This window comes from Epinephelus lanceolatus, chromosome 23 (assembly GCF_041903045.1).
Source record: "Epinephelus lanceolatus isolate andai-2023 chromosome 23, ASM4190304v1, whole genome shotgun sequence".
NCBI lineage: Eukaryota > Metazoa > Chordata > Actinopteri > Perciformes > Serranidae > Epinephelus > Epinephelus lanceolatus.
Window position 1 is genome coordinate 32484277 of NC_135756.1, and position 144179 is coordinate 32628455.

General features: G+C 40.2%; 2 protein-coding genes across 3 annotated transcripts; one reads left to right on the top strand and one right to left on the bottom strand.

Annotated features, from left to right (window-relative positions):
• Positions 1-5750: 5750 nt before the first annotated feature.
• Positions 5751-12065, top strand: rergla (RERG/RAS-like a). Its single transcript, XM_033614494.2, has 5 exons — positions 5751-5928; positions 6029-6085; positions 8752-8825; positions 10400-10548; positions 11546-12065. Exons 1-5 carry the CDS (start codon positions 5877-5879, stop codon positions 11829-11831), a joined length of 618 nt encoding a protein of 205 aa, XP_033470385.2. The 5' UTR covers positions 5751-5876; the 3' UTR covers positions 11832-12065.
• Positions 12066-17900: 5835 nt separating this feature from the next.
• Positions 17901-112321, bottom strand: arhgef39 (Rho guanine nucleotide exchange factor (GEF) 39). Of its 2 annotated transcripts, none has more exons than XM_033614376.2 (12): positions 112241-112321; positions 107366-107537; positions 98960-99054; positions 88479-88599; positions 81927-82045; positions 64220-64290; positions 57053-57181; positions 38629-38858; positions 30142-30230; positions 23846-23990; positions 22342-22439; positions 17901-20826 (listed from the first exon to the last, which is right to left on the bottom strand). In XM_033614376.2, the coding sequence occupies exons 2-12, from the start codon at positions 107513-107515 to the stop codon at positions 20790-20792; spliced, it is 1284 nt and encodes a 427-aa protein (XP_033470267.1). In that variant the 5' UTR covers positions 107516-107537; positions 112241-112321; the 3' UTR covers positions 17901-20789. The 2 variants fall into 2 exon arrangements, with proteins under 2 accessions (XP_033470267.1, XP_033470265.1); XM_033614374.2 differs by having other exon boundaries at positions 17901-20829.
• Between the last annotated feature and the right edge of the window lie 31858 nt (positions 112322-144179).

Below are 144179 nucleotides of genomic sequence, written 5' to 3' on the forward strand. Positions count from 1 at the left end.
CCCCCGTTAAAGGTTTTTTTGGGGAGTTTTTCCTTATCCGCTGTGAGGGTCCAAAGGACAGAGGGATGTCGTATGCTGTAAAGCCCTGTGAGGCAAATTGTGATTTGTGATATTGGGCTTTATAAATAAAATTGATTGATTGATTGATTGTTAATATAACATTAATGCCAGTTTTGAAAAAAAAAAAAAAATTAACATTAGTAACATTCACAAGTGAATTTCATGCTTCAGAAACACAAGCTGCTCCTGGAAAAGTACACCCATTACATGATGATAGTAGAGTGGAGAAAAGAGCTGTCAGTGGGGCGCTCCGCTTGAGCACACAGTCCCCTTAGACTTCATACTGTCTATGTAATGACACCATTGAAAAAAAGGCAGGCCATTTTGTTGCCGTATGAAATTGCAAAACTGTCGCAAGTCAGTCTTCACTTTAAAGATGTTTACCCAAAAAGTTGATAAGCTTGGAATTTCCATAGCTATAACAGTGACACAGTTACCCAGTGTACCCAGCACCTGTTGTAATTGGTTAAAAGTGATGACATTTTGCATAATCACACATTATAATGGACAAACATCTAATGGTAAACATAATACAAAAAATACTACAATAAAAAAGCATCTTGTTAAATAGAATCAGATATGTATAGTACAGGCTGTTTTGTACTGCATGTGCATATCTGACATGGAGGTCATAGATACCATTTTATACTTACTCTTTGCCTACCAGGGAAACTTGAAAAAAAAATGAAAAACTTTGTGAGAAGTTGAAATGAAGTGATTATAACTTTTGGACAAAACCCTGGTGAGCCTTCAACAGAACTTCCTGTTAACTATTAAGGGACACCAGCAGAATGGACCCCCTGAGGAGAGCACATGTTTTGGTTGATGTTAGTGCATTTACAAGAATAATGCCTCTTCCCTGATGGTTTCCATCACAACTGTAACACACACAGATTTAACACATGGATGTGAGTGTGTTAGGTAAGTAGTTTTATTGATTTTTGATCATACATCCCTGTCAAATAATACACTCAGTCTTTTTCTATGTGTAGCGTTGCAGATGATAGCTTCTGAGATCGGCTAAGTTCACATGTTGAAGAAGTGAAGTGATCCTTGTTCCTGTAATCCAGTTAGACTGCTGGCACATTTCAAATGGAAATTGTGTTGTTCACATGGCACGTATCATGAATGGAAATGTCTATTCCCTGCAGCGGTTGGTGCTAAGGGAACCAAATCCTTCAGGAAATCCTCTCCTCAGTTAGAAGTGGAGGTGGATCCTGGCAGCTCAACTGTTCTGCTCCGCCTGTGTGTTTACAGCTGATGGAAACATGGAGCTTATCAGCATGTTATATAAGATCAGGATTTACAGCGTTTGTAAAGGGGAATGCCAGAGGGGCTGCAGTCCTCAGAAATATGCTGTTATTTAGCTGATTGACCTGCACATATTTCATCCAGAGACACTTAATCACACCTGGACTCACTTCACAGGAAATCATCAAGTTGAAATATGGTGAATTTAATGCTTGAGAAAATATGAATGATGTGGAGAGAGAAGATGAGTCAGGTGTGTTTTTCAGGGGAACCTACAAGATTGTTTGCCTAGTAAATAACGTAGGGTGCTGCTTTTACACCTAAACTTTTGGTTCAGTTATAAATAACTCAGGTCCCTTTGTGCGCTTAGTGTTGTGCATTTGGGCTGATGTGAAAGCTGTCAGTCAAACCCTGGTGTGGACCAAACAACCAAACCAAGACCACTCAGAAAGGTGGGTCTCAGTCTGCTTCCAAATGGACTCTGGTGCAATTTGTTTGTGGTGTGAAAGAAAATGAACCAAACACAAGAATATGATAGCAGATGTGTGATTCTGGCAACAGTTAAATCAATAATAAATCCATCTGCTGATCATGAAATCTGTCTGCAATCTCATAACTGATTATGCTAATGCATGCCTGTAACCATGGTAATACATATGCACGTCAGTGAGGGTTTTTTCCCTGATTAAAAAGCTGTTAAAACTGCCATTATTATATTTGACTTCGTGTACTCTGTCTGTTAATTAAGTCCATTAAAAGTGTGTGTCAGTGATCCCACAGTACTAAGCCCTGAATCATTACTGTACAAGACGCCTTTTCACCCTGTCTTTATGTTAGTCATTATTCATAACATGATTAATTTGCCTTCTAATAATAGCCTACTAATAATTCTTACAATCAGTTTTTTCTTAATGAGCTCTTTGTGAAACCAAAAAACATAAAGATAAACTCTTTAGAAGCATTATGTGCTGCCGCAGAAACTGCATGAAGCTGATTTCTCCACGTGGGCCCTTGCAGTAAAGAATTAAGTAATGTTGTATCAACTCTGTGTTAAGACCTTATTTTGAAAAGCAGAGATTGTCGTGTATGTCCCTGCCTGAAAAAAAAAAAAAAGCCCTCCTATGAATGGTTAGAGGGAAATAAAAGCAAACACTGACGAAGAAATTACTGCAAAGTATTTAAGATCAAATCATGACTGAACAAATCCATTTTTCTTTATTAATGTCTTGAGTCTTGAGGCTACTTTGACAAAATGTTGGTCAAATTGTGTGCACAACCGAAACAGTGTGAGGAGTATATGGCTGTCAACTCTCAATTTTCCAATCCAATTTATGCAATTTCAAGACTGTGTAGGGACCCCGGCATGCAGAAGGGGAACCCTGATGAACTTTGGAGAATTATTTCAACAAGATAGCATGACATGGTTGGTTCTGATGGATGCATTAGGACCTCTAGTTCAGTATGATAAGCTTTAAAACTGAGCAGATACAGTCGGTTTTATTTTCTGCTTATGTCTTTATATATGTATTTCTCACCTTAAGCTCTGCCTGTCAAACCCGGTGTTTCTTCACATTTATCAGACATTTGGCTATTGTTTCTCTTCTACTTTAATTCTCTTGTCCTCTCTGTACCCTGACTTTTCTTTTAGGAGCTCCTAATTTTTGGTAAAGCATTCTGACTTAGCTAATCAGGCTAATCAGAGTTCACCTCACATGTTTACATTAACTGTGCTTGTATGTTCTGCGTGTATCTGACCATCTGACTGCACTATTTCACAATACCTGCGGGGGGTGGGAGTATCTGATGGCGCACTGAAATGTGTTTTAATGATAAACATACATTAATTTATCATGTAAATACACGTAACTTGTATTGCTAAGGATATAACTTGGTGAATACATTTTTGCACTTGATACAAGTTAAGGGTTAACCAGACCTTTTCGTTGGCCGCTGCTTGGCCTTGAGCCACTGTCAGTTGTACCCTTTGATTCCCCCGATGCTGCTGGTTAACACTGCTAGTCCAGACAAATTAAGCAGTAGTGAAGCCTGTGACGAGCTGCCAAGAAGTGTATGGAAAGCTGCAGCGGCTGCTCTGAGCTAAGGCCATTTGATTTTGCAGCAGAGTGTGGCCAAACTAAAAGTTGGGGATAGTTTAGGCAGCAAATGTGTCCAGAGAACACCTGCATTTAACCAGTAAACAGAGTCCTGGACCTTCATTTGGTTAATTTCCATTACACACTGCGATTTTTAAACTGGACCAAACCGCCTGGACAATGTCACGCAGTTACAACAATGCTCGTTTGGGGGCAGTATTCCCAAAACAACCACTGACCAGGAAGAAAAAAAGCATGAGGAAGAAGAAAACCCGGGTCATCAACTGGCCACAAGCAACTGCGATATATATCCCTCTGACCATTTATCAATAAGCACCTGCACCTCCTCACTACTCCACGTCTGCCCATGAGACATTTTCCAATTTTTTCTTTTTTTTTTTTCTTTTTTACCCCTGCTTCTCGCGGTTTGTGCTGTTGGCTTTGTTTTTTTGCTACCCAAAATGCACTGTACTCTACATCACTTCCTGTCTTTGGTTCACTTCCTCTCTTTGGTTTGCTGGATAGTCCGTTTGCATTTCCCACTGTAAGCAAACCGCACCAGGGTTCACATGCAAGTGAACCGAGACCCCTAGTTTTCAAGCTTGTTTGGTTCGCACCAGAGTTCAAATGAGTGTTCACACCACTCCAAGCAAACCGAACTATTCGTGGAAGCAGACCAGGGTTCGTTTAAAGTGGACCAAATAGCGCCAGTGTGAATTCGTCCATACTCTCTGTGTTCAAATGTTGCAGATAGTTGTGGTCACACACAGGCAGTTCTATTTACACTATAACTGACAGTCTGCTTCAGCTCTGGCAGTAAACAGGAGGGCTGCACATGGACGCATGTGTGCAGACCCTCATGGACATGGGTGGATGAGAAGATTTACGTCACACGCACAAAAGTGAACCTATGAGGGTACATGTATGCGAAAACTGTGATCTGGCCTTTAGCTGTTGGCAAAGACACTCTATAACAAAAGATAGCGTGTTACAAGCTGCACCAGTGGTATGAAATGATATATACTACTGGTCTCCTAAGTGGGTGTGGTCACCTTTCCTGCTTACCTCCCACCTCATTTGACAGTATTGTAAATTTTGTGTGGGTGGATGAAATCAGATTCAAAACAATACTACAAATAGTACAAATCTAATGTTTGCTCCTTGTTTTGCTGCTTGTTTTTATTAGCTAGCTTAATATCTGATATAGACCCAGTGCAATAAATCAGTCTTATAATGTTTTTTTTTCCTTTTGTTTCACATACAGTATAAATCTGTTTAAATTTCTGTTTATCTGGTTGGAAAGCGACTTTAGCAGTATTGCAATGAAACCAGACGGGCAGATCAGCACCACAGAGAGAAGAGATTCTGTGTTGCCAGATCTCATGAGAGTGGGTTGCTATGACAAAGATATGTCTCCAACAGATTTAATTTCCTCTTGATTTGTCCGTCTGAAAATTGCCATTTTAGAGTCAGAATGTTCTGGAGACATGTGGATTGTGAAAATTGGGCCAAATGCTTACTTCAGTGTCTATGGGGCAAAGGAAACGGTCATAAGCTGTACACACGTTCACTTTTACAATTGCAATGAATAGTGGCGAAACCCAGTGACACAGATTCAAGAAAGGAATCCAAAGTGGGCTGTCTCAGTTTATCAGAGGTTTCTGTCAATACACGATGTGAGTCATGCATGAGCGAAAAGGTCTGCCATCTTGTACAGCTACCTACAGTCACATCACTTGGACAAACCATGTGTCACGTGTCAACTAGGTATTAGATAGACCATATTATGAGACCAGATTACATCAGTTGTATGTCATTGTATTTTAATGTGTGTTCCTCTTTAGACACAGGCATATTTTTGAGGTGGCAAGGTCAATCACTCGCAAGGGTCCGTTCTCTGCTCCAACCACTCTCTCTACGGGGCCCCCCACTCCACGAGCCCTGGTGCAACTGCACTGCCTGCACTGTCTATATTTACGCCCCTGCTGCTTCCATATTGTTCTAATAATGTCACAGGCTCTAAGTGATATCACTAATTTTGACTTTCTGAAACAAAATGAGACATGAATGCAGCTCAATTATGAGAGTGAGAATTTGTATTATCATAACTACTGATTCTCTGTGGGGCTTCATTGTCACAAAGAAAATGTAAAAAAAAAAAAAAAAAAATATATATATATATATATATATATATATATATATATATATATATATATATATATATATCTTAAGATGTAAAAACTAATGAGGTTATATTATGCTTCCAGGATGGATAAGTGAGAGAAACGTCCCCTGCTCTACCGCTGTCAAAGCCCCGCCCACCGGACAGCCAGCAGATGACGCGAGGCGGCACCGGTGGCTCCGTCAGCCCATCAGCTCCCGTCTCTCACCCTGCTCTTCACTCCTCTGCTCTCCACAGTATGATATCTGAGGGACCATTCTGCACCGGATAGTTCTGTCTCCACAGCGAACATGAATGAGATCAAGATCGCTGTGCTGGGCAGTGAAGGGGTCGGAAAATCAGGTAAGAGAGCAGCTGTGGAGCAGGTCTCTGTATGTCTGATAAACAAGTTATCGCTTAAGATCGAGCTCACCTGTCTGTCTGTCTGTCTGTCTGTCTGCAGCTCTCATCGTCCGGTTCCTCACCAGGCGCTTTATCGGCGAGTACGCGTCCTCTTCAGGTAATAATCTATTCCATATTGTTTGCACTGTAATCATAAATATATACATCTGCCTCTCTATCTACAAATAGGTGCGCCAACTTTCACTGTTAAATCCTGCCTTGTGTTGATGATTCCTTTGACTGAAGTTCACCTTTATGTATCCTACAAATGATGTAACTCCTAAATCTGTAAACCTGCAAAATAGTTTACATCTGACTCATGGAATCTTTTCAGTGACGCATGCAGTGTGATGTTTACATTAAATGTTTTACTTTACATCTCCACTAGAATTTAAATGACGTTCAGTGAGGCAGCATGTGCACAGACACACAGTGTTTTTAATGTATCCCTGTCAACAGATGATGTAGCCTCTTTAAACATCACTTTTGTACTATACCACACCTTTATGTCATTTTACCTTTACATACATTCTAACTCATTGCCAGGCTCACCAACTGATCTGCAACTAAATGTCCCATAACGGCATTTGAGTATGTATTGTTCTGTATTTTTACATTTTAATTTTATTAAAGGGGACCTATGGTATTTTTTTATACCTTTGCATGATTTTGTGTTCCCATTCTTGTGACCATGATCTTAAGAATGCCTTGTGGAATATCTGGCTCAAATGTCCGCTTGGACTTATTGATGAACTTACTAGATTTTGGTGGTCAAAGGTCAAGGTTACCATGACCTTGCATCTGTCTCATTCTCATGAATATGATATCTCAAGAACACCTTGAGGGAATTCCTTCAAATTAGGCACAAACGTAGACTTTGAGTCAAGGATGAACTGATTAGAATGTGATAGTTTAAGGTCAAGATCACTGTGACCTTTGTTTGTCTCATTCTTGCGAATGTTATATCTCAAGAACACGTTACGGGAATTTCTTTAAATTTGGCACAAAAGTCCATTTGGATGCAACAATGAACTGATAAGAATGTTGTGGTCAGAGGTCAAAGGTCAAGGTCAGTATGACCTTACAAAATATGTTTTTGACCATAATTCAAGAATTCATATGCTAATGACAAAACTATGACAAAACAACTAAAATTATGAAGAGGTGACATTTTATATCCAAAAGGTCAAATGTCAACTTCACTGTGACATTATAAAGGTCTGCATAAAACACCTATTCAGTGTCATATCTCAGTAATAGAAGAGGAGACATTTGGTCAGATACTGAATTGGTGACACTCATCTCGGGTGCCCACCTTGAAATTGTGCTGATTGTATAGGTCAACATCACTGTGACCTCATCTGTCTCATTCTTGTGAATGTTATATCTCAAGGAAACCCTGAGGGAATTTCTTCAGATTTGGCTGAATATTTTGCCAGTTGCGTCAGTGTAAAAAAGTCTGCAAGACTGCAGAATGAGACTTCTCGTTAGAGAGACTTGGACACAAACTGAGCAGAACAAGTGAAGGGTACGATAAAACAAAGGGATTCTCTCCCTAATGTTGTAAGATGCTTAACATAACAATGTTAGCCTGTTAGTGGCAAAAACCTTTACTAGACATTAGAGTGGTGACTTTGCAGCCTGTTTTGCTGTTGCCGGCTACAGCGCTCTCTCTCATTACTGGACCAGTTTCAAAGATTGTTATTCCCACGAGGCAGAAAAACATGAGAAAATAATGGTCCATGTTGAAAAATACAGAAGTTCCCCTTTAAGTAGGGCTGGGTGTTGTGTTTCAAAACCCAGCCAAATGTGCCTGCAGCACCAAATGTCCAAATCTGTACTTAAATATCAAATTTTCATAGTACTGTTTTCTCATACCTTCTTAAACCTTATGTTTTTGCAGAATTTATTCCTTAAAGTAAGATATCAAAAGACAACTGAAACTTTGTTTTTTGTATTTTTGCACAGCCATTTTTAACTACCTTTTGATGATGACAAACTTACATGTTATTGTGATATTCTGCATCCATCCTTGTAACCCTGCATATGTTTATCATTATGTCTGTTTATATCCCTGTCCTGTATAAAGCCTAACATTCACGACTATGTCAGTTTTCAGTTGGCTGCCTTTCAGTTTCTGTACACTGTTTGTGTAGCTCCTTTGCACTCTATCCAAGTCCTCTTATCTCATCCTCTTGTATACTCTCTTAGTTCTTTCATATGTACTTTGCACGGTGAAGCCAGCTGCCAAGATTTAAACTACGGGTGGTGCAGCTTCTGTCACGTGAATGTAACTTAATATTAAGAGCATGGGTTAAATCTTTGATCCATTTAGTGTTGTTTTTGAAGCTCTCTTGAAGAGCCGTGCTGTAATGATAACACTCTGCAGCCTCCTTTGAAAGGCTGCCTGACCTGCGAGGAGAATGACTCACATTAGTCTCTGATAGTGACTCAATAGGCTATTGTTTCCCTGAGAATAATCTAGTTTCATCTGAGCTTGTTTTCTTCCTGCATTTTTAGGTGATGAAAAAAGATACTGTGCAAGGTATGAAAGGAAGAGGTGCACGCTTATGGAGAGAAATTAGTCTCAGTATTGTTTTTCTGTCTGCTTTTTTTTTTTTTTTTTTTTTTGATTATGGATATTTGAAATTCGAATATCCATATTTTTGGTGGTGGCGGTGGTGGAGATGGGAGGGAGCTGTACACAGAGCACCAACGCAAAAAAAATGATGAAGATTATGAGTCTCATCGTGATTGATTTATTCTTCTCTGTTTCCTCCACAGAGTGCATATACAGAAAGCGTCTGTCTGTGGACGGGAAGCAGATGAACCTTGAGCTCTATGACCCATGTTCTCAGGTCAGTTTACACAGACATGAAGCAAGAATAACAAGATGTTATCATGATAATTATGGCATCTTTTTGGAAAAAGCAAGTGGCACAGTGGAATACTCCTGGACAGCACACACCTGTGCCACTTATCATCAACTAATAAGCTGTAGTTGGTAACTTTTATACAAATACCTTTTCGTCATATTTACTCAAACTGTCACTTTATCCAGACACTTATTTTTATAGACGTTAAAAACTACGGCTTTAACTGAGATTTTGTATCTATTAGAAAGCCCAGTAACCACAGAGAGCATCACAAATAAACCCTGGTCACACAGTCGCCAAGCAGCAGTGTGGTCGAAGTGCTGCTCTTTTTTGCACAGTGAACACACCAATTCGTTAGATGACATAAAGAAGATATAACCTCAGCTGGATACATTATAAAGTCATTACTTTTTATAAAGTCATGTCACATGTCACACAAAAAAGGCAGTTTATACAAAGACTGACAAATATTTAGTTGTGTCATATTACATCATATCATATATGCCCCGTGTTTAAGAGTGATGACACCGGGGATGTGACTGGCCGAGAGTATATTTATTTATCACCACACCCTCCGATCTATAGTCAGTAGGCCCCCTTGAGGTCACTCATAGGCAAACCAGTCCAGGTCCCAACCAAGCCCACAGGAACAGCGCTAGGCTTTACATAGTGGCCAAAAGTAAAATTACAACGACCGGGTCTGTCACGTGATGCCATTGGGCCCAAAAAGACTTTCTCCCTTAGACTTACATTGAGAAAAAGACATCTGTAAATCAGTGGATACATTGTTTTGTGCGTCACAGTCTCCAAGAAAAGACTCGTTTCACTATTAGGATTTGATCCACACTTTATTTTGCAGTATAGAGAATTTCCGGCAGAGAGCTTTTATTTTGAAGTGCGGTTTCCTGCTGTAGAGTGAGTGACTAACAGACAGCTACTTAACATAGACAGCACACTAGCTCAACAACATGGCCAAATGCAAGACGCTGAATGTTTTAAAGTATGTGGACCTTGAGCTAATGACTAAGGAGAAATCTGGACCCTGTGGCTGGACCATTTGGGATCCACTGGTCTTTAGTCCACCCCACACAGCCCTTTTGCACTGCAGCACATGAACTAAAATAGCAGGTAGAAGTGCACACACACCTCCTGCTCTGTGCTTTTTGTTGTGCTTGTGTGATTAAATTGGGACCCAATGAGTTTAAAGCGAGGGCCCGTCAGTAAGATCCGTCTTAGTTCACAGAGCCAGTCGAGCATGCGGCTGTCCTCAGCTGAACCACTGCCTCCAGCATGAGTTTAGTCTCAGCTCCATTACTCTGAGTTAGAGCACAAGGACAGCAGGGCTATCCTGGGATCAGCTCACCAACACAAACCCTAACCCCGCTGTTAATGGTCACACGTGTTATGTATTCCAGCCTTTCATTCGCTTTGACTGCCTCATGAAGTTTGTGTATATTGTGTAGAATTGCACCCCCTATGCTGCTACTATAACATGTATGTCAGTATGAGCACATACTTTTTGTTTTATGTAATGTCATTAATTGTGTGTTTGTTAGGCCTGTGAGGGCAAGTCTACTGTAAACGACCAGATCCACTGGGCTGATGGTTTCGTTGTGGTCTATGATATCAGTGACCGCTCCTCCTTCCTCACTGCCAAAGCTATAATGCACCTAATCAGAGAGCTCCACCTGGGACCTGCCAAAAGGTATGGACACTGTGAAATAATAATGACCATTATGTGCATGTAAACAGAGCCAGTGATAGCCACTGTGTTAAGGCGGATTCATATTTGTGCATCAGCTCTATGCAGAGCCTACACCATATTCTACGCCTTTGTGAGCATTTATACTTGTGCGGTGGTGTGTCTGTGTCACTCTGCAGTTACACCTCCAAACCAGTAGTTGGTGGTGGGGTTTCTTTGAAGTGCTAAAGTTTAGATGATTGAAAACACAACCAAAACACACATTAAACATGGATTAATAGCAACAATTTCAAACACAAGTACACAAATCGGCTTTATTGCAATCACAGGATTCACAAACAAACACTTGACTATTGCTGGACACATTTTCCCCATAAATACAACATGCTTATATTATTAGTACAAGCCTATGGCATTTTACATTTTTACATTTTATAAATTAGCTTAGCAGCTAGCAGACATTTCCTCTACTCATATGAAGCCAGGGACAACAGCAACATTTAACAAAGGTAACATTACACAATTCAGCTCCATTGCAACTCACAAGGTTCACCATCAAAACAACTGTCCTATACTAAACATGTTCTCTAACAAATGCAACATGCTAATGTTATTAGCACAAGCCTATGTACATTGTGTAATTTAGCTAATGACTAGCAGAGAGTTCCTCTGCTCATTTGAAGCCAGGATAAATCCCGAAGTATAAATCCCTTAAGGATAAATTACACACAAGACTTAAAATGCTATTTTTGTGAAGGCTTTACTGTCTTCACAATTTCACAATTTCACAATTTCACAGTTTCTAATTTGTGAATTAAAAGTATGTTTTTAATTTGTTTCCACTGAGGGAAATGGTTTCAGCTTACAAAAATAACCAGGAGGTCTGCATTGCCATGATGTGTTTACATTTCTAGGGAGGTGCACGTCAGGCTACAGCGTCAATTTAACGCAGAAGTATGAGTTCTGCTTTAGAGTGATTGCACTGCTTTTTGACCTACAGGAGCGCGGACCCGCTCATATTCCTGGTGGGCAACAAACAGGACCTGTGCCACATGAGAGAAGTGCGGCGTGAAGAGGGTCAGTGTCTGGCTTCTGAGTTTCACTGCCAGTTCTACGAGCTGTCAGCTGCTGAGCACCACCAGGAGGTGGCGCTCATATTCTTCAAGATGATGCAAAGTGCCAGCTTGGGCAGCAAGGCCAAGGAGCGCAGGAGACGCCCCAGCGGCTCCAAGTCCATGGCCAAACTCATCAACAACGTCTTTGGCAAAAGGAGGAAATCAGTGTGAAGTGTCAAATACAAGGACAGCTGTCTGTCAAAGCTGGACAAATGGCATTGGACTGAACACACCTATTGGCTTGGCTTTGTGACTTTGATTGTGATTGGTGTTGCTGTTGATTAAACTGACGTCTGTATGTACAAAGAGGTATTAGTGTATATAATATTAGTACACAGCATGTACTGTCTGAGCCTACTTGCCCCTTATGTCCACTAATTTGTGTATTTACTCTTAAAGTCGAAATGGAATGAAAAATGCTTTTTTTAAAAACCATTTAAGATCATATCCCCAGTCATATTCTGCACCAATTCAACAATATACCATATGTACATATTCAAAAAATCTAGTTCTTTGTATTCTAAATCCAATCAGGTTTTCCTCCTGTAAAACAAAATGTGTGCTTATATAAGCCATTACCATCCGGTTCCAAGATAAAATATCATAACATCTATCATCAATCCAGGGTTACCAACTTTGGTCAGAGGGCCGGAATGAGATTTTACCTTGTGACATAATATCTGCTTGTGTGTGCGTGGTCATGAAAAGACGTGGAAGAAAGAAGAAATGAGTGTACGTTTACATATTCATATCTATAGGCCTAAACCCCACATACGTGCATAGATGCTCAATATTTGTTTTATGGCGCAGATCAAGGTCAGTTTCATCAATCTGATGGTAGTTTTGATCATCTGCTTAAAAAATCCAGTAATATATCCTGTTGTGAGAAAAAGAAAGATTTCAAGGGGGGTTCTCCCCCAAGAAAATGTTTAAAGTTCACACAGCGAAATCCTATTTTCATGCAGTTTCATACAGAAATAGATAAATTCAAGGACTTTCGATGACCTGTGTACATGTATGCATATTTTCAAAAACTTTCCAGGGCTTGAAATGATTTTTTCTAATTCACAAACTTTAAAGGATTTCAAGGACCCGTGGGAACCCTGTTGATTTATCATGTTTTATGTGGCCTTTTGAGACTCCATCATAAAATGTGCTAAATGTTTAGCATCTGTGAGCCCCAGGAGAAAAATGTAAGCCTTAGGCTTACAAATAAGTTTAAATAAGAAAACCCAATGTAAACTGCCATTTATTTATTCTGCTAAAATATGTAATTTATGGCCAGGAATGATCATGGCATACATGTGCAGTTAATTACCTGGAGTGTTCATTTGAAACAACCCAGTGTATGCACGGTATGCAATTCTATATAATAAGTTCATGCCATAACTCAGCATTAACCAGTTAATGTAAAATGATATGCTGTTCCCATGTTTGTCCATTAGATGGTTGTAGAAGGCAATGAGTGAACTTAAAGCACTACTCCGGCGTTATTCAATCCATCCATAGCTCTGTTGTCTTAGGTCACGGAATGCTGTCTATAGAAAAAAACAACAAAATTTGTAGGAGACGGGGAAGGACGATGAAGTTCAGGGTAGCCCCCACGGGACCTAAACTTGCTTTCTGAGAATATTATGCGGTCTGGTCAAGCCACACAATGGGCTGGACATTAAAAAAAAAAAAAAAAAAAGACTCGGCGACAGTGGAGTGAGATTTCTTAAATGGGCCTGAGAGCGTGACATTGATGGTGAAAGAGTGACAGTCACACCAGATGCGTGAGAGTTGGCAACCCTGTCAATCACTGCAACTTTTAGCCACACAGTGCTAAGATTACATTAGCTAGCTAGCGACGGCATGCTACGTTGGTGTGTCTTTGTTTCCCCAAAATACTGTGGCCCTCATGCTAGAATTTATTTACTAATGTTACTTGGAGCATATGATGGACTTTGTCTCTCTTTTTCTGATGAATACTCCTATCCAATGGCAAAATCAGTATTGGCAAATACATGATGTGAATGAAGGGGCAAACAGAACAGTTTTTTTCCAGTGGCAAAGCAAATTAGCATCTTCACACTGTGTGGAGTTCAACTTTTGTTAACTTTGAATGACAATCGACTTTATGTTGTAGAATTAAACGTGAAAGTCTCTTAAGCTAGTGTTTACCACAGACTTTATTTCAGGCATCTAACCTTAAACCCATTCATAAAACCCACTGACTTTAACATTAGGGAACAGAGAGTGCTAAAATGCTAATCCATTTCCAGGATTCAGGATATCCGCAGCACTCTATTTTATAATACTGATCTGATCCTGTCTGGCTGGCAGTGATTCAGGAGACAGGCACACAACGTCCAAAAATAGAAAATGTACCAATAAAATCATATTTCACAGTATTTATTAGCAAGTTAGTTAACTTTAGCTAGCAAGCTACCTTGCCATTTGCGTCACATGAGGCACCGCCCACATTCAGCATGAAGATCACCTTCATGTGTATCCAGGCTCTTATGTTGTGTTCACACCAAACGTGATGCAAATTTTTGAATGCTAGAAAATTTTCTTTTGACTCATGACTTCATACGCACGAATAACTCACGTCATGGGTGCGTGAAATCACGGAATCGATCAATGAGCTTCCACTGGTACGTCCTCGGCATCATACATCCCTGGAGGATATCAATGCTGATTAGCTATCACGGCATGAATTGGTCGTTGAAGTTCAGATTTTTCAACTTTTGCGAATAAGCATATGACGCAAAATTGCGCTACTCGCTTCATTTATGCCACTTAATTCAAGTCATTAATGTTGTTTCCATTGTGCTGCCCAGTGGAAATTCACATCTACTTACATCTTTACATTGACTTTATATGTAATTCACTCTCGCAAATTGTTTTATTTGCGGCCAGTATGAACAAAACATTACACTTTCAACGATCAAATCAAATTTCTCCCAGCATTACATCCCACCTGCCTATCCAACTTCACTTTGAAATACATCATGATACTGAGGCTAGATACTCTTGAAATGCCATTTCATCTGGACTTTAAAGATCATTGCAAACTCCTTTTGACAAGCTCTGGAGCATTTCAGCCAAAGCAACCAACTCCAGGAAATGTTTGAAAAGCTGGTGACATTCAATCCAGGACAAACAACTTTCATACTGTACTGTACCACCTCAAGTATTGAATCTGTCTTTTATGACTCAAGAGTGATCCGCATTTTAAATATATACTGCATTAGTGCATTATATAGTATCAGTGTTACACATAAGGGTGCAGTCAGTCAACTCTTCATTTTCCTGACAACAGATTCAGGAGCTTTAGTTGTGTTTGTCAGTTGAGAGCAGCAGACAGACAACAGATACCTCAGAATACCACATTCAGATGTATAGACTGAGATGTGATCAAGACATGACAGATGGCAACATGTAAAGGATTCAGCTCAGAAATTACAACTGATTGTTACTGTGTCACAGGAACAACACACCAACGCACACCTGATCACTTTGTTTGAAATGTTGTAAGGCTTGTTTGAAAGTGATAAATGCATATTTTAAAGAGAACTGTTTGTTTTCATTTCCTTACTTACTGATGATCTGTTCAAAAATTCTAAATGACATAAAAGGGCGCATGACGATAAGACAGGAAGTGACCTCCTCTCTTTAAGTATGGTTCAGGAAAACATATGACAAGTGTAGTTTAGGTATGTTCACCCTTCATAAACTTAAAACGACTTAATCAACAGAGATAACACTTGCAGCTCTTGCTCCTTGTGACTTTTTGCTGGCGGGCCACAACCTCAACTGGCTGAGCTGAACATTCCTCATCTTACTCTCCCCTCTATGGAAGAGGTCAACAGGTTTGAAAAAAAAACCAAACACAGACATTTCTTGAGAATATTCCTTATTGAGGTGACCTGGTAGTTGCCTTTCCTCAGCATTGCTGGCCTCCTGCAGAATGGACAGAACATTTTCAACAACGTGTATGAGCTACGCTCCAACCTGGGCAGCTGCAACAAGAATAGAGCCTATTTAGTACAGGCTCTACCAACTGAACCACTCGGGTGTTTTTAAGTATCTTCAGTTCTGCCTGTAACTTCTGCAGTTTGTACAGAAACTGGAGCCCTTTGCTTCTCTTCGCCCCCCTGCTGCAGGTACAGTGGCATGCAAAACTTTGGGCTCCCCTGGTCAAAACTTGGGTAACTGTGAGTAGTTAAGTAAGTAGAAGATGAACTGATCTCCAAAAGCATGCAGTTAAAGATGACGCATTTCTTCAACATTTCAAGCAAGATCACCATTTAATTTCAATCTTTTACATTATCAGTACTTAGTAGCGTCCCCTTTGGCAAGTATCACAGCTTCTAAACGCTTTTTGTATCCAGCTAAGAGTCTTTCAGTTCTTGTTTGGGGGATTTTCACCCATTCTTCCTGCAAAAGGCTTCTAGTTCTGTGAGATTCTTGGGTCGTCTTGCATGCACTGCTCTTTTGAGGTCTATCCACAGATTTCTGATGATGTTTAGGTCAGGGGACTGTGAGGGCCATGGCCAAACCTTTAGCTTGCTCATCTTGAGGTAGTCCATTGTGGATTTCAAGGTGTGTTTAGGATCATTGTCCTGTTGTAGAAGCTATCCTCTCTTCTTTCTAGCAATCCTACAAGCAGCTTTCTCATAAAGTGCTCTTGGTCTTCCAGACTTCAACTTGACCTCCACAGTTAACCACCATTTCGTAATTACAGTATGAACTGAGGAAACAGCGACCTGGAAACGCTTTGCTATCTTCTTATAGTCTTCTCCTGCTTTGTGGGCATCAATTATTTTAGTTTTCAGAGTGCTAGGCAGCTGTTTAGAGGAGCCCATGGCTGCTGATTGTTGGGACAAGGTTTCAGGAGTCAGAATATTTATAAAGCTTTGAAATTTGCATCACCTGGCCTTTCCTAACAATGACTGTGAACAAGCCATAGTCCTAACAAGCTAATTAAGGTCTGAGACCCTGGTAAAAGTTGTCTGAGAGCTCAAATGTCTTGGTCAGTCCAAACTTTTGCATGGTGCCCCTTTCATTTTTTCACTCTATTGTACAAAACAAAAATAATACACTAATCTTGCTTGAAATGTTGAAAAGCATGTTTCATCTTCATGCCCTTTGGAGATCAGTTCATCTTGTACTTACTTACCTATTCGCAGTAAACAAAATTTGGTGCCCAAACTGTTGCAACTGTACATGCTGTCTTACATTCATTAACCCTCTTTAGAATGAACTTTTATTTTTAATGAAAATATTGTTGTAATGTTTGTGTCTGAATAAGCACAGTGTGACCTGGGCAAAACTAGTGTTCCAACAGCAACTGTCTCTGCTGTCCAGTAGGAATATTGTATAGTACATGGTCTCAGTACACTCCACTTGTTACAGGTGAGTTGTCTTTGCCTCCATCTTGTGATAATAAAGCAGTACTGCAGTGACTGAGCTGCTGAGTTGTACAGAAATTTAGACTGCAGATAATGTGATCACCCACCATCTATCTCTAGTAACCTAATCACCCTCTCTGCTCTGCAGTCTACATACAGAAGTGATGACAATGTAAAATGTCTTTGTCGGCATTACACCGGCCTGCTACTGGAGGACTACTGATCCAGATACAATTTAACATCAGACATCTTTAGATTTGTGAACCCTGCTCGTTTAACCCCAGATTTTTCTATCCAAATCATCTGTCACTGATAACCCTTTGACATAATCAATCATATGTCATATGTAAGTAGGCCAAACTGGTTTTATTTTCTTTACCCACTCAGGGACATGTCTGTCTCTTCATTTTTATTTTGCTGATACGTTAACTGCATCTAAAATGACTTATATATAATGAATGGTTTAATATATTTATCTATTTTCCATTTTGGTTCTTTTATCATGTTTTGGTTTTGTAGCACCTTTTTTATAAAAACTGTGTCCTCCTGCCACAGCTCAGCACAGAAACAGTGCCCAGGAAAAAGCAAAGGGGGAATCTGATACTAAAACTAACTTTGGAAGAAAATTACTTGATTTGACAGAGACTGCTGAAGCCTCAGAGTGACTTCAGATAATCTTTGAAATATATCATGGCAAAGAAAGAACTGTGGAGTTTGATAGATGACAGATAGCTGCATATGAATGCAGAGTCTGTAGGCAACGGTTCAAGCTGAAGTGATAACCACTTCTATGTCCCCACTGCATGCTTGGTGCATCCAAGAGCTGACACATACGCATAGACTTCTTTAAGAGTTTTATTGGGAAATTTAAATGATTTCCATCTCCATTCATGATTTATAACCAGTGTAACAGCTTCAGGTAGCAAAAAGGGTTTAAAAATAGAATAAAATGATTTGTAAGATACATACAAAGCTTAAAAATGCACAAACAGTGCTAATAAAATATATGTAGTATTTTGCAGGTGAGAAGCAAATATTTGTTGATTAGTAAATAAAGAATATGTTTACAGGATACAATGTAGGAGAAAAGACATGATGTAATGCATATAGCATATAGAACTTTACATCTGTTAACCAGGTTTTCTTGCCTGGATACAGATACTTCACAGAAATCAGTCATTGTACTGCAGAATATGGTGCCGCTCATTAAATGCACACATCCCATTAATAATAATAATAATAATAATAATTCCCCACAGTGTCTCCCATGTAAAAGCTATGAATAACTAATCTATATATGCCAAACAAACACTAAACATTCTAAAAATTCCAAGAATTATACATTTGAACAGATGATCATGTTTCTGTGAGGCAATAAGGCTGTGTGAAGGAGCTAGTTAGAGCAGACACCACAAGGAAACTCACCCTGGACTCTATTTTCCCATGTTTTTGTGTCTGAGAGACTATTCGAGATTGCAGGTTTTTGAAACTGGCCCGGTATTGAGAGAGACCGCAGCAGCCACAGCAGCAACACAGGCTGCAATGTAATCTCTACAGGGAATTCTGCACCATCAGCTTACGTCCACTAAAAGTGCTTGTTTTTGTCACTGACAGGTTCAGATTGTTTCCTGTTGGGGGTCGCTGGGGGCTGAAGCCTATCCCAGCTGACATTGGGTGAGAGGCAGGGTACACCCTGGACAGGTCGCCAGACTATCACAGGGCTGACACATAGAGACACACTCACATTCACACCTATGTACAACTAAGAGTCACCAATTAACCTGCATGTCTTTGAGCTGTGGAAGGAAGCCTGAGCACCCGGGGTAAACCCATGCTAACACAGGGAGAACATGCAAACTCCGCACAGAAGGGCTCCCCTAACCTGGACTCGAAGCAGAAACCCTCTTGCTGTGAGGCGACAATGCTAACCACTGCACTACCGTGCCGCCATACCACCACTGTTTTTCCTGCAATAAGTCACCTCTCGTTAGATTTCAGACTTCTCTTTGTGATCGTGACTTGGTCACAATAACAGATCAGCGAAAGGTATGAAGCAATGTTCAATTTCTCTGCAGAGATCCTTTCTGTAATGTTGTCAGTCACTCATAATAACAGTTTGATCCAGTCAGTGGGGAGAACAAACACTTTTAGTGGACAGTAAACTTAAATTAGCTTGTTTTGCTGCTGTTGCTGCTACAGCGCTCTCTCTTCATACTTGAGAATGTCAAAAACTCCATTAGTCACTTAGATACAAAAACCTGGAGAAATATCCCCAAAGTTTCCCTATAATGTGACGTGGTTGAGTCAGCAGCACTGACATGCTCATGTCATGGAAACACAATAGCATAGAAACAGTGGGATAAACTCAGATGAAGACTGGCAGTGTTATAAAGAGGAGTGTACACTGAATGAGCAGTTATCCAACAGTGTGCTGAAATTGGACCAGTAGTGTGATTATTAATCAATTAGGGATCAGTTGGCTTAAATGTTGGACTCTGGCTGGCATGAAACATCCAAATAAAGTTGGACAAATACATTCCCAGTCATATCAATGAAACATTATAATGACCAATATTAAATAAAAAAGAGGGCATCATGAAATACATAATCATATACATATGAAATAAACAGATTAATACCACTAAACTTATTGTGAAATATTATTTCATTATTCTGATTTTTTTATATCTAACTTTGAAAATTGTCATTTGAAAAAAGAAGATAAAATTAACTCCAAAAAGACTAAAATTAAAAGAGAAATAACATTTCATAATAATAATTTGAGTTTTAATCATTGTTTATTCAGAATAAATGTTTTCTCCAGATACTCTATAATTGGCTCTATTCATTCACAAGATGACTAATTTCACTAAGTTTAATACTATATAGTTTCATCATTTTTATTGAATGTATTTAATACTGGCCATGTTGTAGCTTCATACATGTTTACCACTTAGATGTTGCAATAATTATTTCCAAGACTGACCCTGGTCATTGTGGTAAATACAATATGACATGAATGTAGCATGACTGCTGTAAATAAAGTTTTGTTTTGCCTCCGTCAGTGAGACAAGCTGATTTGACAGAATCAGACGTGTGACTGTTTCTGTTATGTGACTGGATTTTTAGAGAGTGAAAGGCTTTACAGCTGTGAGGCCTAAATTGTCGCTGGCCCGTTTTTTTTTACACCGACTTTTTAAAAATAGGACCTCGTCCAAGCCCCATGGTCCACCTGGAATAAACTGAATATTATGCTGTTGTATGTAGAGTTTATTATGGAGCCTGTCCAAATAGATTGTATTTATAAGCTCTCCCTTCTTTAGAGTCTGCCTGTAAATGCAGCCTGACTAAAAAGAATGGTGGAGAGGTGCATTCAGGTACCGACCGGGAAAAGGACTCCCAGAAGTGTACTCATAAACATTGCTGAATTGGTGTTAGAACATTTGAAGTGGAGACAGGCAGCAGCAGCAGCATACAACTCACAGTGAAACATTCATTCATCAGATATTTGGTCTTTAAAGCAGCACATCATGATAGATTATATTGCACTGGAAAAGCAGAAGACTCCCATAGTAATGTGTGTTAAACATGTGTCACCTTTGGGTAAACTGAATGGAACACAAAAGTCAGTCTGAAGTGAAACTCTCAGAAAGACTGTGCAGGATCCATCATCACCATCAGACTGAACTCCATTCAGACGGTCTGAAGAAGAAGAAGAAGAAGAAGTCCATCAGAGGATCACACAGCTGGAAGTGGACGTCTCTGCACTGCTGGACACACACACACACACACACACACACACACAAAAAGATTTAAAATCACACTGAATCAGAAATAATCCACATTACTGTAAGACAGTCAACAGCTACCGCTCTGGAATCTGTCTAATCTCTGAATATCTGCTGCTGTCAGAACATCTCATATAAATACTGTCAATATGCCGTCATCGCAGTCAGTGTCTCCTGGTTAGAATTGTCACTGGTTATGGTTTGGGAGGTTGTAACTCTGATTTAAACCAGTAAAAACCATGAATAAAGCTATTTCATGTTAAAAAACAGTGTTTCTCTGATGCTGTTTGGCTTCCCATGGAGGGGCTGCTAGTCCAGCTCCCACTGATGTATGCTCACTGTTTTTTCTGATAACATAAGATCCTGGGGCCGGTTGCATAAAGCAATTTAAGTTAAGATTTTCTTTTAAATCAAAACAAAACAAAACAAAAAAATCTGTTGTACATAGCATCCTTAAGTCTTCTCATTAAGGTTTCCTCAAGTTTTTCTCCTTATCTTGGTCTTACACTAAATGCAACATGGCTGAGTTTATGGCAATAAATGAGGAAAATGAAGGCATCCTGAGAAGAGTATTCCGTGACCGGGAGAACCCAATGGACACCCTTAAAGATGAGCACTTGATTTTGTACTAAAAATTTGACCGGAGGTCAGTTTATGATTTGTGTCAATGTCTAAAGTTGGATCACTCAATTTCCCGAAGCTGCAGACCATTTGTTTGCTTGCACTTGCGCTTACCTGTTATTGCTATCTCATTCTTTTCTTGGTGTCACTAGGTCACTACGGTGTTCAGCAGATGAAAGCATTTGAAACTCGGTGAATGACGCAGTACACCGATGTTTTATGTACATGAAATGCCTCGCCAAAGCATAGTTAAAAAAAAAAAAAAAAAAAAAGATCTATCAAGTGTATCATAAAAACATGGCTCAGTACTGGATAAAAAGCCAATTTATGAGTGCATCTCGCAGACAAAACAAACCTGACGCACGCGTGGACATGACATGGACCGTGTCCTTGATTAAAATGACAGATTTCTCTGGCTTTGAACATTATTGGAAATACTGGGGATAATGTAAGTGCATGAGTCAACAAAACATATAAATTTGGTCTAGTTGTTTTAAGACATTTAAATGTGGGAAAATTACATATTTTATTGTTAAAGATCACAAATACTCTGCTTTTAATTACAGTTTGTGTCAGATATGGTTTTCCCTAAAAAAGCTCAAAATGAAACTACTCCTCAATCACTCGTTAAAAAATGGATTAATATGTAAATATATTTCATCTTAAAAGACATCTCCTACTTCTCCACCCAGTATAGCTGCAAGTTTCAGGTTTACACACTACATTTATGTTAGTCGAAAACTGGGCCAAGATTGGCTCCAATCTAGTTGTGATGTAACAAAATCATCTCAGACATTTTTGAATGGAATGGGACTTTAAGCTTTCTGGCAGAGCAGGAACCTAAGACCATTAAATCAACTCACATGATCCCACCTTTGCTCTGGAGCATCAGTCTGCTTCATCCTCTTGGGGGCGCTGCTCTCCCACTCAACTGGAGGCATCTGAGCGTGCTCACTGCTCTCAGCATTCACCTGATGACAAGAGCAGAGGCACTTTTCACTCTGATGGCAGATTAGATGGAACCTGGCTCTATGATGAGGATTAAAGCCTCTGAAAACCTGGTTTCAAATTTGAAAATAAAATATCTCTGACTTAATTATAGACAATCAGAATTAAAGTTTGGAAATGAATGTGCTTAGATATTCATTCGGAGTTTAAAACTAATCTGCTGCATCTTGACAGTGGTCCGGCACCACAGGTGAAACAAGCAGCTGCGATCACATTTGATTCTAATGTTGCTAAATCCTAATTGGTGTATGGTGACATCAGCTTTTGCCAACTGAGCCCTGCTCACTACAGACCAGAGGAAAGAGCTCTGACACAAGACAAAATACTCTCCAATAAAATAACTAGACTCATAACTTCAACAGAGACGTTTGTGTTGATGTAGGACTCCATCAGAATAAGAAGCTAACTGAGAAAAGTTGGTTTTAAATCTTAGGACTTGCACAATGGGCTTTTGTCATTATTCAGACCAGCAAAACCTCATCATCACCTTATAAAGTTGTTATGGTGAACCTATAACCTTATGTTATAAGCAGCAACGTGTTAGCACATCCAGCACACACAGAGCAACATTATCATAGCAAGTTACTCACACAAATACAACAGCTGGAGTTATTTTTTGAAGCATTTTGCAACTACTGAAAATTCACCCTCAACAGCTGTGCTAACTAGGGATGCACGATAATATCGGCATGTCATGGGTATCGGCAAGTATTGGCTTTAAAATGAACGATTACAATCGATTAACATGTTTTTTCTTACTCTTCACAATGAATGAATATTACATACATTGAAAAGTACTGTATTTCATGTCTCCATCTGCTGGTGGGCTGTCATGTTAAGAGTATACGATGTTAATTCCACTACAGATGAGACTTACTGAAAGTGAGAACCAAAACAATGAGCTAAACAAGGCTAAAACATTGTGTAGAGCTGAGAGGAACTTTGGTGTTGGTGATTATTCTCTGTGGGTTCATCACTATGAGCGAGTCCTTTCACATTACACATAGTTATGTCATCCATTGCTAATACAAAAAGTTTGATTCGTGCAGCTTTAACTGTTGTAGGAACAACCGTCAAGTTCAGTTCAGTCTTCATCAGGGTTCAACATTATGGACTAATATTTGTACCAGCAGAAATTATTCTATAGTTACATTTTATGAATTTGTAAGGTATTCAATTTGATTAATAATTAAGTAATATTAAAAAAACCAACAAACAACATTTTAAATTCAGTACTTCATATTCATCTTTCTGAGATATGACATCAAGGAACTTGTGTGATTTATGACTGTTTTCAGACATACAACGTCAACTCAGAAAGTTTAAACTGAGGTCTATGCATGTTTGTCACTGTGTGCGTGTAACTCACCATGTTTCTCTTCCTGCTGGGGTTACCACTACTGCTGCTGCTGCTGCTGCTGCTTGGCATGTTGTGGCTGTCGGCTGCTGATCGGAGGGGTCTCCGGCACAACTCATCTCTTTGATGGATGACTGTCTGCTTAGACTGCAGCTTCCTGTAAACACAACACACACTCAGTTATCAGTCTATCCAGTTCACAAAGACATACACACTGACAAAAATAAAAAGCCTTCTTAAATATGAATCTCAAGGGAATCACACCTTTATAGGTGTACAGTTAATATAAAGTTGTTGGTGCTCTCTGATGGAAAGATTGTGTAATGTACACACACTGTTTCTAAATGACCTCAAACATACACATTCTTTGGCATTTCTCTACTGATACAGTAGTTGTTACTACTACTACTACTCCTCTACCAACAGTTATCTGACAGCCAGCAAAAAATGTTGCACATTTCTGATCCGTTGTTAGCTTGTTTGCTGTATAACAGGAATGCCACTGTCACACTTGACGTCCCACTGAGCCGCGTTCAACTTTAAATCTTTATATGGAATGGTAAAAAATAAAATAAAATAAATACAAAAATAGAATATTCACATTAACCAACTGAATATGATTCCCGTGACATACAGTAAGTCTGAGTTGGGTACAGCCCTAAGGTTTTGAAATTTCATGTTTGTTTGTTTGTACCACCAATCTACACCCACCAACTGCATCACCGCACAGAGGGAAGTTTGCATTTACTCATGGATGACGACTAATAATGGCGTCCTCCTTGGCTGACCTGTAATGTTAGCTAGCTCAGTGGTGCTAGGTGAGCTGATAAGATTGGTGGGTGTAGAAAGGAAACAGTTCCCTACATGAAACTGCTCACAACAAGTGTGTGGATTATCTACCAGGTCATGATTTCTGGAAAGAGGCATTGCTGTTGAGTTTTTCAAATGTATTTTTTTTGGCACTTTGAGCACCACAAACTGAGTGCCATCTAGTTCCATTAGAGAGAAGGCAGGCCGATATCTCCAACACTTGACAACTCACACCAAAACAATCCAAACCAAGGGTCTTTAACATTTCCAGGCCAAAGACCCTTTAGCTGAAAGAGACACAGAGACACAAAAACACAGACCAACTTCTCTGCTAAGTAGGTGATCCCCGCTCTGTCTCTCTTTCACACTTGGAATTATAATACAGCTAACTGGCCAATGTGTTTTGATAGTATGTAACTGTTAGCTAATTAGTTCACCACGCTGTTATGGCTAGGGGGCCACACAGTGATTTTAGCGTTAGCTAGCTAACATGTTTGCACAAGAATTTATGGGTAACAGTCTAGTCTAGTTAGTCTATCATCAATGTGCTGTAAATTATTTAATTTACTTAAATTCGTTTTTTCATTAATAGGCTGATTTATTTTTGCTAACAATATGTTTGATTCAAGTTAATGTGTATTTTAGTACATTGTTTAATTAAAGAAAAAACAACTAACAAAACTTAAATTAAATCATAAAGTGAATTACCAAACAATAATTTTGTTCTTATGCTGCAGTAAGGCAGGACTTATACTTGTGCATCAGTGTTTACTTGTGCAGACGTGTGTCTGTGTTACACTGCTGTAGCGATCAGCGGTGGGATTTCTGTGAAGAGCTGTAAAGTTGAGTTGATTTAAAACACACATTAAACATGGCTTCACAGTGAGAATTTCATTATAATTTGCAGGATTCATAGACAAAGCACTTGTTTTTGACACATTTACCCCACAAATACAACATTGTAATGTTATTAGCACAAGCCTATGGCATTTTACACTGTATAAATTAGCCTAGTGACTAGTGGAGATTTCCTCTACTCATATGAAGCCAGGATAAATCACACACAAGATATAAAATGCTATTTTGTGGAACCTTTATTGTCTTCACAATATATTCTTTCTTCTCTGTAAATTGAAAGTAAATAAAAACTTTGTTTCTACTGAGGGAAATGGTTTCAGCTTACAAAAAATAGACAGGGGGTCTGTGTCGTCGCAATGTGTAGTTACATTTCTGTGGAGGTGCACATCAGGCTATGGCATAGGTTACGACGTAGGCTCTACGTCGACGGAAAGCCACAGAAGTATAAATCCCCTAGGGGTTGCAGACTCCCCATTGAGAACCCAGGATCAAGACTAATAACCAGCACTACAGGTAAGAGGAAAAATATGTATTTTTGATTTTCAGGTGAACTATCCCTTTAAAGTAGAGTGTGTTTGGTAACATTAATGGCTGACCTAAATTCTACTCCACAAATTTAAACTAAATCTACATTATGCTTCACTTGACAGTAGGATATCTGTTGAAAATAACATCAGCACATTTGTCAATATCAGTAAAAATACAAAACAATAAAACAAAACAAAACAATATGGCAAATGTAGTCAGTTGAATCAGATTTGGCTGTTCAATACAAATTTTTGACTATTTATTCCGTTTTTCCCCCATGTAGAGTTTGAGAGATTGAACAGGGCTCAGTGGGACATTCAGTGTGACAGTGACATTCGTGTAATAGAATAAACAGTCTAACTGTGCTAATGACAGATCGCAAATGTGCTACAAAATTTTTGCGACACTAGATATAAAACAAAAGCCAGAGACTGTATAGTGCCACCACTTCTAAATCGAAGACAGAAGATTATCTCGAAGCCTTATGGGTCAAAGAAAATCTAAACCGAGGACAAATGACAAAAGAGTGAAAAAATTGAATTTCCCCTCAGGGGTTGAATAAAAGTAAATAAAAAATAAAAAATAAATAAAAAATAAAAAAATACATGTTTTTGTATTACTCTGTCAAAAAAACTTTAATAAATACATTATACTGTCTTTGAGCCAAATAATTTTGCACAATGATAACATGGTTTCATATCACAACACATTATCTACTGAGAGTTAAAAATGTTAATATGTAAATGATCTCCAGCCGTACATATATTATAAATGTATCTTATGAGATCAGCCCGTGAAGGCGGAGAGGGTCAGAGTTCTGCAGATGAAAAGGTAAGTAAGAGTTAAACTGTCTTTAGCCTTCACTACATCCCTGGTGGTCAGCCCTCAGCCTACCTCACCGTACACTTACTGTCACCAAGCATTGATCTACACACTAATTAAGTCCCTTGGCTAGGAGTTGTGTGTGTATATGTGTGTGTGTGTGTGTGTGTGTGGGGGGGGGGGGTATCAATAACATTTTTTCAACAAAGGGAAGCACTGCAAAGAAGAAAAAAAACTATCAAGAGTTAAAGAGTAAAACTTTTCTTAAAGTTACCTCTGCAGTCACAGACAGAAGATAGCAGCTGGTGATGTGAGGAGGAGTGTATGTGTGTGTAAAGTGGGTATTTTGCCTGGAAACATGGCTACCAATCTGATATGGCTTGGCCACAGAAAACAATACATTTTTTATAATCACTGAGAGCAACATTCAATAGATTCAGAGATGTCAGTCCAGGCAGTGTGTAGTCTTTGTTAAATCAATAATTTAGCTATGTGTAGACACACACACACACCCCTCAGCCCTGCTCTCCTCCCCAGTGGTGTGAGTGCTGCTGACCCCTGGTCCTCTCAGCCTGTCCTCTCCTCAGTCCTCCACCGCAGCTAATTACGCTCCCTGGAGTTTAGAGCCGTCAGCCTGCAGCCTCGGCCCCCATCTGCTGGGTGGTCTGAGCTCTTTGACAGCCTCCTCTCTCCCCTCTCTGACAAAGTGATAAACTAATTAGCCTGGCCGGGCACGCCGGGGTCGGGGCCTTCAGCATAGCTGGCCCCTCCACATAGCGGGGCTGACCCGGACCCTCCTCCGGGGAGCCGGGGCCAGGCGGGCTGGGAGTGGAGTTACTGAGGTCTGGCTGATCAATGATGAGAGGCTGTCTGAGAGACAGACAGGCCTGAGGTACAGTACCAGCCTGTGTCAAAGTTTTACTCAGAGTCATTCTTTACCCACTGAGAGTTAGGACAATCAAACCACTGTCCACACACTGCATACTGAGCTCCCAATCCATCTATTATCTCTGTTCAAACCACATACAGGCGAAGTTCTGAGCTACATGCTACTCATCAGACAACGAGAAACAGGATGACAGCATATCCAAACAATGAAAATACACACACAAACACGTACAGGTCACCATTCACATGATTAACACATGCTCCTTCATTACTATGAACACACACACTGTAGTTTATTTTCACTTCATCCCACATACACTCCTCTGCTGTAAAATGTAGATTAATCCGCCACTGAAAAAAAAATCCCTGAATGACGCACTATTTCCTCCTGTTTATGGAGGATTTAAAATGCCTAAATAAAGCCAATAAAGTCAAGTGAAATACAACACACACCATTACATGTATTTCCTTAATGTATACATTTTCTGTGTAATGATTAAATAAAAAACATAGATTAAAAGAACAATTACTAAGGTGGCATTTAGGCATTTGAAATATTCTATACTTGAGAAAATTACTAAACCTTTAAAAAATCAACCATATACTTGTGAAATGTTTTTAAAAGAAAAGATACAAAAGACTGTATGTCACAATTCCAAAAACCTAGTTGTTGGTGGGATTTCTGTGCCACTGTGTTAAGTTTCTGTGAAATTCAGTAAAGTTCGATTCAACTAATACACCTAAAACACACATAACACATGGCTTAATAGCGACATCTAACAAAAGTACAAAATTCTGCTCCATTATAACTCACAAGGTTCACCAACAACTTGTCTTATACTAGATACATTTTCCCCACAAATACAGCATGCTAATGTTTTTAACATAAGCCTATGACGTATCCCACTGCTTACAGTCTAGCAGCTATCTGACTTTTCCTCTACTCATATGAAGCTAGGATAAATTGGGACATTTATTAGCTTTGTAATTTATTGTTTCTTATCTCTGAAATTAAAGTAAATTAAAGCTTTGTTCCCACTGAGGGAAATGGCTTTCACACATAAAAATACGGGAAAAAAACTCACCCTACAATTAATTAAAATTACAAAAAAAATTACATTGTGCTACATCGTAGATGTAAAAATGTATGTGGTTTTTGCTCTTTACAGCTACTGCAACTGCTGTTTGGTGAATTAAATTCAGGGCTTAGATAGAAAGTTTCTAAACTGATTTCACAACCACTACAACTAAAAGAAAAACTGTCACAAGGTCATTTCAATTCAGCTTCTGTCATTTTTAGTGAGCTTGACATTTGCCCTTTTCTTAGGCAACACAATTAAGCTAATTTAACAAGCGTTCTGTTTAACTACATCACAAGTATCATTGGTCCATTTAGCTATTTCTCAGCATTTTTTAATTTATATTAGGGATGCACTGACTGTGAAATTCCGGGCAGATGTATTTTTTGTTGTTGTGGTTTATTTTGTTGGTATTTATTTCCCTTTTTGTGCCAGGGAAACAAAGAAATCATTGAAAAAAATGAAGTGTTTTGAAGTCATTCAGTTCTTCTTTAAAATACCTTTGAACACATTCAGTCATACACATTAAACAACCTTTATAGTAACTCTTTTCATATGAAAAACATGTTTTTAAATAACTGCTCCAAAAGCCCTTTTACAATATATAATAAATCAAAATTCCCTTTCTAATATATAGTTTATATTGCTGTGAAGACACAACAAATTTCTCCTTCAAGCAGCTGTAAATTTTTCATGTTTCTCACCAAAAAATACATTTTACACGAATACATTCTAACACAATGTGAAAACATCACATATAACCTTCGTCCCATAATTATTTTTACAGAATAGAGCTTGAATGCATCATTATGTAACTCAATGCAACTTCTGTCAGTTTTGGCTGACTGCTTGCAGCGGTTAACTAACTCTCCTCCTGCTGACGTCAACACTGATTCGTTGTTCACAGTGTAGCATTATCAGAAAGAGTTGATTGGCTCTTTTGATCAGCCTTGGAACTATTGGGTGTCTTATTTATAATTTGTGCTCGGCCCCAACTGCTTAAAGTGGAGATAGCAAATAAATTGCATATAGGGAGATATTATAGCAGCGGCGTGAGGGGAAACACTGGCTAGCATTCCCAAATCAAAACAACTCAACCCAATCAGGCTAGTGAACAGTACCAGCCTGACACATTGTCACATGAGCCAAGTAAGGTTATCATCTACTGCAAGAAATTCTTACCTTTAGGCATGTGGGCAGACAACAACTGACCTAATTTGTGACCTATTCCCCAAAAGGTGACAAGTTTGCACTCCTCTACAAAAATAAACAGGGGGTCTGCATGGCTGCAACGTGTACTTATTGGGTGTAGCAGGTACATACCTGATAGCTGAGCTCAGGCTTTGGTACCAGTCATTGAGATCCTCCTGGTTGCAGGACATCAGCAGGAGTTTGGCCTTTGGGAAGGTTAACTGGAGGAAGAGGAGGTGTAGGAGACTAGTTTAGATGTTTGTTGGCAATATGGGTGTGTTTGAGGTTATGCTGAGTGTTTGGATAACTGTCATGGCCAAGTCACAGTGACATTAGCAACACAGCTAAAACACAGGCTTCTTCATTCATTTCATTGAGATTTTGTGTCCTTGCTCTACTTTTTCATCTTCCAGGTACACACTATGTTTGCCACTCAAACACATATAAACACATGCAGTAACAGAATACCTTACAGTGTGTGATTTGTGGCACTATGCTAATTCACTGTTTACCCTTATTAGGAGAAAGTCCCTGTTGCTGTGTTTTACATTATAGGGTAGAACACATGAGTACAACACAGTGGCCTAAAAGGGCTTTGTGTTTCTTGGTATTGAATAAGTTTTCAAGATAGAATTGCTGGCTCATATTTTCACTTCGACCTGTATCCTGTAATAACATGTTAAGTTTTATTCCTGTGATTCCTGACTGGATGGGTACTGGATGTCCATATTGCCTAAAATTTCTTCAGACACATATTTTCGTGCACTGTTTGGCTGTAATAGTCAGAAGTTTTTTGAACAGGAAGAGGCCTCCATACTGTTTCCTGTACTGTAAAAAGGGAGACTGAACAAACTGAGATCAAACGACTTGATCCTCAGTTCCTCCACTTTCCACGTCAAAGTATCTTTGAGCAAGATACTGAACCCCAAATTTCTCCCAATGGCTGTTCCATCTGTGTGAGAGGGTGTACAAAACTGAGTAGCAGATAGCACCTTGCATGGTAACCTCAGCCACCAGTGTATGAATGTTACTTGTAGTGTAAAAAGTGCTTTCAATGGTAAGAAGACTAGAAAGGAGTTACACAAGTCCATTTACTATTTACATCACCCATCGGCGGGAGAGTATATTGGTCCGATGCGGTGCTGTTCGTTCTGGTAGTTTTAAGTTTGTTTTCTTTTTACCTCTTGAGAAACATCAGATGCCAAAGTCCTTTCCCTCTCGTTCCTCTGGTCATGGATGTAGCAACAATTTCAAGTAGTCTTTCTACTGGACAAACAGCCCAGAATTATGAAAAGCCTATCTTCCCAGCAGTGAAATACTTAAATGATTGTATATAAAGCATACACTGTCTACTGCTCCCACACCAGAATTAGTTATACCTACCCTAAGACCAAGGTGTACTGTAGAAAGGTGACTCAAGAAATCTTTAGTTACAGCCTGAAGAGGCTTTCACATCAGGGCTGATCCGAGGACACTTAACCCTAAAGTACAGTTACTTTCCTTTCTGTGTACTGCACTTAGGCACATTTTTAGAATGATCAGCTTTTGGTTGTTTTTAGTAGTCTCGCATCTGTTAGTCATCAGAGGCCTCGCTACAACAGGGCTGAAGCTGCAGTAACACTGTAACAACAGTAGAGGGCAGCCCAAATCAAGCAAAAACCTCCATCTGCCAGCTCCTCACTAAGTGCTGCTTTTCACAGGCGTCCATCGCCCTTGAAACACTGAAATCTGATGGTAAAGAAAACACAAGTCTATAAAGTCTATAAAGTACAAGAATCTGTTGCATATACAAGACACACTAGACTGCGTCGTGTATGCAGCTGGACAGAAATGTGTTCTCCACTCAGATTTACACAGTGACAGGGTCCTCTTCCTTTGAGTCAACAGTAATTATCAACTCTCTCATTCACATTGCTAAAACCGGCCTCAGATTGTCAAACAAAGCAAAAGGAGTTGTCCGAGCCCAAACAAAAGGGGCTTTTAGAGCCGCATAATTACACCGGGAAAGCTATTACAGGGGATCAAAATTAGGCCTCCACCATATTAAACGACCTTTCACATTTACCTGCGGCTGCAGCCTCTACACAGGAAGCCAGCTTGTTGAGAAGTGACATATCGATTATTTCCATGTGTTATTTGGACAGAACTTTACACTGGTACGGAGGAGTGTATAGCTCATCAAATATAATCATGTTTTTACACAGGGGGAGGAGGGGAGTGTCTCTCATTATACATTAAATAGATTAAGATTTCAAATGTACCATCATCAAAAGTATTATCTAATTACAGAGTTCAGTGAGTGGGGCCGAATTGAGTGCCGCATGGTATTAGGCACTCGCCACTTGGGGGACGGCGGTTGATTTATGCACAAATAGATTCCACTTCTATTGCAATGCGGTAATTAGGGATTTGTCAGGAAATCTGACCCTCTTAGGTAGAAATTACTTTGTATAATAAGAACGGCAGAGCATGGAGCCTCATCGCTGCACATAATTTAGCTTGATTATTTATACATCAAAGAGAATCTGTCAGGGATGTGGGAAAATATTCAAGCGGCAAGGGGATATTAGCGAGAGGAAGACTGCAGACAGAGAGAGAGGAGAGAATAAGGAAGGTCGACAGATGGAGGGAGAGGAGGAGACAGGAGATGAAGAAGAAAACGTGGGGCGAGCCGCAAATAAAAGCCGGCTCGACAAACATATGTGACCAAAAAAAAAAAAAAAAAAAAAAAAAAAAAAAAAACGGAAATTTTAATAAAAGCTATTTTTTTCACCTAAACTTTGCATATAGATTGCCATGGCATTTACAGCTGTCAAATTTAATTTGGCTTTAATTCTTCATGGCCCTGGATGAGGAGGGCCCTGGAGTGCTGACAGCCCTTTTCCTTGAGCTCAGGTAGGGGCCCGGGATCAATAATGTGTCCTTATGAGAAATTACGTGTAATGCTATTGAGTATGCATTTGGGCCTCGGTGGGATAAGAGGCTAATGAAATGCCATTTCTGCCATTAGATAACGCGCAGCGCGGCTGGCGGAGAGCGGCGACAGGCTTGAGGAAGATGTATTTACTGGAGGGCCGGAAGAGATGGATCTGCAGCCTAATCTGATCCAGCAACTGAGAGATTCTGTTACAGCAGGCAGCCATCACTACACTCCCCGACTCTTAACACACACACACACACACACACACACACTCTCCAAATAATACTGCTCTGACTAATCTCCCCATCTGCAGCCTTTTCATTAGTCCCTTGAAGGATGCTTTTAATTCACACTACCTTCAACAAATGAAGTCACATAAGCCTGGTCATGACGATACGTCACTATGAGTCCTGTACATTACCTGAATTCACCCTCTTATCTGTGTTTGTGGTAAACATCCTCACAAAATATTAAATCTGAATTTTACACACACTAATGATAAAATCCCCTTTTTTCTTCAGACACATCTGTTTGTTTGTGGATCATAATGACTGATTAGGCAGGTAAATCGGCTACATTTACACCAACAAGCTCTCACTAATCATTTTTAGGAATAGGCGTCAAACAACAATACTTTAATGTGTGGACCAAGATGTGTGTGTAGTACTAAAGGGTGTCAGAAAGTGGCATTAAATGTCTCGTAAAATGGAATTTATTTAGGGCTTAAACTAGAAGTAGACTGATTAGTTCGTCAACAAAAAAATTAAAAAGTAATTTATCATTAAAAAAAATGCATTGCATGAGTATTCTAGTAAACTTAATATCTCAAGCAAATAAGAACCAAAATGTAAAGCTGTTGATCCGACAAGTAGAAACACAGCTCATTTTATAAACCAAGCAATTAATCATTCATTTCAAAAATAACAGACAGATTAATCAATAACAAAATAATTGTTAGTTGCAGCCAGAATTAGATCCAGCTGTATTTCTTGTATGGTTGCTTGTGTCTACACAGCATTTACAATAAGAGAACTTAAACTTGTAATATATGTTGATATTTCTTGAGTCACTGAGGAGTTGATTTACACGAGATAAGTAAAATGACTTGTGATGGAATTTTCTTTTTTTTTTTCAAATTCTTAGGGGATTTAGAAAACAAAACAGTTCTTATTAAACACATTAATGGCTGCCACAAAGAATTGTTTTAATTATCCCATTTTGAATCATTTAGTGTACAGATGCCTATCACAACTCATTGCAAAGAGTTTTAAAGTCAGAGACACAAGTTCATTATTTCATCAAAAGACAGAAAATTAATTGACAACAATTTTGGTAATTTGTTAATTATTGCAGTTGTCAATCAAATATGGCACATATGTAGATGTTGCTTTAGGTTAGGGATTAGGGATTTTTCTCTTTATTGACATTGGACAAACTAATTTTTTTTGATGATTTGAAAAATAGATGACAGGCTAATTGATGATTAAAATAATCATTAAGCGCAGCCCTGTTTGAAATGACTCCCACTGTGACCAACAGCTGAAAAACATATCAAAGGTAAAAATCTGGAGCATTTTCTAGATCCTAGAGCTGCAACAATTAATCCAATAGCTGCCAGTTATCTAATCAGCAACTCATTTGATAATCAATTTTCAATCTTTTTTTATAAAAGAAAAAAAAAGACAAAATTCTTTCCTGGTTCCTCTTGAGAACTGCATGTTTTTGGTTTGTGGACAAAACAAGACACGTGAGGATGTCATCTCAGGCTTTGGGAAATGTTGATCAAAGTTTTCTGACATTTTATAGACCAAACAACTAACCAATTCATTGAGAAAATAATTGACAGATGAATTGACTTTGGAACTAACCATTAATTGCAGCCGTGTTTCAGGAAAAAAAACAATCTGTGTTTCCCAAAGCCTGAGATGACGTCCTCAAATGTCTTGCTCTATTCTGAAATGTGCTAAATTTCTCAGTTTGATATCACTTTTGTCCTCTTAATCGGGTCTTGGACCAGAATCAGTTATTGAATTACTAGTTTTATCAGGTCACTAACTGCCTCAGCCTTACTGTACATTGTGTGAATCAAGCTTAATGTCAAAAAGCATCAAATGTTGCCAACATGTTGGACAGACAGCAGAGTGAGCAGACAGTAGAGTAATCAGACCTCTACATAGCCGCTGTGCATCACAGGGAAGCACATTAGCAGCACCACATAAAGAGCTCTTTGAGCAAGAGCGAATCTGCTGAAATGAATATTGATACCATGCAGCATTGGCACTAAACGCTTGCTGCATAAACGCTTTCGTTACTCACTCAATGACGCGCGACTCGTTCCTTTGAATGTTTCATGACAGCAGCTACATCATTTAGACACAATTTGTCAGCCAGCAGCTGTACTGAGACCTGGGAGACGGATCAGACTGAGAGGAGAGACACATTAAAAGTTCAACTTTTGGGGCTACTTCAACAAGGGTTTGAAGTGATTAGGGAGAGGAAGAGGCGAGGGAACGCAGGTCTCCTCTGACAAGCAGAACTAAATGACATTTTCATTCAGTGCGGCTGGAAAACATTCAGGGAACCTGTATTTGGCAGATTCTACAACAGCAACCGTCAGGGCCATAAGTAAGACAAATTAAAGCAACATACATCAAAAGAGGAAATTAAATAATGCCTCTGCTAAGGACTCATTCATGTGTGTATTCAAACCAATGAACAGATGTCTTCCCCACCTGCTGCCCAACAAACTCTCTTTTCTTTTTAACATTCAACTTTTCCCAATTTTCTGCACTTAAATTACACATCCTGTGTTGACTGCTGTAAATGGCCCTCGTGTTGGAAACATATAAAGAGAATATGTTCAATAAACTGAAGGCTCAGTAACAGTCAATGACTTGACTTTAAGAATCTGGTATGGTAACTAAATTGATTATTTGATTAGTTGTCACCTATTAAATCACCAACTAATTTGATGACTGATTAATTGCTTTGAGTAGATTTTTCCGAGGGTCACAATTCTGTGATTCCTATGGAGCTCCTAAAGCCCCAAAAGGTTATATTTTTCATTTGTATGCATCAAGTTAATTAACTTGTTGGAACAAGTTAACTTGTAATAATAATTAAGTTGTTCATACAAGATAATGAGTTCCCACAAGATAATAACTTGTTCTCACAAAGTAACTAACTTGTGTGCGCAACATAACTTGTTCCCACAAGATAATTAACTTGTGTGCTAAACATAAACCGTTTCCATGACATATTGAACTTTTCCCACATAATTAACTTGTTAACACAAGATAATAACCTGTTCCCACAAGATCATTTTGTTCCCACATAACAACTTGTTCCCACAAGATAATTAACATGCGTGCAACGCAGAACTTGTTCCCTTAACATATTGAACTTGCTTCCACATAATTAACTTGTTCCCTCAAGATAATAACTTTTTCCCACAAGATCATTTTGTTCCCACATAACAACTTGTTCCCACAAGATAATTAACATGTGTGTAAAGCAGAACTTGTTCCCTTAACATATTGAACTTGCTCCCACATAATTAACTCAAGATAATAACTTGTTCCCACAACATTACTTGTTTCCACCAGACAATCAACTTGTGTGCATGAGAAAATTCATTCCCCAAACATATTGAACTTGTTCCCACATAATTCACTTGTTCCCACAAGATAATAACTTGTTCCTACAAGAAAATTAACTTGTTTACATAAGATAATAATTTGTTCCTACAAGAAAATTAACTTGTTTACATAAGATAATAACTTGTTCCTACAAGAAAATTAACTTGTTTACATAAGATAATAATTTGTTCCTACAAAACAGCTTGTTCTCACAAGATTAGTCTCGCCACCAGACAATCAGAGATCTCCGCCTTCTGATAGTCTGGGGACATACCGGAGAAAACGGCCGGCAACAAAGCAATGCCTCTTGCATTTTTTAAAAGGACACGCCCTCCCGGAAACGTACGCTCCCCCTTTTCTCGTCCGAGCTTGAAAATGGATGCTGAGAGATTTAATTCCGTTTTATCAAATGTGTGCTCAGTCCACAAGATTGTGGAAATGAAGGACTTACAGCAACTTTGTTTAAAACTTTTAACGCAGTCAGACTATGTTTACGAGCACAAGAGTTCAGCGAGCCACCGAAGGACTGCCCTGCGGATTTACTATTGGTTCTGCAACGTAGGGAGTTTTTTTAAACTCTGAAATTGTATCCGCCCATCTAAACACAAAATCAGGGAGAAAGACATCAGTCTTTAGTTAAGCAAAGCGTCTAAAGACTGACTTGTGAGTTTATCACAAGATTAATAACTTATGAGCACAAAATAATAACTTTAACTAATAACTGTATACAGGATAACTAACCTGTTCCCACAAGATAATTAACTTGTTCCCACAAGATTATTAACTTCCACGCACAAAATAATAACTTGTGTACACAAGATAACTTGTTCCCACAAGATAAGTAACTTGTTCCTACAAAATAATTAACTAGTGTGCACATAACTTGTTCCCTCAACTTAATGTGTTGTTCCCATAAAATAACTTGTGTGCACAACATAATTTGTTCCCACAAGATAACTTGCTCCTATTAAATAACTAACTCATGTGCACAAGATAACTTGTTCCCACAAGATAAATAACTTGTTCCCACATAATGACTTGTTCCCACAAGATAATTTGTGTGCACAAGACAGAACAAAAATCCCCTTTTGGGCTCCATCTTCTTTAAAAAAAAGAATATTTTCTGGTTTGTCTTCTCTTCTAAGACAGTAAACTGAATATTGTTAGGTTATGGACAAAACAAGAAATTTGATGTCATCATCTTGGGCTTAGGGAAACACTGATTGACCTTTTTTTTTTTTTAACCATTTTCTGACATTTTACAGAATAAGCAACTAATTCATTAACTGAGAAAATAATGAACAGATAATCAACATTAAAAATAATTATTGTAGCCCTAATGGTAATGTGACTGCGGCTAATAAAACATGCATTCTGTATAAAACATAAAATACCTACAAACAAGTACACTATCAATAACTCAACAAATTCATTTGTTACATTAAATATTTTAAAATACAATTCCAGTGAAATGGCTATATATAAATACTGAACAGCACTGACATATCTTCATGAGATCAGAGATTTCACTGCTGATTTTATTTAATTGTGTTATATTTATTATTGGACAGACAAAGACTAGAGAGTTCTATTATATTATACAGTAAATAATTCATTAAAAACTTCATAGGATGAGATTTTTTAAGTGTAATTGTGAACAAAAATGATAAGTTTATTAAATGTACATTGAAAAAGTTATAGGTGACTGAAATAGAGGGACATGCAGGAAAAAATACACAGTCCTCATTCTGTGTAAAAATATGCCATCAAATCAGCTGATGCTAAGATGAAGCATATATTAAATAAAACAGAATAAAATGTTTCCTGCTGTTCCCCCTTCTTCTGTATAGGTCTTTCTTCTTATGTGTTTTTTCAGTTGCTTTTCATAAGTCAGTCAGTAATCCATTCATGCTTCTTCCATCTTGTTTTGGTAATGTTGTTTTTCAGTCTGTTTTCCACTCTGACTGTGAGCTGAATATGATCTAATACAATATTTCTGAAACACCCTGATCCCTCTACTGTTTTGGAAAGGAACTGAACAATTGCGTGAACAATACTCACACTGAGCAGGCCTCCCTGGCTCCTGGTGTGGCCAAACACCTTCTCCACAGTGCAGTCCTGCAGGGGGTAGGCGTGCTGGCCGGCGAACTTGTCTCTGTTGGTGTATTCTAGCGGGCCGCAGCGCTTGGCCTGCAGCAGCATGTCAGAGAACAGGAAGAACATCTTGGGCTTAGCATCCGCACCTTTAGTAGGAACCACCTTCAGCCAGCCCTCGCGGATGTACCACCTCCCTGGGACAGGAGGGAGGAACAGAGAAAAACAGACACAATCATTATCTTCAGCTGCTCATCTGGGTTGCAGAGGAAGCTGATGGCTTTCCCAGCATGCACTGAGACACCTAGCACAGATTTTAAACCTGACAGAAAGAGTGATGTCACTGTTTGTGCACACTGGCCATTTAATGTTTCCAATAGTTCTGAATTGGCTTATTGAATCTGAATCCCTTAAATTTCCGTATCAAATCTTTTAAGGGGAATAAAAACATCTTCGTTAAAAATTATGTATTGTTTTTATTTCACTCATTTAGATTCTACTGATGTGAAAGGGTTTCAGAACATATTTTGTCACTGCTCTGTGACATTCATTAACCCTGTCTTTTTTTTCCTCTCTTCTGTGAAGAAAACAGTGTTTGCTCTGCACCGTGCCACAGCTGTAGAGGCTGGGGTAAAAACAATACAGTGGAAATAATAGTAAAAAATATCAATGCGATAGATCACAGATTTTTCTGCGTTGACGACACACTTAATGTTATCAGAAGGTGAAATGGTAGTAGCACTGCTACAGGTCACAGAATCTGATGGGTCACAGAATACAGTGTAACACCAGTAGTAGGCTGGAGCCGAGCAATCATTCTTCTCAAGTTATCAAAAATAACTATTTCTTCGTTTAACTTTGACGGTAGATAAATATGTAAATATCCTTTATGTCGTCAGTATCCCCTGCACATTTTGCATTTGGCAGATTGATTCATTTTGGTGAAGTATAGCTACAGTTTGGAACATTTAAGTTAAGGCAGTATGCCATGTTCACTCAGTCAGTCTTGTCAACAACTGTGTCCCTGAGTTACTGCATTTGTATACATCACCAGTTTCTTTCTTTGCAGATGCATGTAGTCACAGAAAAAGACAAAAAAAGGGACAATCTGAGGAAAGTTGTGCATTAGGGCTGGGCTATATGGGCTATAGATAATATTGAGATATTTTTAGGCTATATAGATTTTGGCATTTTCTCTCAACTACTGCTGACTACCTAAACACTAAACTTAAACTGATGTTAGAATAAATTTAAGTTAGGTACTGTTGTAATAAGGTACTGTTTTAATGAAGTAAAATAAAGTATTATCATAATAAAGTACTGTTATACTAAAGTTAAAAAAGTACTTCAATATAAAGTTCAATAAAGTACTCTTATAATAAAAGTTAAATTAAGCACAAATAGTGTTACAATAAATTTTAGTAAAATACTTTTATAATAAAGTTAAGCACTGGTATAAAGTACTGTTTTAATAAAATAAATGTAGTATTGTTCTAATAAAAAAAGAAATCAAAGCAGTACCACCAGTACTTTTATTTTGAAGCACCTGACTTGGCTCGGGCAGGATGTTTTAGCTTTAAACTTTGAGCTTCCAGTCAGCAGTTAGATGTTAGCAGAAAGTTAAACTATTCCGATGGTGTTGCGAAATGTGAGGATTCATTCTCTGTGAGCAAGAAACAACCTAACAGCTCTCCAGTTGATATATTAATAATATATGCAAGTTGCAACGGTGCTCCATGGTCGCAAAATACGACTAAATACGACTGTCTCTCCTGCTCATATAGTATCCTCCAGGAGAATATGGTCTGGATGGGCAGAACATATCATGTTTGTGAGTCTTTTTGTGTCTGTGAAAGGGAGAAAGCCACAGGAAAGAGCTTGAGTGATGAGGTGCCAAGGCGAGTCTCATGCAGGTGGCATGAATATAGTCATTTTATACATCCCATGTGGAACAACCCAGGATACATCGAGTTTAATTGATATATAATACACTCCTATTGTGAATGAATGATTTGAAAAGGAAACTTGTATCCGGATACAAAATGGAACCAGCTATCTGCACTGATCTCTGCAGTGAGAATATGCAAAGTCCAGTTTTTTTTACTGTCAGTAGCTGATTAGGTCTCAGTCTCTGCTTTTAAATACTCTTCCACAACTAGCTCTGTCACTTTCATGTGAACAACACCATCAGTGCTTATGAGGAAAAACTGCTAAGCACCTTCATCCCCATTTGTATGATAATCATGTCACATTCCTCTCTATGACACCAAGCCTGTCACCTCGCCCTCCAGTGTGGCCGTTCAGAACATGTATACACCCCTTTGCCAAAACACAGGTGACCTACACTCATTCCTGTGCCTGAATACATCCTGTGTAGACAAGGATGGTGCACTGAAGCTGCTGTTGCTCTGCTAACTTGCTGCTAATGCTATACCTCCTGTAAAGACACAGTGTAAGTCAAAGCATTTCAAGGTTCAGGGAAGACTGATTGTAAAGTAAAGCCACCACCTTTCCATTACCTTTACCAACTTGCTCTTGTAGCCTTAACATTATTATAGTATGGAAACTAGAGGTGTTCAGAAAAGTCAATATCTGTGTCTATATTTGGATAGAAAACCAATAGAAACTATCACTGCAGACTGTGTGCTGGCCGTGAAGCTTGGGCCGCAGCCTGTCCAGCCCAATTTGGTTAACAAAAAACGATACTGCATAGTATCGCAATATTTTTGTGTGGCAATATTGTATCGTCACACAGAGCCAAATATCTTTTTTTTTAATTGTATAAATTGTTAAAATTACAAATACAAATTTAGGTAGCCTACTTGAATAAGACTGAAGTGAGACTAAAAAATCTTTCTCTTATTAGATAAAACAGAAGAGTTTCTCTTTGGGGACATTATTTGCAGTTGAAAACAGGTAATAAATTACAATATATGGCGATATATTTTATTGGATCCGGGTACATCCCTAATAAAAACCCCAGTGTCTAGAGTCAACCTGCATCCACCCTAACTTTAAACTATTTAGTCTATGATGTTGGATGTAGGAATCATTGACCTAACACTATCCCAGCCTCAAAGCTAAACCCCCTCTGTCTTTTGTACAGTGCAAAGGGTATTATGATACAACAGTCATCCTATACCACTGTCATACAGGAAAGCTGTGTATGGCAAGCTCCACTGAACATGCTGAACAGCCACATTTGACCCATTCATACAAGACTGTTGTCAGAAGTTAATCCCTGCTCATCATCTCTCACACACTCAAGGCTGCAGCTGTAGTTCCATACACAGTACTGTTTAAACCACCGCATTACACACACCTGCACAGAACTACATTCAGTACCCAATGAAAACATGTTTCAGTTTCCGTCCACTCTTACATGCTGTCTCTTGAGTGGTTTGTTACACGAATGCCATTCAAATTTCAATTGCATTACAGACCATCACAGGTACAAACGTTTGTCCTGCTGATCCATGCCTGACCCTGATCAGGGTCGAACAGTCAGGTCAAATAATGCTTAGGTTGGGTTCAGAGTCGGTTCTATTTTAGATCTAGATTTCAACTGTTTTAGCTGTGGGCTAACAAACATCTAATTCTTTTTTTTTTTTTTTTTTCCCAATCTCTTCAGGCTCTCTCTTATTAGCAAAAAGAAGGCATTCTGGTTACATCAGCAGGTAGGGCTGCCCCCTAAAAGTCAAAGATTAAAATCATCAGCCGGAGTTCTCTCAGCTGACTTAGGTTCTTGAGCTCGAGCAGTTTTTTTTCTTTTCTTTCGTTTTTTTTTGTCAGTCACTGTGCTGTGTACTTCTAGGGACATTTCAGCCCCAAGAGGTAACTGCAAAGTCAACGCTCTTTGCTTTCACTCCGCCCTCCGGGATAAAATCGTTACCCTATGTAAAGTTGTTCCTTGCGCTCTGTAAGGATGTCTGCGAAGAGTACAGGCAGCTGCAGACCTGACCCAGGGTAAGTCTGAGTGAGGCAGAGGCAGCTGCACGTAGGAAGAGAGACTTTGCTTGGTCAGGCTCTGAAATAATGTTATCTGGCTTTTGATTGATATCTAGTGTCCGCTTGCTGGCGATATATAGAAAAAATTAATGAACAGTCAAATAGTTGTTTTGAACAGCCACATTGGTTTGACTGAAAAAAAATCTACAATCCTAGAAGCAGTCTTCTCATTTTTTGCCAGTGCTGACAATCGCTTCTGGTGAAGCGACATTATCAGTGGCCAAGTATATCAGCTGTAGCTAACTGACCCTTTGCGAAGTCCTGTGAGCCCCCTTGAATGCAGACTGGCCAATCATAGCGTTGCATCAGCCAGCTCCGACAAGGATCCGATAACAACACGGCTGTGCTCCAAAGACTGTAATGCAATCGTTTCAGATCTCCTTCATCTTCAGGCTGGTTTTGTGGATTTCGAGCTAAACATTGTGCCTGGGGCATGGGTAATAATGACACTTGTTACTGGGAGAGATTCCAAAACCAAAACTAGCCCTGAAATGTTTAGGGTTAGCTAGCTAGCTACTGAAGGTATAGCCATGTTACTTTTGCTTTTTAGTGATTATAACACTGAATAAAGGTCTACCATGCGCTACAGGAACCAGTAAAAGGAAGCAGGGAAACTTTGCCCATATTCAACCAACTATGTGTCATCGCAGTGTTTGCAGATAAACGTTGTTTGGCTTCCCCTGGATCTCCCTGACCATCTGCCAGCAGAGGTCTATCAGCTGGCAGCACAGGGGGAAGCCAAACACCGTTCATCTGCACACACTGCAATGACACACACCTGGTTGAATGGTTTCTCTTTGTGTTCATTGTCTTCTGTCTCAATCGCCAGTGATGTGACGGTTCACTTTAACACTGTCATCTGTAGCCTGTAGTTCGGCTTTAGCTTCAAACTATCCTAATCCTTTCAACATGTTTTTGCTGATGAGTCAGTTTGACATCATGGTTATATCCTTCAAACACATATCGTAGACCCCTCTGTCTGCTTCTCTTTGAAAATGTTTTTTTCGTTTTTCCAGTGATTTAATAATGTAGTGCAGTTAGTTACAGTGTGGGCTCCATGCAAGCTCTGACAGCTTGATGGACCACCACAAAGGAGCGGGGCTTCGAGAAGGGTTAGCTGACTTTATCTCATAACGGCTAAAATAAAACTTGGCTGCCGTCTGTTCAACAAGACTAACAGAGTGACAACTCTTCTCTAGAGAAAGATCTTCGGAGTAAATACTTGAGGTCCTGATTTGTGTATGCTTATTATTGCACTCAACTTGTCATGCCTTATGCCGCTTGGTTCACTGTCTGGTTTTAGCCACAGGTTGTAAACATTATTAGGCTGACACACTAAACGTTCTGCCATCTCAGCCAACAAAAGGTGATTTGAGATCTTCATGTTTTTTTGTTTTTTTTTACGTTAAGATACTTAAAACTGTTGAAAGCTGAACCAGATTGAAATTTGGCCATAATTACAAAAGGATTCAGATTCAATAAAAAGATTTAATACTGAATTGGGATGTGATAAACTGCCACTTAACCACAAACTTTAAACCTGCATTTAGATTTACCACCAATGCGGGTCCATCCAACATCACTATGTCAGTATAAAAGTGATAAAAATCACAGTCTCCTCGGCATCAAATTGCAAAACTGCAGAGAATAAAAATAATGAGACAAACTAAGCAACGCTGAATCGAAAAGATAAATGAGGACAAAAGGACAATCTAAGACAGACTCAGTGGGAGGTGGGCATGTCAGGGTGTGGCCGCGGAGGAAAGCTCTCATCTTTTTCACTGTGATTGGCAGCAGCATGATGATAGCTAATAAGCAAGAGGCTGACATTTGGATAGATAAGATGAAAATTCAGCCTGGGTCCAGGGTGTTTTTGTAATTGCCCCAGCCAGTAGCCTGTGATTGCAGCTAGCCTGAGTGGCCGGAGCTGTGCCTCTGGGGCTCAGAGAGGACATTTTCAGCAACAGACAAGCCTACTGAGATTAAGTGGCGGGGCCAGGCGGGGGTCAAATTGCTTTTAAAATGCCATGGGTCTCAAACGGAACAGTCGAGAAACACGCCGTGACTCTCTCAGGTGTTGTGTGGAGATTGGAGCAGCAGTTGTGATCGTTCTATTAAATATTATATAAATAAAACCCTGCTTGAACCTTATACAACTCTTTAAAGACATAGTAAGTAGTAGTCATTTTAATATGCTGTTACAATAACCAGTCCGACAAGACATCTCAACACTCAATTCAGGATGTGTTGAAAAAAAGACAACTGTAGTGGAAAATGTCTTCATGAAACAGATCCCAAGTTTGAACCCTCACCTCTTTCACAATTAACTGACAGACTTAGGACTTTGATCCTTGTGGTAACGGACATACGTTACTGGACAGGCCTATTGTCTGTTCTCTGAAGAGAGAAGACATTTTAGTATGTTTAAAGTAATGCTTTAAAGTTGTAGTTGGTAACTTCTGTAAAAAAAAACAAAAAAAACCCCAACTTTTTTCATACCTGTTCAAACTGTCACTCTAACCCAACAGTGGCACATGAGACAGATAACCTGAGAAAAGAACATGTGCTTCCTTCTTCTCGTATTGCTTCTAAAGGTATTTTCAAGAATCCACCACGCCTGAAGGAAAACAACCAGTCAGAACTGAGTAGTGCGTAGGGTTGTCACGATACTAAAATTACAAACTTGATATCGATATCCAGGAAAATATTCAATACAATACATTTTCGATACAGCAGCAAAAAATTAAGAGGCATGTCATTTTTAAAATAAAGATCAGAACAGTAACATCAATGATTTTCCTTTATAATTTTTGACCAAAACTGGCTGCTCTGATCCTCCTGCAGCCATGCTGGCCATATTACAGCAACAGAAATGTGTGCATGCATGCACAGCAACGACAACAAGCCGGGTTGCAGCGAGGGCTCTGTGCCTGCCAGACGCTGCCTGCACAGCGCGTGTCCGTTGGACCCGTCGCACGCACCTGACAGGTGCTGAGGTGGTGTGCACTGTTAGTATCGATACTTTTGTAAATTAGTATTGTATCCGGATACAACGTTTGATTATCGATACTTTTCAGAGTATCGATACTTTTGACAACCCTAGTAGTGCCGGTCAAACTGTTTAACTAGGCAGCGCTGATCAAGTATGAATCAAGATTCTGTTAGTGCATTGCTTTTTTCTCTCCTTAAATGTTTTCAGAAACATATTTTAGTGTTCTGTTTAGCTGTAAATGAGAAAGTTTGCTCCTGCTGGAGGGCAGTGCTGAAAAATGAAACAAACACAAAGTGCCAAAAACTGGAGCTCCTCTAATGGCCACTTGAGGCTGGGTCAAGAAACCAGTCAGTCCCCACAGACCACCATGTCAAAGTGCCCACCTTTACAGCAGAAATAAACATTTGAACAACCTGGTACAAAGAGAAAAAAAGCAGTTTTGGTCTCTATAGGTAATTTTAAAGGGGCAAAAAGCGAAATCGTTTCACCGCTAGGTTTGCTGTTGTGCACTGCCTGTAGACCAAAACAAAGTGTGTCATGAGCCACTCCTCCCTCTACCTCTGCTCTCCACCCCCCACTCGCCTCGTCTAGCAGTTAGCGATGTCTCGGTCTCTGCTGTGTTTAGCTATTCCCCTGCCTACTTCAATGATGATGGTACCTGTAATAAATGTAATATATTTGCTGAGATGGAGGCGAGGCTCAGTGACTAGAGGAGCTGGTAGAAGCACTCCATAGCTGTAAGTTACTCCAGAAGCTGGTGGCAGCCAACTCGGCTAGTGCTAACACCGGGAGCAAGTCGGCTGCAAATTTGCACAATTCCTGTTGAAAAAGGGCTAGATTCACCTCTTGTACCTCCACAGCTCCAGCCTCTTGCCCAAATATGGTCACTTCTAGCTCCAAAATAAACAAGATGGCTACAGCCAAAATGCTGAACTCAAGGCATCAGACGGGAGTCAACAAACCAATATGTGACATCATGGTAGCTTTGTCTATCATTTTTTAAATGAATTAATCTATACTTTTGACTCAACATTTTGTCAGCATGGCAGCAGGGTCACAAACGTTCTCATTAATTAGCTAAACAGTTTACTAAAATATGTTGAGAAAACATTTCAGATGAGAAATAGACAATGTAGTAACAGAATCTTGATTCATATTTGAGCAGCGCTGCCTACTTTGACAGTTTGACTGCAGTTCACGAGCAGTGATAACTAAGTAGTTTTCCTTTAGCCATGGTAGATTATAGGGGTGGGAATCACCAGAGGTCCCACGATACAATATTATTGCGATACTTAAGGCATGAAGAACAGGAACAAGAAGAAGAAGAAGAAAACTTCATCTAGTAGACTGAGAAAAAGCAACTGATTATATTACTCTAGTCGGCTCCTAAAAATTTAATTTGCATTTGTAATATTAATTTATGTTATAAAAAAATTGATACTTGACATCTGGGCATGGATATGTTATTGCCACACAAAAATATTGTGATACTATACTGAATCCCCCCCCCCCACCCAGCGGATTCTTACCAATAGAAGCGAGGAGAAGGGAAAACATACTTTTTACAGATCATCTGTCTCATGTACTACTGACAGGATTTAGTGACAGATTTAACAAATGTGAAAAAAATAAAACAACTGTTACTTTAAGGTTTACAGTCTACGGCAAAGGTGATTTACTGAGCACATAAGCTGTAGCATACATACATTTCAGTATGACTTTAATAAATGTATAACATAGCATTATTGTATGATAACAGAATATGTTATCACATTTAATTCATGCATGGGCAGTAATGTGTTACATGTTTGCTCAAGCATCAGAGTACTGCCAGTGTCTAGTGTGCTGAAACTGATGCATTTCAGTCGACATCAAGGGGGTGTGTGTGTGTGTGTGTGATCACACAGACACTTTGGGATCTCCCTCTGCTCCTTTCACTATTCAAAATACATCTGGGTAAAATAACATGAACGATAACCAAGTGTCTTAATGCCTGACGGCAACTATCCATTGATGCAATAAGGAAAGATGTAATTCAGGTTTTTACTGTTTTCATTTTAAAGGTGAATTGCAAATACATTTGGTGCTTCTTTGGGAAGCAAACTGTAGTTTTCTGACCTTTAAAGTTTTCTCAGACATCTCCTATCAGACCCCCTGATAGACAAAGTTGACAGAGTCAGAGAGGTTGGATTATGCTCTGTGTACAGGAGTCTCTTTGTGGACCAGGTTCTCTTCAGACCCCCTGCATACATCTGACCATCCACAGTGCTTTGAGGCAGCAGCAGGTTCAAAGAGCAGGAAGTGCCAAGCACTCCTCTCCATGTCCAGGCCTTTCAGCTTCCCTTGTCAAAGAGCACCTCTGCTCTACTACAAAGTCTTTTGGGCTGGACGAGGTGGGGGGGCTGTGGAAGGTGGGGCAGGAAATAAAGATTGATCTACAAAGGGTCCTGTTCCCCCTGATGTGTCCGAAGCCAGAGGAATAAAAGAGGCAGAGGGCAGCTGCTGTGGCAGAGTGAGGGTCAGCTTTGGCATCGTTGGGTTTGGAGAGTCAACAGGCTTTCACTTCACTTCATGACTGCACAATACTGCAGCCATTTTACTGTAGGTCAGAGATAAGATGGAAGTGGAACATTTTAAGATATTGATGATAAAAGCTAAAAAGTGAACTCAGTGGTATGGAGGAATACATCATACTACAGCTGCAACGACTAATAACTATTCTCATTACCTGTTTATTGTGAGCAGGGCTGGGCAGTATATCCTTTTTTATTCTTTTATTTTCATTGCAATGTCAAAGTGACAAATCCACAAGTGGAACATGCAAACCATAGGCACTCCTAAGATTGATCTGAGAGACGCATACTCCCACATAAATTACCCTCAGAAAAAAAAGAGGATTTCTCTTTATTCCGTTCTTTAATTGCCATTTTCATAAATGTACTATGAGAAATGTCTTGATAAAATAATCTCAAGGCATTGCAGAGGTTAATTTTACCTGTGGGAATTTTTCCTGGAGCAAACAAACACACAGTAAAGACCTGAAATGAATATAACCACCTTTATTCAGCACTCTTTTTTGCACAAGCAACGTATTGATATCCCCACAGCTGTGTTCTGACCAGTCTTTTGATAAAATCTCTTTGTCCAAGACCGAGAAAAGACTGATTAAAAATATGGCTGAGTCCAAGACTCGAGAGACCTGTCTCAAAACGGATCTCTCACAGATATGTTGAAACTTTATGATTCAGCAACACTGGGGCTAATGTGTCATTTGGTTTAGGCACAAAAACCACTTGGTTATGGTTATGTTTTGGCTCAAAATACCTGCTTTGGTGGCAGTCTCCCAGCTGGAAATGCAGCAATGTCTCAGTAAAAAGAAACTGCTTTTTGTGACACTACCCTGTTAGAAAAACAGCGACAGATGGCTAAATACCAAGTGCAAAATGCAGGTATATTTTCAGTTTGGCGAGTCAGTTTTGAAAGGGTATTTGCCACACTAGTGGGTAGATGTTTGTCCTGAATTAGTCATGTAAAGCTGAGTCTCTACTGCATTTTGGCGTCATTTACAAGTGCACTCCTCTGCTGTGAGTATTGGAGTTTGATGCACAAACATATTTCCTCAGACATGATTTTACCATGTCGTGTCACAAAACAGACCGTCTGGAGCACTCCTGGTTTTGCTGCACAATTTACCATGCAGGGCATCAGCTGATCAGCTAAACTAATACTTGCCACTGGTCTACTGGCTACTATTGGCTAAGGTGAAGCTCAGGGTTTTGAGTTGCACCAATATTATGAAGGTAATAAAATAATAGCATGAAATAAAAATACAAAACCTTCACTGGTTCCCACAGTGTCAGTGGTGGGGCTTCAAAGCTGTACTCCATCTGTTTTTTTACCTTTCACAATAAAAGCCCCAGAGATATGCACTACATCACTGCTTACTAGAGGAAACCTAATAACACACTGATGTTGTAGTGAGGAGTTGTTCAATATATTAAACTTATTTTGCTTAAAATTTTGCTCTGTCCTCTACTTTAAGTTTGTTTATTCATTCATTTTCTGTAACCACTTATCCTGTCGGGGGTTTGCGGGGGGGCTGGAGCCTATCCCAGTTGACATTGGGTGAGAGACAGGGTACACCCTGGACAGGTCGCCAGACTATCACAGGGCTGACACATAGAGACAGACAACCATTCTCACTCAAATTCACATGTACAGTCAATTCAGAGTCACCAATTAACCTGCATGTCTTTGGACTGTGGGAGAAGGCCAGAGTACATGGACAAAACCCACGCTGACACAGGGAGAACATGCAAACTCTGCACAGAGGTGTTCCCCCCGCCACGGAGTTCGAACCCCCGACCCCCGGATTTGAACCAGAATCCCTCTTGCTGTGAGGCGACAATGCTAACTACTGCACCAACGTGCCGCCATAATAAATTATTTTATTAATGTATTATTATTAATCTTGGAAACTGAACACAGACATGTCTCACGAAAAAACAACAGGCTTTGTTATTTGTTGGTCTCAAACAGTGGTCTGTAGCTTGGCAGGCATGTTGCCTAGGTGTCACGCCACCCACCATCCTCTCCACCTTCAGCTCATACACTACGAGACTTTAAAAATCTTGAGATGATACATATGAAACATACAAATGTCTAACCTTGACCCTATTGTAGGGTTAAAAGATGAACCAACACATAACGGAAAACGAGCTCAGTGAAAAACAAGCCTTCATCGATACACAGCTAACTCAACATCTGCACCAAATTTGACAGAAAATGATATGTCTGTCAAAGAAAACTTCCATGTAACTCTGTATATATGTGTGTGTGTGTGTGTGTGTGTGTGTCTGTGTGAGATCTGTAGCTACATAGCTACATTGCCAAACTTTTTTGGTCAGGAAAATGGGAAGCTGTAGAATAAAATACGCCTTTGGCAAAACACACCTTGTTACTGTTACTTGAGAAGGGGACTTGCACGCACAGCAGTTGATGTACTGAATAAGTGTATTTCCAATTCAGTAAGTGAATTTAAAAATTCAGGAAAAATGAATGTATCCTTTTTCATTTAGCCACTAAAAACTAAAACACAATTCACGAACAAGTAATGATGTGAAATCTGAGCTGAATCAATATTAATATTATTACAGCCTATCATATTGTTTTAAATGTATCTGTGTGGTTTTTATATTGGATTGGGAACTGTGTAACTGAGAGGGAGAGATACACAACCTTAGATCTGGTTATCTGATTAACTGTTTAATCTATGAAATGTCAGAACACTGTATTAAAAAAAAAAAAAAAAAAAAAGGCCATAGATGACGCCTTGTAAAATGCTTGTTTTGTCTGATCAACAGACTGAACATATTCAGTGCACAGTGATATTAAAAGGGAGAAAAGCATCATATTGGAGGAGCTGGAACCAGGGAATGGTTGGTGTTTTTGGCTTGATGTCTTAAATGAGTGTTCATTGGGTAAATTTACTGTCAATTAATTTCCTGTGGATTAACTGATAAATTCTCTAAATGTTTCAAAGATATTCAATGGATCTGTGCAGGAGAAGGGCTTTCAAAGGAAACATTTCATCATATCTGTTTCCCTCTAACGTTGTTTTAAACGTACAATAAGGCTTAATTTAATGAGGTCGTCTGATTGACATCAAGACACCTGAGGAAAAAAAACACATAAAAATTCATAACACAATTAGGTGCAACAGTCAGGAACATAAAGGGACGTAAATTGGAAAAAATCAATGTGAAACGAGATAGAAAATGTGAGACATCTTTGTTTTAAATTGAAGGAACAGGCAGGCAGACACAAATCTGCGGCCTCCCAGGGAAACAGGCTGACTGTCTGCTGTATCGATGTCCCATTGATTCAGGCTTTGTGTCTCACAATCGCCCCCCTCATCTCCTACAGAGCTACTTAATATGTTTGAGGGGCTCCGACGCTTCTCATCTGTAAAAGGCAGAGCGCTTTTCTTTTACCCACATTAGAGGTGGTGTTGGTGGGGAGGAAGGAGAATGGGTCGGTGTGGGGTTGTGGGGCGGGGTGGTGGTGGTGCTGCTGCTGCTCTGAAGTCTGCCTGGTGGGACCGGAGCTTTATTAGCTGGAAAGGAAGCCGGCGGAGTTGCGAGGGCCTGAGAACTTGGATGAGAGGAAGCTTTTGAAACTTCCCACATCGGCATTAGAGAGATGAGCTGCTATTCAGCGCTTGCTCCCAGCCTGCACCAACACATCCGGAAATACACACATTAAAAAAAAGAAAAAGAAAAAAAAAAAAAGAGCCTGCATATCCAAGCAAAAAAACACACACCCGTGGCTTCGTGCACACATGTATTCACTCGTATCCAGCAAACACACACACAAACACGCTTTGGCTTCCTTTTTATCTGCTGGTCCGCAAGATGAGGCTGGGCTCTAATTGGTCCTGGGGGAGATTGGCAGGGTGAGCGGAGCAACGAGGAGGCCAGACAAACAACAGGAGGGGGAGTGACAGGAAGAGAAGGGCCACCGCACCACAAGTATAGAGGGAACCACAATGGAGGAAAAGAAATGAGCGAGAGTGAAGTCGTAATGAAGTGGAAAAGCATATTCGTTCACCTAAAGTTATATTCAGTTATAAAGATATGCCTATGAATGGGCTAATATTTGCCTTGATGACTGCCATACCTCTATTGGCAAAGAAGATGACATTCATTGTTTGCAGTGGCTGACGTTTTTCTGTTGTGTCGCATCAAATTTGTGCAGGACTCAAGAATAACTGCATTTCGTCGTCCAAGGGACGATAGAAAATGGGTTTGGGATGAACAGAGATCTTCCCCGCGAGGCCTTTGGGACAAGAGGGTGCATTAAACTCACTCCTGACGTGTCAGGGGATGCACTCTTTTGTTTCTCTGATAAGGCTACATTGTGAACAACAGTGACATCAGCTGGAGGAGAGCTGTTGGCTGTTAGCAGCCTGTGGTCAGAACTAAAATGTAATGGAGATTGCATTTAGTTACATTATGATTCATATGCATTCAAGCTCTTTTCAGTAAAAATGAGTATTGGGCGTAGAGATGCACGGATCCAGCTTTTTCAATTTCGATACCGATCCTGATGCTGTGGCTTTGAGTATCAGCCGATACCCGATACCGATCCGATACCATGGTTGACCTAAAAAGCTATATACCTTTACATGTAGAACAGAAAAGACTAGAGGCATCGGGTTATCGATGACTACACAGTTCTTTCCTAAGATTAAATGAAACAAGATGAAACACATTACTGCAATGATGAACTATTTATGTTTAACAAAAATAAATAATTATGCAACAGCAGTTGAAATAGGGTGAAATACAGCAGATTCTCTCCTTCCCTCCATGACGTATGTCGCGTCACAATAGATTTTAAGGGAAAGGATCGCCTCAGGTATAGGTTGCATTTTCCGATACCTGATCCATCTATTTTGATGATATCGGGGCCGATATTCAATTTTCAATTTTATTTATAAAGCCCAATATCACAAATCACAATTTGCCTCACAGGGCTTTACAGCATACGACATCCCTCTGTCCTTAGGACCCTCACAGCAGATAAGGAAAAACTCCCAAAAAAACCCCTTTTATGTGGGAAAATAACGGTAGAAACCTCAGGAAGAGCAACTGAGGAGGGATCCCTCTTCCAGGATGGACAGACGTGCAATAGATGTCGTACAGAACAGATCAGTATAATAAATTAACAGTAATCCGTATGACACAATGAGATAGAAAAAGAGAGAGAGAGAGAGACAGAGACAGAGAGAGAGAGATGCAGGACAGACGGTAATGACAGTAGCTTACAACAACTTTAATGAAAGTAATAATATTATAATTATAGTTCTGGCTACTGTGATACAATATGTTGAAAGTATATATTAATATCTGACAGTATACATATGACAATATTCGATCCAGATATCGGATCGGTGCATCCCTAATTGGGCAAGGATAAATTATTACCTTATCACGATGTGTTCAAGTGTAATCTCGTAAAATTTTTGGCGAGAGACTTCAATAAATAGCTGTTTGAAGGAAAAATTTGTTGATGTTTTTACAGTAATATAAAAAAAGATATAAAAGCATTATATTAAAGGACACACACACACACACACACACGTATTAAAGGACAACTTCGGTATTTTTCAACCTGGGCTCTATTTCCCCATGTGTATGTGTGCGTATGGTTCATGGGTACCGCTCGTTCTAAAATTGGTTCAGTATTGAGCCGCGAAACGAGCTAAAACGGTGATGGGGGCAAATGCATCCCGTATAAAAGTGCTTTTTTCTCCACTGACCGGTTCAGATTGCCAGTGCTATCTCTGTAAATAGCATATGGTAGTGGCCCTGGGGCAGTGGTGAGTGTGAATGAGTGGAGTCAGCTGTCAGTCAGTGTTGGAGCAGAAAGGCGGGAGTTGTCCCCGCTCGGTATTGTAAATAAGTATGTGTGTGTGAAGTGTGTGTTTTTTTGCCACTGACCGGTTCAGATCGCCAGTGTTATCTCTGTAAATAGCATGCTAACTTAGCCTCTCCCTTACCTCTGGGCAGTGTGATGTCACGAGCTTTGCTCCACTGTGTCTGTAGCTCTCTCTACTCGTGGGACAGCCATTTTCTTGAGGAAGAGGTGTTTCGGGATTGGATGTCTTCTCTTCTTCGGCTGGCAGTAGTCATCTTGGGAGAAGTGAGCACTGCAGACCCGATGGTCTTTTTTACGTGCTACCTCCTGGAGTGTTACTGGAGTTTTTGGAGTGCTCAAATAAACGGGCCTTTTTCCCGAACACAAGAACAGGATGTCGCGCAACACCCCGTATAGCTTTCACAGGCTGCCTTTGTCGGACGGCGAGATGCTGAAGTTGTGGCTAGTTGTGCTACAAATGGATGCTAACACTCCTGTCCAGACACTGCGCCTTGCAGACCATCGGGTCTGCAGTGCTCACTTCTTCCAAGATGACTACTGCCAGCCGAAGAAGAGAAGACATCCAATCCTGAAACACCTCTTCCTCAAGAAAACGGCTGTCCCACGAGTAGAGAGAGCTACAGACACAGTGGAGCAAAGCTCGTGACATCACACTGCCCAGAGGTAAGGGAGAGGCTAAGTTAGCATGCTATTTACAGAGATAACACTGGCGATCTGAACCGGTCAGTGGCAAAAAAACACACACTTCACACACACATACTCATTTACAATACCGAGCGGGGACAACTCCCGCCTTTCTGCTCCAACACTGACTGACAGCTGACTCCACTCATTCACACTCACCACTGCCCCAGGGCCGCTACCATATGCTATTTACAGAGATAGCACTGGCGATCTGAACCGGTCAGTGGCGAAAAAAAGCACTTTTATACGGGACGCATTTGCCCCCATTACCGTTTTAGCTCGTTTCGCGGCTCAATACTGAACCAATTTTAGAACGAGTGGTATCCATGAACCATACGCACACATACACATGGGGAAATAGAGCCCAGGTTGAAAAATACCGAAGTTGTCCTTTAATACGTGTGTGTGTGTGTGTGTGTGTGTGCGTGTGTGTGTGTGTGTGTGTGTGACTCCGCAGAGGTCCACATGGACTAAAAGCGGACATCCGCAAGCCCTGTGCGCGCAAAGCTCAGATTTTACGACCGCGCGGACTCCGCTCCGCGCACCAGTGTCACTCAAAAGACTGCTCGGCATGTATTTTTCCACATCGCCATGACAGAAATGTGCAAGAATTGGGGGTAATGTAGTGTTTCACAGACATTTTTACAGGAAACTACAACGCAGAAGTGCGCTCAACTATGGAAGCCCGAATGACTGCGGACATTCCTCGCGGAGTCCGCTCCGCTTATGTGCGTCTGAGTCTGTGAGCACCTTAAATTAAAACCCTCGGTGCACACTGCAGCACAATCAAACAGATGCGCAACTCAGAGCATCAGAAGTGTCTCTGACAACAGACTCAGAGCGGCTCTGAGTGCTCTGAATGCGCTTGTGGCTCGTTGATGGGGTTAGTTTAAGGCCTCCCCCAAAAAACAAGCAAACAAAAAAAAAAAGCGCAGAAGCTTCGATTTTTTTTTTTTCCACAATCGAATCCCGTGCCATTGAACAAAGCTTCGAAGCTTCGATTTTTTTGGGTCAGCCCTAATTAAAATATCACTGAAGTACTTTGAGTTTGAGCTACCATCTACGAGCTAAGCACACAGGTGCAGCTAATCAGACTGATGTCAGCGGGCAACTGCATCGCTAAAACCTGCAGAGCACATTTTTTCTCATTTTCGAGAGAGCAAATCACCACAGACCTGTGGATGAAACTAAATTTAAGATGAAGATCGGTTTTGGCTGATCTTTTTCTGTTGTATCACAACAATTTTGTACAGGCTATAAAGCAGGGCTCAAGATTAATGTGTGTCCTGAGGACTACAAAAACGTGTTTGGGATAAACAGAGGTCTTGTAGGATGCCTTCTGGATGAAAGTACGCAGTAAACTCACTATTGTTGTGTCAGGGGTCACTGGTAGAGATCTAATTAACATTAAATGCTAGCTGTTAGAAGCTGGTGGCCAGAAAAAAAAAACACCAAGGCTGCACTGAGTTGTGCTGTGATGCATTCAAGCTCTATTCAGTAAAAATGAGTATTGGGCAAAGGTAAATTATAACGTTATCATGATGTGTTCACCGTAATCTTGTAAAATGTAGTTTTGGGTGAAAAACTTGAGAAACCATAATTGTTCTAAAGAGAAATTTGTTGATGTTTTCACAGCAACATAAAATAGGTATTAGAGAGGGAATTATTGATTCAAGATATGTAGTAAAAAGGCTTCTGATGGAGTGTTGTTTTAAAGATTTTCATGAGAACGAAGGTAACAGTAAAAGGTGCTGCAAGAATTTGTACAGTTAAAGTTGTGCGCATTCAAAGGTAGTGTAATAAGAGCTGAATGACTTTAAAACAGTTCAGTTATTTTTTTATAATGAGGACTTGTTTTCCTGGCACAAAAGGGGAGATAAATACTAAAAAACAACAAGAATTATTGGCACCTGCTATCGACCAAATTGTTATTTTAAACATTGGTATTAACCCAGAATTTGACAATTGGGGCATCCCTATGCAATAATGTTCTATTAATAAATTGAGCTTGGTGTGATGTGCAAAATACTTTAGTTTCCTGCAGGAAGTCCAATGAATTCCATTGATTAAAGCATTCCAGGCGAGTGCCTTCAGAATGTCTCCATCCTAACTAATTTCCCTTTAGTTTATCTATATTTCTCTTGCTTCCCTCTCCACCCCAATGTGTCCCAAAGGACAAAGAGCAATAGATGCAGAGAGAGGTAGAGAGGAGATGGAGGTGGTTCTTGGGGGAGATGAAAGGAATATGTGATCAGAGGCTCTAACCTGCAGCCAACACCTTCGTCTTTCGCCCCTTCAGCAGTTTCTGCACCCGGCACAGCTGCAGGTGGTTCTCATGGCGCCGGCTATTGTTCTGGATTCGCTGGGACACCTCGCATATCACAGTCACCGCCCCTTGAGGAAACACACAAACATCTGCATTACCATACATGTGAGGATGCTCAGTGATTAAATCCTTTCCGATCAAACATATAATATCTCTGAGTATATCAGACCATCAGTTAACTGACAGCTTGCATCAATGTGATGAAGTACTTCATTGTCAAGAATGAATACTTACTTTATTTATTATAATTTATTTGATATATTTAATAAGCCAAAAACAGATATTGATGTCCAGAAAATGTACTGCTAGGCCTGTCACAATAACTACATTTGTTGGCCAATATATTGTCCAGGATTTAACTGTGATAAACAATATTACCGTCATTTTGAGACCATTTAATGTCACTGATGCAAGTACATTGCAATAAAAATGACATATATAATATATAATAAAGGATTTCATCTATGCCATCTACTTCAGAGGAAAGAGGCCCACTATGCTGACCATGCTCCAAACAAATATTTATGACTCTTAACACAAACTTATATTTAAATATTTGTGGTAATTCGTGGAAGATTATGACTTCTACTGCAGCCATCAGAATGCAAATGCATTTAACGCCTACAGTACATACACCCTTTTCTGAGCCCTCCCCTGATGATCTCTGGCTACAACACATCTTTAAATAAACTTTGTTGACTTCAGTGATCAATACTAAATAAAGGAGAGTTCTAATTACGATACGTCAGCAAATATTTTCATTTTCTTACTTTCAAAGAAATGTTCCCAAATGTGGTAACTAACAGAGTGCAATCTGTGAAGCAGTTGGAATCTTGTTTAGTAACTCACTTGGCATCGCAGCCTGATTTTGCTTGATTTCATCAGCGGGCAGAGAACTTAACTTAGCTGTGCAAATTAAAATACCCAAACAGTCCTGACTGGGCCCAATGGTCTGCTGAGTGGGTCAGGCTGGGCTGTGCACTGTATTTGAATGTGTGTGTAGGGACGCCTAAGCATGGTCGTATTAATTAGAGGGATACTGGTGTCCACCCCAGCAGCCCTTGTAGCCCATAATCCACTGCCCTACTGTAAATCAGCTGAGCTATGAGGCTGTAACAGTATGCAAACAATAGCAGCCCCCAATAAGCAAAGCTCATTTGGTTAAATAAACCTATTTTCCTCCAAGTAGTTATATTCCTCCACACCATTCCCACCTGCAGCTGTTGGAGCTAAAGAAACACTCACAGTTGTAGAGCAGAGGTGCAATGTTGAGTTTCTTCCATCACACATGATCTTTGCCTGAGTACAGACGGCTGCAGGCAGCACTGAAACCAGATACAAGTTGATGGCCTGTAATCAAGTTAGTTACTGCATTAACATGAATCACCTGATATGACCAGCGTTTATCAATCAAACTTGTGAAAGTGACAGTTAGTGCATAGCTTTAAATAAGAAGCTGCTTCCTGAATGTTTTGCTGCGTGTGACTTTGATACAGGAGAACATGGTTTGCTTTCTGTTCCCTGCTATCAGTTAACATTGGTTTCTTTTAACCATCGTTCCCTAATCTTAACCATTGACTTTATAAAATAATGAATGTTGCCTTCAGGACATCACCCATTGGTTTGTGGTCTTCAGTTTTGTGGTCTTGAGTTTGGATTTTTGGAACCAGAAGTGACCATACTTGAATGAGAGGGTGGAGATAACCCTAATGCTAGCTGCTGGCTAGGTTAACATGGTGCATGTACAGCTATGGTTATCTGCAATAATGCTAATGCTAATTTTTGCTAGTGAAAAACCATTAAAACAAAATGTACTTACCAGAAAAACTGAACATTTGACTCCTTAGAGGGTCTTTTAGTACAAACAAATGCTGGACAAGACGTTTTTAGGCGACTGAAATGTTCATTTCATGAACTGAAAACACACTTAAATAGCTACGGCTACGGTTACACCCATACTCCCTGAATCCGGCCATGGTTATTTTACCTAACCATTGTTGTCGCCGTGGTAGCAACTTGTCAACAGACGTGATCCACCTGTCACTCAAAGTGGCCCTTAATTGGGCATTTTAACATTGGGATCTATAGGGATAGACTCGCTTTTAAAGTCAGCCACAAGTGGCCATTAGACAAGTCTGCAGTTTTTGGTACCTATGACTTCATTTTTCAGCCCTGGAGGTTGCTCAGCAACTTATTTTTTGTCTTGTTCATCCAACCATACATTAACGATACCTGTGGCAGATGAAAAAAAAAAAAAAAAGCGAAGATGCATTTTTTTGTATCTGTGATTTTGAAAGGCACTGAGTAATAATGCTGTCCTGCTCATACGATTTATTTTGGAAGGAGATCACACACACTGTATTTTGTTGTTTAGTTTGGATGATTTTTTCATAAGTTACTTTGCTAAGTGAAAGCTTATTTTCCACAAAACCCCTCTTTCACATGTAGCAACTTGAATTTCTGCCTCTGTAAAGAAGTCAAATTGCAGTTACAGTTTACATCCTTCTCTGTCCAGAGTCATATTTAGCCATGACAGTTGACAGTGCTTCAAATATTGCTGCAAGGAAGCTGCATATTCTAAAACATGGATGCTTCACACACATCTTATTCCCGGCAGCAAAGAAGATCTACACAGTCAGCACAGTCTCAAGATGGACATCCAAGATTAGAGTCACCAGTTCAGTATCTGACCAGATGCCACTCCGTCTGTTCCTGAGTTATGACACTGAGTAATAGCCAGGGAACTGTTTTTGCAGAACATTATGATGTCACAGTGAAGCTGACCCTTGACATTTTGGATATAAAGTGTCATCACTTTATTATTTTATCCTATTAGACATTTGTGTGAAATTTTGTCAGCGTTAACATGAGAATTTTTGAGTTATGGCCAAAAATGTTTGTACGGTCATACAGACCTTTGACCACCAAATTCCAGTGAGTTCATCCTTGAGTCCAAGCGGATGAGTTGTGCCAAATTTGAGGAAGTTCACTCAAGGCATTCTTGAGATATCCCATTCACGAGAATGAGATGGACACAAGGTCACAGTGACCTTGACCTTTTTGATCACCATAATCTAATCAGGTCATTGCTGAGTCTAAGTGGATGTTTGCGTCATATTTGAGGAAATTCCCTTTAAGCCTTGAGATATTATGTTACGAGGCTGGGACAAACAACCTGAAAACATAATGCCTCCAGCCATGGCTACTGCCAGTGCGGAGGCATAAAAAAATAATGAACCTGGGTTTAACATCAACGGCCATCAGTTGGCTGTCGGTCTATGTCGAGCTGTTGGTGAACGCCTGTGGCTAGGTTTTGCGGTGTATCTCACACGGTTGGCACTAGTTAACAAATCTTGGCTGCTCTTGGGCGATTTAACTTCGAATCAGTGGCAGAGTTGGCAGAGACAATCGGTGCAAGAAAGGTGGTTCAGCTCAGTGCACAAGAAGAGAAACAAAAGTGAAGAGAGCAAACAAACTCAAGAGGGCATGAGATGAAAACAAACTTTTTATATTAGGTAAGATTATTATTTTAGCCATTGAGCTCTTTAGCAGAAACGGTTCGTAATTGTTTGTGTTATTGTTTGTTTGCACATGTCCCTTGTTCTTACAACATCAGGTTGTGTTGTCAATGTGCTTCCTGGCTAACTAGCATCTTGAATCTGTCCTGCTGCTGAATACAGACTACCACAGCCTACTGGTATAGAGAGTTATTTACCCTCATGCAGGCTAAGAATGTTTGCGCTAATTGGCTGTTAGCTGTAGTCTTTGCACTGTGTTTAAGGGTGACCAGACATCCCGAAAATTTCAGGCCAGTCCCGACATCCAAGCAGTTGTCCCGAATCCCAAATCCTGCTCTAACTGTCCTGAAAATGACACTAGAGCAGAGTCTGGAGTAGTTATTGCCTGATAAAACATTAAAAACTGATCATGGTTGGGGCGTCGGTGGCTTAGTGGTAGAGCAGGCGCCTAAAGCAGCATAAAATAAAACGAGAAATTGGAAAAGAGGAAAATATTGAAAAAATTGTTAAATCAGGGAACCGATCACAGATGTATTGCCTCTGTGTGTTTTTATATCTATTGTTGCTTTAACTTGCAGCTATGCTTTTAATGAAGCTGACCAGAGCATGTGAGTGGAGCGGACCGGGTGAAAATATCCACTCCTCGCTTGCAGACCTGTCACTTTGCGCCGCTCGTCTGCTCCGCTTGGTTCTGCGCATTCTTCGCTCCGCTCCGTTCTACCCCATCATAAATTTTATCCCGCTCCACTCGCTCACCACTCCGCTCAAAAAAACTGCGTCGTACTACCCTAACCTGTAATCTTCTATTCACAAATAAAACATGAGCTTGGTAGATTCTCCAGGGAAGCCCTCTCCCCTCTCCCCGCAGTTAGGGACCGTTCTCCACGGTACCGCTGTTGGATGGGTGGAAATAAGTCAAAGTGTGGAGGAGACGGACCAGGTTAAGCGGCCGACCTCCGAAGCCCTCTCGCCTCTCCCTGCAGTTAGGGACCGTTCTCCAAGGTACCGCTGCTTCTCTTCTCAGTTACTTTTCTGAAGTACACAGTAAACTCCATAGTTTTGAAAGAAAATAGTGTGGATGTGAGCAGGTGCAAAGATGCATTCTGGGTGGGGCATGAGCGACCGGAGCGAAATTGGAGCGAGAGATAAGGCTCTGCTCCACCTTAAAAAAAAAATAGCTGCTCCTCACTCAACACAAAATCCTTCTGCTCCCCGCTCAGCTCTGCTCCAGCTCCGCTCCGCTCACATGCTCTGAAGTTGACATGACAGTCAAGCACCCACCCCACCCATTCTCATCTGGCCACCCTAGTTTAAGTGCAATTTTTAGGGTGGGACACAGGTGACATTAGGCAACACAACAGCCTGCCTTCGTCACCACAAGTTTTTCTGTTATGTCAGTTTAGTGTGTCTGGGGATTTACAAAATGAGCAAAGTGCTGGTGTGAATATCTTATTCAACGCTACACAAAAGCAGGCCAGCACCAACTTTCAGTACATAACATATGCATACGTACATATTTTAAGCCAGTAATCAAAATGTACTGAGGAACAATACCCAGCCGCACTCAGTCAATCAAAAGAATATGAGAACTGAACAATTTCCAATGTAAGTCAATCAATCTGTCAACTGTATTGTGCCACATCTCTCTGCATGTCAAGGACTCTTTCACAAACTACCTTCCTTACTTTTTAGTACAAGGCTTTAAAATCTAACCAGAACAAATAGGCAAATCATCAAAATAGACAGAAGCACCCAATTACTGTGTGCCAGCCATAATAATTGCTGTAAACATTTAGAACTACATCATTAACGCGTCCAAAATAACAACAAACAGATGGATTCTAATTTCAAGCTCAACTTTCCTGCTTTTGTTCTGAGCACTGAAACTCAGCGGATGAACTTGATCCTCAGGGCGACTTGTCTACACTAAAATAATCACGGCCTAATTGGCTCGCTTAACTTCACAACAATTACAATGTAAACCAAACAAGGCATCCGTGTAGACTTTTTTCCCTTTGTTGTACGTGTTTGGAATATTTTTCCATTGCCTGCTTTAGAAAAACAACAACTCCTAATTACTGTATTCTTGAGCTGAGTTCTGGCCGAGGCATTAATAATACATCCAGCCCATTAGACATTCTGAAGACATCTTCCACTTCTTACAGCTCTTTATTCCATTTATTCACTATTTAGACAGTGTTTGACCACGGGATGAGGACTGTTAACTTTTATTGTTAAATCTCTGACAGAGTTGGAGAGTTGCGTCAGGTCAGACTTGGTTATGGTTACTACAGCGGAGTCAGGCGTTAGAGTGTCGGGCTGATGAAAACTCCTGAAGCACTGCAATTACAACAATTAAATCCAGCCTGAATGCACTGCGAGGGGAAAAGGGGAGCTTGGGGGGGTGGGGAGAAAAAAAAGAAAGAAAAGAAACAAAGAAGAGGAAATCAAACTGACACAGAGCAGCACAACAAGAGAAAACAACAACAACAAAGCCTCTTGTGATTCTATCTGCTAGTTTGCTTAATCATATACAATGTGATTTGTCTGGAATTTCTTTTTTAAATAATTCCCTTTACAATACAACCCGGCTGACTATAGGACGTTTTTTTTTCTTTTTCCACACATACACACACACACCCATCCCCCAATAAAAAGCAGCAGAGTTTAAAAAAGGATCTTTAATGAGAAGAGGAAGAGGCGATGGTGGAGCACATTTAGATATGTACCTTCATCTTAGAGTCAGGGGCTGTTTTAATTTGTAAGCAAAGGCAGCACACTAGCAATGAGATTTTAATTGATACACATAAATAATTCCTTGTGTACATTCTCACTTGAGTCAGTTTCGCTGTTTATTTGACGATTGAAATTAGTCATTATCGGGATTCGTGTTGATGTTGAAGATTTTATTTATTAATATAGCTCCCGCTTAATATCCTCTGATCCGCTCCCAATTAATTATGTCAAAATCCACATCAAACTAGAACTTACACGCATATTGAGCTTCGCCTCGCTTTCATTTCTCTACTAGCCAAGCGCTGCTATGACAATAACAAATGAGGAATGAAAGGGAAAGAGAGCACTTTCCTTTGTTCCTCAAATGAAGATAATGAGGGCTGTCTTTCACTATGACAGAGTCTGACTGCTGAGATGAAAGTCTTCACAGGTTGGCTGTTTTTTTTTTTGTTTGTTTGTTTCCCTGCTGTTGGAGGACTGGCCTTACATTCTATAATTGTACAGCTTTACTTAACTCTCCCGTGCTCCAAACTGCCTGTCACAGGTAGGGAAGAGTTCCACTGCGAGCGAGCCCAAAGTCTTTGTGACTAGTGATGCAGAGCACATCGCCACGCGCTCATCACTTGTTGTTAGGTTGCTGTCACTGACAAACCCCCCAACAATCCTGACAGATTGGAGGAGGAAGAGGTGACAACAACATCAACCTCAGCTTCACACGTGTGCAAATTTGAGCATGCAGCTCCAGACACGCTGCTCTGCTATAAAAGCACTCGAGGTTAATGTGCAGATATTTTCCTTGAAATGCGGTAAAATGATTACTGAGGCAGCAGCGCCATCAGAAAAGACACTTACTTGAAAGCTGCTGGAACTCTGGGTTGTCTGGACTTGTGTTGGCAGCCAGGTCCTGCAGGAAATGTTTATACCTGTGAGGAAACAGAACATAAACAAGGTCATGCTGTGCTCGCCGTCTAAAAATATCACTGGGAAAAGGAAAAAGTGTAAACTGGAACAACAAACGTTTGGTGCGACTGAGAGAGACGGGCTTTTCATTTACATCCGACATTACTCGTGTAGCCCAACTATCACTATCAGAGTACAGTACATTCTTTGTCCTGTCACTGCATACTGGAAGCAGGGAAACAGCGAGGGTGCCTTACAAACTGCGCCTCAGAGGAATCTAACAGGCCAGAAAATGTACACACGTTCTGATTTAAGCTCCTGATGGATGCAGATGGGGAGAGCAGGTTTGGCTTTGAAGTAGTGTTGATGGTGACGACCTCTGACAGATACAGCTGTAACATGATGAAATCTGCACTGGTTTTACTTGAGCTCTCTTTGCTTGGCAGAAAACAAATGAAACACTGACTAGAACTCCATCCAGAGGTGAGAAATGATGACTGAATCAAGACCTGAGACAAACCATTAGCTGGAGTAGGCTAAAGAGAGCTACTTTACCATGCAAAACTAAATGAAAACAAAATATACGTTCAGACTAATTAAGAGGATAAAATCGCAAAGTAACAAGTCAGAAAATGTTATCAATGTTGCCCCAATTTCAGTTTCCATCTGAAGTACCAGTTGTGAAGAGTGTCAGCTTCCTTGGGAATCTTTATCCTTATTACTAGGATGATGTGACCTTGAAGTGCATTGACAATTGACATTGATTTCCACTGTGTCTGTCTGCCTTCGCAGCCCTCTCTGTGCAGTCTGGGCTTGTTTGAGAGACATAGTGGTGCCACTGAGAGAGGCTATTAGTGATACCAGCAGACTGTACACCACTGCTGCTGGTCCATGTGGTGGCATGAGTGGGATGAGACATGTGTTGGAGAGTGACAACAGTGTAGTGTGATAGTGCTTGTGTAGACTGAATAGAAAAACAAAATGGTGATTCTTTCAGCTGGAAATTTGCTTTCTTGCCTGAATTTTGAAGACTTTATTACCCACTTATCCTGTAACATGACATCACTAGCTGTCAGAATTGTTATGGTCTTAAAATAGTTTTGAATATACTAAGGGTTAAGTCTGGTAAGTTCTAGTATTAATATACATTTATACATATGTATGCTTACAATATTTTCATACAGGCTGCATTACATTCACTTGTTCAAATAACTGTCTACAACTTATTGTGGATTCATGTGGATTATGAAACTCTGGCAAAGGTACGTGAAAGGCCCCACCACCTCTCCTACACAGGAGCAAGACACACCAACTTTGTGGTGGTTTTGCCTCATTTTTGTTATTTTGTGTCTCTTTGTAGTCGTAAGGCATCTTTAAGTGGTTTAGGGTTTCCGTGTTGTTGGTTTGTGTCTCTTTGAAGTAGTTTTATGTCTGTTTTTGGTCATTTTGTGTCTCTATATGGTTGTTTTGCTTGTTTTCATAGTTATTTTAGGGGGCCCCTTGACACTTTGGGCCTGTGCCCATTAGGCCCATTCATTAATGGATGTCAGGTGCAGGTGACACTCCAGACCAGGGGTCAGCAACCTTAAGTACCAGAAGAGCAATTTTTGGTCCAAAAGATTTATTAAATCTCTCTGGAGCTGCAAAATATATTTAACCCTTAGAATAAAGGTAACACAGCCTTATTAATTCTGAATTAGCTTATCAACATTACTTATAGGTCTAATCATTACTATGTTTTACCATTAGATGGCTACTCTGCAGTTAATATTTATAAATATTTGGTACCTTGCAGCGAAAGTAAACAAATCTGTCATAGCTTTGTAGACTTAGCTATGACTCACAATTTAGATGATGAAATATTATAACAATTTTTAAAGTTGTTGTAGGCCTGTAGGTTACACATTTTTACAATTGGATAATGTGAGAATCACTTTAGGCCTACAATGATGATAAATGAAAATTAAATTATTCAAAAATAACCATTTTTCATTTTCGTGTTCATTTCCATGTATTCAAATTTGGAGCCATTGGAGATGGGGCTAAAGAGCCACAGGTTGCCTACCCCTGCTCCAGACCAATGGATAGAAGACATGGTTGTAGAGAATCCCACCCTGACATCCAGCCACAGTTTAAACACTTAAATATAGTGAAGAGCTGAAGAGGGCCATGAGGTGTCATTGAAAGTTTGGTCTAAAACTAACCTGGTAAAGTGTGTGTGAGCTGTGCTACCATGAATTTACAGGCACTGAAGTACAGAACAGCAGGTTAGCTCAGTGGCGGGTCTGCGGGTGGAGGTGGAGGAGAGGCGGTAGAGGAGGAGGAGGAGGAGGGCATTGTTCATGCAGTCGATTACTCATCGGAAATGAAACGGAGCCAAACAAGATCCAATTAAGCCTCCTTCAATTAAGAGACACTTAAAAAGAGAAATAATTTCACTTCTTTTTCTTCTTGTCTCATCGTGTAATAACAAATACATTACAGGCATTATTAGCGATGGATGCCCTCGTTCTTATTAAGGAGTGGAGACGAAAATCTAATTAAAGCAACTGTGTAACAAAAAGAGAACACTCTAATGAGCATTATTACGGCACATTTCAAATAATGTAAACGGAACTCTCTCGTTTAGCTGCCCTGTCCCGCTCATTAGCAGCAAAGCAAAGAAAAGATAATGAGACAATAACGTAATCTGAACCATATTTATGACAGTTCAGATATTCTAATGAAGAATGCAGCTTTAGAAAGCATGCGCTGGTGGAGGGATGTGTCTGCCTCCGCTGCAGCGCAAGCTGCTAATTCCTTTATAATATGCAGATGATATGCAGGCTTTTTTCTCACTCTCTCCTGTCAGGTCATTTGGGCATTTGCACACACGTCAGTAAAGAAAAGAGATGGAGGAAATATCTGTCTAATTATTTTGCTTCCCATACATGCATTAAGGATTCAAATTTGTAATTAAGAGACAAGATGCACTGGCAGGCTTCTGCATGGGTTAGTGAACATGGCATGGGCTTGTGGGTAATTACTCAACTTTAATAGCTTAAAAGGAAAGGAATGCACAGCCACGGTAAATGCAGAAGACTAGAAATACTCCACTGTCCAAACTTGAGCAATTACAATGTAATATGAAGTGACTGTGAAGAGTGTCTTATCTTTCTCTGAAAGGGTGACTAACGGGGATTTACTCAAAGAGAAAGGAACTCTGTGTAAATGTAGACATTAGGAAGCACTTCTCAGTCAAAGCCCAGAATGACTGGAGCTTTTATTACTGTGTGCTGCTGCATGAGTCAACTTAAATCAACAGGCGAATTAGAGTTGGACAGTTTTAAGTGAGTATATTGCAGGAAAATAAATGTGGCTGCCTTATTGATTGGAATCGTCAGTCAAGGAGCCCCTGATTCAAACCTGTCAGAGTTTGGCTGGTGTAAAAACTTTCAAACTGGTTTGATATTAAGCTAAACACTGGACTGGACGGGCATACCGTATTATACCACTAGGTGTTGCATTTGACTCAACAGCCACTCCTGAGTGGAACACAACACTGTGTCCTAATAGCAAACAAGCGTCCAACATTTGCGTTGCATTGCGTAACATCGGAGCTCTCTGTCCACACTGAATTAAGGATGTCACGATTACTTGATTTCACTATTAACCGCGATTTTAAACGCCACGGTTAATTATTCGTAAAATTCCTCAACACCGTCACTCTCCAAATATTATGCCGGGAAACGGAACCATATACAGTAGGTCAGCGCAACTCGCACGGAACGAAAACAAAGTTACACAAGCGGCATCTCCGAGTGATGAAGTATGGATGACGAAGACCCCCCCCCCCCAAAAAAAAAAGGATAAAGTCAGCCGTGTGGTATCATTTTGGCTATCGCAAAATGACCAAGGGGTCACTGTTGACGACGGCTTTCCAGTTTGTAAAACATGCCGCCAAAAATTCGCGGCCAAAGGATCAAACACGAGAAACATGATACAACACCTGTGGGACAACCACCCAGCTTTACATGCGCAAGTAAAGGTAAATGCACAATAACTGGGTTAAAATACGTCAATCTGAATTTATCTAATGTAACATTGAATTAAAAATTATATGTTAGCGTATCATTTGCAATTAATGGCATAGTGGTATGATACGAGTTGGGCTTACAGTGCAACATGACAAGCTAAGGCACGTCTCAAAAACTTTTCTGATGGATAGTTTTGCAGTTTGTGTGCACACAGCGTGAGGGTGTAATGGTTTTGGGTCCGTGTAGCTCTTTGGAGTGAGACGACAGGCAGAAACTCACGTCCACATGAGTGTGGGGTTTCACAAATGCTCGTCGTTTATTTTTACATCAACTTACAAACACTCCAAGCTTACCAAGCCCAGTTGTACGGCTACTACATTTTCATGCATGAACAAAATAGTCGCCACACGTACTTAAAACCATCACTGTTGTGTTGAGAGATAACAGAAAATGCAGGAGCTCATAAGTATACGCCCGACCAGCGTTGGGTGCGCTCAACAGACTCAAATCTTAACAGGCGTTGCTTGATGACGTTGTTGCTAGGCGACACAGTATACACCATGTTAAAGGCACATTTCATATATTCGACTATTATATTATATTATTAACACTGCACGAGATATGCTCTCAATTTATTTGTGTAATTGTAATTTAAAGAGAACAAAAAGACACACACATCCTAGAAAAAACTTAGACTGCTGGATCACAAAGAGGCATGTAGTGAAAGTAGAGTCCGCACACTACTTTTTGGTTACTTTTCTTTGTTGCTATATTGTTTTTGTTATGTTGACATGGAAATAAATGAAACTTAAAGATCTATAAGGAGTGTTCATGTGATTTTACACATTTATAGTGTGAAATTAATAATCGTGATAATTGTAAAACCGTGATTATTTCTCTGACAATAATCGTACCAAGAAAATCTATAATCGTGACATCCCTACACTGAATCAGTTAATGTACTTCTGTTTCATCATGTAAACAAACTACGTAGCCTACCAATCAGCTGTGCACTCCAGATCAGACAGGTGATGTAACCACTTAAGGATGGGTGAGTGGGCTACTTACTATCTTCCCACATTTGTGCTTTTTAATCAGTAAACACATTGAATGTTGTGAAATTTATTGGAAATTACATACAATATAGCTAACAGCAAGTAGTATATTGTCACTAGCGACGGTCATTTTGCTATACAAAAGGCATCACTCACTTCCTGCAACCAGCTGCCAAGTTATTTCGTTTTTTGTTGAGAAAACGAAATAACTTGGCAACATGAGAAAACGTCATGTAGATAATTCTTCATTCTAACTTCATAAATCAGTTTCTTGTCCACTGCAGTGTTTTCAAAGCAAGCCACAGGAATTAATAGAAACTAGGGTCCAGCTCAAAATGACAGCTCTGCATCACTTGCGGTTAGTTAGGACACCTCTTTTGTTGAGTTCAAATTCAGAATGTTGCCATAGTGGCACAATTTTCTTGAGAGACAAACTCTGCCATGTCTCCTCTTGTCACAAAACACTTGAACTTTCTAGTAAACAAACACAATGAGTGCTGCTTTTTCCCCTCCCACCCCTACTGAAATTTGGGCTCTTTCTATGTTGCCGACACCTGCCTTGGCTCTGCAGTAAATTGCACATGGACTGTCAGACACTTGTGCCTCCATTGACGCATTTCTTGGGAGATCAGGTTGGTTATAATGACATATGTCTACCATCGGGCAAAGCATCTGACTGATATATCCACTCCGTAATTGTTCACAGAGAAGCACATGGATACGTGGGCAGGTTATAAACTTTTACAAACCCAGTCTTGACCAAAAAAATCAGGTAACAGGTTAGTGGTTTTGAAATAGAGAAGGATTACTGAAAAGGGGAGCAGAGCAGTGTGATACACTCTAATGGTAAATGGACTGCCCTTGTAAAGTGATTTGCAATCTCAGTAGGACAAAGCGCTTTACAATTTACTTCTCATTCACCAAATCCCCCACACCCTCACACACTGATGGCAGTGAGCTGCCATTCAAGGCGCTGGTGTCTTGCCCAGGGACACTAAAGCCTCTCTTCCACTGGACAAAACCCCCCACTAACATCGAACTTTTGTCATAAGTGGGCATTAGCATCAACTCCCAGACCAATAACTCTGCAGTAGTCACAGTATTTCTCAGCTCCAGCTCCATTTGGCAGTGATGGAAAAATGACACCTGAGTGGACACGCTAATGTTCACCTTGCAGTGCGATGCAATGATGCACCACCACAAAAACCGCATGTCTCCATCCAAGCAGCCCTCGAATATTGCTCCAAATTAGTTGCCACCAGTTTGAAAGACAGACTGAATAAGTAATAGATGTAATAAGAAAGTAAAAGAAATAAAAATGAAGTAAATGCCACCACTACTTTCTACACAATTTTCCAGTGCCAACATAAAACAACCCCCAAAAAAATTAAAACACAGAAAGGCATACTAATCTAATGCACAGTCATGTATGCTGGCCTTCTGGCAATGGGAAAGGGCTCTACTGCCCATTTTTCGCAAGTTTTCTCTTTGTAATTGCAAAGCACTCAATGATGCCTTATTCTGCATGACTTTAATTTACAACCTGGCCATTAACTAAGAGTTTTCCCTCAACAACCTCTTAATTACTGATTAGTATTATTATTATTGATAGGAAGTAAGGAAGTTGTGGTACATGAATTACAGTCTTAATATGCTTTGATCAGTATGGGCCTTTTAGGGTGGTAGTACCACAAGAAGTCATTCTCCCTCAAAAACACTTAATAAATATGGTTTAGACATATGTAAAAAAAACAAAACAAAAAAAAAAAAGAACACATAAGTACAAGTGCTCAGGAGGTAAAGCAGGTCATGGAAAAAGGACATGCTTGCATTACCAGTGCTTCTCAATGTCAAGGATGCTTCCTTGGTAGGATGGGTCCTTCCAAGCCAGGTCCTACAGAGGCTAGGCAAGAGTCCCATTGGACCAAGCTAGCGAGTGTCTGGGTGTGTGTCACTGAAGTGACCCCAAGTGGCAAATTGTGCACAAAGAATTGTGAGTACATCATGCCCACTAAAGATACACGCATTCATCCTTGAAAATTCTCTAAAGGAAGGACGTGGTCCTCAGTAGAATACGAAGGATCCCTGGCATTGGAGCAGTCCTTTGGCAGGATTCGATAATGTAACCTCCTTGAAACTCAGCCGTTTAATGATCCTTCCTTGACTTTGAGAAGCACCATACGTGACCCACCACTGAGACCCACTTTCATTGGTCTGTTGCCACGCTGCGCATTCTGGTACTTGCAGGTTTTCCACCACTTGAGCAAAAGCAAACAGCCCTTTTTCTGTTTTCTCTGGTCACGCAGCACCAATTTTAAAAGTATTTGCAACTTTCTAATGCAGAGACAGCCCAGTTTATGAAAAGGCCATCTTTCCAGCCATCAAGTACTTCTTGAAGTCTTTCTAACTCAGAATATGTTCCCCATTCTAAAGTGAAGTCTTGTTCATAACTAATTCACCAGTAGTTTGACACCTGTTAACCCAAACAGGTTCAATTTCAATTTCAATCTTATTTATAAAGCCCAATATCACAAATCACAATTTGCCTCACAGGGCTTTACAGCATACGGCATCCTTCTGTCCTTAGGACCCTCGCAGCGGATAAGGAAAAACTCCCCCCATAAAAAACCCTTTAACGGGGGAAAAAACAGTAGAAACCTCAGGAAGAGCAACTGAGGAGGGATCCCTCTTCCAGGACGGACAAACGTGCAATAGATGACGTACAGAACAGATCAGCATAATAATAACAGTATGACAGTATGACACTGACACAGTGAGACAGAAAGAGAGACAGAGAGACAGACAGAGACAGTGACAGAGAGAGGTGCAGGACAGACGGTAATGACAGTAGCTTACAACATTAATGATAGTAATAATATTATTGTTATAATTCTGACTATTGTGGTGCAATATGTTGACAGTATGTATTAATATTTGATAGTATACATATATGACAAATATGTGTACAGTAACAGTAGATGTACGACTAATGATAACAGCAGCAGCAGGAGGCATCTGGCAGGACCATGACAGCAGCACAACCACACACGTCACACTATCCTGATAGCCTATTCTAAAGTTGCCTCCACTTCACACTTTACAAATCCATCACAGCCCACGCCTATTGCATTTACTAGACCCTATTCTTAGGTGATGGGTCACACCTTGAAAAGAATGGAGTTCTATTGCGATGCACAGGTTTTATTCCTATTCAAGGGCACAAGAACAAAGTCAGCACAAGTAGAAATATCTCCTTTATTAATGAACCACTTCAGAGATTTTTAAACATATCTATTAAAAATATATTGCCTTATCACTGAAGAATAGGGTCTGTGAGTAGCAGTAATTGTGAGCAATAATGGATTTACTAGGTATGAAGAGGAGGCAGCTTTAGAATAGGGAAGCTGTGTCAGATCTGTTATAAGCAATACCTCACTTTAGTATGGGGAAAATATCCTGGGTCTGAAAGACTTAATTGAGAGTTCTTTGGATGCTAGACATGTAGCTTTTGTGTTGTGTTACATAAGAACAGACCATATGTATTAACATATTGTGGTACTACCACCTTATAAGGCCCATACTGAGCAAAGCATATTAAATAGGATTTGGTACCATTCGTATTTGAACAAAAACTGGTACAGGTACCCCATGGTACCTGCTATGGTAAAAATGTCATTTTTGAACAAGCTGCAAAGGTGATGATGAAGACTATCAAGTAATTCTCTCCCTCTGCTCTTTTCGTATCACACATAGTGTCAATCTTGTGTCTCTGTCAGTCTGTCTGCTTGTGTGTCTGCTCATCTAGCAGTGATACTAGGCTATTACTAAAATAATATAGAAAAGATTATAGACCAGACACTGAAACTATCACAGCAGATCAGCGCAGCAGCAATACATTCATTCATTTTCTGTAACCACTTATCCTATTATGGGTCACGGGGGGGCTGGTGCCTACCCCCGCTGACACTGGGCAAGAGGCAGGGTACACCCTGGACAGGATCTCAGACTCTCACAGGGCTCACATATAGAGACAGATTACCATTTACACTAGCAATCACACCTACAGCCAATTTAGAGTCACCAATTAACCCAGCCTGCATGTTCTTGGATTGTGGGAGGAAGCCGAGTACCCACAGAAAACCCACACTGACACAGAGAGAACATGCAAACTCCATGCAGCAGGGCTCCCCCACCCTGGGTTTGACCCAGGAACCCTCTTGCTGTGAAGCGACAATGCTAATCACTGCACCACTGTGCCGCCGCTGCAGCAATAGTGGAAAGCAACTGGAGCAGCCAATGGAATGGCCAATGTGGCAGCCAGCAGACTGGCCAACCAATGCATCAGTGTTAATTTCATTGACGATAAATATGACAACAATTTTTCATCAACAACCTTTTTTTCCATGATGAAAACAAGACGACAATGAGCTGTAATTCAGCAGTAAATAATTAGCCATGTGTGTCTGACTGTGGATGGAGGAGCTGCTGAATGAATTTGTGGAGTTTGTTAGCTGCAGCGCTGACTGTTAGCAGCTCTGCTCATTAGCTGCTGGAAGCAGAGCAAGCAGCCACCAGCTGGCAGCACAGGAGAAGATAAAAATAGAAAACACAACGACTAAAAGTTGACTAAAATGTCATGGGTTTTCATCCACTAAAATGTTTTGAATTTTCATGGACTACAACTAGACTAAAACTATGAAGGATAAAAATGACTAAAACTTATAGGCATTTTTTTCTCAAGACTAAGATCAAATCTAAACTAGCTGTCAAAATTAACACTGCAATGGATTTGACGTGAATCGGTAGTACTGACTTAGTTTGATATTGACATTAATAGTTAAATAATACTGTATGGACTCATGTCCCAGTAAACATAACAACGAATGGGGTACCATTTGGTATCCATGGTGTGCACATGTTGTCTTTTGTATGCAAATCCAATGTTTCATATTACAGATGATGATCAAAGGCACACAGACATCATTAGGCCCTGACACACCAAACTGACAAGTCGGCTGTTGGTCGGTGTCTGGCTGTCGGTGAGCACCTGTTGCCCTTGTTTTTGAATGATGAATATGTACTATAACCACCTGCTGGTATGGAAAGTTTTTTCCTCTCACACAGGCGCAGAGCATACAGGCTAGTTGGCTATTGGCTGTAGTCTTTGCTGTGTATTCAGGTGCAACTTTTTGGGATATACAGGCATTGTGAGGCGATGCATCAGTCGGCCTTTGTCACCAGTACCTCTTTGGTGTTGGTTTGGTGTGTCTGAGGCTAAAACATGAGACATCATGTTGACGTATAGGATGCAGTAATTTAGACAATCTGTAAAATGCTTTTTTTCTTTTTTAATTATCAGCCTATTCTAGCAACTTGAACAATACTAATTCAGGTACAGCCCTAGAAATATTAACCGTTCACGTTTGTCTGGGCCAGATGATAATGAAGAGCTCATATTCAATCATCAAAATCTTGAACTTTTCTCCTCAGCTTCGAAATGTGTTCTCTGCGTTCAGGGTCAATGGAATCAAAACAAAACACAATCAAAACACTGTCTTACACTATAATTGAAGCACTTCAAACTTGGCAATGAACTACAGGGTCAATTGACAGACAATGAAACAGAAATTAGTAATGGAAATACAACTCGTTACCTGCAGACCACCGAGAGGAGCCACTTAAGAAAGGCTCCAGCTTTCAGAATTCTTTCAAAAGAAATTAATCAATGCTCTGACCTTGTGTTGGAGAACCTTACTGTTTTCAGCTGTTGGAGATGATGGAACTACCTGAGCACATAAAGCAGTCAATTTGAAATCCCACCTTGACAACTGAAAGACAAAATCAAGCGTGGCCAGTGCAGCACACAGCTACACACTTCTCAATGCTTAGCAAGTATGACACTGACCCTGAGACCTCTGGAGTTGTACGGCCTTTAAATAGAGCATGCTCACTCTCTACAGTGAGCCGACCACTGAGCCATTCCCTTGTTATACTAAATGATGCTCAGCTTAGAGCAAATTTATCCCAAGGCCTCCAAGTGCTGCCATCTCTATGAGAGCTGCATCTCTATTATCGACACAAACACGGCCAATACAGGCGGAGAGGGCTGCTATTCACTGCCACAATCAACTCGAGACCCCATCACTGTCATAATGGTGATCTCAGTGGGGAGGACGCCGATGACTGCTCCAGCCGGCTCTAGTGAATGCCACTTAATAAAGGCAATGATTTTATTCCTCCCCCAGCAGCAACATAAGTATCCACACTCCGGGCCCTACTCGCCATCCATCATCCTTGAATGGTGATAAGTGACAACAATTTCCTGCTATTCCCAGCCACAGAGCAGGAGCAAGGTAAGGCGCCAGCCGTAGATGATTATCTAGCCGTGCTACTTAAAATCATCATACAATTAGACACATCCCTCGAGTCTCCTGAGTTTCACTGAGAACGACAGACGAATCAATGATGATGATGGGGAGCGCAGAGAAAAAAGCGGAGTGAGAGAGGGCTGAGCTGGAGAGAATGAGGCCGACTGATTATATGTCAGAGTCACATACAACAGTGGTCAACTTCCACATTTGAGAGGAGGGGACTCTTATTTCCCCTTCCGGTTACATTAAAAGTAAACTGGCCTCCCACTTTTGCACAGAAATATTTTCAAGACATTTCCAGTGACCTAAGGATTAACACATAGCATGTTCTCATGAAAGTCAAGCTGCATTCATGCAACGCCAAGAATGGGAAAAACTGCAAAACCTCTCATTAGAATGACTTGGGAGAATGGCTTCATTGCATATGACTTCATACATCAGTGCACTGTTCAGATGGAAGGCAGGTAACTGGAGGCAAAGACTACTAACACTGCACAAATGCCTGATTTGTGCTGTTTACTCGTGTTCCAATCGATCAAATTGGAAAAAAGGCGACTTCAAGACTTGTATGGGCATATCAGTCAAGTTAAGGGAAAAATCATTCTTCTTCATTTTGTATGGATCATCCAACATGAGTTTCAATTTTCTGACAATACCTTCTGCCAACAGATTAATCACACAGTATATCCATTTCCTTCACTTCCTGCCCTTCATTTCAATTTTGCATGTCAAAATAGTCACGTGATTGCAAACAAGTTATCATCTACTTTAGTAGTAGTTAGTTATCTTTCTACATTATCACAGTTAACTGTAGCTGTAAATGCATTGTGCTAACCAAGCTAGCAGCAAACATTAGCGTTATCTCCACCCTCTCATCCAAATATGGTCATTTCTAGCTCCAAAATCCAAGATTATTTTTGCCAACAAGATATTGTAGTTCTCAGAAATTCCTGATTTCTCCAACTCTAAATTATATTAGTTGACTGTTTTTTTCCACCACTTGGCCACTTGTAATTATGTTCTAAGCAAAGTACACAAACGTGGCACTAGTGACAACACACACCAGTGTCAAATCATTTGTATACATCAGCATTTTGACATATCAGTATATACCACTGTGCTATTTCCTAGCATTAATGTCTAACAGTGCTACAGAAAAGCTGCATTTTTATCACATTTGCTTCCTGGATCGGCACGTGTAGTGATGACCCGAGTCTAGACACAGGAAGGGGACTGGGTCTGATCCAGGCATTCTTTGATCATATCAGTTTTACACAGTCCAAACCATTTTAAGTCCTGTCTGCCTGCCTTCAATGTGTCATCTGCTAAAGATGCACCCCTACTTTTAGTAACAACCCTTTAATCCCTACAGCTTTGTGAGCGAATGACCCATAAATGAACTGTGGAGTTCAGAAAATAAAAAAAATAACACCCTTCAGTCTTAATTAACCTAAAAATATGAAAAAGTAATTCCTATGAGGTCTGCACAACATAGTATACAGATTTTGAATGAGTAAAAAAGACAGTACAGGTATTGGATTGGTATTCAACATTGGCAACATGCTGTGTTGATGTATCTGGAGAGAAAAGGTCCCTATAAAAGGACTTGGAAAGATGGATTCCAGAGATCCACATTGGGTGTTTTCGGAGCAACCAGTTCTGGAGGCTCCCTGGAAAGAACCACCAACTGGGGAGCTCCCCCAAGAACTTCACACCCTCAAGGGCATTTTTTTTCTGTTTGCATTAGCACCACTAATAGAATGCTGAAGTGATGTACTGTAAAGTGGCTTGTATGGCAATGTCACTTTGGCTTTGACGAGTCAGAATCATGTTGTATTTCTGTCATTGCATATATGCTCAGTGAAGCCTGGACTTTACTGTTGGTCCATAAGCCCAGGTTTTTTTCCTGTTAGGAGCAATTTTTTTTCTTTGTGGGTTGAGTTGTCAACCAAAACTGGGTTTTTAAATTGGCGGTTGCCAGTGATGCATTGGCTGGGTTTCACCAATCGCATTTATGTCACTCATAGTTCCTCTTGTGGGATTGTACCTACTCCTAAATAGGAGTTAAAAAAGTCCCTCAAAACGGTGCTCTAAAAACTATGATTGTTCCTATTCTTGTGGTGCAGACACAAGAAAAAGGGAGCTTCTTAGAACTATGTAAAAGTTCCAAAAAATGCCTATTATCCTAGATGCATGTGAACAGTGAGAAAATAAAGTCAATCTTTTGTTGTGGAGAAGAAAGTGCACATAAATGAGATATACAGTAAAGTGTCTCAGATGTTAAGGTGAAGGTTCAGCTCATCTCAGTGACAACTTCTCTCTTCCATGATGGATGGATGTAACATTTAGAGGTGCTTGACTGTACATCTGGAGAGATGAGAACATGAGAAGGGCCTAATTAAGATACAACCAAGCAGCTTGATAAACCACTGTCAGATATCTGCTGCATTGAAAAGCACGTTTCAGCCCATTTCTCCTCTTGTTCCACTAATTAACAAGCGAGATCAAGACCGCATGAAATTACAGCCAACAAAAACTTGTGCTCAACAAAAGAGATTTGACAGTTTCTGGACAGTCTGAGTACTTACATGGGTGCTACATCAAATAATAATAATTACATCTGTCACAGAGACTATACGTTGTGCAATGCGGTGGGTGACTGGGGAAAGGAAAACAACTAAATAGAAAAACAGAAGTCAAGCATGAAATCTATGACCCTTCTCCAGCAGTGCTCTCCATGGTGGAACAGCACCACCATAAAACCTCCACAAACAATTTGGTGTTTGTCGTAAAAAACAACATTTTATATAACTTCATTATCAGTTACAAACAGAGAACTGAAGATGTGCTGGAAAGATTTTCTGGCAGATTAAGATTAACTATTTACATTACCTGTACTGGTGAACCTAACTTTTTCATTTAGGTGCACCAGTACATAATTTAGGTGCATCCAAAATGTTTCTCCACATCTTTTGGTGGTAATTTCTTGAGGGTACACAGGTTTGGTACAGGGGGAAAAAACAATCTGGATCCATTTATTCTTTATTACTTTGAACAGGCAGAAGTGCAAGTGTCAAAGACAGACAGTCCTCATGCTGGGGACTGAGAGTATTTTGCCCACTGGCATCTTTGGTAAACTATTTTCATTAAAAAAAAAAAAGAAACATTTAAAAATGTCTGTATTACACTATATAAACACTGAACAAACACTCCAAGTCACTGCAGGCTATAAAACTGAAAAGCATTTCATTAAAGTAAACTAAAATACCAAATAAATAGAATAATAAAAAATGTGCATAAGGAGGAGTGTTAAATTGAGTTCCACCTTGGCTATATGCCAGTGTAAATGCAAACTGCTTTAGTATTATCATTATTATTATTTTTTAATCTCTGTTCTGCTTTTGCGTCTCAAGGCTGCTTGAAAACTGCGAGGATAAGTTGGGCTCCAGCACATCTGGGTGATGCCAGTGAATCAGAGATTGTACATATAGATAGACAAAGCGTCTCCACTTAGCCCTACTGTGCAAAAACAAAGCCAAAACATCCCAGATACAGCCACTGCCATCCTGCACTAGTGACGTCATTTGGAGCCAGAGTCTGTGCAGTAGCGATCTCCGTGGTGTCGAGTTCCAGCCCAAACACTGGTCTGACCCAACCATTAGCAGCACCATTGATTGCGAACACAGCGATTGGAACACATAGCCAGTAATCATGACATCAAATCCCTTTTTAATAGTATCAAAATACAAACACTTGAACAAATAAGTGATAAGAACTACCTAAAATAACAGAAACCATCTTTAGAAAAAAAAGATTTCAGGTTTACCTCAAGTTTTTAGTTTGGCTCATAACCCATCCACTAACATGGAGGGGCGGGGTTTATGACCTATACTGCAGCCAGCCACCAGAGGGCGAACAAGATGTTTTGGCTTCACTTATGGGGAGCTGTCCATCTTTTTTATACCATCTGTACATCAAATGCACGTTAGCATGTCTAATGTGTTTCACTCACATTCCTGACAACAATGGAGCAACTCCATTGCGGATCTTCGTGCTCCACCTTGTCATTTGAGCTCACCATAGTGTGATCAACTCACGTACCAATTATCTTGTGCTAATCTCAGCATATAGGTCATACACCTCGCCCCTCGATGTTTGTGGATGTGACATGGGCCAAACTAAAAACTCAAAGTACACTTCAAATAAATTTTTCCCAAAGGTGGGGTCTGTCATTTTAGGTAGTTCTTATCACGCTGAAGTTTGTTCAAGTGTTTATTTCTGATTATTTTTTTGATACTATAAAAATGAGGTCTGAGCCAGTTGGTGTGCTCTGTGATCAAGGGAGCTGCTGGTGATAGATCAGACGGGTGTATGGGCAGGAACTTAACACCACAGAGATCGCCAGTGCACACTCTGGCTCCATATGACGTCAACAGGGAAAGATGGCGGCAGCCATATGCAAGTTATTTTGGCTTCATTTTTAAACAGAGAGGGTAAGTGGAGATGCATTATCCATCTTTATACACAGTCCATGGTGGAGCCCTGTATGGTAGTTAAATGTAAGCTGACAACGTCTTACACTGTAAGATGTTCTGTTTCTTCCCTGTGTTTTGGGGAATGCCTTTGAGGTTCTCTGAGCTGCGTATACATAGATGGAAAAAAATAACAGGGACAGGGAGAACAACGAAGTGTCTACAATGCCTGGTTGCTCAAAAAACACCAATAAAGGTGGGGTTAAATTGATATATCACATAATCTAAGGCAGGATATCATTTGTCCCTACTTGCCTCCTTTCCATGTTCTTGTTACAAAATATTATCTTTTTAAGGTGCTGGAGAGAAACAGGTAGCTGTCAATGTTCAGGTTTACAATGAATTTCCAAATAGTGGCTGAGGCCTTGATTTACCTCACTTGCGCTCAAGTTTAGTACGTTTAGATGTGTCCCTGTTTGCTGTTGATGCAAAGTCGACACGCCCTCCGTATTTACTTGTGGTCTTGATAAATTGAGAATAATGCGCATAACCAGCACATTAAAATCCTAAAGGGAGGGGCTGTGCCCTTTGAGTGGCTGTAAAGCTTTTAGTATGAAAGCATGAAACATCTGTGCAGGAAGTGTTTAGTTTCACTAATGACACACTAACAGCAAACAAAAAAAAGGCAAAGTAGAAGGCAATTAATTAGTAAATGAGAACAGCCTCTGTTAAAAAAACAAACACAAGAGTAGCAGAGTATTTCCCACATAATCCATCATAATACAGGTATACCGCCTTTTTTGCTAGGTGTGAACAATAAGATTAAATACATGTGAATTTTACTGAACTTCAATCAAAATTGAGCAAATTGCTGTTGGGGCAACATGGAATCAAAAAGAATTTCCCTCAGCTTTAGTCTACATATTGTCAGATAACATACAAGAGAATAAAACTGGCCTTTCTGGCTCATGTGTATTTGTAAATACAATCTGACCTGCTACTCTAAAATAAGAGCACTAGTCAAAGAAACAGTGAGTGTCATTTCTATATAAATCTATGAACAGTTCTGCAGTGTGTGTCCCCCAATTAGCACCAGATCACAACAGAAGTCATTTAAGGTTACCTTTCCTATAGAACAGGTCTATACCTTGTCCTTTTAATAAACAAACTAAATAGTCTTATGTTATTTATCGTATTTACACGACAGCATGTCATTTCTGTCTCTGTATGGTCGCGCATTTACAATTCTCCTCTGCTCTCTGTATCGCGCACGGCGGAGTTCCGTCCCAATGCGCACACACACACACACACACACACACACACACACACACACACACACACACACACACACACAGACACATGCACACAGAAACAGGTGAGCACACTCCCACCAGCGGACAGAGAGCGCACATCTGAAAATATGTTGCGTCAACCACCTGAAAAGTAGTTATATCTGTGTATATAAATTATATCTGTGTTTTTTAAACGCTCCCAGGGTGGTGAAGATGGTGAGGAAGAGATGTTCTGATGTTTAGTTCAATGTACAGTTCAAATAATTGTTCAGTTGTTATACTGACTGCTGTCATTAAAATGTGTGTGTGTGTGTGTGTGTGCGTGTGCGTGTGTGTGTGCACGCGCACGCATCACATAAATACCATGGTTCCTGTAAGTGTTTGTATCGGTGTCCGTCTGCCCCCCCTCCTAAAATCTGGCCTTTTCCTTTGTACAGAAAACAGGAATCTTACTGATCAACTCGCTGAACAGGAAGTTGAAGTAAGTCCTCTAACTTCTGGTTGTTGAACTCTGGTCGGGCCTCCTGTAGTTTCTTAAAACGTCTGAAGGCCTTGTTTTTCTTCAGCTGGATCTAAGACACAAATAACACAAAAAAAACTCAGACCATTGTGAAATATTTCTCAGAGCCGTGCAGGCACATTTATAAGACACTTCTCTGTGCTTTGCAAAGTTATATTTTTTGAGATGGTGCAAGGTTCTCCCTGGGCTATTCAGTATTTTAAGGATAAGATTGGGAAAAGAATCTCGGATTTGCACATGCAATATTAAAATCTACATCCCTGTCCTAGAGAAGTCACATCTAAACAGGGCTTTATAAAGTCTTTCTCCTGTTCCACGAGTTCAACAAATCAGAGAAAATGTCCTATATATAGTTGTACTCTATGTACTACACCTTGTTTTATAACACTCTGACTAGCAACTAATCAACAGGAACATAACATGGTAATGGGTTGAGTACAACAGCATCTGCATGCAGCTTGTAGACCAGTGATGGACATGTCACAACCAGTGAAAACCACTGAATCTCATGTCACTTTCTAGATGCATCCTCTGCCTGACAAGACCCCAAAATCAGCTTGTTGTCAGTCAATGGATTGCCAGCTGAGGTGTGAGGAGGTGGAGGGGGGAGGGAGGCTGTAGATATCATTAAATATGCATTTGCACATCATGTCAGCATGTGTGTATGTCAACATTCGGATGACAAAAAGCCTTATCTTGTCATTTTTGTAAATCATCAAAATAAACATTGCTGCTGTATTTAAATAGACCTGAGGAGAGTTCTACCCTGTTTCACTGCTTTAAAACATCAGTGCATGCCACTTGACTTCATGCCAGCTGTGGTGTGTTTGTGTGTTGTGCTGCTCACATACAGCTGTTTAGCTGGTCATTACGGCTGTGGCAGCTAGAGTTGGACATGGTGAGCAGACAGGTGGTGAGTGGGTAGAATGATGGGGACAATGTGAGAGGAATCTCCTATCAGGTTGAGGGGGTGAAGTAGTGTCACAGTAAAGTGAGGGTGTAAATCAGAAACCTGAAAGAGTCGACGCTTTGCATTTAGTGCTGACGGTTGCCAACTTTGAGTAGAAACACAAATGTTACAGCGCTACATTTAGCACAGTGGCAGCCCCCACAGACAGCAAGACATACAATAATCATGATAACTTGAACCATGATTTTATTACCTTCATAAGTATGGGGGCAACTCATAACCATCAGCTCTACATTAGCATCCCAGTAGCTAGCAGCGGGCCGACGGCAAGTGACAGTTTAGCAGATCAACTGATGTCCAATACGGCAAACAGTGCAGCAAAATTAGGAGCACTCCAGACGATCAGATTGCGGCATCATGTACACACGAGTAAAAACAGATGTACTGTGCAAGTGCCTGCATGTATGTTTGAGTGTCAAACTCTGACACCGACAGGAGAGAAGCAGCAGAGCAGCGTGACCAACACACAGTAGAGACTCGGCATAGTAATGAATTACATGACTTTTGTGATAAAAAACATTTACCTGCCAGTGTGGCAGGTAGCTTTCCGAGATTTACCCGCCAAATGGAATTGTACCCACATTTGGCACCTGGCAGGTGTTCATTTTGGACCCTGATGTCGGTCTATAGATTAATGTGCTACTCTTCAGTTTAGTGGTAGTACTGGCACAATGATGTGTCACAACACTGCTCGTAAGGTATTGATGCTACACTGGTTAGTTAGTGGCTGCTGCTGCTCTATATGTACCTGGGTCAGGTGGGAGAGCCTGGGTGAATAAGCAGCTTAATTTTGAGCTGTTAGTTATCACAGTTATTAGCATTTAAAAAAGAGACACAGCACAGAATCAGGATATTTTTGTGTGCCCATATTGTATCAATGCACTGCGCCAAGTATCTATTTTTTATATTATTAACATTACAAATACAAATGTAACTTTTGGTAGCCAACAAGAATGATAAAATCAACAATAGCTTTTTCAGTCTAGTGGAGATATTAATATTCTAGTAGAAAGAAATGATTTGCTGTCAGATGATTTGATTGATGAAATGGTTAGCAACCAGATAAGACACCAGCAGCCATTATAAACTTCACTCACTTAATATGAGCAAAAAATGTATAGACATGGACGCGTTTCAGCTTCAGAGCCATCATCAGCGTGACAAAACAATAGTGAATAGCAAATTATATACACATACAGTAGGTGAGGTTAAAAACACAGTCACGGTTGAGAATACATAATCAAGTAATAAGATGCATCTGTAAATGAATGACGTGCGTAATATAAGCTCACAAATAGAAGTGTCAATAAGGATCAAGAAGTACACCGGTGACACAGGCTGAGGCGTAAGCCAACAGATGCTCAGCAATAGCAAAAGACTATAAATTAGGAGCTATAGGATCTATAGTCAAATAAATGAATGAATGAATGAATGCGCATAAACAACAATTACTACATGGCCCAATAAACTGCATAATATCTATAAATAAATTACATATAATGGAGCCCTAAAAATATCATAAATACATTAGAAAATATATCTAAACAATCTTGGTATGTGTTTATGACCCTTTTTGGGAAATTGCCTCTGGTGTGATTCCAGCCCCCAAGGGGCCACCATGTGTCGAACAACGCCATCCTGCCACCATGCATCAGAAAGGCTTTACCAGCAGCCACATGAGCAGCGCCGCTAGCTAGTTCCTGCCCCGCCGTGCCGGTGCACAGCGTGGACAGGCTAACTTACTAATGGAGACCTGTAGGTGGGCAGTGGGCATGTTTCCAACAAGGTTAGCAGCCTGTCTGTCAGCAAAGCCGACAGGAAATAAAATGCAAGACATTTACGTCACAAAACATTAAAATTTCACCACCTCTAAATAGACAATCCTTAAAATATGGCGCTAATGAGGCACCAGACTAAAAGGAAAGTGTCTCTTGTGATTTATATGATTTTTTTTTTCTTTTTAATTAACCAGTTAGATAATGGGAGTTGGACTATCAAAAGCAAAATTAACTGAGACTGACATCCCTACACCTAATGAGTGTTGTGTATGTATCAAAGCCTGATATATCTTACTCCTCTGTGCCAAAAACTATTAAAATTACATAAATGAGCCACACTGTTGCACCAAGTGACATTTTCCTTCATTACCATGAACACATACACTGTTGTTTATCCCACATACTCCATCCTGCTGTTCACTGGAGCACAAACTGCAGATTAATCCACAGCTGAAAATAGTGCATAAACACACTATTTCCTCCTGTTTGAGTGAAGTTTGTTTAAGAAAGAAAATTGTATTATTGTTATTATTATTTATCACAGCATCCAAATGTATGCAAAATCAACTATAAAATAATCAAACTGATAATCACTGTTACACATTATATGCAATCTCTATACGTACGCAGAATCTGTCGGCGACGGGACAAGATTTAACAAAGTGTTCTGGCTTCCGTTTGTAGTCAGCGCAGTATTGACCAATCACTTTGAATGGCAGATAAACAGTTCATGTAGAGAGCAAAAGAGGCACAATGCATTGGCTGAATGCAATCTCCGAACCCATCAGCAATCATCTGATGAGGAGTTAGCTTTATATCAGCTTTTTCTTTATTTATCTACATTCATATGCAGATATTTGTTTTATAGAGATCAGCCAAAATAAAGCAAGCACAAGGAAGAGGAAGTCTTGGCCCTGATATGTGCTGGCTACACCGGAAACCCTGAAATATTGACCCTCACCACCAGAGGCTTATTGTCACCAGACAATAGCTGATGGATTCTGAGATTGCATTACGTGAGACAAAACTCCTCATGGATGTAAAACAAAAAGTTATAGATGTCATTTTGTTAGTTTATAATTACTCGATAAGATCATATCATCGCTATATGATTCCATTCAAAGTCGATATGCAAGAATACTGCATTATCACCCAGTCATAATTACATGCATATGATATTGCATGATGGTGCTGCTAATATTGCCTTCATATCTTTTAAAATGCCTCTTCACCACATTTTGCAGACATAATGTTTGATATTTAATTTGATTTGAAAACATAATCAGACTGATGTGGGTGTAATAGGTTAGTCTCATTAAGGCACTGAGAGGTTTCCTGCTGTTTAGAAGACTGATCACTGGTCACCTGAGTAAACTAGCACACCTGTCACTACAACATGCTTCCCTGTTTAGTCAATTATAAAGGATGTCGATCTGCAGGAGGATCAATGCAAACTTGCAGGACTTGGTCCACAATCAATGCAATTAGTCAATGTTCTGCGTTCTTTCCTACTCTTAATTAAGACAGTAATACCTGTGCAGCTTTGATGCAAAGCTAGCAACAGGACATCTCTACTGGTTGCTCCCTGCTGACCAGACCACAAATAAAGACGCCTCTGTACCTCTCCACTGTGATCATTGTCACTGTTCAGACTGTATCAGATGTGATTTATTGAAAGTGTTGAATCTCTGAGAGTGTAGATTTGAAATATTTCAAGACATAGTTCAACAATTTGGGAGATACTCCCATTTTATTTATTTTTTTGAGATTGAGGTGAAAAATATTGATATCAATCCCATGTCTGTGTAGTTGGGTATGGAGCTGGGGTCAGGACGTGGTTACCTCAGCTAGCATAAAGACTGGAAGCCTGGCTTTGTTTAAAGTTTGACAATACAGCTCTTTGACATCCTCTAAAACTGACTGACTCGCAAATAGTTTAGGGGGCGTTACTGGCTGGAACTATTTCTTGACGAACAAGAAATCCATCCGCCCATTACCTCTCTGCAGTGTCTCCTGCTATAGTGCTGGTTCCCACCTGCAGTCGGTGAGCCAAGGTTTTGATTTTAGTCTCTGTAAAAACACAATGCTATCAAACCTGACAACATCACTGTGACAGCAATACTAAAATCTCTACACCCAGTCATTGTTCGTCAAAATGTAGTTCTAGAATGTAACAGCATGTAAAACCACAAATCTTTGAATATACATTATTAAACTGAAAGTCCTTTGGAGTTCATAATGTTCGATGTTTTACGTTAAGCTTGTGAAGTAAAATGAATTGTTTGTGAAGATAATACTATGGCGATCGATGCTAATTTCTGTTAGCATGTTAATGGTAATTCTCATTGTGTGTAATCGTCGGGCTAACGGACTAAAGTGGGATTAATATTTCTAGATCAAATTGATGCTGTACCTACTCTGCGTCAGTGTAGACCCTACGCTGCACCCTATGCCATAGCCTGACATGCACCTCCAAAGAAATGCAACTATGCGTCGCAGCAACGCAGACCTCCTGTCTATTTTTGTAAGCTGAAATCATTTCCCTCAGTAGAAACGAAGCTTAATTTACTTTAATTTACTTATATTTCACAGATAAGAAACAATAAAGCCTTCACAAAAATAGCATTTTAAGTCTTGTGTGTTATTTATCCTGGCTTCATATGAGTAGAGGAAGCTAGGTTAATTTATACAATGTAAAATGCTATAGGCTTTTGCTAATAACATTAACATATTGTAGTTGTTTGGAAAACGTGATTAGTATAAGACAGTTATTTTGTCAGTGAACCTTGTGAGTTGTAATGGAGCCAAATTTTTAAACGTTACCTTTGTTAAATGTTGCTGTTGTCCCTAGCTTCATCAAAGTAGAGGAAATCTCTGCTAGCCACTAGGCTAGCAAATGCCATAGGCTTGTGCTAATAACATTAGCATGTTGCATTTGTGGGGAAAATATGTCCAACAAAAGACAAGTGGTTTTTATCTGTAAATGCTGCCAGTTATAGTGAGGTCGATTTGTGTTAAAATTGCCGCTATTAAGCCAGGTTTAATGTGTGTTCAGTTGAATCACCTCAACTTTACAGCACTTCACAGAAACCCCACCACCGACCAGTGTTTTGGAGGTGTAACTGCAGAGTGACACAGACACTCCACTGCACAAGTATAAATGTTCACAGTGGAGTAGGCCACGTGCGTAGGCTAAGGCGTAGGCTCTGCAATAGAGTATAAATCCAACTTAAGTGCTTATTTGCCATTTGGTCGTAGTGGTGGAAGAAGTACTCCCAAGTACTTTCAAACTGTATTTAAGTTTAAAACTTGAGTAAAGGTACATCATTACTTTCCACCACTGCACAGTTGTAGCAGTTATACTAGATATGTTGGGAGTTATTTCAGCATTTTACTATCATATAGTATAGTTGATTGAGGTTTGCATCTCATCTGTCACCCCTGATGAGTTGCATGCCTGCTAGTTGTGCCATGCTACACAGTAGTATGCCATGGCAGCACTGGAGTCACTGACCTGACCCAGTGCATTTGATTGTGTCAGAATCCAAGAGTCCAATAACCACTGATGCATTGAGTATTCAGTCCAATGACTGAAGAATACATTGGCCAATTTTCTCACAAGGATTATTAAAATCTAATCAAGCTAATGTGATAAACAGCGTGTGAAATGCTAAGCAGTGCAACAGTAAGGTCTGACAAATAGGTGTGATAAGCATGTGGAAATACTGCATTCCTACCCCGAGCACTTTGCGAGCATTATAAATGTTGTCCACGTATGAGTTGTAGTGGTGCAGCTGTGGACACATCTGCTCGAAGCCTCGGCCAAAGTAGCCATTCTCCAAATGGACCAGCAGAGATCTGGTTAAAAAAACAAACAAAAAAAACAAAAAAAAAAAACAGAGGTTAGATAAAACACACAGACACAAAAACACAATGCTAGGGATGAACAACTTATCATTTCAAATCAAAAATCAGGATTTAAAAGAGTGCAAATTTCAAAAGCTCAAACTTTGATTATAAACTTCCATAATTAGTCATGTCTTAACAAGCTGTGGAAGATGAAAGGTTTAGGCTGGCTATAATGGCATCTGGAAACTCAGCATGTAGGAAACCATGGAGTTTAAAGGGATGGTTTAGATCTTTTGAAGTAGGGTCGTACGAGGTACTTATCCATAGTCAGTGTATTACCTACAGTAGATGGCGGTCAGCACGCCCCCAGTTTGGACGAGACATGTAAGGCTGCAGCCAGATTCAGTTTAAAGCCTACACGACATGCCCCTACAAACCATGCCCACCACCAGTACAAGACAAACCCACCAACGCGATGGTAATCTGAGCCCTACAACCACGCAATGTTGTAGTGAATAAATATGAGGCCAAACAAAGCAACAATCCACTTCATAATTCATTATGCATGAAAAGTTGAGATAAGCAATGAGATGTAACCTTAACTTAAACCTTCACCGCCTCTCTTTTAAACCAACACTGCATAGCTGGCTGAATGCTAACTTAGCATTTTGTTCAGGGCTTCCACTTCTGATGAAGGAGCGAAAGACCTGATCACAGACTGAGTTGTAGGTATGGTGGGCGAGTAATGTAGCTGGTGGGTGGATCACATAGCTGCTCTCGCCCAAGATATATCTAGTTGGTTTGAAGAAGTAGATGGGGGAACCTGACACTCAGCAATGTACTGCTGTTGATGTGGGCAGCAGCAAACTGTATTTTAGCCATCCAACTACAGTCCTAACCAAATAAAAATCAGTATCAGTTTAATTGTACTGCTGTTATGGATAAGTAACACACAGTGATTTAGCTTTAGCTAGCTCATATGATTCCATAAGGATTCATGGGTAACAGTTAGCCTTTCATTATCTCTCAAGACAGATTCCGCAATCTACATTGTAAAGGAAGAATTTTTTTTTTTTTTTTTGTTTGTTACCGATGGATTTCCAGATTGGCCTTTCATTAATACTATAAATTAAATATTTGTTTTGTTGTTGTTTTCTTATGAAAAGGCCAATGTATCTTTGCGAATAATATACTGGGTTCATGTTATCTGTGACATATTTAAATTTTTTAAAGAAAAAAAGAAAACAATCTTAAATTAAAACTTAAATTAATTGTCGCCTGGTGAAGCCCCAGGATTTAGAATATTTTCACTGCTTTATCATGCTGTCACACAGCTCTCTCGGATTAGTAACAGAAGCTGTTATCTACACTCTCTTCAATTCCACCAGATTCCTTTGACAAAAACAATAATTTTACCTTGCAGAACACGGAAGCTGCTGGTCTACCGCTGCCTCTATCACTTGTCACTGGCTTTTAAAATGGTTAGTTCACATTCACCAAGGTCATGTAATAACAAAGACAAATTAACTAACTGAGGCAGCATAAGGGCATCAACACCCGTGGTAAGCAAAGCAAAATTACTGTTTCTGTCAAAGCAGTTTGGCAGCTTTAAAGGGAGCGTTTACAGTTTAAAGGGAGCATAGACAGTTATAACAGCTTCTTTTCCTGTCGGAAAGGGCTGTCTGACAGTAAGGTCAAGTGGTGAAACTTTTTTTTAAATACAGTGTACATTCAAACAGGGTACCTTGCAGAACTCAGACACTTAAATTTGATACAGTTGAAGACCTTTTTAAGATAATTTCTTACCAAATTTAAGATTTTTTTTTTTAAAGATTTTTCTACTTCAAGCATTGTAGGTAAGGTTAAAGCTCCATAAAAAATTTGGATTTTCATACAGAGGAGCTCAACTCATTTTGACTAAAAGAAATTTAAAGACCGATAAGTGAAATTAGATAAGATGTTTGTAGCAGTTCAGAAAAATATGAAATTAAGATCATTTAATGGGTCTCATTCATGAAATATTTGTAAATCTGATAGTAGATAGTAGATTTGCACATAAAAAATCTTGGTACTAAAAACCTACACCAGATTCATGAACACCACAGGAAACTCAGATTTAATCGTAGGCACACGAATAGCCAGTTTTGTTTGTAACTACAAAAATATGAGAGATACTAACATAATGATGAATGCTGAAATACATCTAAATTTCATTCTGCAAATTCGTTCAGCTCACGTTTCATGAATGAGACCCAGTGACCTTTAAGGCCTAATATTTACAAAATTGAATTTAAGATTAAGGATTAAGGATTATTTTTTTGGGCTTTTTGCCTTTAATGGACAGGACAGAGTGAACGGGGTGAGAGAGAGAGCGGGAAGGTGACATGCAGAGATGGTTGCAAGCTGGAGTTGAACCTGCGACTGCTGCAGTGAGGCATCACCTTTGTACATGGGGCGCCGGCACTATCCACTACTCTAATGATACCCCTATTTTAAGACTTTTTAAGGGTATGGACAAGTACTTCATGCAAACGCCTACTCCAAACTGTCCCTTAAATTTACCAAAAATAACTAAATTGTAATTGCAATACATTTGTACAACACACTGACCAAACCACAACAAATCACCAAGTCACTGTCAATCATTTTTAGGGCATGTAAACAAGCAGGCACTGATGAGTGAACATTGTTAACTCCAACACAGGACATGGCAGAAGTAACTATCTCAATATGTGTGGCATTTTTTTGTGCATCACAGATCTCTGACACATTCATTTCAAAGTGCCCCCCAGTGAGCATTTAGCCTCCAGTCAAACCGCATTGGACTTTGAGTTAGTGCACATTACCGCCTGACAATGCACTGCTGCTCTGCATCAGTGGAAAGAAGGAGCTCAAATAAGGCGAGAACACATCTGAAGCATCATTTTCAGCAAAGACACACATGTTTAGAGAAAGCGCGGAGGTTGAGCAAAGTTCAGAGGGTTGCTTCCCCATTAATGGGAGGTTTAGCAGGCTGAGCTCTGTGGTGTCATTTGAAGGGGCCTCTCCCTGTGGGTGACGTATTTACTGGGACCAAGACGGTGGGTCTACCTTCAGGGCACCCGGGGCCACTTTGTAGTGAGAACACGCCCGCTGAACTCAGGAACAAAACAACTGGATCAAGGCAGAGGCAAAGCAGTCGTTCAGCCTGTCAGGCACATTACAGTAACACGGACGCAATTGGTTGGGGGTGTTGACACTTGTGAAGGAGCTTGTTATCCAAACTTAGAGGAAGTACCACACACGCACACATACACACACACAACCCTACTCTCTAATGATGTTCCCAGAGACTTCTGTTCGTACATGCTGTAAGAAGGAGCACTTTGCCGTTGAAGTTGATTTAAATAGATTTTAATGAAGTTGTGCGCCAAGGTAGCCTCTGTTCATAATCAGGAGATGCAGGAGCAGCCGAGAGAGTTCTAACGAGGGCAAAGGGCGGGAAAAACTGTGTTTCCGTTTTTTTCCCCCTCTCACTGCCAGAGGCTATTATGATAAATATGAAATTATGGATTACATTTTTTATACTTTTTTTCACAGCAATTAAATTGTCTGGCCATCAGCGGTGGGATGGAGATAACATTAGCATTCTGTGTGTGTCACGTTAATCCACATTAATTCCGAGCAGCGGCGACATCTGGGGCGGATACAACCTCGACCATGCAATTCAGGCCAAGGCGCCTTCATTTGGGGGGTCTTGAACAGAGGAATACTAATTGTTGGGACACAGTGTGAGCATCCGCTGAACATAAATGACTACTTAATGAAATAAATAAACACAACCACGAATCACTGATAAGAAAACAAAGCAATGAAGCAGCATTTTGTTGCTCTGCGTGAACTGTATGACTGTATGTGATTCATGCTGTGATGAAACATAGTGACTCGTGTCACTCCATGTCCTCTCAGACTACACCTATTCTCATCATGGACCCACTCCTCCCCCTTTAAAATCCAATGCTGATTGTATGCTCCTTACTGGATCCACTGACAGCTCTTTCAAGTTGCTGATTCCTGTTTGTCATGTTTGCAGCGGGGGATAATTGGGTTGCTCCTTCTGCTGCCTGCTCTCTGTTCTCCATAAACAGTCAGAAACAGAATGAATGGCATGGCGTATCAGTATATTCACGTCTGCTTTTCTTATGTAACTCAACAAAGCTTAATGAAGGCAGAATTCATTACTACTATTCCCACTGCACTCTGGAGTTAAGTAAATAAAGACGGAAACATCAGATGAATATACCTCCACTCTGCACACACTGACACACTTGTATTACTATCACAGAAACATTAGGCTGTGCAGAGCTGACAAGCGCGGCTCTCACAGAAGGTTTCTGCCATTCAAGTGGTTTCTTGCTGCTTTTGTGAGGATCAACAACTCGTCGTAGGAATCAATGCCCAGCTGCAAAAATCCTCTTGTGAAAATATTTCTTAGTTTTTCTCTGATGAAGATGTATAGATACCCTTATAAGTCTGGGATTCTTCAGATCCACACAACAGGCTTGGGTGTTATCAGGGTTTATCAGGGTATTTAGAAATCCTGACATTATAATTTTCAATAATGTAAAAAAGACAAATGGTCCTGTTTCTCTTAAACTGATATGGAGATGCTATAGTGAGATGTAATACATGTAGTGCACAGCATGCGCCAACAGAGGTCAGTCTCTACTGGTGGAAGAGACAGTTGAGGTGAGAAACATGGTGACTGCAAATGGTGGGGATAACGTTACAGGACTGTAAACAGATGTCGGAGAGATAAACAAAGGGTACAGCCAGCATACTGTCACATCTAAGTCTGTGAATTAAGGGTTTATTTTGACGAAACCAGAGATGGTGATTGTTGGAAAGTCTAGCCAGGACAGTTTTGTCACTCAAAGCGGCGATGGCATTAATTATGCATACCTTTAAGACTTATTATACAACAGTTAGTCCCAAACAAGCAATCTGATTGGATAAGAGGCATCCCATGAGTGCTGATATACAGTATAACAGCACTGGGACTTTTAACTTTGCATGTATCACTCCGCTTTACAGATGTTCTGAACCATTAATTACGTTAACTGTAAATTTGCCTACATTAGGAGTCCTAGTAACAAACTTTGCACTGCAAATATATCCACAAATAACATTTGAATGATAATGAATAAATAATGAATGGTAGTCAGGAAAGGATGAAGGGATGAGAAGAAGCCTGAATACTTCACTACAAATCTCCAGGTGTGCTTATATGACAGCAGAAGACGAAGCAATATGCTAATTAAGCTGTGAACTCATCGGCATCACACATATGCCACAAAAGCAACTGTCAACAGACTCTTATTTCACTGGTCACATATAAATTAAAACACCAGATGTATCTTACACGATACAAAGTAGCTGGCCCATGGTACATGGCGCCCTACATTGAGCAGCAAGCTAGTGTGCAGGAATAATCATGTATTGCTTGGCAACAGTCCAGTCCCAGTCTAGATGCGGAACTATCTGTGTAAAATATAATTTAATAAACAAACAAATCATAACCTTCTGCCACTTTTAACTGTTAATAAATGGCACTTGTAGAACTGTTATATAAAAGCAATATTACACTCGAGGTCATGCTGTTGTACTAAAAATCAGCACAGCTTTGATTTGGTCGTAGGTACGAGGTTGCATTCTGTGCCTTAGCTAGTCAACAGCCCAGACATTCTGAGAATATTTGACTTGTTAGCTTAGCATCAACTAAGGATCCATCAATGTAACCATCAGTTGCTGAAAGGAAACTTCTCATTGTAACACCGTACCAACAATAACACTTCAGTCAGGACATGCATGAAAAGGAAACGTTAACATCATACCTCATTTTGTGCTGGAATTGTAATTGTGGAAATAAGATTTTGTCAGTAAATCAGTGGAGTGGAAGGTTTTTTGACCTATTTGCGAATGCTTTTTTTCCCTACGACTAATTGATTAGTTGAAGATTATGTACGACTTTAGTCGACCAAGATTTTCTTTGGTTGACTACAGCCCTAATATATATTTTACAGTGTAAAATTTATGTAAGTAATATATAATAAGGAATGACTTTCAAATGACTTTCAAAAGCCATGGAGTGTTGACTCCATGGCTACGGCCTTTCAAGCAGCCGTACAAGAACTCGAATAAAAAAGTGTAACACTGGTAGTATTTTTATTTGAATCATAAATTATCTGATCAAAAAAAATAAAAATGACATCTGACCAGACATGTGATACTTGGTGTTATAGGCACATTTAAGTCACTACCACAAGGATGTGTTTTGGTAGGTTTGATATTCAGCCCTCAATTAAACTGAGACAGCGCGCTTGCTGACAGATGCAGCAGGAAGCCTTTAATAACATGCCCCTTGATTATAATGAGCCTGTTCAATGCATTAAGACTTACAGTGCGTAATACTTGATGTTTCATGTGTGACAATGAATGAGGAAGTCACCCACATATCCATCTATTAGAGCTAATTATCCCCACCGTTATTATCAAGTATTCTTGGCACTGTCACACAGATATTCACTGTATACCGAATGTCAGAGTGAAAGTAAGTGAAAAGAATATGGGAAAATCTATAATCAATCACTGAGCAGTGGTAAATCAGTCTGGCACTAACACACTGTCTCTCCATAGACCAGTTTTTAAATGGAGTGCTTGCCATTATGTTTCAACCATTGATTCAATAAGGGGCTCATAATGAAGATGTATGGGAACTGCAGGACCATTTATCCAATACATCAGACTGTGTAATTCATACTTCAATCTTCATTGTAGCACTCCCAACAAGAAAGCCCGTCAGTCTGCAGAGGATGAGAGCCTGGGGGAACCCATACCACTCATTATTTAGTCTGGAAATGGAACTCCAATCAAAGGTATCCCAACCACTCACTCCACTGTTTGTCAAGCTGTGCAGTCTGATACTGAACTGTGTATGTTTTGTCTGTTTGACTGTGTTCAGAATGTAGAATAGATTTAGAGGCTTATTGTCCACATTGCACGCCAGCCGCAATTATGTAATTTGCGGAGCTTTGTAGGGCCCAACCGATTTAATCGGCCGATTATAGCCATTAGAGAATAATCGGCAATCAGCCAAAAGTTGGTCAATTGACGCCGATGTTAACACTTATATTTTCATCACTAATAAAATGCAGGGAATATGGTGTTTTACTTAGAAATGATGTCCTTGTGTTACTTTTTGCACTTTAACCTACCTTTGTTAAATTGACAATAATAAGAAGAACTCTGGTACTGTGAACATACATGTGAATGTCTTAATTCATATAGACTTTGCATGATTATTTTATTTCCCAGAGGTTTACTGCCTTTTTGCACATCATATTTTTGATTTATTGTGTGTTCAAATTGTTCATATGCTGCTTGTTCCACACAATTTCTAATAATAAAAGTATTTAAAAATAGTAAAATGTTCTTCCTTCAATTTATATCTTTGTAACAAGTGTTTGAACTATATTTAAGCCATCAAAAGCAGGTATTTCGTTTTTGTTTGTTTTTTTAAATTTTTTAAAAATTTAATCGGCCGATAAATCGGTTATCGAATTTTTTTATTCCATAATATCGGAATCGACATCGGCCCCAAAAAATCCATATCGGTCAGGCCCTAGAGCTTTATGGGTGCATGTGGATGTCTGTGAAGCCTGGCACAAGAACCATCCAATAAGGGCTGTTAGGGAGTCAATTAAGTGGTGTACATGTCGTTTCGTAACTCAAAAAAGCACATTTACTGTTGATCCATTCAAGATTGGTACAATGCTTTAGAGGCTTTTTTCTTTTCTTTTCTTTTTTTTTAAGATTATTTTTTTGGGCTTTTGCCTTTAATGGACAGGACAGACTGAAATGGGGTGAGAGAGAGAGCGGGGGTTGACATGCAGCAGAGAGTTGCAAGCTGGAGTCGAACCTGCGACCGCTGCAGCAAGGCATCACCTCTGTACATGGGGCGCCGGCACTATCCACTACGCTACCGACGCCCCTAGAGGCATTTTTCTGAGAGAGCAAGACCCAGTTAGGATTAGTGTTGTCACGGTACAAAAATTGGGACCCACGGTACGATACCATTGAAAGTATCACAGTTCTGAGTAGTATCACGATACCACAGCAAAAATGAGGCAGATGTGCCTTTTGTCATTTATAAAAAGATAAATCACTTTTCTATAATACATCAATGATATTTCAATGAAATAAATTACTTATTGACGTATTCGTACTTCAAAAACAGCATCAATAAGTGATTAACATAGGGGGGATCAAAATAAAATAAATAAATAAAATAAAAATCAACCAAAAATCAACCAGCCACCCTCCTCCTCTGATAAGTTAAGAACAGTCCCTAAAGTGCGGTGAGGTTTGTGGACCGTTACCTGCCACAAAGAGAGTAATGTGAATGGCTCGTTTCTCCTCTGACACGCCACATACCTGTGTGCCGCTCAGCTGTTCAGGTACTACTAGGCAGTCGTGACACCAACAAAGAGGAAATTATTAGACCTGTAACCGGGCTTCTCGGTCGCCGGTAAACCATGTTATCTTGCAGTGGCTATAGTGCTCCGCTGTATTCCTGTCTGTGACCCCAGTTCAACCCACAACCGTCAGGATTCGCCTTTCGTTTCTGCTGCTGGTTGAAATCTGTAATCGCACAGCGTGCTCCTGAATGATTTCTCTTGCTCGCACAAAACTATTTTTAGTCGCAAATGCGAGTAAAATCCTTGCACCGTAGAGCTCTGTGGAAAACAAATCACTGTAGCATATATAAACAAATCTAGCCTACAAGTAAAAAGAAATAAATAGGGGCGTCGGTAGCGTAGTGGATAGTGCCGGCGCCCCATGTACAGAGGTAATGCCTCGCTGCAGCGGTCGCAGGTTCGACTCCGGCTTGCAACCCTTTGCTGCATGTCAACCCCCACTCTCTCGCTTACCCCATTTCAATCTGTCCTGTCCATTAAAGGCAAAAAGCCCAAAAAATAATCTTAAAAAAAAAAGAAAAGAAATAAATAATAACTTTCACTGCTTAAAGATACTCAGTAGCTCAGCTAATACCTGAAATGTCACTGGAAAACAAACCACTGCATCAGCATATTGAGTGCCAGGTGGCCAGCGCACGCCGTTATTGGACGGCGCATGGACACTCACCCTCTTGCGATTGGACTTCGAACTTATCCCACAGTAGTGGTACCGTGAGGTACCGTAGTACTACGGTACTCCAACATTATGGTATCATATGTACCGTGGTGTTTAAGTACCGCAGTCTACCGTTGGTACCAGTATACCCTGCAACACTAGTTAGGATACTAAATATTGTCATCTTTATAGGGCTGTAAGCGCAATACCAGGGTCATGTGATGCCTCTTGCAGGGTTGAGTTTATTACATTCAATTTTTTTTCACAGTCTAATGTTGGGACGTATGGAGGAGTCAGAACTGTTCTTTGTTTTTGTTGTGCTAGCAATGGGGACGTCAGTTTGTTTTAGTTCAGTCAGGGCTATGGAATATTAAATCATCCATATTTTTGCACTACATCTTAGCCTTATCCTCAGGTGTACGTAAAATACGGGTTATAGACTTCTTTTTAAAATATAAAAATGCGAAATTATCAGTTATCGTATCGTTGAAAAAGACAAAAAAGACAAGAATCAATAAGTAAACAGTTTCTGATGCTTTTTCACCACAGTAAGAAAAAATCTATACTGTCATAGCCATGTATTTTTAACATAGACATGATCAAAGTTTTAATCTCACCACTTTGAAACAACATCAGTTTTAGTATCAGCTTTCGAAAACCCATCATGAGCCCTACTTTTATACGTCATTGATTTATAGATAGCTGGATCCAGTGCCTTTGCATGTACACATGTACTAACTTCAAACATCAGCCTTTTATTTATATAACTAAACTTTTTGAAGTCTTTCAAGTGCACTTGTAGATTTTAGTTTTACAGCACCTTGACAGCGAGATCAATCTGACGTCTAGACATGTGGTGAGATCAGCTTCTCTCAGCTCTGACTTCCAATTGGCCGCCCTGCCCTCTGAGACCTTCAGCAGCAGGTTGAGAATTTTCTATGGTAACAATAACGCTCCTCACTTGTGATATCTCTGGGATTAATTGTAGCTGATACGCATTGATGTGTCCAACAGGGAAGAGAACACCTCTTCACTGCAATATCATTTTTATCACCGACTCCTGCTAATGGTGAAGATAAGGACTATGCTTTAGCAAACTAACAGTTTATCTAGACTGCAGTCTTAAGCAAGACACAAACGACTAATCCTTATCCCAGTATAATTTAGATATTCTGTTAATTATTCAGAGGATACTTACTGGTTCATGGAATGAATGGCTTTAATTGAACTGAAGATGCTTTCTCTAATGTCCTGCTTCAGGGTTCCTTTGGCCTTCAAGATTTCCACAAAGTACTGTAAGAAACAAGAGAGCAGAGGGAGATACAATGATGTTATTCCTCAGCATTTCTATTAATAAGAAAGAACTGGGCTGTCTCTGATTGGATATGCCTTTGATGAAATTTTTTTTTGATAAGGAGGTGCTTTCACTGCTGACATCTCTATTCCTTTCCCAACACACTGAGCAAAATGTAATAGACTGCACAGAACATACACTAACTTGCTATTTATTTTGCCCTGCAGCCCAGACTGACTGTTAACATTATACTGTACTGTATATCTGCATGGCTCATATGAAGCACAAGTATAGAGGGATGTTGTTATACCACAACACTCACAATAAAGCGACAGCTGTGCTGGTCTCAAGTCATTTGAAGTGAAAATGGGATTAGCAAATTGAATGTGCATTAGGCCTAAAATGACTCCTAATTGGAGTGAACGGGTGGAGGGTGAGTAATTGTGTAGAAATGAGGCTGCAGTGGTGGGTGGAAAAGTCTGTTCTCTCCACAGGGAGGAAGAGTAGCATGAATGCTACCTTGAGTCTGTTAATATGCACTGTACAGTAAGAGTGCACTAATCTGCACAGTATCTCCTGTATATTCAACCTTTTGCCTCTGAGAACGTTTGCCATGGAGATTTTGTAATTATTCACTGTATATTTCTGTTATGGAAACAATATTAGTTTGGTACACCTTTCTTCCCTGTAGTAGTATCTAGCCGTGCAGATAGTTTTGGTTTAACATGTCCTGGTTTTGAGCATAGGCTTGGCTACAGCTTATAACTCATGTACCGATAGCAGTGGCATTAAAGAGTAAAGCTGAAAACACACCATCCCCGTCAAGTGCCACCCCTAGCACACACTGTACACCTTATGCTGCAGCTCATTAACAGACGACCACTCAAAGTTATTACTACATTTACTGAAAGATCTGTACTTCCTCCACCTGTGCATTAGGTTAAAATCATGTGTAGACACCCACTAATTAAACTTGATTTCTCACACAAAGAGCCAATCTGCAGAGCTATGACTCGTCACGCAATATCTTTTTGGCCATTGTCTTTATGATGACAGGTTTGTGGGTACAGCATAGACCAGCGGTCGACAGCCTTTACTATCAAAAGACCAAATAATTTTTTAAAAATTTGTCTGGAACCACAACACATATTTGACCTTTATATGAAGGTAACACAGCCTATGAAGTCTGAATTAGCCTATCAACATTATTATAGATCTAAATGAGCATTCATTAATATGTTTTACCACAAGGTGGCTACTCTGCAGTGGTACTTTAACTTTGCAGTGTTGGTGATAAAGGCAAACAGACCTGTCCACCCCCTATTAAATACTCTATTTTTCTCTGAGTGTGTTGGCAAAATTTAGAGGAAAAGATGCTAGGTCATAGATGCATGACGCACATTTTAGTTGATGAAATATTAAAACATTTCTTGTATTTGGTGTATAGGCTACACATTTCTACAGCTAGAGAATATAATATCTTCTTAAGGTTTATAACGATGATACATGAAAATTAAAATGTTTAAAAATATATATAATAACTGTTATTCATTTACATATTTTTTGGAGCTTAAGAGCCACATGTGGCTCTGGACCCACATGCTGCCTAACCCTGGCATAGACGATAAAATAATGGATGCAGCCACCGTCATGTCACCCATTGGTTTGTGGACTCCTGTTTTAAAGCATTAAGTTTGGCATTTTGATCGTCATCTTGTGTTTTGGGCACCAGAAATTACAATATTTGGACAAGCGATTGGAGCCAACCCAAACGCGAGCTGCTAGCTTGGTTAGCATGGCACATGTACTGCTAGGGTTAAATATGATAATGCTAAAGCATGTTTTGGCTCTCAAAAAAATTGGCTTAAAACCATAAAAGCAAAAATTTACTTTCCAGAAAGACTAAACATTCAGCTCCTTTGAGCAGAGATGTCTAACATGTCTTCAGAAAAATTAGTGCAATTCCAACAAAATGTCAAACAATTTTTGACATTCAGTGAGTCTACTACTCACATGTGCATACATTTCCACTCCTGTGTGGTTATGCTGGCTTACCACACCAAACTAAAGTGGAAACTATTGAGGAAGCAGGTTAAGTTACCCCCTGCCTTACAGGCCATTTACGAATCTGAAGTTTTGGCAGTGTCTTAGCAATAGGCTTCTTTTATGCAGATTATTTTGCACTGAAGCTGCTGATTGGATATATTTTGCACAACAGCCCCTTTCCACCGCAGGAACTTTTCTCATTTACCCGGGATTTTGAAAAACCTCTGCGAGTTTCCAACAAAATTGCACGGGAAAAAAAACTTTCCCTCAACCCCAAACTTTCATTGAAAAAAGCATCCAGTAGGGGGGTAGGACTTTTCAAATTACCCGGAATTCTTGAGGGGCGAGGCTCAAAAATGACTCGAGTTGACGGCAGCTACACTTGTTACTGTAAGTGCAATTAAACCTTAGCAAGTAAGAAGCCAATAATTTATCAATACATGGGTTCAGCAAGCATGAACATGTAAACATGCAGACAGTGATATTTCATATGCTCCGTCCACAGTCTCTCATCCACCGACACTAACATTATGTCTTACACAAGGACAACATGCTAGTTCGGCTGATAGCGAATTGTTACTAATAAGCTCAAATGACAGCTGCCTGTATGTAGACTAGAGCTTAGATTCTCTGCCCGAGCCCGAGCCCAGCCTGACCTGGCCCACGGGCCCAAGCCGGGTCGGGCCACGAGCCCCCCTCCCTCTGACGGGCCCAGGCCAGGCCTGGTCAGATATGATTTTTGTTTTTTAAAGCTATGATTTGATAATGTTATAGGCTATGTATTGTAGCGACCCTGCAGTAAATGTTCTGTTATAATGTCAGTGTTCTGTGACTTAATGGCATGTTTGGGATTTAATGAGGTGCAGGGTGCGAGTGTGACGGGGATGAGGAGGACTGTGTGAGTGCGCGTGCTGGTGTGTGTATGAGCGAGCTGGAGGAGAGAGCAGGAGTGCACAGAGTTACAGCTAAGTTGTTGTTTGTTGGTTGTTTTGGCGTGGTTACGGCCAACAGTAACCTGTACTGTTCATTAATAAACGGTGGTTTAATTGCCGAATAACTGCGTCATCCTTTCCACACGTCCTGGCAGACGCTACAGTATTATAAAAAATAAAATTAAACCACACTTTGTATGACACATAGCCTACACAACAAACTTAGGGCCGAATTCACAAAGATTGAACTGCAGCCGCTGATAGCACCTTGAATTGCACTTCACTTGCACCCGCAGTTTGCTCCATCTTAACGTCCTATTCACAAAGGATATTGCTCTAATGATATACCAGCGCAAACACGCCCCACAAAGTTTGGCAGCTGAGTGCAGTTTGCTCCTGATTTGCCCCTGATTGCAATAAGCCACATGACAAAGTATAAATGCTGGCTTTGCGCCAAGAACACCATGGCAGAACAATGGCAGACTTTGTTTGGCAAAGTACTGAATACTGTATCCCCTCATGTAGTGATGTCTGCTGGTGAGTCAGTCTAACAGTGTCAGATGGGTTGAGGCTGTGGATTTGACCAAGTTTGACCACTTTATCACTATTCCCTCTCACTTGTAGCTGTTTTTTCGTTATCTTTTGAATTTAATATGAATTATGGAACCGTTTTTGTTCACGTTTGTTTCCCCCGTTTCGTAAAATAAATTATTGAAAGTTGCTTTTGAAGTGCGTGACAGAAGTGCGTTTTGAGAACGACCGCAGACTGTCACCTGTTCAACGCATCAGTATCTTTGGATGCCATTAAAGTAATAATGATTATAATAATAATGTCAAAATATTATTTACAGACTGATTTAACAGACGATCACTGCTGCCACGATCACTGGAAAGTCTGGGCGAGAGGCTTCCACAGAGGAGTGCCAAGTTTGCACCAGCTTTCTAAAGACGTTATTTACTTCACTCAAACTGCATGTGGCTATTAGCGCTGGTGGTAGTGAATTAGACGTTGTTTATCAATGAGGCTCATTTGCATAGAAATGGGCAATTTTTCTGCCAAATATATCCATATTACCTCATTTAAATACGTGCAAATAACACCGGAGCACCGAGACACAATCTGCTTGGCAGCGCAGTTAGTGGAGCATTTCACCCTCTGCGCGTGCTTTGTGAATTAGACCGTATCTGTTTGCTCCATTTTTACCGGTTTAGTGGCTGCAAAAGCCACGCAATCCTTTTGTGAATTTGGCCCTCAGTTACAATGTTGCAACATTGTGCGCACACAGCCCTTCAGCACCTGGATCCTAAAATAAACACCTGTTTTATTACATAATCATGCTTCCGTGTTGCGCCATTCATTAAGATCCTATGTTTCTGTCATTCAAATAACAAGACTTGTGGTTTAATACTCTTAATTATAACAGCCAACTTATTGAAAAATGTCGGGTCTAAATCGGGCTCAGGCCCATAATTACAGTTAATTGGACGGGCTGGTCTGGTCCCAGACATAACATGCACGGGCTCGGGCCGGGTCGGGCTGGATTTTTTGGGCCCGATCTAAGCTCTAATGTAGACTGACTTAGTTTGACACTTACCTTAAAATACTTTTAAACTTAGCTGCTGGCTGAGACAAACAGCCCCAACCCTCTACACCAGCATGTAACCAGCCAAGCTGGCGGAGCCAAATACAGGGCACACACCGAATCATCTACGTCATCAAGCTAATTTGGATACATTTTCAGGAACTTTGAGGTGCGATGGAAATGCAAACCACACAGATTACCAAGAATTCTTTTACCCAGATAAATAAATTCCTGGCAATAAATGTTACTGGAAATGTTGGTGGAAAAGGGGCTAATGTTCAATGTTGTTATATATGATAACGTATTTAATGTTTTGTCAGAGAGCCATATTCTAGTCAGAGTGGAACAGCCTCTCAAGCAGCATTTTACATAAAGTAGGCTACTCACTGTTTAATCTGCTCCTGAAACCTGACACCTCCTAGCCTTCACCAGTGCATCAATGTTAGGTGTGCAAAGACATCCAGTGGGCCAGATTGGACCCTTTGGTAGCCGGTTCTGGCCCACAGGCCGGTTCTTTGTCAACCCTGCCATAGAGGGTCCATTAGTACAACTAAGTGCTGAAAAAAACTTTTTTTAAGCAACCATAACGTTACAATTAACTTTCATGAAGTGAAAACACACTGAAATATCAACAGCTATGGTTCCCTGAATCTGGGATTACGCCACGGTTACATTGCCTAACCAATGTCACAGTGGTAGCGACCAAAGCCCTAAATTATATTATAACAGCAGCAGTCAAAACACTGCCTCGTCTGTCTTCATTTAACACAAGTGTTCACATTAGTGCTCAGATGCATTATGCAGAGATAACAGTACGAGTGTGTCCTCTCAGTGAATGCGTAGCCAAGGGTGTGGGAGGCAGGTCATTACTGTTGTTGGTTCGTATTACAGAGATTTGATCTGAGACAACCCAACCATAACAAGAGCACCTTAACTGCATGTAGACGGTACCTTTTTTTCAATCAGTCATCCCCTTCTCAATACACGTGCAGTTGTTGTTGCTCTACAACGACTTTGTTAATCTACTCATAAAGCCAGATTAATTAATAACTGCCTCTGTACAGTAACACTGAGAGAGAGATACAGAAAGAGTCAAAGAGAAAGAGGGAGCATGCAAATATGGACAGAACTGGAACAATAACCTGATGTAATGATAATTTTAATAATAATAATTTAATAATAATAATAATTTTCAGGTGTATGAACTGCAGACTGAAGTCCCTGCAAATAGTGTCTAATAAGAATGGGTCCAATAGGGGTGGGAATCTTTGGGCACCCCACGATTCGATTACGATTCAGGGGCTACGATTCGATTATAAAACGATTATTGATGCATCTTTAATTTATGTATATTGATGCACTTTTTCACAACACACATTTCTTTCTGTCTCACTGAATAAGAATTCAACATTTGCAATTTTTAAAAACAGTGCATTTGTAATAAGAAAGAGTTGAATTCATTTCCATTATAGTTTATTAAACATATAAATGGAAATGCTTGCAAACTGTAAAGTTACAACTTCGTTGTACGGAACCAAAGGTAACAACAGGTATCTGAAATCACAAGATAAAATGCGCAGTTAGAGTAACAAATGATTCGGTGGCGACAGACGTCCACGCATCACATGTAACTGCGTTCCTACCTGCCTTCAACAGTGAGGCCATGACTTCTGTTTTGGTTTGATGGTAGAGTGTCGGTGAAACAGCGTCGGGATGGGATGGTGTATCTGGGCTCCAGTGTATGCAGCAGTGCTCAAAATCCCTGATTTTCCACGACAGAATAAGGATGCAAATCCTTGGCAATAAAGGCCGCGATGGCCTTCGTAATTCGCTTCGCCTTTTCCAATGAGGGTGGCAGCTTTCTGATTGCTTCCTCGATTGTTCTCTGGTCGGTAGCGCCACTAGTTGCCGCAGCAACAACAGCCTGCCTACTCCCTGACTCCTCCGTCAGGTGGAATCGAGTTACATGGCTCCTTATGTTTGTTGTGTTGCCAAAGTATTTTATTTTAGCACGACACAGCTTACATATAACGTGGCTCTTGTCCAGTTCGCTTCCGCCGTCAACGTTGTAGAAGCTGAAGTATTTCCACACATCTGCTTTTAAATTAGAAGAAGCTGTTCAGCTCTCACGGCGAGGTGGGTAGCGGTCAGCCATGTTTGTTTTCCTCTGTGTACGTCGGCGTGTCTGCTCCAGGTGCGCATCCCAAAGTGTCCCGGAGATGACATGTACCGCGCTTCTTAGTTCCGCATTATTTAGAACCTTCTGTATTACTCTAATTAACAGATTTAAATAATCAAAATTTGGACGTTTGTGAATCGATTCAGATTCGTCCACGTCCGAATCGCGATACATCTAAGAATCGGAAATTTCCCCCACCCCTAGGGTCCAACACTGGCTGAATGCGAATCAGTATCCACGTATAGGCTTGTCTCTTGGAGCTGGATGCACCAACAGGTCTTAACTAAGCCAGGTCCTAACTTCTAAGTCGGTCTTTGTTAAGTCTTTAGAAAGAACCAACCAAAGTTAAGCCTAGTCTTACCTATGCCTGGTCTTAGCGATGCATGTTTGTGTGAATGCCCAGCAACTACAGCTATTACCTAGCAGTGCATGTGTTGCAAGGATACATTGTTAAATTCTCCTGCTGCCTTGTTACTGTGTTATTAATCATTTGCAGCAACATTATTATGGAGCATCAGAGAAAAAGAAAAGGAAATTTCACGGACATAAAAATACTAAGATTAATGGAGCTGTACAGAAGACCCGTGTCTGTTTGACTGACAGTATCTGGTAGGTGATGCTCCATGTGAAAGGACAAAAAAGGTAAATATGCTTGGCTGCACCTTACAACTCATGTACCAATAGCAGCATTAAAGAGTAAAGCTGAAAACACACCACACCCATCAAATGCCACCCCTAGCATACACTGTACACCTTACGCTGCAGCTCATTAGCAGACGCCTAGATGGTACAACTGGCGTAACTATGAGGTCGGCCTTGGAACGCCAAGTTACAACCAACTTATCTTAAGACTAGGCGTAAGCCCTGTTGGTGCAACTGGCCCCTGATGAAATGGCTGCATCCTGGCTGCCGTGCATTCTAAGACCACATCTCTTTTACCTGTGTGCACGTTCCCTCATAATCTCCTTGCACTTAAGTGTAAACTTGCCTGTGTAGTTGTCTTGACTTAAGTGTTCTGTCCTGTGTAATTGCTGTGGCTTCTTTGACAAAGAGTTCCTTGGTGTTCAGGTTTGCTGTCCGTAAAACATTCTAAAATCAACGTAAAATGTTGTTAATATCTATTAGATGTCTCTGACTTTCTCTCAGCACCCTCAACTCTGATTGACTTTCAGCTTACCTCTGTCTATGTGCATAATATGAAGACAAATTAAATTATGTATCCTAAATTAACATGACTGTTTGCCCTGACAGACAGAGAGGAGACATGAATCAAACACAGAGCCAGAAGAAGACAGGAAGGACGGACAGATGAGGAGAAAAAAGAGGTGCTGAGAGAAGAATGTACAGGAGAGGGCAGAGGGACAAGAGAAAGATGAGATAAGTTTCCAGAAACCTTCCAAACAGAGGAAGTCTGTATGGGACCAAATTTTTAGAAATTAGAAATAAAAACAGACCCATCATTGCAGAGTGAAATGTTGGATATCTGTCACTGATACTTCTGAGGTCTTTAGTTTACACAGTGTAACCTCCCTCAGGTTAAACCAGTGCTCCTGACTGCTTCAGTACGTACAGTGGTGACCAGCTCCAGCTGTTGGCAGTAGCGTTGTTCCGTCTGCACCAACTCTCTGGCTGTTCGGCTGCGTTTTCTGTCCCAGCGGTCCCTCTGCTCCTGGATACTGGTGCACCCGGGTGGACCGGACGGACCAGGGCAGAAACTCATGGTCACAGTGATGAGGAGGACACTGCAGAGACACAAGCAATAAGACCAGGCCAGGTTTACAGAAAGACATCCCACAAATGATGACACCAAATACGAATGAATGTATAATCTCAAAGGCAAGTAGCTTTCCAACAGTGCAACACAACCAGTCATGTGATATTTACAGTTGTTGAGCTATCATGTTCATGAGTAGCTCATGTTTTTGTCTTTAATGCCATTTGATAGGCAGTAAGTTACTGTATAAAATATAAACTATCCTATGGTATCTTTGTAGTGGCTAGCACGTTGATTCACAATAAAAGCCTCCCAATGGTATGCCAACATAAAGCTTTTAAATTGAAGCACCAGTAGGAAATATGCAATTTGCAGCAGCCGTGACTTAACACAGCTCAAAAACAGCAACAAGAAAGTTATCAGTAAACAGTAAGAAGTCTGATATTAGAGATACAGAGTTTCAGTTTCAACTTAATGCACTGGAAGCTGAAGTTAACAGTGAGCTCAGGGGGGCTATGATTATGGTAAATGGTAAATGGACCTGCACTTGTATAGTGCCTTTCTAGTCATCTGACCATTCAAAGCTCCTTTTACACTACGAGTCACATTCACCCATTCACACACACATTCATACACTGGTGGCCGAGGCTACGATACAAGGTGCCACCTGCTACTCAGTTTTTAAACACACTCACACACCGGTGGAACAGCCATCGGGAGCAATTTGGGGTTCAGTATCTTGCTCAAGGATACTTTGACATGCAAACTGGAGGAGCCGGGGATCGACCACCGATCTTCTGATAAGTGACCGACCCGCTCTACCTTTAAACCACAGCCGCCCTGATTAAAGGAACAGTTTACCCCGAAATCAAAAATTCATATTTTTTGTATTACTTGTAGTCTTATTTATTAATCTAGATTGGTTTGGTGTGAGTTGCCGATAGTTAGAGATATCAACCATAGAGATGTCTGCCGTCTATTCAATATAATGGAACTAGATGGCACTTGGCTTGTGGTGCTCAAAGCGCCAAAAAAGCAACAACCCAATAATAATAAGCATTTGAAAAACTCAACAGCGATGTTTCTTTCCAGCAATCATGACCTAGTTACTCAAGATAATACATAGATCTTTTTGTGAGCAGTATCATGTAGGAACTTGTCTACCAAACTACATCCGCCAACCCAGGGATGTAAACCATTAACCATTGATCGGTTAACCATTTATCAGTTAATCACTGAGAATACTTTTACCTTGTTACTTATGTCAGCCTCTAGGTTGGCTTACATTAGCCTTGGCCGCTCTGCACTACGCACCAGCTGGGTTGGGTGCAAGCTAGCTAGAAGCTATAACGCCACTACTATTACTACTACTAACGCCATTACTGCTGTAACGCCACCCCGACCCAGCAGTGCTGCTGTGGAAATATTGTGCCCACCTGCTTTAGCATTGTTGTGGTTTTGTGGGCCAAAATGACACCAGGGCTTCCACCACTGCAGCAGCATTTAATTTCCACCCAGCTGATGCATGGGGGCTGTCTGTCTGTCAGTTGGCTTCACTGACAGACAGACAGCCCCCAGCTGATGCATGGGGGCTGTCTGTCTGTCAGTGAAGCCAACTGAACATAAAATAAGATATTTACATCACAAAACATTAAAATTTCACCACCTCTAAATGGATAGCGCTTTGAAATGTGATGCTAAAGTTCACTGAGTCAATTGATGAATTGTAAACTAAAAGGAAAGGTCTCTCATATTCTAAGTCATTTTATGTTTTATTTTTTCTTAAAAATTAGCCAGTAAATTACTAGGTAATGGGTGTCGGGCTATCAAAAGCAAAACTGACCAAAACTGACATTGCTGTGCTAACTGTATCACAGTGAAGAAGGAAGCATGCATATACTGCTAGCTCACCAAGCACCACTTTACATCCCACACTTTCACAAGTCTCTCATGTAGGAGTAGATGCATGTTTTGCTCTGTATGGTGATTCGGTTGGTGGTGTGGGTCGGTAGAAAGAAAATAATTCCTACATGAAACTGCTCACAACAAGGTCTGTGGATTATCTTAAATAACTGGGTGATGATTTCTGGAGAGAGACATTGCTGTTGAGATTTTCAAATGTATTTTTTGGCACTTTGAGCACCACAAGCTGAGTGCCATCTAGTTCCATTATATTAGAGAGAAGGCAGACATCTCTACGGACGATATCTCCAACACTCGGCAACTCGCACCAAAACAAACTAGACTGATAAACAGTACTACAGGTAAGAGGGAAAAAAATAAGTACTTTTGAGTATGAGGTGAGCTGTCACTTTGAAGTGGAACAACACAGTAAAGGAAAACTGATGGCTTGATTAAAAGTGAAAGACTTAAGCTGTTCACAGATAAACAGAAAACTGATCAAATTTGATAAATCATGAATCATTTAAGATATTTATTAAATGTATCTACAAATTACTGTCGGGTGATTACCTCTCAAATGTGAGTGACTGAATACTTTAGCACATCTGGACAATTTGATAGCAATTTAAAGATCTGGTCACATTTAAGTATGTACATTTTTTTACAATAACCACCAGATGCAGTCATATACATTACTTACTGGTCACTATCTACTACTTGCAAAATAAATAACGCCAATCTCTCTCAAACACTGGTCTGTCACTTAACCAGCTGTGGTAATGATCAGTCCCTCCCCCAGCTGACCTACAGCCACGGATAAGCAGTGTCCTCCCTGCATTCCCTCATTAGTGTCATCTCTTTTGTATTAGTCGAGCAGGGAGTGGGCAGAGAGCAGCACTTTAGCAGCAATTAACCCCTGTACTGTCCCTGAGGAACCCTGCACTGTAAACAAGAGGGCCTGATCAATGCTAACCAGGGTACACCTCTCCCACTGGGAGACTCTCACATGGCAAGCTTCACTGTGGCTGCATGATGAGCTGAACTACAGTACCATCCAACAACACACCTCTGAAGTGTAACATGGAGCCTGCACCGAGTGTCCCGAGCTGAAAACACCACTGCCTTTGTGTGCACCTCAACTCTAACTTACTGTTTAAATATTATATCAGGGTTAGATAAGACAGGCCTACTCATTCATAAAACCTGCTTAAGATCCCATGCTTACTCCAATATTGAACAAAGGTAACTGTGGCACATACAGTATACTCATATGATGCCATTTTGTTTTCAACATGCTGTGTTCATTTAAGCTGATATGCAACAAGAATACATCTTCCAGTACACAAAATGTTTACTAAGAAATTATCCCAGATATTTAGTAACCAGACTTGCTCAAAAAAAAAAAAAAATGAAAAAAAAAAAAAGAAAGAAATTTAAAAGTATACAATTTCATGACAACTGGGCAGACTTCATCTGCTGAGGAAGACTGTTATGATCAAAAACTACAGAGCAGCTAATAAATGGACCTTGTGGTGAGATTGGGTTGTCAACTGTTATGAAACCAAGCATGAATTAGCAACTTCTGAATCTATTTTTATTCACATCTATCTAAACTGATTAAAACTCCAGTGTGTAGAAATTAGGGGGATGTACTGTTGGAAATGGAATATAATATAATAAGTGTGTTTTCTTTAGTGTATAATCACATGAAAATAAGAAGTGTTTTTTTACCTTCTAATAAGCCCTTTATATCTACAGAGGGAGTGGGTCTTAGTCTATGGAGATTTACATGTTGCACCACCATGTTTCTACAGTAGCCCAGAAGAGACAAACCAAACACTGGCTCTAGATATGGCCACTCATACTTTCGCGATCTCTGTGGATAATCTGGCTCCTGGCAAAAACCTCCTACACAATGAACACTAAAGGAATTCCAACCAGGAGAAGTTCCAGCTGGTTGCAATCTGTAATACTCACCACTATATGACTACTAAATCCCACTAAAGCGTACACCATTCCTCCCTGCCTGCAAAGTAATATTTGATTTAAAAGCACAAGTCATAAACCAGCCACAATGCCACAACCAAAATTCAGTCACAGACTTGGCACTTGTTAACGCTCTCAAACATGTCTGACAGAATTTTAATCACAAATAGTCATAAAAACAGATTTAAATGTCACAGTCAATGGTTAAACTCCTTAATAAGCTAGATAAGTAACTTATTAGCAAGATTTGGACAACTTCATTCGTTTTTCCCTTCAGAGTTTTATTACATGTAGCAGTTACATTTCACTTTGACTCAGGTGAGACGTTTTAGGGCCTATTAAGTTTTACAATGAAGGCATTCTGTTGTCATATGTACACTGTTGTATTTAACATTTTTAATGAAATGTTATAAGATACTGTGAAACGCCGGTGGGGGAGACAGACACAAACAGGGCTAGGTAACTGAGGGAAAGTTTTAGGTTACTGACATTTTCTGTAAGTATTTCTTGTATTAGTCAAACTCAGCTAATGTGACAAGCATCTGCATTTTACAGCTGCAATACTGTTGAACAGTAACGTTACATGTAAAGATAGCAGAATGTTGTATCTTTTCCTGAAACGTCGACATTACATATAAAAGAGATACGTGACGTCGACAGGACAGTATCGCTTGAATCTGTGGGAAGCGATATGAGGAATCTAAGTCAAATTCTTAACAACAAAATAACGTTTTTTGTAACGACAAGGCTGCCTCGTGTGAGAAACAGACAAGCTGCTGTATCAAGATTAAATGTCTTTACGTGACTTATAAACACCGTGTGTTGAAGTATTTCTTGGCTTACCTTCAGGTAACGTCTTCACTTTTAATCAAGGCGCTCTTTTTGGTTTGAGCTTCCTTCTTCCGGGCCGCGATGTTGACGCGCACGCTGATTGGCTGCTCCGCACCGAGACAATAACAGGAAACACCTCCTGCTCTGAGCTCACAGCTGGGCTGATGCTGCTTAAGTTTCATGTAACATGCTTAGCAGCAGGGGCGTAAATATAGACAGGGCAGGCAGTGCTGTTGCACTGAGGCTCGTTGGGTGGGGTAAATTATTCAGTTGCCACCTCGGACCTACACTTGTGTTCAAAGAAGTCTCATTAAATTACAAAATGTCACCATTTACTGTAGGCTATATGCCCTCAAAAATTCAAACCCATCTCCATCATGATTTTCTTTTCTTTTATTTTCGTTTCTGGTAAAATAGTAGGTAGCAATCTATAATGAAATTATATGTTTATTCTACATTAACTAGAAAAACCACGAATAAACTCTATATACTAAAAACAAACTAAACTTTTTTATTTTTGATATTTTTGCAGCAGCACCTCAGTCCATAGGGACTTATGTTGGGAACCGGAGAGTCGCCAGTTCAAGTCCCTGACCGGACCAAATATAGCGCGTGGACTGGTAGCTGGAGAGGTGCCAGTTTGCCTCCTGCACACTGCTGAGGTGCCCTTGAGCAAGGCACTGAACCCCCAACTCAGGGCACCTGTTTATGGACAGCCCCCTCGCTCACATCTCTCCATTTAATGCATGTATAGGTCCTGTTTGTGCGTGTGTGTATTTCAGATCTGTGTGTCTATGACATGAAAAAATTGAATTTCCATGGGAATTAAAAAAGTATGTCTTCTTCTTCTTGTGGGTGGAGCGTGTCTGTGGCAACCACATAAATGTCAGAGCCCAAGGTTTCCCAACAAAACACTGCATTGTAACAAGATGATCAATGCTGTTCACTTCACCTGTCAGTGGTTTTAATGTTTTGGCTGATCGGTGTATGTTTCAGCATGTCCTTTTTGGTATGGCTGGACAAACCTGTTATGGGGCAAAAATGAGCTCCTGGGCCATGATTTAACCCCTCTGCCTGCAACTACCGATAAAGGATTTAAACTTGTGCGACTGCTCTACAGCCTATGCTGGAGCCTAGGCACGTGGCCTATGCCGTTGCGAGCATTTGGTGTGTCTGTTTCACTCTGCAGTTACACCTCTAAAACACTAGTCAGTGGTGCAGCTTCTGCGAAGTGCTATAAAAGTTGGTTGATTGACATAAACATGGCTTAATAGAGACAATTTCAAACACAAGTACACAAGCTTCACTATAACTCACAACATTCACAGACAAACTTTTACTTGACACATTTTCCCCACAAATACAACATGTTAATATTAATAGCACAAGCCTATGGCATTTACATGGTAATATTAGCCTAGCAACTAGTGGATATGTCCTCTACTCATATGAAGCCAGAGACAACAGAAACATTTAACAAACCTAACGTTACAAACTTCTGCTTCCTTACAGCTCACAAGATTGACTGACAAAACAACTGCCTTATACTAAACACATTTTACAAACAAATACAACATGCTAACATTATTAGCAAAAGCTATGGCATCTACATCTTACATTGCATAAATTAGCCTAGTGGCTACTGGAGATTTCCTCTACTCTTATGAAGCCGGATTCAACAGCGACATTTAACAAATATAATGTTACAAAATGACGATGGAGCTAGGCTGTAGGCTAATTAGCCCCTTTTACACTGCCAGATTTTCTGCAAATGTTGGGCCGTTTTGCTAGCCAGCTGCAAGCGTTTATACACACAGAGCCGGATTGGCGAGTTGATCCGAGGTGCCCAATTTTCCGCCTCATAGGGTAGCCATATTGGCGGAACCCTTTTCGTTTAAACGGACAGAGGCGACCTTCTGCAACGGGATGGGCTGTTGAAGACTTGTGGGAGGGGGTGCTGATGACGCAGCACGTGCGACCCACTGGAGGTGGATAAACAGGAAACAGCTGATAGCAGGAATTAGCGAGCAGCTAATAGCAAAAGGGAAATGCAAACGGTAAACCTGACACACACTGTAAAGATGAGCAACTGGGGAGACAAGGCATTGCGCGCCCTCCTTGCCCTCGCAAACGAAGAGGCCATTAACCGTCAGATGATGGGGACGGTGAAGAACACGGGAGAATCATCGCCTGACTATCGCCGCCTGACTAGCCGCGGCTTCCCTCCCACGTCACTGTTAACGTCACACACTGAGCTACAGGTTTTGTTACTTGCTCTCGCCCCCCATTGCCCCGAAAAAGGCGCATTCTGTATAAACAAAATTAGGTAGGCGGCATTTTGCCACACTCCCCAATTTTGTTTTTATACTGCCAATGCTGAAAAAAGACTGATTGGGCTTTCCTGCAAATTTGCACAATTCCTATCTAAAAAGGGCTATTAAAATAACATTGAACTGTTTCTCTATTACATTCAAAGGTATTCAAAGTGGAAAACTAGATGTAGGGGAGACTGGGGATGGTTGCAACAAGGGACGGTTGCAACAAGTCTTATTCCTCCAATCAGAAACATGCTAGATTGATGACACTGATACTGCACATGCTCAGTTGGATCCTTCCTCCCACCAGCAGGACAGAAGATACATTCAGCATCATTTTCTGGATTTATTGGAAAAAACGTGTTTTTGAGGTATGAAAGTACATTTTTTCATGTGGTGTATTTTTGTCATACTGTCCTGACCGTTTGCATGAATTAATCACAACGTAGTTAGTTTGAATCGTTGTTTAGTTGACTTCTAAGTCACATGGTTAGCATTTGTTAAAATCAGTGTGTTTAGCTAGCACATGGTGTTCTGTCATGGCTGACAGCTTGGGGACGGGTCCCCAAGCTAGTGTTGCAACTGTCCCCAGTCTCTCCTAGCCACATCAGACTAACATGTGCTAGCTAAACAAACACCATGTACTAGCCACACACAACATACACTTGCTAGACTCATAACATTCGCTTGCTACACACACCCCTGCTAGCTCAGTGGTTCTCAAAGTGGAGGGCCCACCTGTTTTGGGATGTCTTAAAAATCTGTATTTAAAAATAAGTTGTTTAGCTTATTAATTGTCATTTTTTTGGATGTCCGTTTTAAAAAAGTTTTAGGAAATTGTTCAAATGTTTAACTGTGTCATTTTTGGATGTCGATGTTTTAAAGAATCAGTTTTTAAAAAGTTTTTAAAAGTTAATTAACTGGCTTTTTGGTCTTGATTTGTTTTTAAAAATAAAAGGCTTGCTTTGCTGTGCTCTGCCATGTTAATTTGGAATGTTTAGTAAAAGAATATTTGAAAAGTTTTAACGTTTGTTGGCTGTGTCATTTTGGGATGTCTGTGTTTAATAGTAGCTTAAGTTGTTAATTTAAGTTTTAATAAGTTTATTAGTCATTTTGAAATATCAGTGCACTTTTCAGAGAATTCAAGGTTGCAGAAAGAAACAAAACTCAATATTGGATATTAGATAAATAAATAAATGAATAAATAATACTATAACATTTTGTATAATAAATGATAATAACATTATCATAAACAATACTCTCAGACTGATATGCTCATTGAGACAAAAAACAAAAGTTGATTTGTGAAAATGAATGGATCTGTGACATGTTGCAACTGTCCCTGAGTAGTGTTGCAACCGTCCCAGGGATGGGGTCGGTTGCAACAGTTGACTTTTTTGTTTTTGAATGAATATTGTGAAAAATCTGTCTTATGTAATCATATTTAAATGGTATGGGGAATTAGAGGACAGATGTAAGTTTACTATATAAATAAATGGTTGGTCTAGTCCAAAACATCTCTGAGTAATTGAGAGAAAAGCAAAATGTGTTGCAACCGTCCCCAGTCCCCCCTAATACGAGTATTATATGTCACTGTCATCTATAGTTTTTGTAAAGTGTTAATATGTATAAAAATGTCACAATAAGTGTAGTATGAAAAAGTCATAAGCATCTCATAAAAAAAGAAAAAGCTGTTGAATTAAAAAAAAAAATCCCCACTCATAAAGAATAATACATATATGCCATTTGTATGTGTAAGTTCAAAATGCTTGAGTGAACTGTTGTTTTCTTTTTGTAACCTTATTCTCCAACCTTGCATAGATTGAATTGTGGATGTGTTAAGTGCATCTTTTTACTTAAAGATCCAACTGAAGTAGCAACAAGTGGTGAGAGATGGTGCACTGGTTGATATGAGAGCGTCTTTAGAAGAAAGCACAGCTCAGCAATTTGGTGCTCATTATGAGATAAAAGTGACGCCCTCAGTAATCAGGCCATGACGCAGGAGGCTATAGCATGAAATCCATGAGGACTTTTGAGTGAAAAAAAAAAAATAGGATGCATTTTTCTGGAGCATATCCGAGGCTATAGTTTATGTTGCCTGCAGCCCTGCAGAGCAGCAAGAACACTGACATCTAGTGCTGATAGAGGCCAAGTCCTGCTGCAAGACAGACACAAGTCAGAAGGGGGACTGCTGGAAAAGCAACATGCATGCTGTGTACATGCAGTACTGGGTGTACTGGTGTCTCACTGGTTTCAAGTTGCTTAATAGATGTAACAAAAGAACAGCTCTCACTCATGTGATCAAACCAGCTGACACTGTATTTTTCAGTTGCTGAACTTGATTTCACATCTGGGTATTGGTTTGAGTGGTAATTACATTAAGGACCAATCAGAGTTTGTACTATATAAACAACAGTAATATTTACATATGATATATTTTACATAAGAGTTTGACAACATATAAAAATATAATTCAGCTGATCATAACACAGACCTGGGTTAATTTCTGTAGAATAGAAAGTAAATAATTAAATACATAAATAAATGATTTTTTTTTAAATATTATTTTATTGTGGTATTATTTTATTTCATTTTATTTTATCATTATCATTATTATTATTATTACAGTTTTGTAATTGTAGAGATATAACTATAAGACTTTTTAATTTTTGTTTAGGGTCCAGTGATTCAACCTTTGTTCTGTGACATTTATTCCAAAATGACCCGGTTAAAGGAGGTACATTGAGAAATGACATGTAAATGGGTTGTAGGCACTTTACAACATTTAAAAAAAATATATATATATATCCGGGTCTCCAAAAACCTGCAGTTATAACAGTGAGGATTACCATGCTTCACTTTCCCAATCTTGTCGCTCCATGCTCTTGAGGCACGCTCTTGAGTGTAAATGTAACAAAGTGATAAACACTGATCTGTGATAATGCCATATAAACTCTGATAACATGTCAGTTTATTGTACTATTCTACAGGGGCGTAAGTAAAGACAACAGGCAGTGCACTTGCACTGGGGCCCGTGGGGTCGGGTGGGGGGCAACAATGTCAACAGCCATTTTAATACAGAGATCACGCTACAAGTCCCTTCTTCATGCTTCCTTTGCATTTTTACACTGAACCAAACACAGGCGCCATCATGCAGCTCCAGTGTGTGATTATACACTGCATCATTTCTTTGTAAAATCAAAAGAGGCGTGAGGGGTCTGACCAACACATTCTCACTCCGACCTTGTCACATATCAACTACATATCATGGACTTTCCATGTCGAGATATAATGTACAAGGTATCCTGAGTGCTTTGGTTGTTGATGTTTTGGAATGCTAAGTCAACTTTAGCCTGTTACATGCATTGTCAGTTTTCAAAATACATTTCCATTTTCACAGGAAATGTAAAGTTTGCATACAGTCTCTTTTAAAAAAAGCACTATTTCGGTACAACACTGCAAATGTTGCGAAAACAATAAATGCACATGGTCACGTTTAGCCAACACACAAATGTGGTTGGGTTTAGGAAAAAATAACAGGGTTTGGTTTTACAATCTTACAATAAGCAAACATCGGCCTCCCAGGTGAAAGTACGTGGTTGTTGGACCCATCCACCACCCCTCTCACCAACCCTACTCAGTCTTCTGCTGCCTGAACTATAATTGTTGCCCTGACGCGTTTCCCCATGAAGCCGCTGGATGCCGACAATAACATATTATACACACAATTTTTTGTCATATCCAGATATGCAGTGGTAATTGATTGGTAACATGCATGTTGATAGTCTAGTAACAAGTCTCTTTTTGATCATATGAGGGGACAAAATGATATATAGTAACTAGTTTAGGTGTAAAATCTGGCACTGGGGCTTGTTGGGGGCTTTGTTTCAACAATGCTGTGGTTAACATGTTGTTAGGTTTGGGCACAAAAAACCAATTGGTTATGGTATGGAAAAGATCACGCCTTGGCTTAAAATACTTGCTTTTGGTGGCACAATGGCAGTCGGAAATTCAGTCGTTTTTAAAAACAACTGCTTTTTGAGGACTCATCCCAGTAGGAAACATATTGATATCTTGTTATGAAACATGCGGTTTTCGTGGCACTATCCCTGCAGGAAATGTGGCAATGTGTTGGTAACAAACAACTGTTCTTTCTACTACTAAGCCTGCAAGAAATGCGGCAATGTCTTAGTAAAAACATTCAATTTTTTGGTCTTATTCCAGCTGAAAATGCGGCAACTTCTTGGGAAAACTGTCACTATCCCGACAGGAAACACCACGATTTCTCTGTGAAACACATTTGCTTTTTCATGGCAGTATCACAGCAAAAAAAATGCTGCAATATCTTTGTAAACAATAACTACTTTTGTGTTACTATTCTGGCAGGAAATGAGACAATGAAAAAAAATAACAGCTTTCCATGGCACTATCCCCATGTGTTAAGTTGTTTATTGTATCAGTCAAAAACTGTGTCCTAACTAGATGCAATGCGAGTGAGTGCCGATGACTAAATCAATTTGACTGCATTGTTTTCTGTTGGACTGTCCTAGCTGCCCACGAGCGATGTGATGCGTCGTTTTGAGCTGAACTTTTGCTGGACGCCCATTTCTATTTTTATCCTTTGGCTCGTGTTAAAAGCGCTGCAATGGATGAGGAACAGCTGATTCACAAGGTTGAGATGAGGAATTACCTTCATGATACCTCCTTATTTCACTACAGAAACCTAAACTAGTTGGCATCAGGCTAGAGGGAGATCGCCAGGAAGATGAATGTTTCTGGTATTGTGTAAGGTGCCAGTAAACTAGCTTGCTTTGCAAAGTGGAGATGGTGATATGATATACTATGGTATCTACAACAATATACAGTACAGGCCAAAAGTTTGGACACACCTTCTCATTCAATGCGTTTTCTTTATTTTCATGACTATTTACATTGTAGATTCTCACTGAAGGCATCAAAACTATGAATGAACACATGAGGAGTTAAGTACTTAACAAAAAAAGGTGAAATAACTGAAAACATGTTTTATATTCTAGTTTCTTCAAAATAGCCACCCTTTGCTCTGATTACTGCTTTGCACACTCTTGGCATTCTCTCCATGAGCTTCAAGAGGTAGTCACCTGAAATGGTTTTCCAACAGTCTTGAAGGAGTTCCCAGAGGTGTTTAGCACTTGTTGGCCCCTTTGCCTTCACTCTGCGGTCCAGCTCACCCCAAACCATCTGGATTGGGTTCAGGTCCTGTGACTGTGGAGGCCAGGTCATCTGCCGCAGCACTCCATCACTCTCCTTCTTGGTCAAATAGCCCTTACACAGCCTGGAGGTGTGTTTGGGGTCATTGTCCTGTTGAAAAATAAATTATCGTCCAACTAAACGCAAACCGGATGGGATGGCATGTCGCTGCAGGATGCTGTGGTAGCCATGCTGGTTCAGTGTGCCTTCAATCTTGAATAAATCCCCAACAGTGTCACCAGCAAAACACCCCCACACCATCACACCTCCTCCTTCATGCTTCACAGTGGGAACCAGGCATGTGGAATCCATCCGTTCACCTTTTCTGCGTCTCACAAAGACACGGCGGTTGGAACCAAAGATCTCAAATTTGGACTCATCAGACCAAAGCACAGATTTCCACTGGTCTAATGTCCATTCCTTGTGTTTCTTGGCCCAAACAAATCTCTTCTGCTTGTTGCCTCTCCTTAGCAGTGGTTTCCTAGCAGCTATTTGACCATGAAGGCCTGATTCACGCAGTCTCCTCTTAACAGTTGTTCTAGAGATGGGTCTGCTGCTAGAACTCTGTGTGGCATTCATCTGGTCTCTGATCTGAGCTGCTGTTAACTTGCCATTTCTGAGGCTGGTGACTCGGATGAACTTATCCTCAGAAGCAGAGGTGACTCTTGGTCTTCCTTTCCTGGGTCGGTCCTCATGTGTGCCAGTTTCATTGTAGCGCTTGATGGTTTTTGCGACTCCACTTGGGGACACATTTAAAGTTTTTGCAATTTTCCGGACTGACTGACCTTCATTTCTTAAAGTAATGATGGCCACTCGTTTTTCTTTAGTTAGCTGATTGGTTCTTGCCATAATATGAATTTTAACAGTTGTCCAATAGGGCTGTCGGCTGTGTATTAACCTGACTTCTGCACAACACAACTGATGGTCCCAACCCCATTGATAAAGCAAGAAATTCCACTAATTAACCCTGATAAGGCACACCTGTGAAGTGGAAACCATTTCAGGTGACTACCTCTTGAAGCTCATGGAGAGAATGCCAAGAGTGTGCAAAGCAGTAATCAGAGCAAAGGGTGGCTATTTTGAAGAAACTAGAATATAAAACATGTTTTCAGTTATTTCACCTTTTTTTTTTAAGTACATAACTCCACATGTGTTCATTCATAGTTTTGATGCCTTCAGTGAGAATCTACAATGTAAATAGTCATGAAAATAAAGAAAACGCATTGAATGAGAAGGTGTGTCCAAACTTTTGGCCTGTACTGTATATAAGTTACCTTTGATAGCATTGTTGTGAGTATGAATAATAAGGAAGGATATACTTACCCATCTTGTCAGTGGTTACTCTGAGACCACAGCTGATGGTTTGTTTACATGACGTCCATATTTAGTGGATCCAGTGTGGACAGAGCGTCCAATGTAACGCAATGTGGCATAATAGCCTGACGTTTGCATCCAGTTAGGACATGGTGTAATATGTATATGTATTTATATATTTATTATAGATGTATTTATTTAAGGGCTTCAACAGAAGCTCTGTCAGGTGACCCTGCCTCGTAGGTATTTGAAGGTGTGTTCCCGCATTGTACGTTGTCTGGTGAAGAGCATAAAGCTTGAAACGTCACCTCGTTGGTAATTCAACTTAATATTTATGGGAGCTTAGTCTAGCACGTGTATTCTGTTTTCCCGTCTTTTACCATTCCCAGAGGAGACACGCAATGATTCACAAAAAAACAACTGGTTTTGTTGTTTGTTGGTTTCGAACAGCGGTCTACAGCCTGACAGGCGAGTCACCCAGGTGCAACAGATTACTATTGTATGAGTCTATGGGAAAATCCTGCATAGATTTACATATCTTTCTATCTTATATACCTTTAGGAAATAGGATGTCTTCACTTGTGACAACAATTTCACATGTAAAAAATGATCTGCCATTGATCATCATGTAGAGAGACTGGGGTGGGTAATAAGAAAAAATGAAAGAAAACATTTCATGTGATTTAATTTCACATTTTTTCTTGACATCACTTAATCACATGGTAATTAACATGGAAATCAATTCCTTTCCACATGCCATGTCTCTCTGGTGATATTCCACATGTGTATTTTCGGTAGAAGGACTTGAAGTGAAGCGGAGATGACGGCCTCCCAGCAGCTCTCTGCACACCAGGAGCACCACGTCCATGTTCTGCAGGTAATGTAGCCCAGTCTAAAGAGAGTGAGGCAAAACTCTGCAAATTGCTGAACAGATAAAATGCATTTTTAATGAGAGGATTATTAAAATGCATGATATTGGTAGGGCCGCTCTTTATTGTTTTCAATTTTATTTTGTTTCCAGTACATTTGGTATTATAATAATTGGCCCCAAAACAGACCGGTGCAAATTAGGCCTCTTTTGCCTTGAGGCTATGGAGGCATGAACAGTACAGGAGACCACAGACAAAGGGTCCTTTTTTTTTACCTGAGGATAGGAAGAAAAAAAAGTAAAAGCGTCAATAATCTACACAAGTGGAAGAACTCTCCCAAGGTTCAGGAGCCCTTCGGTGTATTATTCATACAAGCTATTGCCAGAGGACTCATAATTGACCTCTGCACTTTGTGAAAAAAAAAAAACTTCATGAGATGAAAGAATGTGATGTTTTGTAATTCAACTTTTGAGTCCCCCTCTCCCCAATCCAATTGTATTGAATTGCAAGTCCTGAATTATTCAACACATAGGAGGCAAGGCTACCTTTGCTGGAAGATGTTATATGAAACAAGGTTGCAAGACCAAGAGATATCAAATGAGTTGGCTCTAAGAGGGAAAAAACAACAACAACAAATAAAAGTCACATCAAAATAAATAGGAGCACTGTTGGACAGAAATCTCCTAAGTGAATACAGGGGAAATATTACTGTCAAATAGCACTTTTTCCACAGGATGCAGGCACTTGATGTGAGGAAAAAAAATCTCTTAAGTGTTTATTGATGTGGAATCCCATTATCTACCTCTGCTGAAGGGGGGCAGAGGCTTCATTTATGTTTTAATGCTTCAGCACCGGCTCTTCACTTAACTTCTGAGTTGTAATTAACAATGTTTTTGTCAAATGGTAATCATTGGCGTCAAGTGTTGACACTTGAGTCATGCTTCTGGCCTGCTGACAAGTACATAATTGTATCAGTTAGACTTAAGTAATAAAAACTGTAGTGTGTTTGGGGTTTTTTCTATAATTGTTTGAGAACTCTTTACAACCTGTTGTCACGAGAACGTCGAACTCTTAAAATGTGTGTATTGCAAGGAAATATACGTATACCTCTGTCTTATCTTACACACAACCTTCCAACTCTGTCAAGATTTAGTGATTTAATAGAAAGCATTAGCATGGACTTTAAATACCAATAACTTGAATTAGAATAAAAATCCTCCAGAATATATAAAAATAATAAAATAAATGTTTTTAGAGTTGCTCAAAAGCAATTAGCAGTAATTGCTTATTGTCTGGCATTGGTAGCCTTGGTTAAAACTCTCAATCAGCCTTTGGAACCTTGCACTCCACACCCTGCTGCTGCTTTGTGTTTTGTCGAACGGTGAGCTCATTAAAGTGAAATGACCATTTGGCCTTGGGAGAGAAAAAAAATAATCACATGGAAACAAACAGCTGTACAAAATTGAGTGACACTCGAGTGGTCAAAACAGCCATGTGTTTGCAAAACCCAGCGGTTTTCATGGATAATGATAAACTGTCATGCCAATTACTGAAAGCACTGGATGGCAGCATTTTTTTTATGTGTGTCAATGAGGTTTACTCCTAATTGACGGTCAGGGACACTAACTCACTCAAAAGCTGTCGTTCAGGCTTCAAACTGCAAAATGGGCCTGTATTGAATTGTCGGGTAGAGAAAGGTCTGGAGGCTGGAGACAAGCTGCGGGATATTACAACATATTATCCAAGGCTCTTTTTGTACTCTGCTGTTTTAAATCAGCATCAAATGACCATGACAAGGTGCTGATACTTCATCCAACACATATGTGGTATGGGGTAAACAGACAACATCATCCAGACATCATCAAGAAATACTGATAGACCCAATGTTCCATAGCTACAACACTTTCCTAGTCTACTGTATACCCGGTCAAGAGAGGTGATAGATTTCTCTCCCATTGTCAGTGGACCAGAACCATGTGCAGGGATCCACAGTACACAAGTACCTGTTGTACCGACGTAGTGTGTTTATTTTGAAAGAGACTGTATGCAAACAGGAAATTTCCTGTGTAAACAGGAGTAAATTCTGAGAGAAGACAGTGCATGTAACAGGCTGAAGTTAACACGATGTCCCAGAACGTCAACAACCAATGCACCCAGGGTACCTTGCACGTCATATCTGGCCTTGGAAAGTCCATGACCAAACATCAATATGTGACAAGGTCGGAGTGAAAATGTGTTGGCAAGCTTTACCTTGATGTTACGCATTTTTACCAACTGTAAACTTGTTGTCATGACCACCACAGAAGGCTCGCTTCTCGTATGATCTGATTGGACAATGGGAAAGATGCAGAGATGATGTGCGGCACTTTTCTACCCTGAGTTGAAGTTCTTTCAACTCGAGGAGTTCAGAGTGCTTCTCTGATGTGAGGGTCCAAAGGACAGTGTGATGTCATATGCTGTAAAGTCCTCTGAGGCAAATTGTGATTTGTGATTTTTTGATTGATTTAAATAGTGCAAACAAGTCCATCACACTTCACTGAAGGGCAACTACATAGTTTTTAACATAACAGTTTGTTTTACGAGTCACTAGTCCATACCGGAAGATGTGTTATGTATAGAGGAATAAGAAATCAAAAACAGTATAATAGAGGAGATGCAAAATCAGAACACTGTAAAAATGCATTGTATAATAAATATCAAGGTAAGACAAACAATGCACACTGTATTTAGAAACATGCTTTATGGCAAAATACATGGAGCATAGTTTTGGCTGATGGCACAGAGGCACGCGCGTGCGCAGGGCCATGCGTGGGCACACAGGTACACACATACAGGTTTTGATCTGCAAGTGTTGGAGATAAAGGCTTCCCAGCCAAACTGTGGTCCCAGCGCGCATGCGCAGCTCGTGCTGCTAATGGTGCTCACAGTATGAATGGGTAGTGGACAAAAACACGAATATAAACAGTAGAAATGTGGGAAAAATGCAAAAACGGCGTCGTGGCTGTCTGCACATGACCAAGATGAAAGCCTATGTGCAAGTTCAGAGAAGCAGGTCAAAGCAGTGAGGAGGAAAACGGATGATGAAGGACGGATGGAGGGACAGAGGTCAATTTTTTGACATCCCAATGATGTCAGGACCAGATTAATCCACTGGTGGGCCCAGGGACAAAAAAACGAACTGAGCCCCCATTAAACCCCCACCCCCACCTCCAATTAAAAAACAGCAGCTAACTTAACGACCTTTCTATTTCAGTTTATATTAATCAGTTAATCAAATTACCACAAACTAATCCCTGCACAGTGAACCTGGGGTTAGAGGAACGATACCTGTAACCATGGCAACTGTACACATCAAAGATATAGCGACAGCTGTAGCCACTGAATGATTAAAAGTCAATAAAAAGTTAATGATGCAGGACCAAAATAAGACAAACATCTAAATGATAATCAAATGACTAAGATGTAAACAAAATTAATATATTCTTGTCAAAAGACAAACTCTACACAAGCTAAATTCAAATAAGATGCCGAATGAACACTGATTTATGGAGTTGCGCACACATGACATGGACCTTGAAGGACATACTTAACACTTAAGTCAGACTATCAATACTGAGGATGAACAAGCAAGAGCAGCACAGCCACCTTATTTTTAGTAGTCTTTTATCTCATTATAATAGGTTTATTCTCCAGAGCTATGCTTTATTTTCAAAGACAATCCTTTTTTTTATTTCATTCTTTACCAAGGGAGCCTGAGTTTGCTGTTATTGCTTATTTCCTCTAACCATATTATTAGTACTGCTCGAGATGTATCTATTGTAGTTTCCATGATTCAGCTGTCATCAAATGCATCAAACAATGGACGTAAACATTATTTCACATTTCATACTTCAGAACAATTTTTTGTTTTGCCTGGTAATAAAGGTATCAGAAGCCTTAGAGATTTACCCATCATCCCCACAGACATCATCTGTGCACCCCAGGTCATCTGACCATGTCTCTCTCACTTTGTTTTAATAATTTCTGAACTGACCATGGATTTTACAAGAGCTTTCTCATATTCAGTGCTGTAGCTGGAGTGTTGATAAGGCTTCTGGTTGGTTGCTGATAGAGGCGGATTTGGTATGATTCAATGAGGTAAAGGGCACACAGTAAATGAATTATCTGTTATATATGATGAAGACTCCCCAGACATTCAATAACAAGATATGTTCAGATTAGCAACAGGATGGGGATGTGAGTCATTTTAAGGGGGGGCGTATCTATGTTTCCAGGGTTCTATGTTCCCCACTTAACCCTGCAAAAAAGCTTCTATGTTCCCCGCTTACACAAAAAAGGTTCTATGTTTCCCGGGGTCCTATGTTGCCCACTCAACCAAGCGGGAAACATAGAACCCTTTTTGTATAAGCGGGGAACATAGAAGCTTTTTTGCAGGGTTAAGTGGGGAACATAGAACCCGGGAAACATAGGGAAGACCCCTTTTAAGGCACATCGTCATCACATTTCTTTTCCTAAACCTAATCACAGTGACTTTATTGCCTAAACCTAATCTCTGTAACTTTATGTCAATTACATAAGGACGTAACGTCTTTTGTGGGGCACAAATCATTAGGACATCATATGAACTGTTGCGCATGCATTTTTCGTAAGATATCATACAAACCGTTCTATGAGAATACGTTGAGATCAGTTAATCCATCTGTGTAGTTTATTAAGATATATCAGTAAGTACTGGATGGATTGCCATAAAAATGTTTTCATGGTGCCTGGATGATTAATCCTAATTATAATTCCCTCTAGCACCACCATGAGGACAGTTTTGACTAAAATTTGAGTGACATCTCTCACCAAAAAAAAAAAAAAAAAAAGTATTTATTATATTGGCTTGGAGCACTATAGTTAAAGGCAATATCACCAATATCATGGAACCTCTTGGAGTGGCCGGACAACCTGTTCCAGGTTACCTGAGAGGTGTAGTTGGTTTATAGCTCACAGTTATGTCAGGGAGATACTGTGGTGCCAGACCATGTAGGACCTTCAAAACTAACATTAACATTTTAGGATAAATTCTAAAATTTCCTGGAAGCCAGTGTGATGACCTAAAATGACATACTGGTTTTCCTCTTGTAGCACTGGCATTAAGACATTTTCTAGCAGACCGTTCTCACAGATTTTTCGTATGTTTTGCAACGAAAGGCATTGTGCCCAAATTTGTGCATATTCCATATATTTTGAAAGACTGCGATCACGTGACCAATGTGCTGACAGCAGTAAAAAGGGAAGCAGTTCTGAGCAGGCAGGTTTGGGTGGTGGATCGGTCACAAAAAATTGGACTTTGACCTGGACCTTCCCCTTGGAGTCACATGTTCAGATCTGTGTGAATTTTGAGTCATTTAAAGGTACGTCCTCAGCATGTTTCTCTTCCTCAACCTAACCACAGTAACTTTGATTACCTAAACCTAACCTCCATAACTTTAATTATGTAATTGTACATTAAGGATGTAACATCATTCGTAGGGTGCAAGTTCACAGGATATCATACTAGCTGTTGTGCATGCAATTTTCGTAGGATATCATATGCACCACTCTTTGAGAATACATTGTTTCTTGACATAGTCCTGCCACTGGAGTAACTAAACTAAACTAAACTAAACTCTTCTTTACAAAATGTGCTCAAACAAGGCACATCCTTAAGTCATCATGAGCAAAATGTGCCAAACAACATAAAGACAAATAATTAATTGAGCCTGGATCATGGTGGATGTTTAGGCAACTGTTCTTAAAAAGATGGTATAAAGCTAAGAGGCTGCATAAATCTCAAGAATTTAGAAATATCACATTTTTCATATCATATCTTTGGACGAACCAATCTTGTGACCTGTGACCACTCTTGTGATCTGTCTGTGGGGCAGAAAATGGGATTTGCAGTTAAACAGCTATAGTCTATCATCTTATGTAAACTTATTGAAATTGTCCCCAGATGAAGTAAGAACTGTCAAATTGTATATTGTTGAAGTTATATTTCTATTTATAATTTTAAGCACACCAAAGCTTTAAGTTACACTCCTCAGCCAGATGAAGAAGCCAAGGTCCTTAACTGAATTTAAGGAAATCTGCTATGCTGTTGAAGTATATAGGCTAGTTGAAAACTATGTCAATATGTTAAGTTAAGAAATCATATTCTGATATACTTTGGTTTCTTATTTTACAGTTAATATGACTAATTATCTGATGTACATAGACTAAAACTGGCACAGTTAACATTTTGAGTTCCACAATAACTCTAGTTTAATGTGTTGTGTATCAGCATGTTAGGTGGTAACTGTTCTTCAGATATGCTGGTCCTTTTCCTTATAAAGACAGATATTCAGTTGTAATTTGAAGGTGTACATTGGTTGTAAGGAACAAAACTTTTACTGGGAACAAGCCTTCTCAAGTTTAGGGGAGACTCATGGGTACCCATAGAACCAATTTTCATTCAGATATTTTGAAATGCACAGGGACCCCTGTGAAAATGGCCATGCCAGTTGTCCCCTTGCCAAAGTTTAGCTGAACTTTGAAGCATTATTTAGCCCCCTTCCCAACAAGCCGTGCCAACACAGTTGGTACCGATGGATGCCTTAGGTTGTCTAGTTTCACAAGATACCACTGCTCTCGCTAAAACCTTAAAAACCACCTAGCTTGAAAAAAGAACATGCGACAGCCACCACTGCTTGTTAGGCCAAGAGTTTTGGTGGAATATTTCTTATTACTGCAGTAATTCTTTGAGGCCATCTGATAAACTGTATGAACAAGGGTAGAATTCACTGGAGGGAATGATACTTTTTTTTTTTTAGTTTAGACTAAGTACGTTTTTTTTTATGTGGCTTATCTGTTTGGAACAGGTAATCACCCTCCTAAGAAATGACTAATAAAATAATCACAGAACACTGTCATTAGTAATCAGCAGATAATTGTGAAATGGGCTCATTCGCACATCGAGAGTCCCATTTTGACACAGTGTAATAACTATTTACGTGTTTGTCACCATATGCTAATAATTACACACCAGGCGCATTAATAAGACTAAAGGTGCCACTGATGAAAGTAATAGAGTCACTTCCTAAAATTGAAGAATTCAGTTCAAGCAGAGGTTGTCAAATGAAACCTGGCAATTTAAAAGGCAATTACCATCATGTGATCTCCTCCCAGCTGTGCTGCATGTGCTGGTTTCAGAAGACGACCCTTGCTAATGAAGGGATTATACAGATGAGGGGAAGTGGTAAACATATGTGGAAGAAAAGGCATAATTCTGATGGCTACTAAGCCACCATGTGGTTGGCTCATCTTGTCTGACCTGGTTACAGGGTGGTAAATGAGAGGGATGGAAATAAAAACGAGAATTGAAATTAAAATGATATTATATACAGACCTTTGTATACAACATAACAATACACTTTCTTTGTGCTGGTGAGAAATGGGAAGCTATGTTTAAAAAAGCTTGTGATTTCATAAATGGACAACTTACACACAAAAAAAACAAAGCAAAAATGTCTTTACATTTTTTATCATAGGGCAGACAAATACTTTCATGTATGTATTGTTATAAATCAGACAGGGCTATGACTGGTCCAGAGAAAAGGAGCTGGATCAAAGTTGACACCTTTTACACTGATTTTACACATACATGTCAGTGTACTTATTGTAAAATGTACTACTCAGGCCATGAAAACTGTTGCACTGTACAATATCTCTGTGACTCTGAAAGAGATTTCCGAAGTCTGAGATAATCATCATGACTCAGAAAGACTTAAAAAAGTGATCAAGATCATTTCAGCTTTCATTCAGAGACTTACGGGGCCATATTCTTAAAGTGTCTTATCCTACCACTAGGAGCACTAAATAGTTCTCCTAAGATCTATTTACAAAGAGTCTGACACAACTTCTAAAGCCCAGTATCCACCTTATTTTTCACGGAAACACGGAGGCAAAACAGAACGCAGCCAGCTTCCGTTTTTTTGTGCGACACTTCCGGTCCAGCACTCTTATCACTGTGTAAATGGGAATCGCCTTGTTGTTTACCTTGCTGAGTTTAGCTATATATATGTATATATCACATTTTTCACGTCACTATATCACCGTTTAGACTAATCTTATGTTTGTAAAGTCTATAAACACAATGACTGAACAAACATTAGTATTTTCTCTGTGTGTAATTAATAACATGGTTATCGTAGATTAGCTGGGCTAACCGTTAGCTGTTAGCCGTTAGCCGTTAGCCGTGTCTGTAATAACTCACTAAACTCACAAAGTGGCCCGTGAAAAAAATATTTTCTCCAGCGGATGTCTTAGTTACAACATGATTGAGCTAATTGGAGTAGTTTCATGTTGTATCCGACAACGGGAGGCTTTTAACGGATGATGATCCTGATGTTAGCTTTGCTGCTAGTATTAACGTTAGCTGTCCCTGTCAGCTGCAGCCACTGATGCTTTCTAGACATTGTGATTTCCCAAAACTGAATAAATACCACACATAGCAACACAAAACTGCTTTGCTAGCTCAATCATGTTGTAACGGCTGGATGGTTGATGCGTACATGCTGATTCAGGTGCTATCAGAGCCGATCCATGCATCACTATGGCTTAATGATCAACTCAGTCAATTAAAACAACCCGTCCTGTGTTAGGAGTGTATGTCGCTGACAGAAAGAAAGAAAGAAAGAAAAGGGAAAAAAAGATAGAAAAGCAGCGTACACCTCACATATTTATTTCTCACAGTTGCGCACACGTTTGGCTGGCATGCAGAAGCACCATCTGTGTGTCGAGGGTGCGAGCCGCAGCTTCAGCTGCTCAGGTAGAGAGGCTGTGTAGCCCAGTGTGTTTTTTCGCTGATTCGGTTTTGCAGGTTCTCTGCTGGTACACGGGGAGACGGGGATCAAGCAGTTTGTCTCACTCGGGATAGATTGTGCTTTTCTGGTTCATAGTTTATGATTGACGTGCGATTTATTCGTGTTTAGAGGGAATAAATTTCTGTTATAACGGAAACGTGGGCACAGTTATCCATACAAAATACACAGACTAACTAACTAACTGATTGACTAACATAAACAACTGAAAATTGAAAAAAAAAATAGCTTGCACCGTTAGCTCCGGTAAGGGAAAGCATGAGGGAAAGCGGCTGACCGGAAGTCACGCACAAAAAAACGGAAGTTGATCACTATTTACTTCCGTGTTTGAAAATAAGGTGGATACACTGTGTGATTTCGGGCTGCGATTTCTTTGGTCATGGCTCTAAAACAGTGGACCTACATTGCACAGTGAGAGAGGTTCAAGGATGGCCATTGTCACGGTTTTGCGGTCCAAAAAAGGCAAAATATGATGCAAAAAATATTTATATATTTTTTTTAATATGGTTAAACCAACCCTTTGAAGGTTCAGTGTGTACGATTTAGGGGGACTTGGTGGTATCTAGTGGTGAATTGCAAAATGCAACCAGGTGAAACTTCTCCCAGTTAGAGTTCCTTCAGTGTTCACTGTTCAGGAAGCTGTTACTGGGAGCCAAATGATCCACAGAGGTCTCTTCCTTTTCAAAACAAACAGAAGGTGAAAACCAGTAAAAAGGGCTGAAGAATGAGGCCAATAGCACAGAAATGCCAAAAACTGCAGTTCCTCCAAAGGCCACTTGAGGCTGGCTCCAGAAGTGAATCCTCATACAGACAGAAATGCCGATCTCTGGTGAAATCTTGTACATATATCTAAAAAAAAATGGGAAAATAAAAGTAAAATAATATGATGCAAAAAATACTTTTTTTTTTGTAATTTGGAGCCAACCCTTTAAAGGAACAATATGTAAGATCTGGGGGGATTTAGTGGCATCTAGTGGTGATAGTTGTAGATTGCAACAAGTTGAAACTTATCCCAGTTAGAGTTCCTTCACTGTAAATTATTCAGTAGGTTTTTAGCGGGAGTGAATTCAGCAACAGAGCTCTCTACCTCTCCAAAACAAACAGGCCAGTTGATTTAAACTGGTAAAACACTGAATAAAGCAGTCTCACGCTAGACTCACAAGTCAGTCTTTAGACGCTTTGCTTAACTAAAGACTGATGACTTTCTCCCTGATTTTGTGTTTAGATGGGTGGATACAATTTCAGAGTTTAAAAGAACTCCCTACGTTGCAGAACCAATAGTAAATCTGCAGGGCAGTCCTTCGGTGGCTCGCTGAACTCTTTTGCTTGTAAACATAGTCCCACTAGAAACATGTGTAACGGTACAAAATGGCTCAGCCGTGCTCGCAGAAAACACCGTCAAAGTTAGTGGATGTTTGTCACGTTTGCGGCAACACATTCTCGCCAACTAAAAGAAACAAACATAATCTTTTACAAGGCCATGACTCATCCGTCCGGCCGGACTATAGAATGATTTAACAAACTTAGCTGTTAGTGGTGCCTGTAATAGGTAATAACTCATTAAACAGTCCGTGAAAAAAATATTTTTTCCAGCGGATATCTTAGTTACAACATGATTGAGCTAGCAAAGCAGTTTTGTGTTGCTATGTGTGGTATTTATTCAGTTTTGGGAAATCACGATGTCTAGAAAGCATCAGGCTGCAGCTGACAGGGACAGCTAACACTAGCAGCAAAGCTAACATCAGGACGTCATCTGTTAAAAGCCTCCCGTTGTCGGATACGACATGAAACTACTCCAGTTAGCTCAATCATGTTATAACTAAGACATCCGCTGGAAAAAATATTTTCTTCACGGATGAGCACACGTTTGATAAAACGGAATTTAATCTCTCGGCATCCATTTTCAAGCTCTCTGTGTGTTTGTTTCCTTGCGGACGAGAAAAGGGGAGCGCACATTTCCGAGAAGGCGTGTCCTTTTCAAAAATGCAAGAGGCGTTGCTTTGTTGCCGGCCGTTTTCGCCGGTGTGTTAAACACACTTTAGAAAGGAGTGTCCCCAGACTATCAGAAGGCGGAGATCTCTGATTGTCTGGTGGCAAGACTAGTCTCACGCTACAAACGTGTGTTTTTCCTATGTTCTTGTCACAGAGGGGCTGCCAACTACAGTAGTCAACATGAAACAACAAAAGCGTGAATGGCCCAATCTTGAGCCCATGTTTGGTTTGTCTGTTCTGGGCTACTGTAATAACATAGCAGTGAACATGGCAATCTCTGCGGACAAGGACCTGCTCCCTATGTAGATAGAAACGGCTCATTCTAAAGTAACGAAAACTTATTTTCAGGTGATTATAGACTAAACAAAACACACTTTATATTCAATTTCTGCCAATGTGTCCCCCTAAATCCTACACACTGGACCTTAAAAATTTGTGTTTACATTATGACTTCAATCCATTTAGCATTAGCTTTAGCTAATGTTTGGTATTTTTGTAGGGTTTGCCGGCCCAAAGTTATAATTTTTACGTAGAGTTTCAGCAAAACATCTGTATTCATATGTAGTAAATCTGACCTTTAACCACACAGTCACTGTAAAGCTAGCTTGCCATTTCAAATGAAAAGAAGCCGTTTTCAGGGAAGCTTGTCAGGTCACCGCTGACTGCTTGTTTGCATCATGAAGCGCACCCCTCTCCCACCCCTCCTTGCTTAATGATTTCGCTCAGCCTCAGAGTATCTCCCCAAAGCTGAATCCCCCAATGGGCACAGTGCCTTTAAACTCAGCAGAAAACCTATTTACCCGCAAATTAAAGCACAGCACTGGTGTGGCGCAGGAATCTGCACTCGCAGAAAAGCAGGGCAATTACTTGGAAAGAGTGAGCCGGGGGAATAGGCCTCATCCAGAGAGTAGGTGCGGCGTGTACTCAAACTTTGTCTTTAAATACAAGCGGGGTTGAGGGTGGGAGTTGGTGGGAAGACATGTTACAAGGAGAGGGGTGGGGCGCACTCTAAAAACTTCCTCTCTGAAAGTAAATCAAAAGTGAAGCAGAAAAAAAAAAAACGGTCCTGGAGTGAGGAGAGAAAAAGGGGAAAGCCTTGCAGGTTCATTACATCATGGAGAATGGAAGTTGTGTGTGTGTGTGTGTGTGTGTGTGTGTGTGTGTGTGTTTATGTGAATGTGAGAGGAAGCAGGAGATAGTCTGCAGGCAGTCAGAGATGGCCGCTCTCCAGTGGGGATTGCTTTGTTGTCTTTGTTTAGGGTGTAGATCGACAGACTCATGGGAGGGAGAGGGGGGTTCGATTGGGTGTTTGTGGCTGTGTGTGTGTGTGTGAGAGTTAGAGGAAGTGCTCACTAGGAAGTTTTTTATTACAGCCCCAAACCCCCACCCTACCTATCCTCCATTCGTCGTCGCACCTTTTCAAGGAAGCTTCCAAAAGACAGGATACACAAAACTGCTTCCGATGTGTCTTCCCTTTGGAAGTGTTTGCCCGTGGGGAACTCTCCAACATGGAGACGTCAACAGGGATACCAGTCGCTGAGGGAATGGCAGAATCCGCTGTACTGGCTGGTTGAAAGAAGGAGCTGTGTTTGATAATGTTACTTTGGGTGTGTGCGTGCATCTCATTTTGACTTCCTCCATAGCTTGAGGGCCATATTAGCCACTGAATAAGGCACTGTGCAGCCTGGCTTAAACTAGCTATCAGCAACTACAGGTATTCCTGCTGATACTTGTAATTAAATCAGTCAGGTCTGGAAAAAGCTCATTTGACCTCTCAGTATCTTTGGTTTCTCTGGTTCAGTCGAAACTACACTGAAGTGGGGATAAGGGGCAACCTCTCCTGTCAGAATACTGATATTTGCTTGTTGCTCTTGTACAGTAAGTCAGCAGCAGGTTTGCTTTAATGAATATTATCAAATAATTAAAAGCTTTGTCTGTGGCCAATAGACAAAAAAGTACATTCCTACAAACCATAGAAACATGGCATTAGCACGTTATTATGTGGCGAGTACATTACAATTTTTTGTTTCAACAATGCTGTGGTTATCATGTGATTAGGTTTAGGCATAAGAAGCCCGTCATGGTTAGGGACAAGATCATGATTTGGGTCAAAATACCCAGTTTTGGGGGCAAAATCCCCACTGAAAAAGCAACGACAGGTAACTGCAAACACACACATTTAGTTCCTAAAAAGCAGCTGGAAAAACAGTGATGGGTGGCTACTGAACACCCACATTTGGTGCCTAAAAAGCAGCCAGAAAAACAGTGACAGCTCATTACAAAACATCTACATTTAGTGCCTAAAAAGCTACTGGAAAAACAGCGACAGGCCACCAAACAACCATCTTTGGTGCTTAAAAAGCCGCTAGAAAAACAGTGACAGATCGCTACACAACCCCCATGTTTGGTGCCTAAAAAGCCACTGGTAAAACAGTGACAGGTGGCTACAAAAGACTTAAGTTTGATCCCTAAAAATCTGCTGGAAAAACAGTACTACAAAACATCCACATGTAGTGCCTTTAAAGCTACTGAGAATAGAGTGACAAGTCGCAACAAAACACCCACGTTTGGTGCCTAAAGAGCTGCTTTAGGTGACGGGTTGCTACAAATAATCCAATCAAAAGTGCCAAAAAGGCAGCTGGAAAACAGCGACGAGTCGCTGCAAAACACCCATGTTTGGTGCCTAAGGAGCTGCTGGACAGCACCCAGTGAGTGGCCACAAAAGACTCACATTCTTTGCTTAAAAGGCTGCTGGATAAACAGTATGGATCACCACAAAACACTTGGGTTTGGTGTCTAAAAGCTGTTGGAAAATTAGAAAAACAGTGACGGGTGGCTACAGACCATCCATGTAAGGTGCTTAAAAAGCTGCTGGAAAAACAGCAATGACTCACTAAATCACAGCTGGTTTTGTAGTTTATTAGTCTTGAACATTGGTCCGCAGTGGTCTGTAGCTTTGCAGGTGTCTTGCCCATGTGAAACACCATCCACCATACCCTCCACCCCCCAGTGACAAAGTCAGCTCATTTACTACGTCACTCTAGAAATGATGAGATGATACTGAAACATGTGTAACATATAAGTGCTTTGTAGAAACATACCATGGCAACATTTTCTCATATATTATGAGCAGTTTGTTATTTATGCTCAATTTTGTTGGGATACTATAAAGTTTGTAATTTGAGAGAAAGTCTTTTGTGTGCATAAAAAGTCTTAAATCTTTAATTTAAACTTGTGAAAAATGGAAGCAAAAACAAAAGTGTTAATATATTTTTGTTCGCTGTATTTGTCCTGCATATGAATACATAAATGATGAGAAACCCACATCTAGCTGGAAAAATCAGTTTTTCGTTAAATATTTTTTTACCCTGATTACAGAAGTTTTTTCATAAGGAAGCTGACTGTGGACATACTGTACTGATTATTTGCTGGTAAAATAAGATAATCTCTACATAAAACCTTGCATGTTATAGATCCAAGCAAACTAACACTCACAGTGTAGCCCTGAAAGCCTCCAGAGGACGTTTGTGTTCCTGTCATCTAACTTATCTCCATGTTCTCTCACTGTTGTATTCACTAACATAAAGAAGGAGGAAGTAGTAGACGCAGTAAATGCTTCACTGCGTGCATCACTGGCCTTTCCTTCCCAATCACTGCTTTTGCATTGACTGAAATTACATATCTGCTAACCTAACTGCCCCCCATTCAGGCGGCTTTTGACTGTAATAAATTGCCTCCTGAATTGCGGCTTCATAAATGGCTCTTAAATGGAGATCAGGTGTTAGTCTGATGATGTTTTAATTGTAACTTGCGGAATGTATTAGCCGTGACCTACAGGCTTTTTGTGGCAGCTTCCATTCAATATGTATGTGCGTTCAGACACCTTGGGTTTAGAAAGGTTAATTAACCTCTGGTGGTAGACCTTTCCTTTGCACTTAACTTGGTCTATGTCCTGATAGTGCCATTAACCCGCGCCCTAGCCTCTTAACCTCCTCTATCATTACCCACGTAAAACCCATTAAAACTTCCTATTGATTTTTTTTACATACAACTTCTACATTTTCTGTACAGCTTTGAAACGTTTTTCATATTCCACATACCTCACATTAGCATTCTATAGGCACACAGCAGGTTGGCACAGGAGGCTTAAGTAAATCAAAGTAAATCAAATTAGTTATGGAAATATTACATTTGTATTACTAAACAATGTCTGAATAAAAATTTATTAAATGGGTTTGAGATTATAAAATGAGGAATATGACACTGGCGTACATTTGAACACTATTGGAAAAGGTGCTGTTAATGCAGCCTGGTTCCAGACCTCATATAGGATAGAGTACAAAGGGGGAAATTGCGCAGGCAAGATTTAGCACGGTTTAACACTTTTTTTTCTCATGTTGAAATGAATGTCAGAGGTGTGGACTATTGTCACCTGACTTGGACTCGAGTCAGACTTGAGTCACAAATCTGATGATTTTAGTTGGGTAAGGGTTACTTTAAAAGTAATCAAAGTACTTTACTGCGTTACTTTTTTTTAAAGTAACCAGTTACTTTACTGCGTTACCCCCTGAGTAAAGTAACTCAAGTACTTTTGAAGTACTTCCAACGTTACTCCCTGAGGAAAGTAACTGAAGTACTTTTAAAGTACTTTTGAGTTTTCTACATTTCCTATTGGGCAATGGACCACAGGGCGCTAAGCCTACATTTTTTGTCTCCAAAATTAAAGTCATGGACCACTTGCCCTTCACTGAGATCCAGTTCTCCCATCACAGCCGTCACTTTGACCAGTAGAAACACACAATGATTTGCTGCCATAAACAACTGTATGACAACAACACCCCAGCATTTTTAATATTTCCTCTAGGGATGTTACCACGCAGAGTAAAAGGGGGAAATGATGGTGTGAAACAGCAGAGGCACTTTGTCAACCCGCTGAGTTAATGTTACTGTCATTAGCATCAAGCTAGCAAACAATGGTACATCCTCACAGTTGGACATAAAGTAATAACATTAACAAATAGCGGCGGGGCTTTTACTCACCACAACTGCAGAGGCTCCCAGCTTCATTTGAAACAAACTACATTATAGACAGTCCGTTATTTATTAATCCCTCTGTGTGTTTATATATTTACTTTTTATCCGCTCCGTTGTCTTGATTGTTAACACATTGCGCCGTCATTTCAAACTCAACACTTCCTGAATTTGTTTCAAATTAAAAGCCCCTTATAACCTCGGCTAAGAGAATCCCTCCATTTTCTAAATAGGCTTTTATTCTGAAACATTTGTAGGAACTTGTTGTGGAGAATACAGTAGCTTGAATGTTTGCGTACGGTACTTCAAATGTAGCTCCTGCCATCTGCTGAGCTTTTAGGTGACTACAACAACATGTCGGCTTGCACATGAACAGACACAGTGACTCAAATAATAGTAAAAGTAATAAAAATAGGACAAGAGTAACCTGATAACATCACACATGTCGTGAAAGACGACCGGGGATAGTTGGTGAGTACTGTCATGTAGTGTGTCATGTCTGTCGGCCAAGTCATGGCACGATTTTATGACTCCACAATCGTGTAATGTGACATAGTGACTTTCAGAATGGGCAGAAAAGTCGTGCAGGGTATACCAGGCATAATGCAAGTCCTGGGTCTGAAATATGTCTGTCAGCGAGTCCTACTCCACCTATTTAGACTCCACTGTAGACAACGGCAGCATTTCTCCAACCACGTAGTGAGCCACAAGCTAAGTGGCTTCTTTTGGACTGATAGGTTTAACATTATCTCCGTTATTAGAACCAAAAGACAGCCGTTGCTGTTTCGTAGCTGAAGGACCAGCGTTCTAAAAGTAACGGAAATAACCGATGTCTTGTTTGAAAATGTACTTAAGTATTTGATTACTCAAACAGCAAACTAACGCGTTAGGTTACTCGTTACTGCAAAGAGTAATCAAAGTACTCTAACGCTGTCACAGTTTCATCCTCCCTGTCTCCTCTCCTATCCCTCTGCCTCAGTAATTTTCCACTCTCCCTGCCTTTGCTCTACTCTACCTGCCAGCCACTCCCACCTAATCAGCCCAACTACACTCACCTGCAAGCTCAGTTGCAGCTCATTCCCAATCAGCCCTGCATATAAGCCTCTCCAGCACTCTCACCTTTGCCTGATTGTTCTACTGCATCCATGCGAGACTTTCCAGCACTTATTACCTACCTGATCTCCTGTTGCCGACCCTGCCTGCCTCCGACCTGCTCTCCTCGCCTGCCTCCCGGTGAACTTACCTGTCTTCTGTCCTCGACCATGTGCTCTACCTCAGCATTTCTGGTGTCTGTTGTTTCTCCTGGCTTTGAGTCCTCCGCCTGGTCCCGGCTTCCCTACTGCCCGCTCCTCACCGGCACCTCTGCTTCATCTGTCTGCTCTCCTGGCTTCGACTCCTCTGCCTGGCCCTGGCTCCTCTGCTGCTTGCTCCTCGTCTGCACCTCTGCATCATCGGCTGGCTCTTCTGGCTCTGGACACCTCGCCTCGGCTACCTCGTCTCCAGTAAGCCTCTTACCTTTACTCTTGGCCGCTAAAGAACTGAACTGTACGGGGCCGAGGGCTCACGCTGCCCCCCAAATTACACAATTACTTTGTAATGCGTTATATCCAACTCTGCCGGTAACTTCACTTGGACTTGAGCCTTTTGACTTAAATACATAATACCTTCTCCAAAGCCCAAAGATTAAAAAGTATGTTATTCAAAAAGTGTTCCATGAATCAATTTTCCTTATTTCCTCAATCAGCTGTCATTAACACTATTCCCAACAAGTCAATGCATAATTCCCCAGAGGAGAGAACCATGAAGACCTGATGCTAAAGGTGGATTCATACTTGTGCATCAGCTCTATGCAGAGCCTTCACTGTAGTCTTTACATGGTCTACGCCATTGTGAGCATTTATACTTGCACGGTGGTGTGTCTGTGTCACACTGCAGTTACACCTCCAAAACACTAGTCAGCAGTGGGGTTTCTGTAAAGTTGTGTTTATTCAAAACACACAAACATGGCATAATAGACAATTGCAAACACGTACACAAATCGGCTTCATTATAATTCACAGGAGTCACAGACAAAGCTCTTGTCTTTTGCTGGACACATTTTACCCACTAGTGCAACATGCTAATGTTATTAGTTCAAGACGATGACGTTTTACATTGTATAAATTAGCCCCACAGCTAGTGGAGATTTCCTCTACTCAAATGAAGCCGGGATAAATCACACACTTAAAGACTTAAAATGCTTTTGTGGGGGCTTTATTGTCTTCACAATTGTTTATCTGTGAAATAAAAGTAAAAAGCCTTGTTTGAGGGTTTTCAGATTACAAAAATAGACAAGAGGTCTGCGTCGCCGCAACGTAAAGTTATATTTCTGGGGAGGTGCACGTCAGGTTACGGCGACACAGGGCCTACACTGTAGGCATGCCATTGATTCGACACAAGTATAAATCCCACTTAAGTTTCTGAGCGCCCCTTGGAAAAAGTTATACCAAAGATAATTTTGTTCTCGTACAAAACCTATGCGGTGGTAAACAAACAAATTACAGTTTGCAAAATATCAAAATACAGACGAAGATGCAACAACCGGCTTTGTTCGACATTTAAAGTTGCAAAGTCAAGGCTAAAGAAAACCCATAGTTAGGGAGCTAATGCCCAGCTAATATCTGACTTAAGTTACACTGTAGTGCTCTAATGCCTTGCTAATGTTAGCTTAACAGCTGAATAAGTTTCTAAAATATAAATAAATGCAAATTTCCAAAAGCACTCATGATTTTTGTAAATGTAATATATTATGACATTGTTGTTAAAACAGCACTACATTTGTTGAAGAGCACATTACGACTTGTTTAAGACCCAAAACCCAAAGTTTAGGAATTGGGACTTGACCTGGGACTTGTCTGTCTTGACTCTGGACTTGAGTTGGGACTTGAGGGCAAAGACTTGAGACCTACTTGTGACCTGCAAAACAATAACTTGATCCCACTTCAGATGTTATGTGTTTTAGGGCATTTGTACATGGGCCTAGGAGCATCAAATATTGGAGGAACAAATGTAAATTTCAACTAAAAGCTGCTGAAAGTGTTTTATCACTGCTGATTGCCTGCTGCTCACAGGCCAGCGTGTCTGTGATTGAAGGTCTGGAGGAAGTATAAATGTAAGAGCTGCAGCACTGTTTGAGGCATCGCAGCTTTTATCATTCACAGGAAATATCATCCAGGTGGTAACAGACATTTGAGAGAGGAGAGGCTGTTTCTACAGTAATTCACAAATCACCATTTTTCACTACAAGCATTACGTAACTGCTGTTTCCTCCTCTCATAGAGCCTTTCTGAATCATGTTTACTGGTTTAATCAGCCAATATTTCAAGCAGAGTTTCAGAGAACTTACACTTGCTTTTGGTGTTCTGTCGCTTTCCAGATGTGCAAAAGACACAGCCCAGCATGAGGTCTTAATTAGCAGTAGTACACTTGCTTTTACTCAGCTCTGGCTGTGACCATTTGCAACATCACTCTTTGGAAAAATGACTAAATTGCCTACATTGAAAACAAGCAGCATGTCAGAATGTCTGCACAGAGTCCAAAACCAAAACCTGATTTCACCAACCTAATCTGACAACCCACACTGTTGCCAGAGTGAAAAGTACTGTTTATATGGGTAAAATAACAGTGGTGACCAGAAGGGCGGGCCAAGGGGGCCATGGCCACCCTGATACAATTGTTGATGCCCCTACTGGCAAAAATAATTGAAGGCAGGCATTACTGTCTTTAAGAGGCTGTGGTGTGCTAATTTTTAAGCTAGGGCGAAGATGGTATCATGTGAAACTACCTTGTCGGCATAGTTTGATAGGAAGGGGGCTAAATAACGCTTCAAACTCAGGCTAAATTTTGGTGAGCAAACAACTGGAATGACAATTCCAGGGATTCCTTCCATTTTCACCCTAAGACATCGGAATGAAAATGGGTTCTGTGGGTACCCACGAGTCCTCAAACTTGAGAAGGCATGCTACAAATAAATGTTTTTATTCAAATGAAAGATATCTTTAAGTTAAGGTTACAATATAATACACACTTATTTACCTGAACACTTCACAGGTTAATTGCATGACAGAGTTTTAATGTTCAACCCTTTTTTTAAAGTTACTAATTTCTGGAAATTACAGCATTGTGGCTCACTGCGAAGCTAGTGGAAGTGAGTACATATACAAACAATACATTGCTAACAATGCTAAATAAGTGGGAGCTAATTAACACACATACAAATACAATATTACCTACTAAGTTAGAGGGACCTAATTAGTAACAAATCTTAAAATCAATTCACTGCTGACATTGTTAACCGCTATGCTAGCGGAAACTATTTAGCAACAAATCATACAGACACAACTCACCAATGAATGCAGAGGATTTAAGGAGAATAATATGTTGAGAACGCTGTGCATTCAGATCAGCCAAACAGCCAGATTGGAGTGAAGAGAAGAGGAAGTGACCTCACCTTACCTGGGTATTTATATCTTGAAAGTGGTCTGGGATTGGCTAAAGCGTTGTTGGCTTTTTAACTTGGGTTACATGTGGAACTCAAAATGTTAACTGTACTGATGGATAGATGGATGGATAGATGGAAAGAAAGAAAGAAAGAACTTAATTCATCCTCGAAGGGAATTTATAATAATTATCAACATTAACTGTAAAATAAGAAACCAAAGTTTATCAGTATACGATTTTTTAACTTTCCATATTAACATAGTTTTAACTAGCTAGCCTACAGTATATAGATCAACAGCATAATAAAATTCCTGAAATTCAGTTCTGGCTTTTGGTTTTGTTGTGCCACCTCAAGATTTTCAGTGGCCCCATCTGGCCATCGCTATGAAAATTTTCTGGGGGCACCACTGTACAGAAAAGTTGCAGCAATTTTAATTTCTCTGTTTTAAAAGATTCAGCAAACTTGAAATGTGTTAATCAGTGAGCCTTAAGGCCCAAACATACTCGGGCGGAACGTACGCAGAGTGGACTCTGCGGAGATCAGCCCGGACTAAAAGCGGACATCCGCAAGCCCTGTGCACGCAAAGCACAGATTTTACAACCGCACGGACTCCACTCCGTGCACCAGTGTCACACAAAAGACTGCTCGGCATGTATTTTTCACATTGCGGGATTTTTCACAGACATTTTTACAGGAAACTACAACGCGGAAGTGCGCTCGACTGCCCGAATGACTGCAGACATTCCTCTGCTTATAGTACGCCCGTATCTGTGAGCACCTTTAGAGGTGATGGTAGGTGTATAAGTAGCTGTTTCCTCCTGCTTTCAGGCTTTACACTAAGCTAGAATAACCACATCCTGACTCCAGCTTTACTTAACACACAGACATGAGATTGACATCCATCAAAACATCTTACTGTCATAAAGAAAGTAAATAACAGTTCATTTAAAGCTTAATCACTTTAATTTTAATTATGATTTGATGATCCATTCCCAAACCAATTTGCACTTAGTGAAAAAAACACAACCCAACTGATAAACAGTGTAGCAGGTGCGTTCAAAGCTGCAGGAGGTGTGGTTGCAGGGCTGTAGCCTGGTTGGAAATTTAGCCTGGTCCTTATGTCTACTTTCATTGCATAATATCAAGGATACGAACACTTATCACCAACCAAAAACAATAATATGTCTGTGTGAAACTGTGTGAGTGACACATTTCTGATACATGAATGTGAAAATGTTCCTTGCCACTCTCAACTCCACAGCAGGTAGGTGAGCAGAGACATTCAGTTCTAAACTGTGTTCGCTTTCTCTCTCCACTTTTTCACTGTCTCTCTCTTTCTATGTGTCGGAAACAATGGAGCACAATTGCTCTGCTTTGCTGTTTGCTCAGTTGCCACAGCAACAGCATTGATTAACACTTCAGCAGTCGCCAAATTAGCAAAATAAAAGCTTCCATAAACAGCTACTTAAAGCAGCAGTGCATCACTTGTGATGTGCAGGTGTTAAAGCAGGAATGTTATCCTGAGATCAGCCTCCACAAGGGTGGAAGAGGTCCTGGTCTCCCTGGCTGGTTTTAACTAACTTTCCTAACATTACAAATGGACATATATCAAGCACACTTTTAATTTGACAGAATTTCAGAGTAAATGGGTTACACACTGATCAGAGAGATTTGCTGCCTCTTTCACATGGCAGCATGGTTCCCGCTTCTCAAACAGCAGGTTGTTCTTGGGCACTGTTTGCATACCCATGGACCAAGTAATGCACCAGAATTTGTATGACCCATGTCAAAAATCGATGTCTGCATTCATAAATATGTCATCATTGGTGTACCTCC

Excerpts from the sequence above, each read along its gene's own strand:
- rergla (XM_033614494.2), top strand. The coding sequence starts at position 5,877 with ATGAATGAGATCAAGATCGCTGTGCTGGGCAGTGAAGGGGTCGGAAAA. Across the intron at positions 5,929-6,028 it reads TGAAGGGGTCGGAAAATCAG|CTCTCATCGTCCGGTTCCTC; the intron begins GTAAGAGAGCAG and ends GTCTGTCTGCAG. Across the intron at positions 6,086-8,751 it reads CGAGTACGCGTCCTCTTCAG|AGTGCATATACAGAAAGCGT; the intron begins GTAATAATCTAT and ends TTTCCTCCACAG.
- arhgef39 (XM_033614374.2), bottom strand. The coding sequence starts at position 107,515 with ATGAGTTTCTGCCCTGGTCCGTCCGGTCCACCCGGGTGCACCAGTATC. Across the intron at positions 64,291-81,926 it reads CCTGTTCAGCGAGTTGATCA|GTATAAACATTTCCTGCAGG; the intron begins GTAAGATTCCTG and ends GTTTCCTCACAG. Across the intron at positions 23,991-30,141 it reads AGCCTGAGCTCAGCTATCAG|GAAGCTGCAGTCTAAGCAGA; the intron begins GTATGTACCTGC and ends TTGTGTTTACAG.